The sequence below is a fragment of the Protopterus annectens genome, chromosome 1.part0 (genome assembly GCF_019279795.1).
Source record: "Protopterus annectens isolate FY-2018-M chromosome 1.part0, PAN1.0, whole genome shotgun sequence".
NCBI classification, from domain to species: Eukaryota; Metazoa; Chordata; order Ceratodontiformes; family Protopteridae; genus Protopterus; species Protopterus annectens.
In genome coordinates, this window is record NC_056725.1 from 817586987 (window position 1) to 817731165 (window position 144179).

Sequence of the window (144179 nt, forward strand, 5' to 3'; positions counted from 1 at the left end):
TTTGCAACCCATCTAGTGACATAGGGGTTTATATTTAAGCTGGTGAGCTTATCTATAATGCCCGAGTGGGGTATTGTATCGAAGGCTTTTGTGAGGTCCAGGTAGGCTGTGTGGACCACCTTCCCTTCGTCAATGGCCTTGGTGACTGTTTCAAAGAAGTTGACCAGGTTTAAGAGGCAGGATCTGCCCTTAACAAAGCCGAACTGGGTAGGATCCAATGTCTGTAGGTCCCCAATATCTTTATTTATGAGGTCCATGATGATCCTTTCCATAGCTTTGCAGACCAAGCTAGTCAGGCTTATGGGGCGATAGTTTCCAGGGTCCGTTGAGGCACCACCTTTGTGGAGAGGGACCACTGTTGCTGTATGCCACTCTTTGGGTACATATCCTGTAGTAAGGCTGAGATTGAACAGTAGTTTTATGTTTGGGTTTAGCTCTTCTTGGAGTTCATGTAGGATGCAGCCCGGGACACCATCTGGTCCCATTGATGCTGTGTTTTTTGCTTTGGAGAGGGCGGCTCTTACCTGAGCATCTGAGATGTCAGGGGGCAGCACTCTGCTGGGATGGATATTTGCCCTTTTGGTGGGGGGGGAGAAGTTTGCGCTGAACCTGTCAGCTAGGATGTTGGCAATGTCTGTGGGTTTGGTGTATTTTTTGTCATTTTGGACTAATTCTGAGTATATCTGGGAAATACCACCCAGGTTCCTAACATAAATAAAGAAAGCCTTGTAATTATCCTTAGTGTCCTGTGCAATTTTTCTCTCAAAGCTGGCCTTAGACGATTTTATGAGTGCCCTTAGTTTTTTGCTTATACTGATCAGAGATGCCTTCCCTTTTTGGGATTTTGCTCTATCATGTAGTAGCTTCCTCCTTCTGTTGTATAGTTTATTTATGGCTGGGGTCCACCAGATAGAACGTCTGCCTTTGGAGGATTGGGTCTTGATTTTATTTGGGATTGCATCATCCATGCATTCCTGAAGGTGTTCATGTTTTGAGGAGTGTGAAATTTGCTTTAAAGAAGTTTTTCACTGTGATTTTCTGGGCAGGGGGTGGGGTCGGGATGTGAATATCCAGTGAGATCAGTTTATGGTCTGATCTTACCAGTGAGGGATACACTTCTGGTCTGGAGCATAGAGTCCCCATGTTGATGATGATCAGGTCCAGTATGTTTTCCCCTCTTGTGGGAGTGGTAACAAGTTGTTCCACAGCATTTGAGTTTATGAATTCTAGGAACCTTTGGGCTAGGGTGTTGGAGCTAGAGTAATGCTCCCAGTCTATGTTTGGGTAGTTGAAGTCGCCCAATATAATGGTGTTTGGAGAGACCTTCATATTTTCCAGTGTTCTCAGGAAGGCCGAGTGGGGTTCCTGGGTTTGGGAGGGTGGTCTGTAGCAGGCTATAAACTGGAAGGCAGTTTTACCCACTGTTAGTTGTACATGGATAGTCTCTGATGCTTCGTGTGTGGAGGTGTGGGTATCTTTGATGAATATTGATACTCCCCCTCCTTATGTGGTTCAGTCCAAGTTTTGGGGCCGAAAAGCATGGTATAGGTATAACCTGGTAGTGCTGGGGTGCTCTAGGGAGCCCTGAACCAGGTTTCTGTCACTGCACAGATATCGTTGTTCTCCATGCTAAGGAGAGTTTTGAGTGCATGCATCTTGAGGTTTAGACTTCTGGCATTGAGTAGCATTACTCTTAGTTTCTTATCCCTTGTGATACCTATGGAGGTGGGTTTGTCTTTTGAGCCTTGCCTAAAAAAGGCACTATGGGGGTAGCAAGAGCCTTTGCCAATATCCGAAAGCCCAGGGGTGACAGGTGCAAGCCGTCTCTAGTGAAGCATCATGGCTTGTCGAGCATATCATCCCATGCTGACAGGCATTGGATCCCCTTTGAATGACACCAGTACTTAAGCCAATTGTTGAAATTGATCATCTTGTCTTCATATTGTGGCATCATTCTTGGTGAGGGTAAGATGCTACTCAAGGTCAGGGTCATACCAGCCTGGGCTACATGCTCAGAGAGCTCCTCTATGTCTCTTTCATGTAGTCCAGGGAGGTACATCTCAGGTCATTCACACCAGCATGGACAATGACTGTGTCATATTTGTACTTGCCTTGGAGTGACCTGAGTGCTTGTGTTATGTGGTGGATCCTAGTGCCCGACAGGCTGCTCACCGTGACCTTTTCCTTGTTCAGCCTGGTGAGTGGGACATCAGTGTGCCTGATGATAGAGTCACCTATTACAAGTGTATCCGGTGTGTTGTTTAGCCTTAAGGGCTGTGACTGTTCGGCACACTGGCTTTGTGAGATATGTGTTGCACGTGTTTTGTTTTGGGGTAGTGGTTGCTTGGGTGTCTGCTTTGGAGGTCTCTGCTGCTTAGGCAGATCTTTATTTAGAGCCTCTGAGTATGTTTTTGTGTGATTATGTGTTTGGTTTGCTGTCATGGTAGGTCTGTGTGAGACTGGAATTGTAGTGAGTGTGGTTTCCTTCTCCTCCTGACTGGTTATGCCAGTACTGAGTTGAGAGAGCTTAGCCTCCAGTTTGGCTATATGGTTGCATCTCTCACATGTGTTGGGATTTGTTGGGAGGAGGAGAGGGTTGTCTGTGTACATGAGACAGTTGTAACATTGCCTCAAGATTCCCAGATTCACCAGCTGGACTGGAGAGGAGATTGACAACTGACCTTTGGACATGCTAGAATAATATTGGGAATTCCTTTATAATTGAAAACAAGGGCCAATGGGGAGTGAGGGTGTAGTGCTTTTAATTTTTAGTGCTGACATATAATTGCTTTAGTGAGCAAGTGCCAGGTAACTTAAGTGCAATGTGTTACAGGTAACTTAAATGCAAATATGACAAACAGTAACTTTCTTTCAAGTGAAACAAGGAAATAAGTTACAGTAAGCAATGCAGATATCACTAGGGATCCACAGAAGCACTGAGAAGCCGTGTTTTAGGTGGAATTAGCGTTCCAGGGAAATAACAAGCAAACAAACAACAAGCATACAAACAAAGCTAGATTCAGCAGGCCTGGATCTAGTCTATGCTACAGCAAACAAGGTGTAACAATTTCAGTAAGAAACAGTTCAAATATGCAGGCACTATAAACCTTTAACCAGAAATTCCCAGCTCAGAAGGGCAGAGTCCAGCCTCTCCTCCCACAAGAGTGCAGACCATGAACCTTCTTAATGTAAAATAACTGGCCTGAAGCCCAAGTGCATAAACCAGAACTAATACACTTTAAGAATAGCAGACACTGAGCTCTCAATCAGCAGTTCCCAACTTAGAAGGATGAAAGCTACTTGTCCTGCCACCACAGTGCATGCCACAAACCTTCCTAATGTAAAACAACTGGTCTGAAGCCCAAGTGCTTAATCCAAAAGACTTAGAATGATAGCTACACTTTAATCAAGTTACTACCAAGCAGTAATAAATACAATTGACTACTTTAAAGAATGCCTGGATTAGTGCTCAAGTTATACAAACAAAGCTAGATTCATCAGGCCTGGATCTAGTCTATGCTACAGCAAACAAGGTGTACCAATTTCAGTAAGAAGCAGTTCATATATGCATGCACTATAAACCTTTAACCAGAAATTCCCAGCTCAGAAGGGCAGAGTCCAGCCTCTCCTCCCACAAGAGTGCAGACCACGAACCCTCTTAATGTAATATAACTGGCCTGAAAGCCCAAGTGCTTAAACCAGAATTAATACACTTTTAGAATAACAGACACTGAACCCTCAATCAGCATTTCCCAAATTAGAAGGATGTAAGCTACTTGTTCTGCCACTACAGTGCAGACCACAAACCCTCTTAATGTAAAACAACTGGTCTGAAGCCCAAGTGTTTAAACTAAAATACTTGGAATGAGTTACACCAAGCAGTAATAAATACAATTGAGTACTTTTAAGATGACGCAAAAGCAAAATAAAGCAGGAAGAAACACAAGTACAGTAAAAGCAGATGAATTTTTTTTTCAAAAAAGTAGCAAAAGCAGTAGTAAATACAATTCTCATGCAGTGCAAGCTGGCACACTTGAATATGTAGCAATATTAGTCCACACACAGTTTGAAAAAATGTAATTAAATTAAAAAGGACTAAAAGCAAGTGCAGAAAGGGTTTATTAGGTAGAATGCAGTAAAGAGATGGGCCTGGGGGAGTGTCTTAGATCAAATCTACAGTGGGGCGGGCACTGCAAAAGCCACCAAATTTAAACTATGACCATGAACTGGGAGGGGGGGTGGGGAAAAACAGTTTCAACACAGATGTGAGGAATGTGCAAATTATAAAGCCAAAAAATATATACTGTTCTCTATATATTTGCAGAGCAGTAAGACAACAGATATCTAAGCAAACAATTTAGCTCTATAATACAGAATAATACAGAAAAATATACTCAGCTCTATATATTAGCAGATATTTCTGTAAGGCTGTCTCTCAAACTAAGGTTCCAGTTTGAATGCAGATTGTTAATTAACAGGACACACAACACTAGCTCAATTATATAGCTGAAGACAAGGCAGGAAATGAGGGGGTGGGGAAAAACAGTTTCAACACAGATGTGAGGAATTTGCAATTTATAAAGCCAAAAAATATATACTGTTCTCTATATATTTGCAGATCAGTAAGACAACAGATATCTAAGCAAACAATTTAGCTCTATAATACAGAATAATACAGAAAAATATACTCAGCTCTATATATTTGCAGATAGTTCTGTAAGGCTGTCTCTCAAACTAAGGTTCCAGTTTGAATGCAGATTGTTAATTAACAGGACACACAGCACTAGCTCAATTATATAGCTGAAGACAAGGCAGGAAATGAGGGGGTGGGGAAAAACAGTTTCAACACAGATGTGAGGAATGTGCAAATTATAAAGCCAAAAATATATACTGTTCTCTATATATTTGCAGAGCAGTAAGACAACAGATATCTAAGCAAACAATTTAGCTCTATAATACAGAATAATACAGAAAAATATACTCAGCTTTATATATTTGCAGATAGTTCTGTAAGGCTGTCTCTCAAACTAAGGTTCCAGTTTGAATGTAGATTGTTAATTAACAGGACACACAACACTAGCTCAATTATATAGCTGAAGACAAGGCATGAAATGAGGGGGAGTGGGGAAAAACAGTTTCAACACAGATGTGAGGAATGTGCAAATTATAAAGCCAAAAAATATATACTGTTCTCTATATATTTGCAGAGCAGTAAGACAACAGATATCTAAGCAAACTATTTAGCTCTATAATACAGAATAATACAGAAAAATATACTCAGCTCTATATATTAGCAGATAGTTCTGTAAGGCTGTCTCTCAAACTAAGGTTCCAGTTTGAATGTAGATTGTTAATTAACAAGACACACAACACTAGCTCAATTATATAGCTGAAGACAAGGCAGGAAATGAGGGGGGTGGGGAAAACAGTTTCAACACAGATGTGAGGAATGTGCAAATTATAAAGCCAAAAATATATACTGTTCTCTATATATTTGCAGAGCAGTAAGACAACAGATATCTAAGCAAACAATTTAGCTCTATAATACAGAATAATACAGAAAAATATACTCAGCTCTATATATTAGCAGATAGTTCTGTAAGGCTGTCTCTCAAACTAAGGTTCCAGTTTGAATGCAGATTGTTAATTAACAGGACACACAACACTAGCTCAATTATATAGCTGAAGACAAGGCAGGAAATGAGGGAGGGTGGAGAAAAGCAGTTTCAACACAGATGTGAGGAATGTGCAAATTATATAACCAAAAAATATATACTGTTCTCTATATATTTGCAGAGCAGTAAGACAACAGATATCTAAGCAAACAATTTAGCTCTATAATACAGAATAATACAGAAAAATATACTCAGCTTTATATATTTGCAGATAGTTCTGTAAGGCTGTCTCTCAAACTAAGGTTCCAGTTTGAATGTAGATTGTTAATTAACAGGACACACAACACTAGCTCAATTATATAGCTAAAAACAAGGCAGGAAATGAGGGGGAGTGGGGAAAAACAGTTTCAACACAGATGTGAGGAATGTGCAAATTATAAAGCCAAAAAATATATACTGTTCTCTATATATTTGCAGAGCAGTAAGACAACAGATATCTAAGCAAACAATTTAGCTCTATAATACAGAATAATACAGAAAAATATACTCAGCTCTATATATTAGCAGATATTTCTGTAAGGCTGTCTCTCAAACTAAGGTTCCAGTTTGAATGCAGATTGTTAATTAACAGGACACACAACACTAGCTCAATTATATAGCTGAAGACAAGGCAGGAAATGAGGGGGGTGGGGAAAAACAGTTTCAACACAGATGTGAGGAATTTGCAATTTATAAAGCCAAAAAATATATACTGTTCTCTATATATTTGCAGATCAGTAAGACAACAGATATCTAAGCAAACAATTTAGCTCTATAATACAGAATAATACAGAAAAATATACTCAGCTCTATATATTTGCAGATAGTTCTGTAAGGCTGTCTCTCAAACTAAGGTTCCAGTTTGAATGCAGATTGTTAATTAACAGGACACACAGCACTAGCTCAATTATATAGCTGAAGACAAGGCAGGAAATGAGGGGGGGTGGGGAAAAACAGTTTCAACACAGATGTGAGGAATGTGCAAATTATAAAGCCAAAAATATATACTGTTCTCTATATATTTGCAGAGCAGTAAGACAACAGATATCTAAGCAAACTATTTAGCTCTATAATACAGAATAATACAGAAAAATATACTCAGCTCTATATATTAGCAGATAGTTCTGTAAGGCTGTCTCTCAAACTAAGGTTCCAGTTTGAATGTAGATTGTTAATTAACAAGACACACAACACTAGCTCAATTATATAGCTGAAGACAAGGCAGGAAATGAGGGGGTGGGAAAAACAGTTTCAACACAGATGTGAGGAATGTGCAAATTATAAAGCCAAAAAATATATACTGTTCTCTATATATTTGCAGAGCAGTAAGACAACAGATATCTAAGCAAACAATTTAGCTCTATAATACAGAATAATACAGAAAAATATACTCAGCTTTATATATTTGCAGATAGTTCTGTAAGGCTGTCTCTCAAACTAAGGTTCCAGTTTGAATGTAGATTGTTAATTAACAGGACACACAACACTAGCTCAATTATATAGCTGAAGACAAGGCAGGAAATGAGGGGGAGTGGGGAAAAACAGTTTCAACACAGATGTGAGGAATGTGCAAATTATAAAGCCAAAAAATATATACTGTTCTCTATATATTTGCAGAGCAGTAAGACAACAGATATCTAAGCAAACTATTTAGCTCTATAATACAGAATAATACAGAAAAATATACTCAGCTCTATATATTAGCAGATAGTTCTGTAAGGCTGTCTCTCAAACTAAGGTTCCAGTTTGAATGTAGATTGTTAATTAACAAGACACACAACACTAGCTCAATTATATAGCTGAAGACAAGGCAGGAAATGAGGGGGGGTGGGGAAAAACAGTTTCAACACAGATGTGAGGAATGTGCAAATTATAAAGCCAAAAAATATATACTGTTCTCTATATATTTGCAGAGCAGTAAGACAACAGATATCTAAGCAAACAATTTAGCTCTATAATACAGAATAATACAGAAAAATATACTCAGCTCTATATATTAGCAGATAGTTCTGTAAGGCTGTCTCTCAAACTAAGGTTCCAGTTTGAATGCAGATTGTTAATTAACAGGACACACAACACTAGCTCAATTATATAGCTGAAGACAAGGCAGGAAATGAGGGAGGGTGGAGAAAAGCAGTTTCAACACAGATGTGAGGAATGTGCAAATTATATAACCAAAAAATATATACTGTTCTCTATATATTTGCAGAGCAGTAAGACAACAGATATCTAAGCAAACAATTTAGCTCTATAATACAGAATAATACAGAAAAATATACTCAGCTTTATATATTTGCAGATAGTTCTGTAAGGCTGTCTCTCAAACTAAGGTTCCAGTTTGAATGTAGATTGTTAATTAACAGGACACACAACACTAGCTCAATTATATAGCTGAAGACAAGGCAGGAAATGAGGGGGAGTGGGGAAAAACAGTTTCAACACAGATGTGAGGAATGTGCAAATTATAAAGCCAAAAATATATACTGTTCTCTATATATTTGCAGAGCAGTAAGACAACAGATATCTAAGCAAACTATTTAGCTCTATAATACAGAATAATACAGAAAAATATACTCAGCTCTATATATTAGCAGATAGTTCTGTAAGGCTGTCTCTCAAACTAAGGTTCCAGTTTGAATGCAGATTGTTAATTAACAGGACACACAACACTAGCTCAATTATATAGCTGAAGACAAGGCAGGAAATGAGGGGTGGGGAAAAACAGTTTCAACACAGATGTGAGGAATGTGCAAATTATAAAGCCAAAAAATATATACTGTTCTCTATATATTTGCAGAGCAGTAAGACAACAGATATCTAAGCAAACAATTTAGCTCTATAATACAGAATAATACAGAAAAATATACTCAGCTCTATATATTTGCAGATAGTTCTGTAAGGCTGTCTCTCAAACTAAGGTTCCAGTTTGAATGTAGATTGTTAATTAACAGGACACACAACACTAGCTCAATTATATAGCTGAAGACAAGGCAGGAAATGAGGGGGTGGGGAAAAACAGTTTCAACACAGATGTGAGGAATGTGCAAATTATAAAGCCAAAAATATATACTGTTCTCTATATATTTGCAGAGCAGTAAGACAACAGATATCTAAGCAAACAATTTAGCTCTATAATACAGAATAATACAGAAAAATATACTCAGCTCTATATATTTGCAGATAGTTCTGTAAGGCTGTCTCTCAAACTAAGGTTCCAGTTTGAATGTAGATTGTTAATTAACAGGACACACAACACTAGCTCAATTATATAGCTGAAGACAAGGCAGGAAATGAGGGGGTGGGGAAAAACAGTTTCAACACAGATGTGAGGAATGTGCAAATTATAAAGCCAAAAAATATATACTGTTCTCTATATATTTGCAGAGCAGTAAGACAACAGATATCTAAGCAAACTATTTAGCTCTATAATACAGAATAATACAGAAAAATATACTCAGCTCTATATATTAGCAGATAGTTCTGTAAGGCTGTCTCTCAAACTAAGGTTCCAGTTTGAATGTAGATTGTTAATTAACAAGACACACAACACTAGCTCAATTATATAGCTGAAGACAAGGCAGGAAATGAGGGGGGTGGGGAAAAACAGTTTCAACACAGATGTGAGGAATGTGCAAATTATAAAGCCAAAAAATATATACTGTTCTCTATATATTTGCAGAGCAGTAAGACAACAGATATCTAAGCAAACAATTTAGCTCTATAATACAGAATAATACAGAAAAATATACTCAGCTCTATATATTAGCAGATAGTTCTGTAAGGCTGTCTCTCAAACTAAGGTTCCAGTTTGAATGCAGATTGTTAATTAACAGGACACACAACACTAGCTCAATTATATAGCTGAAGACAAGGCAGGAAATGAGGGGGTGGGAAAAACAGTTTCAACACAGATGTGAGGAATTTGCAATTTATAAAGCCAAAAAATATATACTGTTCTCTATATATTTGCAGATCAGTAAGACAACAGATATCTAAGCAAACAATTTAGCTCTATAATACAGAATAATACAGAAAAATATACTCAGCTCTATATATTTGCAGATAGTTCTGTAAGGCTGTCTCTCAAACTAAGGTTCCAGTTTGAATGCAGATTGTTAATTAACAGGACACACAGCACTAGCTCAATTATATAGCTGAAGACAAGGCAGGAAATGAGGGTGGGGAAAACAGTTTCAACACAGATGTGAGGAATGTGCAAATTATAAAGCCAAAAATATATACTGTTCTCTATATATTTGCAGAGCAGTAAGACAACAGATATCTAAGCAAACAATTTAGCTCTATAATACAGAATAATACAGAAAAATATACTCAGCTCTATATATTAGCAGATAGTTCTGTAAGGCTGTCTCTCAAACTAAGGTTCCAGTTTGAATGCAGATTGTTAATTAACAGGACACACAACACTAGCTCAATTATATAGCTGAAGACAAGGCAGGAAATGAGGGGGGGTGGGGAAAAACAGTTTCAACACAGAATAATCCTACATTGTACATCATTAATAATTTGTTGAATAACCAAGAATCTAAAGTTATGACCACCATGTTTTTCTATATGTCTACTCAACGCATTAGTTTACACCCCTTTAGCTTTATCAAAAATGTGTTTGTATATTCCTGAACATTTAGATGCATGTGAATTACGTTGGCAGATGAGGTTGAATGCCACTGTTTTTCTAGGTTTAAATGAATGCACTAGTCTATTAAGTATATTAAAAATGAAAAAACATGGTTGTTTTTTTATAGCTGTTTATAGTTATTTTAATTGATGTATGTGTTATTTATTCACATATATATTTACATTATGTGTTTTAAACAGTATTTATAATTTTAAAATGAGGGGATGTGTTTTTAAATACAATTGGAATAAAACTGAGTAATTGATTAATTAGGAAGTGTACATAAGGGAAGTGTTAACAAAGGGTGTTGTTCTGATGAAGTCTGGTTCATGTAACAGATGAAAGCGCTCATCTGCATTCATTGAATAAACCTGTGTTTGCGTAGTACCTTGGTCATTCTTCTGCTGGTTTGCATCTATTTTAGATAAAACTCAGGCAGCAACTGAATGTGCCAAAAAAACAAAAGAAAAAATATAAGGTGAAGGATGAGATGAGAAGGCAATAAATGTGGAAAAGACATAAATATAGTTGTGAGTATAGAAAACTCTTGGAACAACCTCATGTTGATCAGGATCAAATGCAGGAATGGTTATACAGAGGTGAATTTAAACCAAAAGATGAAAAGTTAATATTGGCGGCCCAAGGCAGTGGACTACGTATACGCTGGTTTACAAAGTCAGTTGAACATGTGGAAGAAACAGACAAATTGAGGTTTTGTAAAACAGAATTGGAAACAGTTGCACATCTTGTTACTGGTTGTGCTACACTAATGGCAGAAGGACTGTACACTGAAGGCATAATAATGTGGCAAGACAACTGCATTGGGGATCGTGCAAACATTATAACACTGAAGTAGCTGAAAAATACTGGAAACATGAGCCACAAAGCATCATAGACAATGATGAAGTCTACATAATATAGGATCACTCATTAACAGCAGTTCAAAAATAAATGCGAGGAAACCAGATATAGTAGTCCATGAAAAGAAGACAAAAGTATCACTGATCATTGAAATTGCTGCACCCAGTGAATACAGTGTCTTACATACAAAGAAACACAAAGTCATAAAATACCATGATTTGCAGGCAGAAATGATGGCAATGTGGAAGAAGGATATCCAGACAGTTCCAATAGCAGTAGGAGCAATGGATCTTATAAAAAAGAATTTACAAACATACTTAGATATATTACCGATACATGTAACTCCATACTAATTGCAGAATGAGTCATTACTGGACACATTACGGGTGCTGCAAAGAGCACTTCTGGCTAGCATTGTAGTATTGAAACAATAATAATTTCATGAACTTTAATTGTACTTTGACATAGGAATGGAGTCCATTCCTGTCATGGTATTAGAAACCTAAAAGACTTGGAGAAATTAAAAAAAAAAGACAAAAGGTATAGCAAATCTATTAGCTGACAAACGTAGCTCCAATTTCCCCACTGTCTCTTAATCTCTCTCTCTCTTCCCCAGTCACCCCTCTGGAAATATCATTGAACATAACCTTTCCCCCAACTATCACTAGGTCCTCGACGTGCTCACCAAGGCCAAGAATACTGCATCAATGGACCCTGAAAATATCCCAGGATGCCTCCAAAGTATAATGAAGCATGAAGCATGAATTATCAGGACCATTAGAATCACTAGTTAACCATAGCCTCCAGACAGGCTTCATGCCACATGAATGGAGAACTTAAACAGTCACTGCCATCAACAGACTCCAGAAACTGCAGACCCATAAGCCTGACTAGTCTCATATGCAAAGCAATGGAAAGAATTATCATGGAAATGATTAGCAATGACATAGGAAATATTTAGACACTTGGACCAGCCTAGTTTGGTTTCATCAAGGGCAGATCATGCCTTCTCAGCTTGGTTGACTTCAAGAAGGTAACAAAGGCAATGGATGAGGGCAAAATTGTGCATACTGCCTACCTTAATCTGGCCAAGGCATTTGATACAATACCCCACTCAAGCATTTTAGGCAAATTCATAGAATTAGTTGTAAAGCCCTATGTCACCAAATGGATAGTTGTATAGCTCTCAGATAGGGCCCAAGAAGTTAAGATAGGGGAGTCTACCTCCACAAAGAGGCTGGTAACTAGCAGAATCCCTCAGAGCTCTGTGTCGGGTTGACTCCTTCTTGGCATCTACTTCTCTGAAGTCAAGGCCAGCACCAAGCACCTCTGGCTTACCTGATTTGCTGATTATTACAAGTTAGGTGCAGCCATAGAATACCCCCCCCCATGGGCCAAAGATACAAATATCCTCCAAGAAGGCTGACTCAGACAAGTAACAAGTGTCAGAGCCATGCTCTGAAAGACAATACCAAGAAATGCATAATCATATCATTTGGAAAGCTGGCCATCCCTGGAAACTACCTCATTGATAACACACCCCTAAGAGTAGATGCAGTAGTCAGAATTTAGGGATGCATGTAGACAGTGACATGGCCTTTGAGCATCATGTGTTAAAGAAAATTATTCTATGTTGTGCAACATATAAGAAAGGGAATTATGGCATCTAGGTTCAAGGAAGTCATTGTTCCACTGTATTTGGCCCTCATCAGATGAATCACTGAATACAATGCCCCCTTCAGTATGTACTTGACTGAGCACATGCAACAAGTAGAATTTCCACAGATATCACCACAAAAAGGATACAGGACATAAACAACATGCCCTGCACCAATCGACTCAAAGCTCTATCCTTATATATGTGGTGGGAAATGGTCACTGTGAGAAAAATAGGGATGATTTATGCCTCTCATTCAAGGCATCCTTTTATACCACTCTGATGGATCTTGTGCATATCTGCAAAACAAATAGCATCAGAACTACTCAATCTAAGGATTTAAACATTGCTTGCAACATAAATAGAACAGGTTGGAGCAACCAGTATGTGCCGGAAAGACCATCCCTTCTCTGGTACAGGCTTCCCACCCATTTGAAGTGTTCTATATATGCATTGTGACACATCAGTGCCAGATCCTGGCTCAGTTTCTAGTGAGAGGGAACCACAGAGTCAGGTGACCAGTGGATGGAGAATTGGTAATTGATTTCAACAATTGGTTATGTTTCTGGTGTCATTCTAAGGGGATCCAGTATCTGTCTGCCTGGGATGACATGATTGACAGACCTCGATACTTTGACAGAGATAGCCTACATCTGTCACCCCTGGGCTTCCAGAAACTGGCCAAGGCTCTTGCCACCCTTATAGATCCTTTTTTAGGCAGTGTTCCAAAGACCAAATTACCACTGTAGCAGCTACAGACAAATGCAACCTGAGAGTCATGCTGCTCAACCCTAGAAGTCTAAATCTTAAAAAAAAACTTGCTTGAAGCACTCCTTAAAATGGAGAACATCAACGTTTGTGCTGTAACAGAGACCTGGTTCAAGGCAGCAGAAGACACCCCTGCACTACCAGGCTATAACTCATTCCAAACCTTTCAGCCCCAGAACTTGGACTGAAGCTCTAAAGGCGGTGGTGTTTCCATATTCATAAAGGATGCATACCCCTCCAGACTGGTAGCCTAACATAAAGCATCTGAGATACTTCAGGTGTAGCTAACATTGGGTAAGACAGTGATTCAGGTTGTAGCCTGCTATAGGTCCCCAACCATGTTTCTAAGACTCACACTCCATGTTCTTAAGCACCCTGGAGAATATTAGGGTCCAACCTAACACTCATACTAGGCGATTTCAACTACACCTCCATTAACAGGGAAAACTACTGGTGTACCAATGCACTTATCCAATGCTTTCTGGAATTCATTAATTCAAATGCCCTGGACCAGCTCGTTCTTACCCCAACTAGAGGTAGCACATCCTAGACCTGGTCTTTACTAACATAGGTGACCGTTGCTCTACATCAATAGTCAACTCCTCACTGGTTAGATCCGACCACAAACTAATCACCTTGGAAATCCACCCCCCCACAAAGGTAACCACCATGAAAAGCTTCTCCAAAGCTAACTTTGGGCTCCTAAAAACAGAGGTGGTTAACTTCACGGCACCCATGCAAATGGAGAAAAGTTGCATGACCACTGAATCATACACCAATGCACTGTACGAACACATACACAAATACATGGATCTCACCATACCCAATAGAACCAAGACGCTCTCCTCAAAAAAAAAAGAAGCTAATTTGGGTTCCCCTACCATAAACAAACTCTACAACAGAAGGAGGAAGCTAATGCAGAATAAGGTGAAGTCCCAAGACTGGAAAAACTCCCTTATCAGCCTCAACAAAAGGTTGAGATCCCTCATCAAATCCTCTAAAGCTAGCTATGAAAACAGAATTCCAGCAGATAGTAAAGACAACAAAAAGGCCTTCTATAGTTATGTAAAGAATCTCCACAGCAATACCCAGATTTGCTCTGAGCTACTGCACAATGGTACCTCCTTTACCAAGCCAACAGATATTGCCAATTCACTGGGCAACAGATTCAGTGCTACCTTTACCCCTCTCTCCCCCCAAAGGACCAATCAAAATACCAGGAGATTGCCAGGCACCCAGTATTACTGCTGCACATGTTAAAACAGCACTTTCCAAAGCCAACAATACTATGGGACCTGACAACATCCCTGGCTTTGCTCTACATGAACTACAGAGTGAGCTGGCACCTCACCTGTGTGCCCTGTTCAATCACAGCCTCACCTTAGGCTTTGTCCCTACTGAATGGTGTACTGCTACAGTCATCCCTCTCCACAAAGGAGGAGCGACTACAGACCCTGGGAACTATCGCCCCATTAGCCTAATGAGCCTGATATGCAAAGCTATGGATTGCATCATCATGGACCTAATAAACAAGGATATAGGGAATCTCCAAACTCTGGATCCTACACAGTTTGGTTTTGTGAACGGTAGATCATGCCTGCTCAACTTGGTCAACTTCTTTGAGTCAGTCACCAGAGCTGTGGATGAAAGCAAGGTGGTTCATACAGCTACATTGATCTAGCCAAGGCCTTTGATACCATTCTCCACTCAGGAATCATAGAAAAACCACTAAGCTAGGTATCAACCCCTATATCACTAGGTGGGTTGGAAACCACAGATAGAACCCAGAGTGTGAAAGTAGCTGACTCTAAGTCAGACTGCCTACTAGTCATGAGTGGAGTTCCACATGGTTCGGTCCTGGGTCCTCTCCTGTTTGATATCTACTTCTCTGAAGTCCAGGCCAACACGAAGGGACTCTGACTGACAAAGCTCACAGACGATTGCAAGTTGGGAGCTATTATTAACTCCCCAAGTGAAGTTGACATCATACAGAAAGGCCTCAGTGAGACCAACAACTGGTGTCAAAACCATGCCCTTAAGCTCAATGCCAAAAATGGGTCATCACCCCCCTTGGAAAAAACTGGTTCCCTTAAATTACCAGACTGATGGTAGTCCACTGATTACAGAAGGCATTATAAGAGATCTGGGAACACAGTTTGACAGCAACCTCCCTTTTGACCACCATGTTTCCACTGTGGTCAGAAAGTCCTTCTATGTGGCACATCTCATTACTAATGATTTTGCTTCCAGGAAGAAAGAGGTCATTGTCTCCCTCTACTCTTCCCTCATTAGGTCAATCATTGAGTACAATGCCCCATTTGGCATGTACCTCACTAGACACCTGCAACAACTGGAGAGGCCGCAAAAGTACTTACAAAGAGGATCATAGGCCTTAAACACTTGTCCTATATGGACAGACTCAAAAACTCCAACTATTCTCTGTCTCATATCTCCTACTTAGAGGTGATCTCTGTTTGACTTAGAAAGGCATGTCTGACCCAGCTCTGTTAGAAATGCTATATCTAAAGAAATCCCAATCCCTCCACCCCACCAGCTCCAGAGACCTCAACCTCATTATCACAATCAGCAGAACATGCTGGAGGGACAGGTTCATAACCCAGACACTGCCCATGCTATGGAATAGACTTCCCATACATGTCAAGCAGAGCATCTCACTGGCTCTCTTCAAGAGAAATCTTGATGAGTGGATGGGAAATAGAAAATGCACCCCGGGGATCACTCCAGTGGCTTTACTCGATAGAGGCACTAGGAACTAAGGTTGAGTGGCACAATGCCAGGATAATCCTATGGGCTAGGCTTGTAAAGGCTCCAGGGCCATTAGCCTAGTACACACCTATGAACCTATAAACACCTGGTCTGGCACCTATGTCCCTAATGGACAGAGGCAGCCTGTAATTGCTTGACCACCCAATTTCTACCCTATATATATACCCATTAGAATAATCGTCAGGTCCCAAATCTTGTCAGATACATTTGGAATGCATAACTAGACTTTGAAAACCTTGTGGTTGTTAACCTAGTATACCAGTATGAACGTATGAATCTATAAAGGGCTGCCTTTGCCAATTTAATTCATGGGCTGCAGGTGATAATTACTGCAGCAAAGTGTTTCTTAGCACTTGCAGTAATCTCAGAGTGATTCAAAGATATGCATATTAGCTAATAATGAGGTTTTTCCTCATTGCAGCTAGTGTGTCTTTGAATCACTGTTTTTCACAATTAAGCTAAAGGCCCTTTTCTGCCATAGTACTTGTGACATCCCTCCTCTGGACCAGTGATCAAGGAGCCTCAATCCTCACCACTGACACTGGTGGGGAACATTCATTGTGAGAAAAATAGACACACGCAGTATTTTCAGATACAGTCCTCTGCACCAAGTACAATTTCCCTTAAAGAGCACACAGAGAATGGACACTCCAGTCCTGGGCTGGGCTTCCTCTCCAGGCCCCAAATAAGACTACCCACTGACCACTATAGAGCCAAGTCCTCAACCGGTTGTTCCAAGCCAAGTCCCCCACCATCCTCTCTGTGAAATCAGTGCTTTCAGCATCCCTGTTCAAAGTAGCTGTCATACACAGTCTCTGTGAGATTTGATTTGATTTTCACATGCACACACACACACACACACACACACACACACACACACACACACACACACACACACACACCTGGGAAAGGTTGGCACAGCTTACTCGCTCTGCCACCTCCACCCAGACTATAAGGTAGATGTACTGCACCAGAACACCTGAAGCCAGCTACTTTAAGGCTCTTACCAGAGTACCCAATTATACTTAGTAAAATTAATACTTCTACAAATGGTAGCTTTTAACCAAGCAGCAAGATGTTCAGGAACATGGAGCCACAGTGCCACTAAATAAATGCAAGTACTTGCAAAGGTTAAATATTTTCTAAAAAAAACAGCCACATTGAAAGGTTTAGATATATTTAACAATAAATAATAAAAGAAAACACAAAAATATTGAATATCTATTTACAATTAACACCAGTTTCAATCACAGGAAATATAAAAAAAACACAGATGGGAAGACTCTGACAGATGCAGACAATAACTACATTTAGCTAATCTCACTATATTTTTCTAACTGATTGAAGAATTACTGTCCCCTAGTTACTTCCTAAAGCAAGGTAAGATGAAAGTGGATGAGTGTCTTGTCAGGTCCAAAAATAGAGTGCACACCTCACATCTCTCACTAGGATTCAAATACAATTTCAGTGCTGGCTACAGAATGACATTACATCTGGTCACCTGATTCTGTGTTTCCCACACTACCTGCTCACTACAAACTGAGCCAAGATCTGGCACTGATGTGTCACAATGCACACATAGAACTTTAGCTAAAGTTTATTACAGCATCTGGAAACTGTAAAACAATTCCAACACTTCCATCCTTCATGCAGAAACTAACAAGCCATTATCTGGCACCCCAGGGTAGCAATTAGTTAACCACTAAGTACAATAGAGCAGGATCCAGCCCACGCTTTTCACAGACATTATGTCTCTGGCTGCATTCAGACCTGTGAGATAAAATCTTTATGGGCTAAACCAAATCATTTAATTTCAGGCTATTTTTCTTGAAGTTAGCTGGGCTGAACTGAACCTCTTCCCTTTCAATATCCTCTGTTAGAATATATACATTTCATCAGTTGCAACAATGCAGTCTGGCATACATGTATATTTCTTTTCTCTCCAGCAGGACCCACTGTTAACACATTTTTAACACAAGCAGCTGTACAAATCAGTTTAATATTCAAATGACATAAAATTCTTTACAAAACTCCAGCTAGCTATGCTGGCATATGTTACACATATACTGCCCTACTCCCCCTAGCACAGCAGGCACTATCTCCCATCATTACAGTACTTACCACACATGGTTGGGTTCTTTCTGTATCCAGTCCATACACTTTCCCAATTATAAATACCTAGTTAATGCAAGGCCAGAGGAAATAATAGGTGGAACTTTCTTTTTCACAAAAAAAAATGTAAACATTCATACTAAGTCCCATAATTTTGCAAAAATGATCCTGACCCAAACTGGTTAGTGTTCAGAATTGTACTTTAGAACACAGGTATTCTAATTGTTTTAATTGCCTGCCTACCCCCTCTGTCTAATCATAACAAATTTAAACAGTTACTAGATATTCTAGAAAGCATCAGATCCTACTATGACCTAATAGACAATTTTGACATTACACTCCTTAACTCCATTAATTTAGAGATAGAGACATCTTAATAAACCACTGGCTTAGTCAAACTGCCAAATACTTTACCATACCTTCCCTTATCACAGGCAGGCTCTCCTTCTTAGAGTTTTTTTATTACATATAATGTTCAAATTCTAACTCCATCCTTCAATGATTACTGCTCAATCACCTTTACAATAAAAGTATCAAATAATCTCCCTACCCTCAGTAATAACATTCTGATCTAAAACATGAAAGGTTTGTAAAATACATTTTCTCAAGTAAAATGAGATCACCTCTTAAGTGAGGAGAAGCCCTCATTTGTAGTCAACACTTTCATGAATATGCCACTCAACTGTCAAAATAAATACTTTCCAAAAGTTTCAAATGTCTCCAGTGCTTAGTCAGTTGCCCAGTGCACAAAGGACTGCATAGAAGTCACACGTGGACATGCTTTGGCAAATCCTAAACAATAATGATATATGTGTGACCCTTGCTTTAAGTAAGAATGATGCACAGAAACCTTCAATCCATACTGACTGAAGATATACCCTTCAAGCATGATGGATAAAGGAGAATGTCCTTCAACCTAATAAGGCTGTAAGCATAAAGAAACCAATCTGCATTAGTTTGTGATTCCACATGGATACTAGATTGATTGGTATTTGCTACTGCCTACATAGGTTCATAGGTTCATAGGTAGGTGCTAGGTTATTGGCCCAAGGCCCTAAGTAAGCCTAGCCAACAAGGCTCCCTGGTTTATGCCACCCAAGAAAGTTATTTGCCTGTTCTACTGTCAAGCAGAGCCACAGAAGTCATTCCCGGGATGTATTTCCTATTTTCCATCCACTCAGCAAAATTTTTCATGAAGAGTGCTAATGAGGAATTTTGCTTAATATAGATGGGTAGCTTGTTCCAGAGTATAGGAAGCCTCTGGGGCAGGAATATATCCCTCCAGCATGTCCTGTTTATTGTGGTGACAAGGTTTAGATCCCTAGACCATGTAGCTCAGAGGGATTGGGATTTCTTTAGGTGTAGCATGTCCAACAACTCTGGGTTTGACATAGCTTTATATGTTAGGCAGAGATCACCTTGGAGTAGGCGATATGCTAAGGAGTAAAGCTGGAGGTTTTTGAGATGATCAGTGTAGGGCATCTGTTTGAGGCCAGTAATCCTCTTTGTGAGGTACTTCTGTGGCCTTTCTAGCTGCTGCAGATGTCTTGTGAGGGACATTCCAAAAGGGGTGTTGTACTCTATAATGGGTCTAATGAGTATCGAGTAGAGGGGAACAATGCCCTCTTTTTTCCTGGATGAGAACCCTTTTGTGATTAGGTATGCCACGTAGAAGGACTTCATGACTACTGTGGTGATGTGATTATCAAAGGAGAGACTACTGTCCACCTGAGTCCCAAGGTCTCATATCACACATTCAGTGTTAAGTAGACTGCTGCCTATGTGGTAGTTCATGGGTGCAGAGTTTTTACCAAAGGGGATGGCAATGCACTTTTTGGCATTGAGCTTGAGGCCATGGCTCTGACACCAGGCATCTGTCTTAGTGAGGCCCTTCAGTAGGATGTCCACATCATTTGAGGACTTGACTATGGCTCCTAGTTTGCAGTAATCTGTGAACTTCGTTAGTCAGAGGCCTTCTGTGTTAGCCTGTACTTCAGAGAAGTAGATACCAAACAGGAGAGGTCCCAGGACTGAACCCTGTGGTACTCCACTTGTCACTGGTTTGAAGTCAGATTTGGAGTCTGCAAGTTTTACAGTGTGGGTTCTATCAATGAGCCAGTTGGCAAACCATCTTATGACATAGGGATTTATACCTAGTTTAGTGAGTTTAGCTATAATTCCAGAATGGAGGATGGTGTCAAAAGCCTTGGCAAGGTCAAGATAGGCTGTGTGAACCACCTTACCATCATCTACGGCTTTGGTGACTGCCTCAAAGAAGTCGATCAGGTTCAGGAGGCAAGATCTGCCTTTAACAAACCTGAACTGGGTGGGGCCCAGAGTTTGGAGGTTACCAATGTCTTTGTTTATGAGTTCCATGATGATACGTTACATGGCCTTGCAGACCAGGCTGATAAGGCTAATAGGGCGATAGTTCCCGGGGTCAGTGGTGGCTCCCCCTTTGTGGAGTGGGATAACTTGCTGTGCACCATTCAGTGGGCACAAAGCCTGATGTGAAGCTATGACTGAACATGGTGCTTAGGTGGGGAGCCAGTTTGTTCTGAAGTTCATGTAAAACGCAGCCTGGGATGTTGTCCGGTCCCATTGATGCTGTGTTTTTGTCTTTAGAGAGTGCAGCTTTTACCTGCGTAGTTGTGATTACAGGAACTCTGCATTCTTCCTGTATAGATATGGGCCCTTTAGGGGGTGAGCGGGAGGTAAAGTTAGCACTGAACCTATCTGCCAGGATATTGGCAATATCAGTTGGTTCTGTAATTTTTGTGCCATTGTGCTCTAACTCAAAGCAGATCTGAATGTTGCCATTGAGATTCTTGACATAGCTATAGAATGCTTTGTGGTTGTCCTTAGAATCAGTGGCGATTTTGTTTTCATAGCTAGCTTTGGAGGATCTTATAAGAGATTTGTGGCGATTTTGTTTTCATAGCTAGCTTTGGAGGATCTTATAAGAGATTTTAGCTTCTTACTGAGACTGACCAGGGAGCTCCTCCACTCATGGGATCTTACTCTCTTTCGAAACAGTTTCTTCCTTCTGTTGTACAGATTGTTAATGGCAGGGGACCACCAGACTGGCTTCCTTTTTTGGAGGATAGCATCTTGATTCTCTTTGGGATAGCATGATCCATGCACTCGTGTAAGAGCTTATAAAGTGCATTTATGTAGGATTCGGCAGTCATAACTGTATTGTCCATCTGCATGGGTGTCATAATGTTCACCACTTCTGTCTTAAGAAGCATGAAGTTGGCTTTGTAGAAATTTTTTACCATGGTTTCCTTAATGGGGGGGTGGGGGTGGGATGTGGATATCTAGAGGGATTAGTTTATGGTCAGATCGGACCAACAAGGAGTTGATTTCAGGTGTGGAACACCAGTCCCTCATGTTGGTAATGACTAGGCCTAGGATATTGTTGCCCCTGGTTGGGGTGTAGATAAGTTGATCCAGGGCACTGGAATTTATGAATTCCAGAAAGCGTTGAGTAGGTACATGAGTAGATTTCCCAGTTAATGGCGGAGTAGTTGAAATCGCCCATTATTAGGGTGTTTGGTTGAACCCTAATATTTTCTAGTATATCAAGAAAAGAGGAGTGGGAATCCTGGGGCATGGTGGGGGATCTGTAGCAAGCTACAATTTGGATCACTGTTTTGCCCAGAGTTAGTTGCACTTGGATAACCTCGGCTGCATTATGCTGAGCAACTAGCCTGGGGGTGTGGGTATCCTCCGCCTTTGATGTTCCGGTCCAGGTTACATGACCGAAAAGTGTGGTATGAGTTATAGCCTGGTAGTGCAAGGGTGCTCTCTGGAGCCTTGAACCAGGTCTCAGTCACTGCACAGATATCGATGTTCACCATTTTAAGGAGTGCCTCAAGGGAGTGCATTTTGAGATTTAGACTTCTAGCATTGAGTAGCATTACCCTCAGTTTTTGTTTGCCTGTTGCTGTTAAGGTGGTGTATTTGTCATTTGAACCTTGCCTAAAAAAGGCACTATAGGGGCAGCAAGAGCCTTTCACCAGTATCCGAAATCCCAGGGGCAACAGGTGCAGGCCATCTCTGGCAAAATATTACAGTCTGTCGATCATGTTGCCCCAGGCAGACAGATACTGGATCCCCTTAGAATGACACCAGAAGCTTAGCCAATTGTTGAAGTCAATCATTTTGTCTTTGTACTGCAGTATAATTCTGGTTGATGGCAGAATGATTTTCAGGGCTAGGGTCATACCTGCCTGGGCTACAAGATCAGAAAGCTCTTCCATGTCTCTTTTCATGTAGTCCAGGGAGGTACTTCTCAGGTTGTTCACACCAACATGGACAATGACAGAGTCATATTTGTGCTTGTTGTGGAGTGACCTGAGTGCGTGGGTTATGTGGCAGATCCTGGCACCCAACAGGGAGCTGACATTAACCTTCTCCTTGTTTAGCCTGGTGAGTGGGACATCATTGTGCATGACTATAGAGTCACCTATGACTAGTGTGTTGGGTACATTGTTTTGCATTATGGGCTGTGGTTAAGTGGCACACTGAGTCTGTGGACTATGTGTCATTTGGGTTATGTTGGGGGTGGAGGTTGCTTGCGTTTCTGCTTTGGAGGTCTCTATTGCTTGACCAGATTATTATTGAGAGCCACCGTGAATGTTTTTGTGTTGCTATATTTGAATTTTGGTGGTGTAGATTTAGTGGGACCATGTGATGAGTGTGGTGTGGTGCAAGTGTTTATCTTCTCCTCTTGACTGTTAAGTTCAGTCTTGGTTGGAGAGAGATTTACCTCCAGTTGGGCTAGATAAGTGCATCTCTCACAGGTTGTAGTGTTGGGTGGTAGGAGGAGAGGGTTGTCTGTGTACGAGGCAATTTCTACATTGCCTCAAGATGCCCAGATTCATCAGATAGACATTTAGAGAACACTGGGAGCTGACTCTTTGACATACCTGAATAAAAAACAATTTTCCTCGAGATAAATGAGAAAAGTGAGTACAAGAGCTGTTTTTCTCTAAGCAAGTGAGGAAAGTAAGTACAAAAACTGTTTTCCTCTAGGTAATGAGGAAGGTTGAGTGCTGTAGTAATTTGTAGCTTATTTAGTGACTACAACAAGTTCTGAACAAGTGCTGAGCATGATTAAGCAAATTCAAGTGCTAAAACTAATAATCTGTATCTGGACTAGACTAGTTACAGGAAAGAAACAAGTGCAAATGCGGGCTTTTAAATCAGAAAGTTGAGAGAGATGGAAAAATTGCTCAAACAGCCAGTAACTACAATTTCTGGGCCAGAAACCACTCCTTATGTGGTAGATAGGTTACCTAGTGCTTACCACTCCCACTCCCACTGATATGTTAGCAGGCTTCCCTCCAACACAGAAAGGCTTGGGGGGCTCAGGAGCTTGCAAACAGTCCTGTATACAGCAAACCTGTATTTGGACTAGACTAGTTACAGGAAAGAGGGAAACAAGTGCAAATGCGAGCTTTTAAATCAGGAAGTTGAGAGAGATATGGAAAAACTGCCCAAACGGCCAATAACTACACTTTCTGAGCCAGAAACCACTCCTTATGTGGTAGATAAGTTACCTAGTGCTTACCACTCCCACTGATAAGATAGCAAGCTTCCGTCCAAGACGGAAAGGCTTGAAGGCTCAGAAGCTTACAAACAGTCCTGGATGCAGCAAATCTGTATCTGGACTAGACTAGTTACAGGAAAGGTGGGAATCAAGTGCAAATGTGGGCTTTTAAACCAGAAGTTGCAAGAGATGGAAAAACTGCCCAAACGGCCAATAAACTACAATTTCTGGGCCAGAAACAACTCCTATTCTGGTAGATAGGCTATCTAGTGCTTACCACTCCCACTGATAAGCTAGAAGGCTTCCCTTCAACACAGAAAGGCTTGGAGGGTGGGGGGCTCAGAAGCTTATATACAGTCCTGCAGTATTAAAGCAAATATAATTTAAATAAATTCAATTTCTTCAAAATATATTCTGAACTGAATTCAATTATTGTTTTATTCAACTCTGAACAGTTAAAAAGTGCCAAAAATAAACTTATCAGCTGAGAAGCACACTCAGTCAGAACACAGGGAGATTCTAGCAAAGTTTTTATATATAATATACAATATATAATATATATATATATATATATATATATAGATATATATATATATATGGTTTAGTATTAGAATGTCGAAGCGAACTCCGTCGACTGTACTGTTGTCAAACATGGAAATTCGAAAACAGTAATATAGAAGACCAAAAACCAACCTAAGAACGGGTTTTAACATGGGTCGAGATAGGGGAGAGGTTTGTAGTTCAGAATAACACTGAACACCTATCCTGACCCATGTTAAAACCATTCCTAGGTTGGTTTTTGGTCTTCGATATTACCGTTTTTGAACTTCCGTGTTCGACAACGGTACAGACGACGGAGTTCGCTTCGACATTCTAATAGTAAACCTATATATAAATATGTATATATGTTTTTATATATAATATATAATATATAAATAGCACAAGTAAATTCACCATAAATAACACAAGTAACAAAAAACTGAGGGTAATGCTACTCAATGCCAGAAGTCTAAACGTCAAAATGCACGCACTCGAGGCACTCATCAGTATGGAGAAAATCGATATATGTACAGTAACAGAAACCTGGTTTAAGGCTCCAGAGAGCACCCCAGCACTACCAGGCTACAACTCATGCCATACATTTCAGCCACAGAACCCAGAACAAAATAAAAAAGGTGGGGGTATATCCATATTCATCAAGGATACCCACACCTCCAGGTTAGTGGCACAGCACAATGCTTCAGAGATCATCCACGTACAACTAACAATGGACAAAACTGCAATTCAAATTGTAGCTTGATACAGATCACCCATCATGTCCCAGGACCCCCATTCCGAATTTCTAGAAACACTGGGATATTTCCATTTATATTTAAAGGTCCTACCAAACACCCTAATATTGGGTGATTTCAATTACCCAAACATTAACTGGGAGAACTACTCCAGTACTAACTCCCTTGCCCAACATTTCCTAGAATTTATAAACTCAAACACCCTGAATCAACTGGTCAACGCTCCCACCATAGGTGACGACATATTGGACCTGGTCATCACCAACATGGGCGACCGGTGCTCCACATCGAAGGTCAACTCCTCGCTGGTTAGATCTGACCATAAACAAATCACTTTGGATATCCACATTCTGCCCCCACCCCCGGACAAGGAAACCACCATGAAAAACTTTTCAAAAACAATCTCCATGTTACTTAAGACCGAGGTGGAAAGTTTCAAAGCTCCCATTCTAAAGGATAACATTGTCCAAGCTGCAAAATCCTTTACTAATGCATTCTACAGACACCTACAAGAATGCATGGATCGTGCTATCCCAAAGAAAACCAAGACTCACTCCTCCAAGAAAAGGAAACCAGTCTGGTGGACTCCTGCCATAAACAAGCTATACAATTGAAGGAGGAAACTAGCACAAAAAAGAGTGAAATCCCAAGAAGGGAAGACATCCCTGATCAGTATCAGCAAGAAACTACGATCCCTCATAAAATCATCCAAGGCGAGTGTCAAAAGAAAAATTGCCAAGGACTCCAAAGATAACCACAAGGCATTCTTTAGTTATGTCAAGAATCTAAGTGGCAATGCTCAGATCTGCACGGAGTTAGTGCAGAATGGTACAAAATACACTGAACCAACCAAAATTGTCAACATCCTGGCAGACAGGTTCAGCGCAAACTTTACCCCCCTCTCACCCCCAAAAGTGCCCATAACCATACCAGAAGAATGTAGAGCCCCTGAAATTACAGACACTCAGGTTAAAACAGCCCTCTAAAGCCAAAAACACAGCATCAATGGGACTGGACGTTGTCCCAGGTTGTGTACTACACAACCTCAAAGATGAACTAATCCCTCACCTAAACACACTGTTCAAACTCAGCCTCTCCACAGGTTACATACCCATAGAGTGGTGCACAGCAACGGTTATTCCACTCCACAAAGTTGGAGCCACAACAGACCCCAGGAACTATCACCCTATAAGCCTGTAAACTGAACAGGCAAAACAGACTACTGAAAAACAAAATAGAGAAGAAACCACACAGTAGCACAGAACGAAATGATAAAGCGCTTTTCGTTTATTCCAATAAACAAACTTCTTCAGATGTTCATCCTATAAGCCTGACTAGCTTGGTCTGCAAGGCTATGAGGCGCATCATCATGGAACTCATTAACAGAGACAGTGGGGACCTCCAACACTGGACCCGACCCAGTTCAGCTTTGTTAAGGGCAGATCATGCCTCCTAAACGTGGTGGACTTCTTTGAGACAGTTACCAAGGCTATAGACGAGGAAAAGGTGGTCCACACAGCCTACCTAGACCTCGTAAAGGCCTTTGACACCATTCCCCATTCTGGTACTATAGACAAGCTCACCAGCGTGAGCATAAAACCCTATGTCACAAGATGGGTTGTCAACTGGCTCATGGACAGAACCCACATGGTAAGGGTTGCAGGAGCTAGGTCTGACTGTAAACTGGTTACAAGTGGCTTCCCCAGGGCTCAGTCCTAGGACCCCTCCTGTTTGGCATATACTTGTCAGAGGTACAGGCAAGCACAGGAGGACTATGGCTGACCAAGTTTGCAGACGACTGCAAACTAGGGGCTCTAACTGACTCTCCAGCTGACACAGACATCCTCTAAAAGAGTCTCACTGAGACAGATAGCTGGTGTCAAAATCATGGCCTCAAGCTAAATGCCAAAAAGTGCATAGTCATCCCCTTTGGAAAAAACAAAGTACCCACAAACTACCACATAGGTGGTAGTCCCCTAAATACGGAAGACCTAGTAAGGGATCTGGGGACCCAAGTAGATGGTAATCACTCTTTTGATAATCACATTGTCAAAGTTGTTAGAAAATCCTTCTATGTAGCCCACCTTATCACAAAAGGGTTCGCATCCAGATCAAAAGAGGTCATTGTGACCCTCTACTCATCATTCATCAGACCCATCATAGAGTACAATGCCCCATTTGGGATATATCTTACAAGACACCTGCAACAGCTGGAAAGACCACAGAAGTACCTCACCAAGAAGATCACTGGCGTCAAACAGATGCCCTATGCAGCTCGACTGAAGAAACTCCAGCTGTACTCGGTTGCATACCGCCTACTCAGAGGTGATCTCTGCCTGACATACAAGGCATGTCCAACCCAGAACTGATGGACATGCTCCACCTAAAGAAAAACTTATCCCCTAGAGCCACACGCTCTAGGGATCTAAACCTCACCAAAACAATAAATAGGACATGCTGGAGGGATAGATTCCTGTCCCAGAGAATTCCCATGCTTTAGAACAAGATTCCAATCTACATTAGGCAGAGATCCTCGCTAACACTCTTCAAGAGAAACCTTGACGAGTGGATGGGAAACAGAAAGTTTACCCCAGGGATCACTTCAGTGGCTGTGCTGGACAGAGGCACAGGGAACTAATCTAAGGGGGTGGTGAAAGCCAACACATTCTGGTTAGGCTTATAAATGCCTTTGGGCAGATAGCCTAGTACCTTCCTATGAACCTAATGAACCTATGAACCTATATGTATATGTATATATATATATATATATATATATATATATATATGGTTCTACCTGACTTCACCGAAACACCACAACACCAAACCACATAACCGACAGTACAAAACACGAAAATCCACATGCCCGACAAAAACCTTATACACTTCACACACCACAAACAGCAAACAAAACACATTCCCCATCCAAAAACCACATACACAACACAAGCACACCAAAATCCCTGCAAACCCACACTAAACCTCACATACACAACTACCTACAACCCTGACCCAAACCCTAACCCTAAGGTCCGTCACTACCTACACTTACCTGACTAACTCACTTAAACACAATCACTATAACTCACTTATCCCACACTTTACCTGACCTGCCGGCTCCTAACCTAACTCACTTAACCCACCCCTATCCACACTTACCTTACTTCGCCTAACGTCCGTCGTCTACCGCATACTTACACAGCCTTTTCCCATTTCGGCATCCTCTGCTTTCATCCGTCGGGTCGGTCTTCTGCACTGTCGATCTTCTGGGTCCCGTCGGTCTTCTGCACTTTCTCTTTCGCGGCTCGATTTTTTGCTGTCGATGTTCCGGCGTGTCGGTGAAGTCAGGTAGAACCATATATATATATATATATATATAAAATAATACTTCACATAAAATGTTACACCCAGTAAAACAAAGGACACAAATAGATAGTGGCATTTACTACTATAAATGATATAGAATTGTGCATCACGTTACAAAACTGACAAGAGAATAACAAGCAAAGGGTAGCAAAATAAAGAACAGTTCAGTCTCTGGGCATACAAATGGATGATAGTCTTTATGTTAAAACAAGAAAAGTCTCAATGACATTGTAACAAAGATAATTCTACCTCAGAAGTAAGAAAGTCAGTAGTTTCTATAATCTTTACCTGTTTGTACCTGCTCAGAAGCTGATTTTATATAAACTTAAGAAACCTTGTCTCTAACACTGCAAGCACAGGGAAAAGTTGAACATTAATAATTTGTAGTAAACATGGCACTGAATGTATCACTAAGGATACTTTTCTTGTACATTTGAATTTCTAAAATGATGACAGAATAGTAATATCCATACAATATGCCGTACAAGTGAAACATTGTGTAGGTCTGCATACACATATTAATGGACATACAGACTCAGATTGAAGGTACAATTGCCTGTACACAGTGTAGTAATTCTGGGACGAACTTTGATGGTATTGATATGCTGGGATCTAATCTTCTAACATTACTTTTGCTTCATGGTCAGAAATATGCATTTTGATTTTTGTGGCAGGCTGTAAAACAGTGTTTTTCATGACAGAAATTGTCAGTAGAATATGTGCATTAAAGGCAGCCTCTGACTAAGATAATGTGTCTACCATATTTAACAAACCTCCACATAATGGTGCTGCCAGTGTGCACACAGAAAGTAACATGAATAACTTTCTCAGTAAAGATAATTTTATTTTATGTTCTTACATTGTGATGTACACTCTAGTAAACTCCCAAGCTATTAAATACTGTGTTAAATACAGAAACTCTTATTTTCAATTTATCAGGTATCACCACAGACAAGAAGAACTCGTCCAGGCATTTGTAAAGTTATACCTCAAGTACTGGAGCAAAGTAACAGGTCTTAGGAGCAGACACACAGTCAAACACTCGTGTGAGCTATTCTGAAATTTCTGGCAACATCCCTGGCCTACAGTAAATGTTTTAAGTTCACTGTTCAAATAACTAGTCAAGCAAAGATCTAATTACTGAAATATACTAGATTTCCAGCTCTGATCAGAAATTAATCACTGCTAGATCAGAGAGTAACCAGTGGAAGAATTCCAGGAGAAACCTGTAGTGTACAACTTTTGAATTCCTTAGCTTTTTCCCTAACATTTTTGGTAGTAAGGGTAAAAGGCTGTTAAAATGATACTTTAACTGTGTTAAAAATAAAGATAAACAATTAGAAGGAAAACACACTGAAGTGGGTTTTCTTATGTGTATAATTTTATATTCTTTATTTCAAGTGATAACCACTTTCACCTTGTAAGAGAGCTTGTTCAGCTCTATGTTCAACCATAAAGTTTTACTGCATTTATATATTCTTAAAAACAATAAAAATAAGTCAACACAAAAAGAAACTCAATAGTGAGGGATATCTGGTTAAGCATAGTGGGACTGGTCAGGAGTTCCACTGATATTTAGCATAAAAGAATGGAATGGCTGAAAAACAAGATCCTATTGGGGAAATAGGGAAATTAATTGTCCAATAGTGTTGTGAAGATGGAGTGTCAGGTGATTGGCTAGTGGGCCTAGGCTAGTGACCATTGATAGGTAGAAAAAAACTTCTCACGGACTGATTAGGAGATGTGCACAGATATCTAAATGAGGCAAGTGTTACAGTACGAGGGAAGTTTGCCTTTTCAAATCTAGCCCTTGAAGTTTATGTGCAAAAGAATGTTATAATATGTTTTTATCTATGAGTCTGTATCCCTGAAGCAAAGAATGAATGAATTTCCTAGTCAAAGTAGAACAATAACCTTAAGCATTGTAGAAAGATGAGTACCTGGGTTGTCTAAGGGAGGGTAATGTGAGCCAGATGGGGCTGTGAGGGATGTCTCTGGGGTGTATCAGTCATGATTTCAGCTTTAATAGCTTCTTTGGATCATGTCATAGAAAAATTAAAAAGACAGATGTGGAAGGAACAATAAACAGTAAAACAATCGTAAAAACAGAAGTTAAAGCATACAAATGCATATAACAAGAGGGGGTAACACTGGGACCTAAGCAAAGGAAAGGGGTAAGTAAAGAAGCCTAAGTTTAAAAAGACACAACTTATTTATTTGACAGACTGGGTCACATGTTTAAACACAACTCTTCAGTATAAAGTTAGTGTTAAATAATTTCATTTTCTGCATGTAGTCTCTAAAGTGTTCAGCATTTCTGTACTTGTTTTAAACATGGAAAAGAGTAGTTTAATGTGAGAGATTTATGCAAAACTGTATTTTTCAAATTCACTTTGCTTCAGGCAGTAGCAGCCTTCACTTCCCTGTAAAGCCTAGCTGCTTTTTTCCACTGAAATGCGTGTGTGTGTGTGTGTGTGTGTGTGTGTGTGTGTGTGTGTGTGTGTGTGTATGTGTGTGTTATGGCTTTCTGAAGTTTATGTCCTGTTTAGCTTACTTCTGATACAACCTCCATTTCCTCTCTTGACATTCTTGCAGTCTTGTCAGGTTCTTCTATCTCATTTGTTATCAGGATTTCATGAAAACAGCACTAATAATCATTCTGTTCTCTTGTCACATCTCTCCTCACCTTTCATGAAAATACATATAAAGTTGAATTAGCCTAAAGGGAAAACATTACTAAGTATGACAGTAAAGACATCAGGTGCAGTTATGCTAACATATGAAATCTTTAGCAGTGATACTGGATATGATTTTTGCTGGTAAACAAAATAATCTTGTAATATGAGATGCTAAGAAGAATGCTTGCCATGCAAGAACAGTTGGATGTCTTTTTAATTTCTATGCTAAGAATATGATTTATCTCTACTCATCAAAGATTAAAACAAATGCAGCTGAAACTGAACAGCACAGCAGGAGATCCAATTCCTGTGAATTCTTTTGTGTAGCATTTTTTGACATTGTATATTTGTAACGTATCCACACAGATACTGTTTTTGATATTTTTCTAGTAATATCAAACATCATACATGATACAGAGGCTTAACATTATAATTACTTACTTTAAATGTACCACAATATAATTAAGGACATTTCCTAGTATATCAGTTCTTCATTTGGAACAATGGACAAACTCTTTCTTTCTGTTTTTCATGTTTCATAGCATTTCATTGTTAAAGACTTAGGGGACTGATTTGTGTTAGGCAGCATTTTTGCTGTTTTCTGCATTCATAGTATTAGGGTAATCCAACCATTGGGTCACTTCTTACTCAGAAATGTAGATGTAGTTCGGCCTTACTCAGAAACATTTGAAGTGGATCCATATCTCCAAAGTGATGCACGTGCCATTATATAGTTTTCCTCTTATTAGATGAGACAATGAGTGAGAAGGTCACTGAAAAACAAATCAGTAAAAACAAAATGAAAACTCCAGCAAAGCTAGAACTTCCACTGAGTGACCTCCCAAACCTCTTGTATCAGAGGCACATGGGATATATGCAAATGATCCTTATGAACATCAGGTGTTTCAGCCAATTGGCGATTCTGAATGCCCATGACTTGTTTTGTCGTTTTAATGGACAATTTCAGGCCAATAAAGCCAAACCGTACTAGCTGTGGATATGCATATTTCGGTCTTGTTATGACCTCATCAGCACAGCACAAGCAGAGTGTTTGACTAAGCATTAAAAACACAGGGCTGTTATACCCAACTGATGTCCATTATCATTAGTCTTGGTTGATACATTGTAGCAATGGCTAGATTTGGGTTATTCAGATATCATGTCAAATAAATGGTTTGTGTTAGTCAGATATCATGTCAAATAAATGGTGTTCACATGCCTTCCTGTAAAATGAACAAAAGTCAGTGGCTTTAGAGTTAGAATTAAATTCTAGCTTTAGGTTAGGGTTAAGATATGGGCTAGGTAAGGGTTAGTATTAGGTTTATGGTTATGTTTAGGGTCAGGGTAAGGGACTTTGAGGGCTGCATGCAGTAAGGGGTGGTGTGCTTTTCTCTTACAATAAATGCTATGAATAGCAATGTTTTGGGGGTGTCCTTTATGTCTTTCCAATTACTTTATATTTCAGTAAATAATTTTAGAATTTGCTAGTTTTTAAGTCAGTAGATTTGATTATGGAGCTTTTGAAGGGCCTGGCTTTGATGATGTGGCCTAACGGACCAAGAAATGACCATTCCTGATCAAGCAGCTTCTTCTGTTAACTTTAGTTGCATAAATTAGAATCAAATTAGTTTTAAGATTTATAACCCTTGCATATCCTTACACACTATTCAGGTATGCAATAAAATAATAACATGAATAACTAACAATAAATATTATAGAAGGATTATCACAATAGCTGCACCATTTTGTGAGTAAAATCAATTTAACAGTGTACTGATTGGCAGATTATCTGTTAACATATAGCTAAAAAACATGATACAATTCTCTGAACCAGATAACAACTCTTTAAATATGTTCATTTCTAATTGATCAAACTGAGTTTAGGACAATGCAAACAAATAAAAACAGTACATAATAAATATGCATCTTTCCAATGAACATATATTTCATCAGAACAAAAGTAAAAGGGAATAATGCATCTGTCGAGGTTAAGTAAATACTGGTTACATTCAGAAAGCATTTCTGAAATAATGCCAAGAAGAATTGTAAGTCACATCAGCCTAATGCATAATACAATTATTAAATCTTTTTTAGTGCCAATTTTATGTGGTTCAGGTTTATGGAGACATGAAATCTATCTGCAGTAGGCACAAGGTAGGCACCAAGACTGGACAGGATGTCAATCCATCCTAGTACAGACGCATACATGCTCAATCACATCCACTGCAAAAACACTTAAGGTAAATTTGAATATGACTAGTTTATTGACCTATATGCCTTTTAGAAATAGAAGGAAGCCTTAACACTCATCTCAAATTTACATGGACACAGGACAGACATGAAGCATCAATACAGAAAGCACTCCAGCTAATAATCAAACCAGAGAACCAAGAGAGTTCTGAGGTAGTGCATTAATGGTATTACTATGCAACCCAAAATGTAATAAATTTGTTTTTTTTAACTTAATTAAAAAAACTATGCAGATTTATTTCAATAAACATTTAATAATGTATGTGGACTAATGAAAGAAAGGAAGAGCTGGAAGGAGTCTGGCTTATCCCATTTACATGCAATAACCTTGCACATGTATACAGATAGAATGCAGATCAACCAATGCACTCATGTGAACTTAGCATATATGGGTATGGAGTTGATGACACAAGTACCTATGAGCTTGCTGTAGCAGCTGGTCAGACATAACAGACCACTAATTTTCTTCCATCAGATTTGTATATACCTCACATCTACATGTGTATTATGGCATATGTATTTAAGACTTGTTATGTGCAGTCTTTGCTACCTGTATCATAATATTAGCCAATTGCACAAACACTAATTATTTTGTCTTACTATAGTGCAGTAGGAATTATTACTGCTAGGTAAACAACTTTTTTTCACACAATACCACTTATTTTATTTCAGTAGCTGTTGCCAACTGAACACAAGGGATATGATATAATTAAAAAAAACTGGATTTTGAAAAGTTTCAAGAGTGCCACCTCAAATGTCATAAAATATTATTGTTTAATGGAAGCACTCAAATATTCTTGATTAACTAGCTAATTAATATATACTTAATAAATACAATTATTTTCAATAGCTATTTTATGTTATTCCTATTTCCAACCTACAGTGAGTCATGAATAGAAATCATCACCCCCCTCCAATTTAGAAGGATTGTTTCTGAGTTATGCAGTTTATAGTTCATATGTTTCCCATATTACAAATCCGCTACTGAAAGACTTGGGATGGATTAGGTGGGTAACTGTATTATCTGCAGATGGTAGTGGCTATATGGGAATCGAAAGAAAGGAGAACTAACTTGCCCTTCTGCCATGTCCTCTGGTTATTTTGAACAAATACCTCAAGTCTTCATACCAGGTTCCAGTCATGAAGTAACAAAGTTAATAACATGACTGCTAATGTAGACTCCAATGCCTTTAACTATTTAGTCAACATTTATTTGTTGCCATTCAGCCATAACATTGGTGGGATTTGTTTTTTCTTTCTGCCAAATGACAGTGAAGAAAAGACCACCTCTGTTGTACTATTCAAGTATAATATTGTGTCATTTGAAGGCAGGCAACGTTAGTGTGGTTAAGGGCAATGCTTACAAGTTTACACTTATTGGCATATTTGGTAAGCCAGACAATCTAGTCAGTTTTAATGTCTAAGAAAAATATATCAAAAAATGAATGGACCCAAGACAGAACCTTGTGAGACCCTGCTGGTGACACAGAATGGTGAGGGTAGGGGTAGAGGTCATCTTATTACTACCTGTTGTGTATGACCATAATGCCAGTTGTTGACCCAGATTATTACAGCTTAATTTACCTCAAGATCCAAGAGTTTTTGTATGATTCCATCATGGGGCATGCTATTTGCCAGATCAATGTAATCTGCATGAACATATAAACCTTCTTACAGTGTTGCAATATGTATGAGACAAAGCATAGAAGATCTTTTTTGACAAAATTATATGGGGTAATATCATGGAGAAGATTTCCTGCTTCTGCCTGAATAAGTTCCATGATGGTTTTCTTCATCACTTTGCACAATAAGCTTGTGAGGCTTCTCAGTTTGTAATTCTTTCGGCCTGTGGATGGGTTAGCCTCATGGAATATCGCCATAATACCTGCTTCCAGATGTCAGAAATGTAGCTGGCTTTTAATGGTCTAGTAAGACTGCATGTAAGGAGATGTAACAGGCTTTTTCTAGTTGTACAAATTCAGCTTCTTGGTATTTCATCTAGTGCAGTGGAGCTGGTGTTTCTGACCTGTAACAATAGAGGTTGCAATTTCAGATGTAATTTTGTTTGGGATCACGTTGCAGGGAGGAAGAATGAATGACTTTTATCCTTTGTAGACTGAGATTTGCTCCAAGGACACCATTTTATTCCAGCAAACTGCATTGTTTTTGCTTCCTCTTCCTTGTTTTTGGATCTGGTTGTAAAATACATTATTACTGTCACCTGTCTTGATAGTAAGTTTTACTTCAAGTTTCTTTTCATTGTTTTATTGAGCTTGTTTTGGATGGATTTGACCTTAGCCTAGTTGTGTTAAGATGAGTAAAGTTTGAAGGCTCTGTACACTGTTTTTTTTTTTTTTGGTTAATAACTTGCTGATTTTGTAACTCCACCATATGGCTTTATTGTAGAATTTCCCACAATATCTATGTGTGACAAGGATGAATTTATCAATGCAGTTAATGAAAGTTTTGTAGATGCCCATGAACAATTCACCAATGGGTCATTAAATACACCATCTAATATATGGTCCCATTTTATTGATGCAAGATAATAAATGAGGGCAGAGCCATAAATAGGGTGGAGTGAAGGAGCCGGTGACTCTGGGTGCAAGTTGTTAGGGGACACATTTAGCAGGTGCCAATGGTGCATGAGTGCACTGTTTTATAATATCCCTGCAGCTTCATACATGAATGCTGATATTGCATTTGTGGTCAGAGTGAAGCATTCAGTGCATGTGAATGCACGGTAGTAATTGTAGCAAACAGCTTGTCACAGTTACAGGAGTGCAGAAAACACTCACCTGGAGAAATGCACAGGACACCAGATGACCTATCTATAGTTCTGACTGAGGACACCATAATTTCTATATAAAAGTCCTTAAATATAATATATTTTATTAGGTTTAGCTAAGTGTATATGAGAAATGTCATAGCACTGTGTTTAGAATGACAAAGAGGATGTGTAATATTTAGCTTAGCATAGCTAACAGGGATGTTTGCCAGGCTGATATCCACTACTTTTTAGCCTGTCGCTGATAATTTTACCATTTGTTTGAGATTGTTAATGTTTATGAAGTCTACCATTTTGGCACCTGATTATTGGCTGAGGCATAGCTTTAATGGAAAATGGATGGATAATTTAGTTCACCAAGTAGAAAAGTATTTTCTGTTATAAAAAGGGTCATAAGTTTAAGAAGGAGATGGCCCTTGTCTTGAGGTGACCTGGAGGGTGCAATAGCATTTAGCAAAATGTTAGATTATATTGCATATTGTAACTTAGTTCTGGAGAGCTCCATGTCCATGATTTGCTTCTAGAGTTCTACTTTTGAAGAACTGACTTATGAAGATGAATACACTACCTCCTTGGACCAGACTGCATGGAAAAATTGTAAACAGGGATACGTGGAATGCAGGGTGGATCTTTGAAGAATGTCTCAGTCACAAAACATTCCACATTTCCCTCAAAGACAGAGTTAGCCTCCAAGCTTGACAGTCCCATCTTCACCTTACTGTTATTTATGGATTTTAATTTGGAATATCCATTAATTTTATCCTGCCTAAAAATGGCACTATAGGATGAAGAAAATAATCTCATTAGTACTCTAGCCCCTTTTGAGGAGAGGTGTAGTCCATCCCCAGCAAAGAAGGTCTGAGCCCAAAACATTTTCTCATAAGCAAAATGGCACTGACTCTCTCTCTCTGGATTGACCCCATAATGTCAGCTAATTGATGAATCAGCAATCATTTCTGTATATTTAGGTGGTATCCTCAGTAAAGGATGATGCTCACTCAAAGGATTAAAAACCCTGGGTAAGGACATCCACAAGGTCAGCCATATATCTCTGCATCAAGGGGAAGAGAGGCATGTCCGATATGTGTAATTGCAAAATTAAAATCATTACAGGAGCCAAGAATACTCTTAATGGCCTTAGTGAGATCCCTAATCTTAGCTTCTTGGAGGTAGGACATCATGACAGTCTCCTTATCAAATTTTGTGAGTGCAGAGTCAATGTGTCTAATCATAGAGTCATCAGTTATGAGGCCATTTCCATTATGTCCAGTTTTGGTCTTTAAGAATAGATTTAGCAGTCATGTTATTAACTTGCTTTCTTCCGAATGGTACATCATCATCATCATCATCATCATCATCAGCCCCCTTTTTCCCATTTTTCTACATGGGGTCGGGGTATCATGTTAGCTGCTATCATCTTTCTCGATTCAGTGCCACACTCCTGTCTTCTTCAACACTCATGCCTGAATGTCACAGATCTCCTCTCACACAATCCATCCACTTCTTTGCTGGACATCCTTGTTTCCTCTCACCTTCTTCCTGTCTGTTCCAAATCTTCTTCACCAGACTGTCTTCTGCTTTTCTGCACATTTGTCTGAACCACCATAATCTGTTCTCTTTGATCTTTTCTGCAATCAGAGCTACTTTGGCTTCTGTTCTTCTGTCCTCATTTCTTCATCTGTCCCACATTGTGCATCCTACCACCCTTCTCAGGCACTTAATTTCCAAAACCTCTAGCTTCTTCATCTGCTCTTCAGGGGTGACTCATGCTATTGGGCTGCAGGATTGTAGCCCTCCCCCCTCCAGCTGTACAAAAGAAAGAACTGAATAACAAAACAAAAAACAAAAAAAAAAAAGAAAAAATAAATAAAAACAAACGCAAGTCCCAGAACTCGCGCATGCACACTAGTGGCATTTCCAGAGTCTGGACTGTAACAGAACCCAGACCAGAGCATCTGAAGCATGCACTCAGAATCCAGACCACTGGTAAGACCATCCGTATTAGGAAGACAGCCTGCAATAGCAAAGATCCCAGATGTCTATGCAGTTACAACTGCAAAGACTGGAAGAGGATCGGACTGCAACATCTGCAGACTGGAGCCTGCTGTCGCAGGAAGGACAGGACTTTGGCTCTCTTGCAGGGCTTTTGTGTTTGAAACTGGAGCTTTGGCTGGGTGGAATTAATGAAGTTGCAGTTTTTGGACTGAAACTCTGCAGGTACTACTTGTTTATACTAGCGGAAGGTGTGTGTGTGTGTGTGTGTGTGTGTGTGTGTGTGTGTGTGTGTGTGTGTGTGTAAAATGCCCCAGTAGCTAGAAAGTCAGGAAATATGCCTGGTGGCTACACTCAAACTCTGTACCTTGGGAGTAGGTAGCAAGAGCTTGAATTTCCTACCTACCATCACTTGTGAAATTTTTGCCTCATTTTTGCTCTGTTCCTCATAAAATCTGTGTTTTTTCTGGATTTTGAATTCACTAAATAATGACAGGCATTTGAATTTCAGACTTCATATTCTTCAGAAAGTACATAGTAAAACAAAGCCTTTTATTCTAGCAATTTTCTGTTTATAAGATCAATATTTTAAATTTGTCCCTATTTTTTGAGCTGTATTCCTACATTATTGGCTTTGTCCAGGTTTTTTGTGCTAACAGGTTGAAAGCTATAGTGAGAACTGAATTCACTGAATATGTTTGGGGGCTGTATTCCCCCATTATTGGCTTTGTGTATATGTTTTTGGTATGGTGAGAACTGAATAAACTAAATGATAGCCATTTAAGTTTCAATCTACCTGTCTTTCAAGAAACAGCTGCTTTGGCATAGTGGTATGTTGCTCTGATTGTAGTGCATTGGGTCCTGGGTTCAAGACTTGGCAATGAAGTGCATGGTGGTAACACAGCATTTTATTCTAACAACTTTCCAAGATTATGCAAGCAATGTTTAAAATGTGTCCCTAGTTTTTGGGCTTTTATCCCCCCCCCAATAAATTTTGTTTTTTTTCCAGGTTTCTAGTGCTTCAAAGCTGAGAGATACAGTTGAGTGTCAAGTGCATTTTATAAGGAGCTAAGAGCTTGAAGAGAAGTTTAGTGCTGCTTATGCTGTGGCTGCTTGTGTTGTTAATAGCACAACAGGTATTGTACTAGAAAATTGTGGGTTTTACTCCCCCAGTATATAGATTCATTACTGATACTGTATTGTCTTGTACTGTTAAAGAGGGTAGATTCTGAAGTCCTAAGACTGTCCTCTTTGGTGGAGATACCTAGTAACAATGAACCTGTTCTCAGTTTGCCATCCATTCCCTATTACAATATTACTAGCTTAGCTTATTGAAGTTTGGAGCTTATCTCCCCGGGCCTCTACTGAAAATGGACATATATCCAGCTAGACTAGCCCGGTCAACAAATGTAAAATAAATAAAATAAAATAAATAATATAGCATAGGCAATTTATTCCTCAAGAGTAACAGGCACTTTATTTGTAGATGAAACAATGAAATATAAAGTTGTGTGCTAACAACAACTTCTTCATTAGTTACAGATCTCTTTAATGTGGAATTATTTAGTTGACTTTTACTTCTGCAGAGATTGTGCATATTTACTGATACTGGTGGATTGTAGAAGTTTGAGTAGACTTTTATGATGGAAATGTTCTGAACTGGGCAGTTTTGTCATTATTGGTGCATGCATTTTGTTTCATTGTTTTCTGGAAAATGTTCAAAACAATGCATTTAAAATGCCCTCTAACAACTGTACTGTATTATACAAGGAATATAATTTAATACAATCAGGAAGGTGTGTTAAAGAATACATGTATGTTTCCTGAGCAAGTGGCCTATGATATGAAAACAGCCCAAAGTTAATCTTTATCTGCCACTGGCCAGATGTATTTTCTTTGAATGTCAGTTTTGATGCTGTTTCAATGAATGTGAGTTTCAAGGGCAGAGAAGTTGTAATGCTAAGTCTATTTTCATTGTGAAACTGTGCTACTTTGTTTAGCACATCTCTATTAGTGTTTGTGCTGTAAAATGTAAAATAAAACTTTTACATGAAATTCAAATAATCATACAAGTACAGCAGTATGCATATTACAGTATTTATGGTAAATGGGGTGAAATAGTCAAGTAATGGGACATTGGAATAGCTGCAGGGGGAAGCCCCATTCAACCATGATTTTGTGAGGGGGGGAAGGGTGGCAAACTCAGCCCCGGCTGAACTATACCTCTCAACTATCCAGATTTTTGCAGAATGAATAAATTTTTGCTTCTTATTTTTGGTTTGTTCCTCATAATGTTTGTGGTTTTCTGACAAATAAGTTAGGAATGAAGTCACTATATAATGACAGACGTTGAGTTTCAGACTTCATATCCTTCAGAAAAATGCATACTAAATCAAGACCTGTTATTCTGTCAACTTTTTAGAACTGTTTGTATGTTCCCCCAATATATTTGGCCTTGTCCAGATTTCCTGCATTAAGAGGTTGAGAGGTACGAGCAAATAAATTGTTTTATAGAATTAGGTATAGCCATACCTCTCAACTGTCCCTGGTTTTGGCTCAAAATGTTACTGTCCTCCTAATAATCCCACTGCAAAATGACAAATTTGGAAGAAAACATGGAAGGTTTACAATTAATAAATAATTGCAATGATCAGAGTAATAAATTACTTTTAATTTCAGAAATGCATGTAGATTCTCTTATTTTGGCAGCTGCTCAAGTTAACAGTACTAATATTAAATAAGTGTCCCTTCTTTGACAGGTTCCCAGCTGTATTGTGTGGCTATTTTATATTTTTACATCACATTTTTTGTCTGTTTTTCATAAAAGTGTGGTTTTCTGGCAAATTAGTGGCAAATCGTTAAAGACTGAAGTTAGAAAATAATGACAGACATTTGAGTTTCAGATTTCATACCCTTCAGAAAATTCACACTAATGCAAGACCTACTATTCTATTATCTTTCTAAGTTTATAAGAGCAATATTTTAAAATTGTCCTTATTTTTTGCCCTTTGTCCCACTTCTGTTTATGGCTTTGTCCAGATTTCTTGCTCTGAGGTTGAGAGGCATGACAAATGTGTCAGGGCCATCACCGTCATCCAGAGACATTCCAAATTGTGACATACTTGTTGCACCCCACTGCCCACGTAGTGACTCTGGATGTGTCCAAGCAAGGCAAGGAGCAATTATGCAGTGTAAGTGTGCAGAGTATCCTCCCATCCAAGGTAGACACAAGTACTACAGTGGCTTTTCATCTGTCCTTGATTTTGCAGAATGTTCTGGTTTTCTGTCATATTTTTATACTGTTGATTTATGCTTCTTCTTATTCAGAAAATGCATGTTGTTGCAGAGCCTGTTGCTCTGTGTTTAAGTAGCAATGCTTTAATGACCATCAGGTAAGCTTCTCTGAGATTGTAAGATGCAAGCAAGCTTTAATAAGCATACTGTTAAAGAATTACCAACATTGAAAGCCTTTTTGTTCTTGCCATGAGGAGAATATTTACATAACTAGATTGCGTATAAGCCTTAGGTATTGAAATGTATATGACAGCATTTGTAATAAAGGACAGGATTACAGTATTTTCAGAAGCTCATTACATTTGTTGCAGACTTGCAGTCATCTTTGCAGGATTTACTGTTAAACTAAACAGAATGCCAATCTATCATGTGTGGTCCATAACTTGTGCAGTAATCCTTTAAGCAATTGATCTTGAGTTTGTTTCTTGTTTGCTGCTCATTTTTTACTTTGATCATGTTTTCCCCTTGAAACAAGTAGATAATTGTTGTCAGGCAGTAGGTCTTTTTAGGCTAAGAAACATTTTTACAAGTGGGGGTATCACAATGATTGCTACTTTCAGCACGTTACTTGGTACTTTTATAAAGCTGAATATAAATTATAAAGAAAACTGCAGTGCAAGGAGAAGTTATTTGATTTGAGTGCTGCTTGTTTTTTTATACATGATTTTGACTGGCATTCCAGCAATGTATTTAAAAAGTAATTTCTTTTTTCATGCCTCACAATCTTTTTGTTTCCATCTAGATATTAAGTAAGCTGTCATGTAGTCAATGCATTGAAATATGTTTTTTCTTCTACACTTCATTTTGGCTTGATTGGACACTCATAATGATGGTTTGGTACTTAGGACAGCGTATTTAATTAAAGTCCCAGTTTTTGCGTTTTTTAGCATAGCCCCACCCTTTTCTAGTTGGCCAACCCCATTCCCATTGGTCACACCCATTCCGCTGTCTCCTGCAGCCCCCCTTTAATTTGAAGCCACCAGCCACCACTACAGTCTTGTACCATACAGTCTTGTACACCTTATTTTTCAACTTCTTTGGCATTCTTCTGTTATAGGCTACACCTGAGACTCTATGCCAGTTGGCTGCATCCACTCTGATACTAGCTTTGACCTCTTCAGTCAGACTTCCCTTCTCCTCAACCACCCCCTCCCAGATATTTGAAGCTATTTACTTGTTCCACTGTCTTCTCTTCTATCTTAATTATCAGCTTCTTCTGATTTCTCCAATTTGCTGTCATTACCACTATCTTATCTGTGTTTAGTTTCATCCCATGTGCCTTCAGTTTTGCATTCCATTCCTCTATCCTTTGCTGAGTTCTTGCTCAGAGTCTGCCTGTAATGCCACATCATCTGCATACAGTAACTTTGTTGCTCTGTTCCCTCCAACCTGTTTGCTAATGTAGTCCATCACCAGTATGAACAGCAGTTGTCTCAGAGCTGAACCCTGATGTACGCTCACTCCTATTGAGAACCCTTCTCTGAGGCTGAACACTGTTCATACTTGCATCATTGGGTCCTTGTACATAGTCTGCACTAATTCTACCAATATTTCTGGGACTTCAAACCACCCCAGTACTGCCCAGATCACCTTTCTTTGGACCCTGTCATATGCTTTCTCCAAGTCTAGGAATGCCCAGTTGGACTCTTTCCTGATCTCTAGCTTCTTCTCAACTATCTGTCTCACTGCAAACATTGGGTCAGTTGTGCTGCATTCTGATCTGAATCTGAACTGCTCATCTCCCATCTTACATGCTACTACTCTGTGTATCTGTTTATCAGTCACTCTCTAGAACTTTCATGCAGTGTGATAGGAGTCTGATGCCTCTGTACTGCCCAGAGTTGTGGATGCCCCCTTTATGCTTATACACTGGCAAGAGTATGCTTATCCTCCAAAAATCTGGGATACGCCCTTCTCTCCACACTGCTATGAATACCCTCAGGAGCCATATCTCCTCTATCTCATCCAACATGTTTATCATATCTGCTGTGACCTCATCTGAACTTGCTGCTTTCCCTGACTTCATTTTCCTTAGTGCTACTCTTACTTCTTCTAGGGTGGGCTCCTTTTCTTCTCTCATTGTAGGCTGTTTCTGGAGCAGTACAGCTTCTGTGGGGTTTTCTTCATTCAGAAGCTTCTGGAAATGCTCCTTCTATCTGCCTTTGATGTCCTGTGGACTGGTGAGCATGTTGTTGCTGGCATCCCTTATGAAGAGTGCCAAACAATCTTCTTTATCTTTCTGTCTTTGCCTTGCAATCTGATATAGTTTCTTTGTACCACCTACTGTGTCACTTTCCAGAAGTTGGTATTGTGCCTCTGATGCCCTAATATTTGCTATTCAACTCCTTTCTTAGCTTCTTTGTTAGACGACCAGTATTCCTTCCTAGCCTGGTCAGTCTTTTCTATCTCCCATTTATTCCTGCACTTCTTTTTTCTTTTGAGAACTTCCTGGACGTCTGCATTCCACCACCAGCTTTCCTTATGTACCTTATTCCCATACCTGTCTCAGCCATATATCCCTTCTGTAGTCCTAACACATTCTGTTTTGAGGTGCTGCCATTCTTCTTCAACTACACCTATTTCCTCCTCTTCTTGGTGTGCTAGAGCCCCAAGTAATTCCTTGAACTGTTGTACTTTCTCTCCAGTCAACTTCCAGGTCTCCAGCCTGGTCTCTGTTGACCTTAGAACCTTCTCTGACCACTGCTTGCAGTTGATTGAGGCAACCAGTAGTTTATGATGTGGTCTGACAGTTTCACTGGGGATGACTTTGCAGTCATGGATTCTACCCTAGTGCCTTTTCCTTACTAGGAGGAAGTCTACCTAAGTTGCATGCTGGCCACTCTTGTTTGTGATTTTGTGACTGATTCTCTTTCTGAACAATGTGTTGGCTACTTTCAAGCCATTTGCCAGACAGAACTCTAGAATGGGCTCTCCTCCTTTATTCCTGTTGCCCCAGCCATGTGGACCTAGGTAGTCCTCAAATCCTGTGCTGTCTGTCCTGATATGTACATTGAAGTCACCCATTATCAACACCAATTCATGTTGTCCTGCTTTATCTAGTAGGTCCTGCAACTGCTGTCTGAATGCACTCTTTTCTTCACTATGACAACCCTGCTGTAGGGCATAGGCTAAGATTATGAATAGTGCCCTATCATTAGGCTGTAGGCTGACTGTTTTACTGGGGATTACTTTGCAATCACTGATTCTACCCCAGTGCCTTTTCCTTACTAGGACGAAGTCTGCCTGAGTTGCATGTTGGCTGCTTTTGTATGTGATCTTGTGACGGTCTCTCTTTCTGAACCATGTGTTGGCTACTATCAAGCCACTTGTCAGACAGAAGTCTAGCATGGCATCTCCTTCTTTATTCTTGTTGCCCCATCCATGGGGCCCCAGGCAGTCCTCATATTGTTTTCTATCTGTCCTGATATGTGCATTCAAGTCACCCATTATCAACACCAATTTATGTTGTCCTGCTTTATCAAGTAGGTCCTGCAACTGATGTCTGAATGCACTCATTTGCTCACTATCACAACTCTTCTGTAGGGCATAGGTTGAGATTATGAATACTGCCCTATCATTACACTGGATTCTGATTGCCATGAGTCTGTCATTACTTCTGATGATATCCATCAGTGCCTTCTGAAGGCTCTCCTCACCACAATTCCCACACCATGTCTAGCTTTTCCCCCTCCTGAGTAGTAGACTCTGGATCCCAAGCCAAGTGGCTTTGCTGCACTGTCCTTCCATCTTGTCTCTTGGATACAGAGAATGTCCAGCCTCTTCCATATCATCATGTCATCAACCTTCAAGCTGCATCCTGTCAGTAAACCTGCATTAAGTGTAGCAATTCTCAGTTCACGTTTGGCAGGCTGATTGGTTTTTACATCCAGCTTTCACTCAATAGAGCTATCCCAGGTAACCCAGGTGGGGCAACTAGACACCGGCCGGCCAGTAGCTTATTGACTCAGGGCTGCTGGGCTTTATGGCAGGAACACACTGCCCAACTGGGGCACATACACCCTTTCCACTGCTAGCAGGGGTCCCTGGCATAGGTCAGAGTAGGCCGGATCCTCAACCCACTTATCACCAGTAACTACCCATGACATTTGTCAATCTGACCGAATCACCTACAGCCATATTTTACACCAAGTGGCTAGCCCTGCCATGACATGCAGTCTGTGATCCATGTTCTCCTATCTTGAGGACACTGTGCATCACAGTTGGTCCATACAACTCTTCTCCCTATGGGGCACCATGTAGAGTCTGTGCTGCTACCCACAGCTCCATTCATTTGTGAGTTTTGAGATGGAAAAACTCAGCAAGCTTTTCAAAGGTTGGAGGAACCCCAAAGAGACATGGGGAGAACATGAAACTCTAAACAGGCACTGGTCAGAGGTCATGATCGAACCTAGTACTTTGTGCAAGAGAGGCAAAGACCTTAACCATTATGCCAACTGGTCTCTTCTTGTAAATGGTAACTGTTGACTCTGTGCGATGTGGACACTTGAGGTACATGTTCTACATAACTACAGGACTTGGCTGAAGAACGCAGTCATTCCTTGATGTTAATTCTGTTGCAGGTGGAAGGATACTCACTGACCTCTAGTTTAAGTAAGTATCTGCCTGTCTGTCTCACACTTGTAATCACTGGTTCCAATCAGAAGAAAACTGCCAGTGAGTAACAGACAATTTAGGCATGGTCTAATGAATCTGTATGCAACAACTTTGTAGATTGAAAGCACCTTCTGATCTGGGAGAGGAGGGTGTAGAATAAAACACAACTCTATGCTTTATGGCCCTAAATAGAACTTTTTAGACAACAGGAAAACCAATTTTGAAGTAAACAACACTGTAATAAAACAAGAGGATATGACAAAAATATAAGGCAAATATACAAAACCATAAAAAATATAACAAAAATAGCTACGCAAGTAATTTACCGTGCAGCTTTTTTACCTAGCTAAATCTTTTCTACTCTTTTTGTAAGATAATACACCAAACCTGACATTTTACAGAGATTTTAGAAATATTTTAGAAAATAGGATAAATGCTGTGTAATGTATACCTAATGGGTGGGAAAATAACAAATGAAGGGCAACTGAAGTTTAGTCAGTCTAAGTTTCAGTATGATAAGATGACAGTCCTGTAAGTTTCAGATATTTTATTTATGATTTTTTTGAATCCCCAGGGATTCAGAAAGATCCCCACCACACACAGTAACAGCTTCAGTAAAAATGGAATGTTTCCATGATGTGGTATTCTGATATTCAAAGACACATTAACTGCAGTGAGGAAAGACCTCAATATTGGCTAATTTGCATGTCTCTGAATTGCCATTAAGTACTTCCACTGCACATTAGCACTTTCCTGTAGTAGTTAACACTGGCAGCCCATCCATCGAACTGGCACAGGCACCCCCATTCACTCTACCACACACATGCACACACTCAAACAAATACAAATACCACATACTTCTTACCAGTCCCTGAGTAGACAGAATGTTCCTGATGTCTCTTGTTATCTTGTCACTTCCTTCATAAATCATGGATGATTACAGTCAGTCAGTCAATAACACAGACATTAGGGTTTCATTCTTCTTATTGTTTAGAAACTGCATCATGACTTTAGATCTGTTGCTCTAGTAACAATTTTAAGTGACTCTGAGTCATGTTCAAAAAATGCTCCCTGGTGTCATCTAGTGCTCCTTCCACCTTTGTCCTGAAGCCTCCCCAACTCAGACACCCCCATCTCTCTCAGCTGTTTCTGATTTTATACGATGCTCCTGCTGTTACTTCTAGCACCCTCTCAATTGTCTAAATTTTTACAGATGGTTCAGATTTTAGCTTCATATTTTGGTATTTTTGTCATGCAATTTGGTGTTTTCTGGCAAACCATTAAGAACTGCCATTTGGAAGGGGCATGGCCAAGATGTCAGACTGCTAACAGCACTGAAGATTAGCTCTGCTTATAACATTTTTATTCTGACAGGAAATTTCATCTAATTTTTGGAAATACTAATCCAAAAGTATATCAGAGGACTTGTGAATATAGGTCCTTTATTATTTTTCAAAAATTAGTACAAAAACATAAGGTTTATTATTTATTTCCTGTCAAGAAGTTTTTCCTCAAGAAATCCAAGTATGAGTAACTCGAAGAACTCTCAGCTGGACAGTGTGTTAAAGAAGGTGCTGTAAACATTAATAACTACTATTCAAGAACTATCTATAAAAATGGACAAACTAGAGAATAAACTAGATACTATTAAACAAGACTGTAGTAAGCAGCTGGACATTCTTAGTGAAATGGCTAAAAAGCATTCTGAACAAATTGCTTCTATCGAGGAATCTGTAACAAATATGGATGGCAGACTGATGGAATAGGAAAGTCAAAATGAGTTTCTTTTGAAACAGAATACAAAACTAACAGAAACGCTGGAAGAACTAGAAAGTAGGTCATGGAGAAACAACATTAGAATCTAAGGAGTACCAGAAAAGAAAGAGGGAACTGATATGATACACTTTCTTAATAACTGGCTTCCAACAGCACTACATCTTCCTGAAGCCCTTTCCTTCGGTATAGAGAGGGCTCACTGGTCAGCAGCAAAACCTGCTTCAACAACAGTTTCTCTTAACCCCAGATCCATCATTGTTAGATTTTTGTCCTCCCAAGATAAGGATTTGGTTCTGATGTCTGTATGGAATAATTCTTCCATCAAGATAAAGGACACACTTGTTCATTTTGACAATGACTATACTTCTTCTGTAATATCTAAAATCTCAAAAAATTCTCTTTTCCTCCAGGATAAAAATATTTTTGCCAGAAGGTGAGAAGATCTTTAGCTCTTTGTCAGAGGCTTTGGACTTTATTCACAAGAAAAAAATACTAACTGATATAAAGGACATGGAATGGTCTGCACAGAGTCTGAAAAGACATGCAAGTAAGAACACTTGGACTGTCAAAGAAAGTGCAAATAAAAAATTAAAAGACAAATAGGATTGTTATCAAATCATACTAAATACTTTATTGCGGAACTCTTTACTTAATGTTTTATTAGAATATATACACAAAGCAATGTTAAAGTGTCTTTATTTTACATAATATTTTATTGGAATACATATACAAAACAAAGGTCTTTATTTTGCATAGGCATATATGTATGTATGTATGCATGTATGTATGTGTGTATGTGTATATATATATATATATATATATATATATATATATATATATATATATATATATATATATATATATATATATATATATATATATATATATATATATATATGTGTGTGTGTGTGTGTGTGTGTGTGTGTGTGTGTGTGTATATATATATATATATATATGTATGTGTGTGTGTGTGTGTGTGTGTGTGTGTGTGTGTGTGTGTGTGTGTGTGTGTAGATATATATATATATATATATATATATATATATATATATATATACATATATATATATATCTTTTTCTTCTTCTTTCATACCATATGTTTACTATAACCGGGGCACAGATAACATCATTATATATTCATTTGGGATACAAAAGTCATGCTATCTTACTATTAATTCATGATTTCAAAAGTAAAGCATTCATGTGTGTTAGTGGTGAGGTAACACTTTAGAGTTTACTGTTTAGTCTATTATGATTACACTGTATGGAATCCCCACAACAAAAGTCCCCTTAGGAGATGGTTTAATTAAGATAGTTTTGCTTCCTCTTGACATTTTTGAAAGATGTTCATATCATGATTAATATATATGTCTTTACTTAAAATCTGCATTTCTTAGTGTAATAAAGCAACATTCAGTGCTTTACATTAACTAAATGCTCTAATTTTAATTCTTAACCTAATTTAGTTTAAGGGATGTAAATTATTGATTTATGGGGAAAATCTTACTTTCCCAACATTTTTAGAGAAGGGCTGTTCATGTTTTTTTTCACTGTGGATGCTGCTCGTGCACTTTTTATGCTTCTTTAGAATGGAGAAAACGTAGTAGTTTGAAATTCCTGCCAAAAATGCCTTTTCTAAGCTTCTGTAACTGTTTCTTCATGTGCACAAGCATCTACGGGGCACTAGAAGCAAGCTAGAGAAGCTGGAAGCAAGAATACAGTGAGTGATGACATCACACGACCTTTGAACTCATGCATGACTTAGAAACCAAGAAGTAAAGCAGAAAATGAAACTAGAAGAAAAAGTAACTGTTTTTTTTGGTTGTTTTTTTTCATCTTTTATGCATCTAAAGGTATGGACTTACTTTAAATATGTATTTTTAACAAGCTAGGACTTTAATGGAGTGATAATTTTACTAGTCTAATGAGGAAAATTGCGTTTTAATGCTACTGTATGTCTGTTGCTTTGAAACACTGAAGTGTGACCATTCTTTGCTTTGATAGCATACCCTAAATGATAATATATTAATATGTGACTACTTAAACAACCAATCTCTTTAATATTCTGAATGCAAAGATATATATAGGATTGAGTCTCCTTTTCCTTCTGCTACTTTCATGCTTAAGCAACTTTAATCTATATTATGTATTCTCATTGATGCAGATTTGAAGTAATATAAACAGACTCAGTTGCAATGATAGTTATGATACTATGATTCAAATCTTTGTATGACCACATACACTGTAGGAATGGATTGTTAAAATGCTCTAGGTCACTCTATTCTGTTCAATTAGTATTAACAGCCCAACATATGGTTCCCCCCCCCTTTTTTTCTGTATTGCTATAGTTATAAACACAAAAGACTGTAATGCAGGTATAAAATATATAGGTATTAGAAGTTTGTGCCGATAAAGCAACTAGATTAATTGGTGAAACTGACTCCTTATTTTTCAATACCTAGTAGTGGTTTATACAATATTACATACAAATCCACTGTGATTGCCTGATGGACGTTTTATGTTCATATTTGTTTGAGTTACCTTAGAAATGCTTTACTGTTTGTATATACTACATTTAAAGCAGAAGCTATTTATGTATGTTTTTGGTGTGTGAGATGGTGTTAAAGGGTGGTTTAGTTAATTTAACTAAACCTGGAACTTTAGGTTCCATGTATGTATGTTTTCTTAGTTATTGGTTTCAGAATTTGTTTCTAAAGATTTCTGACTCATCCATGACACATAACTTCATGAATTACTTCAAGTCATTATACATGGAAGGTATTATTGATGCTCTAAATATAACTTTAACAAATGATGATATATAAATGCTTATCATTAAATATTAATGGCTTAAATAACAATGTCAAAAGAGCTGGTTTAATTAAATTCATTACAATGCACAGAGTTCAGATAATCTTCTTACAGGAAACCCACTTGCTGGAGAAGGACTTGCAAAAATTATCATTTAATGGTTTTAAAGTTCTCGCAGATTCATGCTTTAGAGCCAAAAGGAGAGGTACTCTTATACTATGGAATCATACTTATACACGACCTAAAATTTTAAACACCTTTTCAGATAAAGATGGAATGTTAAGCTTAGTAGTGCTAGAAGTTAATAAAAAATGCTTCACACTGGTAAACTCATATTGAATTCCTGGTCTAGGAACTAAATATGTGAAGAAATACTTGGATCTCATTACTTTACATGCAAAGGGAGAAATTATTCTGGTGGGAGATTTCAATTGCTTGTTATCAAATGAAGACACATCTAAAAATTGTAAGGTTAAACTAATGACACAAGCTAAAAAGGTAAACAGTTTTATAGCCTCAATGAATTTTAGTGACATACATAATTTAAGAGTTCAAAATTCACTTCAATACACTCATTATTCTTTCCAATTTGGCACACAAACTAATATTGATAAGATTTTTGTGTCTAACACTGTTTAATAAGTGATGTTGCAATACAGTCATGTCCACTCTCTGACCACAATGCCTTTTTGTTCAGCTTGACTGTGAAAAAAGATATGCTAATTTTTCAAAGAATCCCAGCCTATGTTACTAAGTTAAAAGGTTTTAAGGAGTGGTTATTAAAATAAATAAATGCATTTATGGAAAACAAAAATAATGGTAAAGTAACAGATATCATACTTTGGGTTGCATTAAAAGTTTACATCTTTAGTGGAGTTAAAGCTTGGTATTTTCAAAGGAGAAAGGAATGGGACAAGGAACTTTCTGATTTACAAGCCAAAATAGATAATCATTATTGGTCAATCAATGACATGCGATCACCACTAGATTCGGACGATGTAATAGTTATATTTCTACAAGAAAATATCAAGACTAAACTATCAAAACAACAAAATACTACCCTAAATAAACAAATAACCTTAGCAGAAGTAAAAGAACAAGTTAAAAATCTGAAGGATAATAAAGCCCCAGGGTTAGATGGGATAATCACAGAAATATATAAAATTATTGCAGAGCACACAATAAAGTTATTATTAAACACATTCTCCATGGTTTAGCAAGACTTAATTTTCCTTCCCCCGTGAAAGTACTCAATAATTTCCCCCATTCTGAAACAAGGTAAGGACCCCCAACTATGTGCATCCTACAGACCCATATCATTATTAAATATTGATTATGAAATATTCATGTCTATCCTGGTCAAAAGACTAAAGAATATATTACCCAATCTAATACACTTTGATCAAACTGGCTTTATCTTACATAGAAAAGTACACGACAATATTATTAAGCTACTATCTCTAATAGACATTGCAAACAAAACCAATCAACAATTAACTATTATTAGTCTGGACATTGATAAGGCGTTCAATTCCCTTAGTTGGTCATACTTTCAAAAAATCTTTAAAGAATTTAACTTTACTTCAGATTTCACTAAACTGATATTAAATATTTATAGTGATTCTAAAGCATTTGTTAAGATTGGTTCATGTCTATCATCCCCAGTAAAAATCCATAAGGTAACTAGACATTGTTGCCCTCTATCCCCATTATTTTTTGCTTTATCAGTGGAAAATTTTGCTTCATTTATTAGAAATAACCCAAATACGAAGGGATTTCAAGTTAATGAGGGATACTGTCCAAATGTTCAGTTTTTTGCTGATGATATTCTACTAACATCCAGCAACATAGAAGGCTCTTTACAACATATCATGAATGCCATAACTCTATTTGGAAAAATCTCAGGGCTCAGTTTTAATCAAAATAAAACCAAAACACTTTTACTCAACAAGAAAATAAATAGCAATTTTCAAAAATACAGTACATTCAACTGGGAAAATGATAAGATGGGTTATCTAGGAATAAGTATTAAGAATAAATGGAATGAGACTATTAAATTTAACTTCACTAAACTGGTAGCTATAATCAGTGACTTGACTAAAAAGTGGAACAAAATGTTTTTCACCATGGAAGACAGACTTACATTAATAAAAATGATTAATTTACCCAAGATTTTAGTTTACATACAATCATTGATTTTACCACCTCCTAAGAAAGTCTTTAAACTAATAGATTCTCTATTACTAACTTTTTTATGGTTGCCAAAGAAACCAAGAATAGCCTATAAATGGCATGTTAGAGCCTGGGACTGTAATGGGGTTGGCTTTCCCAACATAGAATTATATTCCAAATCTGTTATTATTAACATAATACTATACTGGATTTCATCAATATACACCTCTAGCTGGAAACAACTACATGAAACACATATAACTTCCTCTGAGAACTCAGAAACACAGTTTAAGGAAACCTTTGGAATTAACAAAATATTTTGGATACTCCACGAATATTGCTTATATAGTAAGAAATTTAGCCACTTCTCACATGGTCTAAACCAAATATTTTATATTTTCAAAAGTATAATCAACAACAATTATAGTCTAAAGAACACCTTTTCATTACATTTCCCATAGCTTATACACCAGATTGCCTAGATACCTTCAATATCAATAAGATGTGGAATCTTAAAGAGAATAATCTAAAGTTTTGGCACCAGTTTATACACAATAAGAACATCCAACCAATGAACTTTCTCTTAGCTAGATATAATGTCTGTCAAGATAACTGGCTCTGTATTCATTCTTTAAGACAGTTTCTTGAAAATAAAGTGAGAGTGTCAATAAATCTGGAAACTGATATTATACCAAGATTGATACAACTATTCATATGGTGCAGTTCGATGAACATTGAACATAAATTAAGCATATCACCTGTATATAAAATCCTATGAGAAGACTTGATTACTTTTGGCCAAGCTTTTTGGAATTACTCCATAAATATTAATGGTGAACTTTTATCTAACGATAATAAGAAACAGTTATTAAATTCAATAAAAAACACTTCATCATCTTTATATTGGAGACTATATACCTGGAGATTTATTCATAGAAGCTTTTACACTCCACACAGAATTGACCTTATAACCAAGAGTAATGAAAGCAAATGCTGGAGGTGTAGTGATATTCTTGAAGCCAACTGGGTTCATATGTTCATCGAATGTAGAACTCTCACACAATACTGAAGTGATTTTAGACATTTCACAAAAGCCCTGTGGTCTGATAACTGTCATATTACTAGCTCTTTGATATTATTCAATGTCCCTACCCCAAGTGTAATTCCTAGACATCAGTTACCTGTTCTTTGGTTAATTCTATCTATTGCTCAAAAAATAATTACATTGAACTTGAAAAATAAGCAAGATCTTTATGTTTACTGAGTTTATTTCAATAGCAAAATCTGTATGTAAAAAAGAAATGCAAACTATTTATCAGAGATCATCAAATGTAACACACAAAAGTATAGCTTGCCAAAACTTGAAGAGATTGTTAGATAAATATTGATTACCTTTCTTGGATAAAACAAATGTTTATCATGGATGTTTGTATATAGTGTAAATAGTTATTATGTTTTATATTGTTTATTTTTAATACTTTATGTCCATGTTTATTAACAACATTTAATAAAAATGTTTTTGGAAAAAAAAGAACTGCCATTTGTAAATAATGACAGATATTTCAGTTTCAGAGTTTGTATCACTCAGGCAAGACAATGCATGCTAATGCAAATGATTCTACCAACTTTCAAAGTTTATTATAAACACGACTAAAATCCATACCAGATTGTGGATCTTTGTCCTCAGATAATATTTGGCTTTGTCCACATTTCATTCTGAATAGAGAGATGATAAAATCAGCAAGCAAAGGAGAGTAATATTGCTGGAATTTAATTCATTAAGTCTTGGTGTGTATGTTCACAAGATGGACCCTGTTTTTATAAAATCTCACCAAGACAACACTGGCATATAGACTGTATTTTATGTAGCATATGTCATGGACAGAAGTAGGTTAAAATAAAAAAGACAGCTGGATGCACAAAACCCAGGATAAAAAAGTGCCAAATCATGGAGGACTGGAAAAAAATAGTGTAGAATCTTCAAGACACAGACACATTCCTACAATGGAGCTAGGCCAGGCTTAGGGGGAGAATGACCCCCTGTAGAAAGAAGTAGTATTCCATAAAACCCACACAAACTGAGAGGCCAAAATAGAACCATAAAGATGATAGAGTGGACTATTGAGAATAAGAAAGAAATTATGTATTGTTATTATTATGCAAGAAGCCCAGAATTTCTAGACAGAAGGTATACAAAAAGATTATAAGAGAAATTAGTGGAAAGAAAAATACTTGCACAAGAAAAACTGTCAAAAGCTTCAAATGCAAATCTCTGCTCATTAATGCAACAGATTTTTGAAAAACATTATATAGACCAAGAAACTTTGGGCCATTTGGAAAAAAGAAGCAAATGGCAACTGAAGAAGTGCAAAAATATAAAGAACAAAGCCTAGAGATTTTTGAAAAGAAAAAGATACATGGTTGTGGGAAAAAAAGAAAGATCTGATATGGTGCAATATTTATTCAAGGGGGAAAGCCAAACTAATCAATACAAAAAAGCAGCTCCAAAGATATTTGAAGAGAAATACAGACAAAGGCACCCAGATATGGAAAATTTCACAATACAAAAATAAGATCACAAAGGGAGAATGTAGAAAAGAAGATTAGTAAAGTAGAATTCAAACAAATAGAAGCTGAATTTATGGAATACCTGCAAAGCGAAGGATTTAGTGTAGAAAGTCTAACACAGGTTACATCACAGCATGATGGAATAACGAGTCCCAATGTAAGAAGAAACAAGTGGAGCAGGAGACATCTGAAGAAGAAATATGGACATGGGAAAGAAAAAGAGATTTAATATGGTGCAATATTTATGCAAAGGGGTAAGCAAAACTAATCAATACAAAAAACGGCAGCACCAAAGATAGTTGAAACAAATTACAGGCAAAGTCATCCAGATATGGAACATTTTACAATATAATAAAATAAGAAAACAATGGGAAAAAATAGAAAAGAGAATTAGTAATGAAGAAATTAAATAAATAGAAGTTATGAATTACTGGCAGTGAAGGATTTAGTGTAGAAAATCCAAATCCGGTAACATCACAGCATGATGGAACAATGAGTCCTCAAATTAAGGAGAAGCAGGTGGAATGAGAAGCATCTGATCATTTGCCACATAAAGATACTCTAGAGCCTTCAGTGGAAAGCCAATGTAGAAGTTCGGTTGGAGTTGCACAGCAAGGGAAGGAGCAGGAAACAGTGACAACTCTGACACAGTCGATGTTGTGGGGTGATAGGCCAGTGAATTCTCATATGAACGAGCAATAGGTGACGCAGGATGCAGCTGAAGTGATTATGCTACAGGAAATTGTTCTGGAACTTTCTGTAGAATGCCCATAGGAAATAGAGAATCATGAATGTGTCCTCAGTTTAGAAGAAAATTATCTTAGGGATCATTGATTTAATAGAGATGGATAAACGTATTAAAATCGATGAAAGAAATAGATTACTGAAAGTCAATAAGATGCAGAATGTTGGAAGTCTGATAAAAGAAATCCACACTGTCCACAATACTATTAATAGAAATTCATGTGATATAACAGAAGTAAATAGGATATATTACTGTGCAGCTAAATTAGTAACAGGTAAAGTCTTACCACAAAATGCAGGACAATAAGGGAAAGAAAGGGAAGAAATCAAATGTCATCATGGAAGTATCGAATACTGAAAACGATAAAGCAATTAAGAGAAGAAGTGTCACTGTTAGAAGAGTATAGAAGAGAGACCAGATCGACAAAAAAAGAAGTTATGTACCTACCATAACATTCCATGTAAGTTGTCCATCTTGCCTTCATTCTGTACTGATGGGTTCTTGGCTATTTACTAAAGCTCAAAGTCTTCAACTAGCTCATAGCATACTCCCTATCCCGTGATGCTGTAGGGTATTCCCCAGATCTCGTTTGCTGATATAGAAATCCTAATATGTAATAAATATAAATCTATAAAGAATATATATATATATATATATATATATATATATATATATATATATAGAGAGAGAGAGAGAGAGAGACATTTTCCTGTAAGCTGGTAAGCTAAGAAGAGGGTCAAAGAACATTAGGTGTCAAATTGTAACCTCTCATTCCTCCAGGAGCCAAAAGGACGGGGGTAGGAGGGTGGGACATAAGAATGAAGGCGTGATGGACAACTCACATGGAACCTTATGGTAGGTACATATCTTCTTTATGTATATCTGTACTGATAGGACAGCGTCCCTAGCATCAATCTTCTTGGGTGGTTCAAGGGAGTATATTCTTCAGGACAGTGGACCCAAAGGAGTCCCTGTCCCTGGAGGCCAAACCTACTTTGTAATGAGTGATAAAGGTATGAGACCTCGCCCATGGGGCTGCTGCACAAATGGTATCTATTGGTAATTTAACATGAAATGCAGGGGAGGTAGAAACAGCTCTAGTAGAGTGAGTTTTTACCTTTCTAGTAGCTGTTTATTTACTGAGTTTTAAGTGAATGAAATGCAGTCTGACAGCCACCTTGATAGAGTAGTTTTTGTTGCAGGCAAGCCTTTTTTGCAGTCTGGAAATGATGCAAATAGTTGAACCGTTTTGCTGAATTATTTTGTTCTGTGTAGATAGAAGCATAACTGTCTATGAACATCAAGTTGGTGAAGCATATATTCTGCCTTATTGCCATACTTGGGAAAGAAAACCGGAAATTCTATAGACTGGTTCAAATTAGAATCTGAACATACTTGCGGTAAAAAGGTTGCGTTTGTTCGGAGTGACACCCTGTCATTGTGGAACAACATATATGGGGGAGGGGGGGTTAATAGATAATGCTTGTAACTCCAAAACTCTTCTAGTTGAGGTGATAGCCGCCAGGAAAATGGTCGTCCACATTAAGAATTTTAAGTCACTTGATGATGCAGGTTCAAAGAGGGAAAGAATTATCCTGGATAGTACAAAATTCAGATTCCATGGTGGTAGTGGGGGCTTAATGGGTGGTCTCAAAAGATTAGTGCCTCTCAGTAAAGCCTTTGATTGTCTGTGGGACATAATATTTGGTCCTTCATTCCTAAAAAATGAAAATTTAAGATTGCTACTAATTGTACTCGAGTAGTAGCTCAGCGGCTCCCTCATTAAAAAGCTTCATCAAGAACTCTAGGATAGAAGATATAGGTACTGAATAAGGGCAATATGATTCTCTAGTCCCCAGAATGAAAATATCTTCCCTTTGCTGAGATATAATCTTCTGGTAGATGTCTTGTGAGAAGGAATCAGGATATGTTGCACTGCAGATGAAAGTTTTTTTAGCCTGGCTATACTTGGAATTGGAATAGCCAAGCTGTCAACTTGGGGGTCTGAAGAGATGGATGGAGAGCCCCCAAAGAATGGATCAGGAGATCTGGTAATGAGTCCAGAATCCAAGGCTCTTCCTGAAGAGGAGGCTGTAGGAAGGGGAATCAAATCTGGCGAGGCTAGTAAGGGACTATCAGAATTAAGGTCCTTAACAAAACATTGGCTTTCTGAAGAACTTTGGGTATTAAAGGAAAAGGGGGAAAGCATAGAGGAGACCCAGGGGCCAATTTTGTACAAGTGCAACCCTTTGGGAGTCCCCTGGAGGGGAGACTAGGGCAAAATAGCTGCTGCATTTTGTGTTCATGGACATGGCAAAAAGATCACAGCAAGGCTGGCCCCATTTTTGGAAAATAATTTCTGCCACTTCTTGTTTCAGGGACCACTCATGAGACATTAGAAATGCTCTGCTGAGTTTGTCTGCTATTATGCTGGATTTCACCAAGATGTGCATTGCTATCAGAAAGCATTAGGAGGAAGTTGCCCACTGCCATACCCTCAGGGACTCTCAACAAATGGGGTAAGATTTGGTTCCTCCTTGTTTGTTTATATACCAAACAACTGACATGTTGTCTGTCTGGATTGCAATTGTTCCTAATGGAAGAGAGTGTTGGAATGCCTGCAATGCCAGAAGCACCACTCTTATTTCTAGAACATTGATATGCAAATAGGCCTCGTGATCCTGCCACATGCCTTGGGCTATCTTTCCCTGATAATGCTCCCCCACACCCTATCTGGGAGGCATCTGTGGTCACTGTGGCTAGAGGGGATGGGAGAATGAAGGGACGACCTAAGGTCGTTTGATCTGAGTGTAGCCACCAATGTAGGTCTCTCCTGCAAGATTCTGTTAGCATTATCTGATGAGACATAGGAAGTTCCTGCATGGACCATTGGGTGAATAGGAGTCACTCTAAGATTCTCATGTGCATCCAAGTTAGGGGGATTACACTGATCACTGCTGCCATCATACCTAATACTTTCAAAATTGTTCTTGCTAGAGTCTTCTTTTTTGAGAGGTCTCAAACCTGTGCTTGAAGGGTCTGTATCCTGTCTGGTGTAAGTTTTATCATCATCGTAATAGTGTCTAACTCTGCACCTATAAAAACAATATGTTGAGATGGCAATAAGGCAGATTTTTCATAGTTTACTGTAATTCCTAAATGAACACAGAGATTCAAAGTGGTGTCTTTTGCTCATGAAAGTAGATGCTTGGTGGTGGCAGTTAGGAACCAGTCATCTAAATATGGAAATTCTTGGAATCCAGAACATCTCAAGTGAGCCATAACCACTGCCATACATTTGGTGAACACTCTGGGGGCTGCAGTGAGACCAAAGGGCAGAGCTCAGAATTGGTAATGACTGGCTCCCAGCCAAAAATGTAGGTGACTCCTGGATGGCCTGTCCATTCTTATGCAGTAGTTCGCATCCTGGAGGTCTATAGAGCACATCCAATTGTCTTTTCCCAGAAAAGGGAGTTTCGACTACAGTGTAACCATCTGGAACTTTGTCTTTTTTACAGATTTGCTCAGTCTGCTGAGATCCAGTATGGGTCTCCAGTCCCTTGTTTTCTTTGAACTAAAAAGAACATTGAGTAAGTCTTGAATCCTATCTGGTCTGCAGGGACCGATTGGATGACTCTTTTTTTCTAGCAACTTCTGAACTTCTATGGTTGCTTGTTTTCTGTGACTGGGTGGAACATCCGGAATCCTTTTCATTAGTGGGGGTGGCATGGAAAAGGGTATAGAGTAACCTCTGGATATGATATGTTGTAGGCAATTGTCTTTTGTTATTTTTAGCCAGGCATCTGGGAACAAAGATAAGTGACCCTCCGACTGCCTCTAGAGAGGGACAGACAGGCCTCCTTTCGGGAGTGCTGAAAGGGCTTACCAAAGAAATTCTCAGTTGCTCTGGTTTTGCAAACCTCCTCTGCCACGTGGCTGGCATCTTTCATTATTACCTCCTCCTCTGCCCCTGGAGGAAGGTTCACCACATATGTCTTGAAAGCCTCTCTGGGGAAGAATCTAAGTATAGCATGAATAGATTACAAAACAAATAATATTTGACACAATCCCACATTCATGGATGACGACGTGCTTACAGATGTATAAGATACACCCCACATTGATCAATTACATTACAGTGACCATGAAAGAGTACCAAACAACTTTGCAGCTAAGCCATGATAAAGGACAAATTATTATCCCAGGGATAAAAATTCAAAGGGGAATATTCCAAGGTGACTCATTGTCACTGCTGTTCTTTTGCCTTGCCCTTAACCCATTAAATTGTCTACTTAACAGATTTGGTTATGGTTACAATTTGGCTGCCAGACAACAACTAAGTGTAAATACTTCTCATCTTCTTTTTGTGGATGATTTTAAAACTGTGTAGTTTGTCAGATGAGTAGCTGAAAGCACAACTGAAGTGGTCAAGACTTTCTCAGATGATAGAAGAATGTCATTTGGTCTTGATAAATGTGCAAAAGCAACATTTAAAGTGGGAAAGCTGCAGCACCAAGAAAATATCAGTTTGGGACAAGAATGTGATATTAAGGAACTTGAGCAGGAGGGAGTGTAAAAATATTTAGGAAATGATGAATGATCAACAGTAAAACATGAACAAATGTAAAGAATATTTTAGAAGACTAGAATTTATACCGAAAACAGCCCTGACATCTAGGAACAAAGTCTAAGCTGTATACCAATTTGCTCTTCCTGTTCTTATTTACAGTTTTCAGGTAACTGACTGGCCCTTAAATGTATTGGATCAGCTAGACAGGAAAACAAGAAAAATGCTTCATTCTTATCAAATGATATATAAAAATCAGTTTATACCGAGGTTATATATTCCTTGTTCTGAAGGGAGTATGGGCCTCCTCAAAACTGATTACATGTATAGAACTGCAATCGTAGGACTGCATGCATATCTGCTGACTTCACTAGATCCAAACATAGTGGAAGTTTGGAAACATGAAGAGAACAAATCTAAGATGACCTCATTGCTTAGTTTAGTGGAAGCATATTGGTGTCAAGTGGGAGTGGAAACCAAACCAGAAGTAGACAAAAAAATCAGGCAGTACCTGAATGTGCCAAAAAACAAAAGAAAAAATATAAGGTGAAGGATCAGATGAGAAAGCAAGAAATGTGGCAAAGGCATAAATATAGTTGTAAGTAAAGATAACTCCTGGAACAACCTCATGTTGATCAGGATCTGACACAGGAATGGTTAAGGAGAGGTGACTTTAAACCAAAAGATGTAAGGTTGATTTAGCGGCCCAGGAAAGTTGACTATGTACACGTTGGTTTACAAAGTCCATTTAACATGTGGGCGAAACAGACAAATGCAGGTTTTGTAAAACAGAACTGGAAGCACTCATACATGTTACTGCTGATTGTGAAACACTGATGTCAGTGAGCCTGTATACTGAAAGATATAATAATGTGGTAAGACTGTTGCATTCGGGATTGTGCAAACATTATAACATTGAAGTAGCTGGAGGCACTGGAAACATGAGCCACAAAGCATTATAGAGAATGATGAAGTTTATATCACCTGAGATCACCCATTACCAACAGTTCAAAAATAGATGGGAGAAAAACAGATATAGTAGTCCATGAAAAGAAGACAAAAGTAGCATTGATCATTGAAATTGCTACACTCAATGACTACGGTGTCTTACATACAGACAGACACAAAGTTATAAAATGTGAAGCTCCAAACAAAAAGTTCCCCCAATAAACCAATGAAATCCAAATGAATTGCTCTTGAACAAAAATATGTTTATTTAAAAACATACTGAATATAATGGCAATACACCATTATAAAAGCAAACACCAAGCCTTTATCAATGCTTAAAGTTGAGACAATTGAAAAAATCTAGCCACCATATTGGTACCATATTTATAGTTCCTATTTAAAGGGGCATGCACCATAATTCCCAAAACAACCTTCCATATTAAAATAATGGAAAAAAGACCAACACTGAAACAATCAAAATATATAACAGTTTTATACATATACATGAATTAATAAGGAAAAGAATAATACCCTTCCCAATATACCTCAATTATTATTTTGAATAAGTCATATTCAATGTAGCCTAATGTTATATGAGGAAAACCTTATGGTGCATATGGATAATATCCACTAAAATATAACCTGTATGTGTGTCCATGAAACCAATATTCGCTTTGATCATAATGTGCAAACTATTCTAATGTATTTAATCCGGGTCTAAATAAGCCACCCAGTTTTATGATCCACATGTTTTCCATTTGATTAAGTTTCTGATGCCATCCAGCTTTGAAACCCCTATGTAATACTATCCTGTCTATGATTACAAATTTGAAAACCGCAGATGGATGTTCCAGGGTATGTTTAAACAGGGCATTAGCAATGCGTTTATTTCTAATTGCACTCAAATGTTCCCCTATTCTGAATTTCACCGGCCTAGATGTCTGTCCAATGTAAAATGCAGAACAAGTGCAAGTTGCCAAGTAAACAACAACTGCAATTAGCAAAAATCCTAATCCCAAAAATTCTGGAAGTGTTTTTGCTGGTAAATTCTCTGGTCTTAATTAAATGTTGGCAGGCTGTACAGTGACCACAAGGAAAGCAGCCCGTTAGTATGTCCCCAGATAGAGTCCTTTGTTTTGGAAGACTTTGAATATATCTTTTATAGTGAGTGAAATATGAATTCATATTCCGTCCTCTTCGATAAGAGAATCGACATTGATCAGACAACATACTACCAAGAATATCATGTGACAAAAGAATCCCCCAGTGTTGGTTAATAATGTCCCTAAAAAGGTTAGTGTTAGTACCATAAGTTGTAACTAACCGTAAGGGTTGGTTGATTTTCTGCCTCATAGAATCACTGTCATCTGATTTGTAACACAATAGTTCCTTGCGTGTTAACCTGTTGGTTTGTTCCACAACATTAGAAAGATGTTGAGAATTATAGCCAAATTGGGAAAACCTATTGGATAGGTCAAGGCTGGAATTGAAATATTCCTGATCAGAAGAGCAGATCCGTCTAATTCTCATAAATTGAGATTTTGGGATATTGCGGATGGGAACTATGAGCATGTAATATTGTATTATATTCCAGGAACTTTCTATAAACTGAGGTAGCCAAAGTGTTGTCCAAAAGTCTTGACACCCTAACATCCAGAAATACAATATTAGAATGTTCAATGTTAGCAGTAAACCTAATACCAAAGGAATTATTATTTAAGTAATCCACAAACTGGGTTAACCCTTCCCTGTTACCACGCCACACCATCCAGCAATCATCTAGGTATCTGCGCCAGATGTCCAGATGATGTAGAAATAAATTATGCTGAGCATCATATATGTATTTGGCCTCATAATACCCCATAAACAGATCTGCATATATGGGTGAATGAATAATTTGCCAATAGGCCTTTTCTTGATAGTAAAAAATATTCATACGCAGCACCATTTCTGTTAGCTTGATCAAAAAATTGTTGAAACCTATGGGATAAAGGTTAGACTTGTATAACCAATAGGAAACTGCAAGAATTCCCAGATCGTGTGGAATGCTTGTATAAAGCGAAGCCACATCTAACGTGCAAAGCAGCCAATGGGATTCCAGTTGAGAGTCATTGATAATATTAAGAAATTCGGTAGTGTCTTTAATACGGGATCTAATAAAAATCAGCAAGGGCTTCAGATAGAATGTAAGAAATGCTGACAATGGTTCCGTTAAGGAACCCATACCTGAAACAATGGGTCTACCTGGAGGATGAAGTGGATCTTTATGTATTTTGGGTAGCATGTACAGATATTGAGGAGTGGGTTCATCCACTTTAAGTTGTGTGCCTACCTGCTGTGTAATGATACCCTGTTGGACCGACATATGCAGAAATGAATCAATTTCTCTCTTGAAAGTGGGAGTGGGATCAATATTTAATTCCATGTAAAAACTGGAATCTGATAATTGGCACAAGGCTTCCTGATTGTATGTGGAATAATCCAGAATTACAATGGCTCCCCCTTTATCTGCCATGGTTATTACTATATTGTGATTATCCCTAAGTTCCAACAAAGCTTGCCTTTCCGCTGCAGTAAGATTATTGTTAGTTGGCTCATACAAATTGGAATAATGCAACTCTTTCATTATGCATTCCATAAAGATGGAAACATGTTTGTTCATGGGGGGAACAAAATCTGATTTCCCAAATCTGAAGTCAGATGATCTTTGAGTATTGTCACAGTCTGCAAAAAATATCTTCAAGTTAAGTAATCTGCAGAATTCATCAACATCTTGTAATAATTGATTTAGTGGGTACAAAGGTTAATCCTTTATTAAGAAGTTGTATGTGTACAGGATGAAATGTTATGAATGTTATTATTTATTTCACCATTTGTTGCAATAGGGGTTGGATTGTTTAAACCTGGCTCTGTAACTCTAAAGGGAATTCTCCATCAGTAGCAGAGGAAGTGTCCTCCTCAGAGGTAGCATCAGACATGACCTTATGATGTCTCAAAATGGATCTTGGTCGTTTTTTGTTATTATAAGTATTTTTAGAATCTTGAAATCTGACAGATTTCTGATTAACAAAAGGTTTCCCTTTTTCATAGTCCATAAGATCCCGATTGAACTTATGAATTTTCCGTTTCATAAGCTGTTGTTCTAATATGGAAAGTTCTTTGGCCAGGTCTGAAACATGCTGTGAGTAAGACACTTCCTGTTTATATTGTTCCACCTCCCCACACAAGGTTTGAATCTCTATAAGTTGGCTTTGTATGGTCCTGTCATAATAATGCAATAAACAATCAACAAAATGCATGGATGATAAATGTTGAGCTTCCGCCCATTCTCTGGACAATTCACTGTCTATATTGGCCACAAGAGGTTGTACCCGGACCCTAAGTCCCCTCGGGGTAATGTCTTTGGTTTTGTAGGCCTTGAAAAGTTTCAAGTGCCAAACGTTGGTACGTAAGGTCTTCATATGCCTATTGAGTTTGGAGAACATGATATTACATTTGGATTGACCATCTTGTATGTTACTAGTGGGATTAGGTCCTGATGAAATATTTAGGCCAAAAACCTCTAAAATGTCTTGGTCAGCCGAAAGCCCCCTCAATATATCACTTATATCCATGACCAAACAATGTAATAGAAATATCTAAAAAGATTGGTATAACCACATAAACTTCTCGAATAACCACGAATATGCAAATCCACACTTATAATGATAAAATGTCTGGAAAGTTCCTGGAATATAATACAATATTACATGCTCATAGTTCCCATCCATGCCACATCATCTGCAATATCCCAAAATCTCAATTTATGAGAATTAGACGGATCTTCTCTTCTGATCAGGAATATTTCAATTCCAGCCTTGAAATATCCAATAGGTTTTCCCAACGTGGCTATAATTCTCAACATCTTTCTAATGTTGTGGAACAAACCAACAGGTTAACACGCAAGGAACTATTGTGTTACAAATCAGATGACAGTGATTCTATGAGGCAGAAAATCAACCAACCCTTACGGTTAGTTACAACTTATGGTACTAACACTAACCTTTTTAGGGACATTATTAACCAACACTGGGGGATTCTTTTGTCACATGATATTCTTGGTAGTATGTTGTCTGATCAGAATATGAATTCATATTTCACTCACTATAAAAGATATATTCCAAGTCTTCCACAACAAAGGACTCTATCTGGGGACATACTAACGGGCTGCTTTCCTTGTGGTCACTGTACGGCCTGCCAACATTTAATTAAGACCAGAGAATTTACCAGCAAAAACACTTCCAGAATTTTTGGGATTAGGATTTTTGCTAATTGCAGTTCGGATTGGGTTGTTTACTTGGCAACTTGCACTTGTTCTGCATTTTACATTGGACAGACATCTAGGCCGGTGAAATTCAGAATAGGGGAACATTTGAGTGCAATTAGAAATAAACGCATTGCTAATGCCCTGTTTAAACATACCCTGGAACATCCATCTGCGGTTTTCAAATTTGTAATCATAGACAGGATAGTATTACATAGGGGTTTCAAAGCTGGATGGCATCAGAAACTTAATCAAATGGAAAACATGTGGATCATAAAACTGAGTGGCTTATTTAGACCTGGATTAAATACATTAGAATAGTTTGCACATTATGATCAAAGCAAATATTGGTTTCATGGACACACATACAGGTTATATTTTAGTGGATATTATCCATATGCACCATAAGGTTTTCCTCATATAACATTAGGCTACATTGAATATGACTTATTCAAAATAATAATTGAGGTATATTGGGAAGGGTATTATTCTTTTCCTTATTAATTCATGTATATGTATAAAACTGTTATATACTTTGATTGTTTCAGTGTTGGTCTTTTTTCCATTATTTTAATATGGAAGGTTGTTTTGGGAATTATGGTGCATGCCCCTTTAAATAGGAACTATAAATATGGTACCAATATGGTGGCTAGATTTTTTCAATTGTCTCAACTTTAAGCATTGATAAAGGCTTGGTGAATAATGGTGTATTGCCATTATATTCAGTATGTTTTTTAAATAAACATATTTTTGTTCAAGAGCAATTCTTACGTGCTGGCTCGTTCATTTGGATTACAAAGTTTTAAAATACCAGGATTTGCAGGCAGAAAAGAGAGCAATGTTGGAAAAGGATACCCAGACAGTTCCAATAGTAGTAGGAGCAATGAGCCTTATGAAAAAAGTATTTACAGTCTGATTTAGATATACTACCGATACATGTAACTTCATATGAATTGTAGAAGGAGTAAATTCTGGGCACATTGCAGGTGCTGAGAAGAGCACTTTTGGCTAACATCAAAGACTGAAACAATACTAATTTCATGAACTTTAATCATACTTTGACTTAGGAATGGGATCCTTTCCCATCATGGAATTAGAAACCCAAAAGACTTGGAGAAATTAAACTGAGGGATATGCTTATAGGTACACTGGCCCCCTCAGTCATTGAATAATACCAGGGGGTGGAGTGTCACACTTATTATTATTGTCAATATCCATACTACTTTAACTGAGGAGTTAACATAGTGAATCGATGCAGCTGTTTCCTGTGTCGAAGGTGCAGGTTTTGAATCCCCTTTCTACTTTTTTTTTTAATTTTGTCCTAGAGTTTAGTAGAGGCATAGACAACTAATATTCTCTCTGTAACCCATGGGGTATAGGGTTGAATTTTCTTTGTTGCCTTTAGGATACACTAGTTAGTCTAAATATGACAGTCCCACCAACACACACACACACACACACACACACACACACACACACACACACACACACACACACACACACACACACACACACACATACACACGTGCACACACACACACACACACACATTTTTGCATACACATATGCAATGCACACATACATTCACACATTCATACATACACACAGTCCCCCACCCAATCATAGTAACAAACACACTTACTCATTCACCCACACAAAGACACACACACACACACACACACACACACACACACACACACACACACACACACACACACACACACACACACACACACACACACACACACACACACACACACACACACACACACACACACACACACACACACACACACACACACACACACACACACACACACACACACACTCTTACCTTATCAGCCACCTAAACCTCCTACTGAGACCTCCCAGACAGACAATTACTCACAAATACACCCAGACATGCATAACTACATTGCACAACAGCACTACCTGTCTGCTAAACTGCCTGGCAGTTACCTTTACTGTGATGGGTAAACACAAGCTTTTCGCCATGTACGTTAACATGAACAGCCGTGAGTGGCCTTGATATTTTAGAATCACTCGGCTGCATAAATGCCTTACCACAGGCAGTTCTAGGAGAAAGTATATGTCTAATTAGCATATGCCTCTCCCCAGGAATGCCTTATCAGTCTGACCATGGAGGGAGCCCACCATTGTGCTTCGTGCCTTCATGCTAAATCACAGTGGTAGGGCTGTCTCTGAATATGAAACAGATATGGAAATGGATTTATGACTTGCATCCTAGTACCCACTTTAACTGTGAGAGAAAAGGGAAATGTCCTTGTGTGTCAGTGTTACTATAAATGTTTACACTGAGTCATTAACATTTCCTTTTTACTCACAATTAATACGGGCCAGAATTGCTCTGGTAGTGTCAATGTTACGGTACTATGTTGCTAGCCAGCTTAGTGCTAGCAGCTGTAGTTTTATCACTCAGCTGCCTGGTATTTACTGTAAAATCTCAAACTTAGCTTTAAATTAACAGGGTGCCAAGGAGTTCTTGGTGTCCCCATTACATTCCAGTCTTAATGATGTTTGCAACAGCATGGGTGTATGTATTTGTATGGTAATATCATTAAACAGAAAGATGTGTGGAGTCTTACCAAAAAAAGAAGCAAAACAAAATAAAAATAAAAACAAAAAAAATGAAAGAGATGTGATGTCCTTTTTCTGAATCTATAAAGAAACGGAAATTCAAGTACTTACCTGCTACCGAGGTATCTTGGGTGCTTCTTGCAAAAGAGAAGCTTAGCCTGGAATCTGGATCAGCTTAGCTTAGATCTCTATCAAAGAGCAAGTTCTCTGGTGCAGATCCGTTTAGCAAATGGGCAAATATATTTAAGGCAGTAGACCTAACCTGTGATCAAGCACATGCATACCAGGCTTAGTCTGCAAGGAGCTTTTGCAGAAGTTCAAGACAAGTGTTTCATTATTAGATCACTTTGCAGCTATAAAGCTCTTCATTCAAACCAGGTCCCAAGCATGTTATTATAGGAAAGTACTGTATGCGGTACAGCTCAGTTAAAGATAAGCAGTATATGAATATGGTGAAATCAGTAGATAGGCATGTAAAGTGATGATTATGAAGCTAGAGTATAAGAAATTTTGTCAGGACCAAAAGATATGTAGGAATTTACGTGTTGCAGTATGAAGACAGTGTGCACGCCACTTTTATAACTACCACAATAGAGTAATTGGAAAATCATGGGCTTGTAAGCCCGTGTGGGGCTGGGCAGTAATTTCAAGTCAATAGAATCATGAAACCTTAGTTTGATACAGGCATGTAAAATGAAAGCATATTTACTAACTTAATGTGATAAAATATGAAAACTTTCTCAGAGCTGCAGGGGGAAAATAACTAAGGAAAAATATGTTTGTACTGCAGCCCTGAATGTGAAATTGCAACATGCTTCTTCAGGAACGTGAAATAAGAGAAATAACTATGTACTTCTACTGTCAAGTTTGTCTTTTGCTGTATACTTTCTTCTGTTTTTGGTAACTATTAATCTGACTGGAGAAGTTAGATATTTATAAAGAAACAGATTTCTGATCTGCAAATGCTGAACAAGAAAAAAAAAAAGTCTAATGTCAAACAGGAAAGATAAAAGCCAGCAAAACAGCTTTGAAAAAATAAATGTCAAATTACTAGAGCAACAGTACTGCAAATTTATTTTATTATTATAGCTATAATTAGAAAAAACTTTCTATTAAAGTTATTCAGGTAATCTGATTTTTTTCAGTGTAGCCTTTGTTGGTTGGAGGCATGCATCGATGATTTCAAAGATACAAAAGTTATATGTGATTTTTATAGGAATATATAAAAATATGATTTCATTTTCTCCAGAGAACTTGATTTTATTTTTTGAGATGACCTTTAATGAATGTCAGGATGACACCTGTGTGTGTGTGTGTGTGTGTGTGTGTGTGTGTGTGTGTGTGTGTGTGTGTGTGTGTGACACACATCTGCGCATGTGTATATATGCATATGTATGTGAAATCATCAGGTAATAGGACACAATTTTGTTGAGGTGCTGTTGTATTAATGGCTGTAACCCCTGTGCTTGCCTGACAGTTTGGCATAATGAGTCAGAGATTGCTGTAAAATAAACAGGAGCTACAGAAAAGCCTTGCTTTCTATCAGATCTAATGGATACTTTGACTCGATGGGCATCCTGTACATGCTAGCACTTCAATTCCATTTTGAAATACCATTTCTACTGTGAGAATGGCTTAAGAATTGTCAATATTTTTGTTAAAGATGTGCTTGTGTAAGATCCTTCTGTGACTTGAAAGCCAGTAATTGAGGTTAGCCTGATAATGATTGTGCAAAACAGATTGGAGTTTTCAAATATCATATTGCTTTTTTTGGATAGAGTAGATAGTTTTAAATGTAAAAATCTTGAATGTCAACTATTTTCAAGACAAATTTTTAAACCCTAGGACAACATCTGCCAAAATAATTGAATTCATATGTATAACACACACGCACACACACACACACACACACACACACACACACACACACACACACACACACAAGCAAACACAAACATAAACTCAGACACACACAGACAAACATAAACTTGTTCACCTTTCTGTGCAAACATATGTAACTTTGTCTAAAGCAGCCACTATAAGCTTTCCATACCTTTGTACTCCCTTTAATTACACTATGTCACTGACAGGTACAATTGCAATACAAATAAGGGCATTTTGGCACCAGAGTCTCTTTGATGTAGAACATTCACTAAACCTAGCTCAGTACATAAATGCATTACATCCCACACAAAACAATATTTATTATAGTTCCCATCTGAATCCCATTTACGTACACAACACACATACACACTCACTAGCACTCAAGGCCTCTGAATTCACACTCTTTTTCCTTGAAATAATTTATTTCCTTAAGCATAATTTTTGTTCAGGCCATCATTAGATCAAAAGGTCAGAAAAAATCTCTAAAATGCACTACAGAGCAGCTGGAGTGCAAAAGACCCCCAGACCCCTGCCTTAATTCATGTATTTCTCTAAGAGTTAGTACAATACATTTTTCTCACACTCTCTTTGATGTCATATGTTCAGCTACACCCTCTGACCCCCACTTTGGACATCTGAAAAAGTGGCAATCCTAACACACACACACACACACACACACACACACACACACACACACACACACACACACACACACACACGTATTGTTTGCAACTGTATTTTAGTTATATTTAATGAGAACAAACAGAGAAGGCTTTCTTAATAAGAAGATAAAAAAGAAAAGTATATTGTCCACCAGCAAAAAATCAGTTTTAATGAAAACTATAAACATTATTTTATTTTTGATTGCATACATTTGTAAGATGTATGGGATATGTTCATTGCTCTTTTTTCAAGTAAAGGTAACAATCACATATGTAATAGAAAGTGCAGTTGTGTAAGCAAACTTACCATAACAGTAGATGTTTGAATGATCACTGTTGCAGCAACTTTAGCTATATGAGTTATATCCTGCCAAGAGCTGAAGGGTACCTTCCACAAGTCCAAACTGTCAGGCAGCTCAAGCTGAAATGACTAAAGGAAAAGTTTTGGTGTGAAGCCCTTCAAAGCTTTCCTGCCAACAGGAAAAGGGTGGCTAAGCCCTGAAAGGATATTTCTGGGAACAACAAAAAAAAAATGTCCACACCCTGGCATAAAAAAACCACACCAAAAAACAAGGGGGACGGAAGGTGGGAGCTGCTACTGCTGCAGTAATCATTTGAACATCTACTGTTATGGTAAGTTTATTTACCCGGTTGTACTATGTTCTTAATATTGATCACTGCTGCAGTAGCCTTAGCTATATGGGTTGATTACCCTAGCTTACTGCATATGGGAGGTGGAAGGGCAAGGGTTCAGAATCCCCTGAAAAATAATCCTAGTAAAGCTGGATGTGAACCTATAGAAGGAATCAGGCTTATAGTATTTTGTAAACATATGTACAAAGGACCAGGTAGCTGCTTCTAAAATACTTTTGGAATACAACTCTTTCCGAAAAGTCATGGATGAGGCCAAAGCCATGGTAGATTGTGCCTCGACCCTGCCTGGAATAATTTTGTTATGGTGAGAATAACAAAAGGTAATAGCTTCAGAAAGCCATTTCAAAATAGCTTGTTTTCACTCAAGTTGTCCCTTCTTAGCTGCACAAGAAATGAACAACTGATCTGAAAGTCTGAAAGATTTTGTTTTGCCAAGACAGTGCCTGGGATGTATGTGGACATCCAAAGTATGGAGTAGGTTTTCTCCCCCATTTTTGTGTTCAGGAAAGAAAATGGGGAGATGGATAGTTTCGCTTAAAGTAAACCTAAGTACCACTTTAGGCATAAAAGAAGGCTTAGTTCTCAAATAAAACCTCTCTCTGTGGAAAATAAGATAGGGTTGACAAACCATAAGAGCTTGCAACTCAGATACTTTTCTTGTAGAGGTCAGAGCAATCATTAAAACAGTTTTTCATGTTAAGAACCTCCAATCAGTCAGACAAACTGGTTCAAATGGAGCAAGTGTTAGCTCTAACACAAAATTAAGATCCCAACAAGGGGCCACTGTTTTTCTACAAGGCATCTTATGCAAACACCTTTCAAGAACATTTAACATGAGAATGCATAAAAGAGGAGGATCCTTGGACAAACATGCTAAAATAGCTAATAAATGAACCTTAATGGAGCAGCAAGAAAGGCCATAGGATAATAATTCACACAAATATTGTAAAACCAGAGAACAACTAGCACTGAATAGGTGCTGGTTAAGTTCCTGGTTTCAGCTAGAAAATCTTTTCCATGTTGCTAATATATGATTTTCTAGTAGCAGGTTTCCTTGCCTCCATTAATACATGCTGCATGTCCTCAGTAAATAGGTGCCTAAAGGGAATTAAGATCCTAATGTCCAGGCATTCAGTTGAAGTTGATTGGGATCAAGGTATATCAAACACCCCTGGTTTTGTGTGAGTAGACCTCTTCTGTGAGGAAGCTTATGGTAACTGGCCCTGTTCATTTCCAAAAGAAGTGAGGACCATGGTTGCCTGGACCAGAAAAGAATCACCATAATGACTTGGAGTATTACTTCTGAATATTCAGAAGTACCCTGGATATCAATGGAAAGGGTTAAAAACCATAAAGAAACATTTCTGTCCAAGGAAAAGAAAAGGCATCTGTCTTCCACAACTTCTTGCATGATGTCCTGGAGCATAATCTTGCCAGCTGATTGTTCAGAGAGGAGGCAAATGATATGCTTGAGGAACTCCCCATAGATGGATCAAATCTTGGAAGATCTCCCCTGATCTAGTTTCCATGTGTGAGGGTCTGTCCTTGTTCTGCTCAGCTTGTCTGCCACCCAGTTTTGATATGTTGGAATGTAGGATGCCTGCCGAGTGAAACTGTGCAGTATTTTGGAGTAAGACCTGGCTCTGCCTTGCTTGTCGATGTACCACATGACTGTTGTATTGTCTGTAACAACCTGAAGAGGTCCCAGGGACCAAAGATGATTCAGAGTTGAGTACCTTGATCAGGGCAAGCATCTCTTTTATATTTATCTGTTTGTATTTGTCTTTGTTGTCCCACACCCTGCACTTTTATCCCTCTTGAAACTGCTCCCCAAGCAAAGTCCAATGTATCTGTGGTCACTATCTACTTTGGAACAGGAAGGGAGAAAGGGAGACCCAGATTTAAGGACATCTGCCATCTCCTCTAAGTAATTTCTCTTCTGATAACCCCCAGTACTTGGATTTGAAAAGACAAAGGATGTTGGTGATGGGACCAAAGAGACTTTGGATACCACTGTGTCTTTCTCATATAAAGTTTCACAAGTGGTATCATGAGAATCATAAATGACTTGACACCCAAAATCCTGAGGTATTCCCTTGTAATGACCAAAGTCCGAGTGGAAAACCTTAGAAATAGATCTAGATATAAAGTTATTTTTCCTGTGGAATAAAAGCCCTTTCAAATGAGGTGTGTAGCTGGCACCCCAGGAATACAGTCTTGTGAAAAGGACAAGTACTTTTGAATGTTCTCTTCGAATTCTAGACTGTGTAACAGATCTGTCACCCAAGTAAGTGATTCCTGACACTTTGAAAAAGACTCTGTAAGATAAACAAGTTGTCTAGATATTGAAAAATGTGGATACTCTGTAGCCTGCAATGAGCTAAAACTGCAGCTATACGCTTTGTGAACTTTCTTGGTGAAGTGAATAATCCAAAGGGTAAGGCAGAGAACTAATGATGTGATCCAGATACACAAATGCTTGAGAAATTCCTGAAGTCTAGATGAATATGGATGAGATGATATGCATCTTTTAAATCTAGTGTCACACCCGTTATCTTGATGACATATTTATTTTATGGGATGGACCTGACTCATTGGTTAATGAATTTACAATGTATATTAATTCTACAACAGAATGTTTTAAATGTACTTACACATATGGTTCAGGAGAGATCTCCTTTCTTGACATCTTTTTGGTAAAAGATTACCATAGTAAACGATTTATATCTAGAATTTTTAGAAAGGAGACATATTCGAATTCGTTATTACATTATTCAAGTTCTCACCCTATAAAGCAAAAGAAAGCTATAGTGAAGGGACAATTTGTCCATGCTGCATGAATGGTGTCAAATATGGATGATGTTCTTACTGAATGTGACACCCTTAAGAACATGTTTTTGAAAAGAGGGTATCCCATCAGATTTGTCACTGAGATTTTATTAGAGGTTGTTAATAAAAGGGGGGAGTCCTTTTATTCATCCTTATTAGCAGAACATGGAGTTATTCGGAATTCCAGAAATGACACCACTACACAGGGTGACATATTAATCACTAAGGATTATAAAACTTCCTTGATAACTATGTTTTCCTCTGACAGCATTGAAATAAGACACATATTGAATACAAATTGGTTTATTTTAAGACAAGACAAGGCTATTAGAAATATTATTGATATTTTTCCAACTATAGTATATAGAAAGGGTAGGGACTTGAAAAATATTTTTGAAACCAAACCAAGTGCACTAAAACACACAGTTGGTTCTATGAACAAATGTGGAATGTGTCACTTTTGCAAGTTCATTAAGGAAGGTGACACATTCCCTATTAATAATATTAACATCAAAATTCATCATAGATACAATTGTAATTCTGAAAGGGTTATTTACTGTGCTTTGTGCAACCAGTGTTGTTTTTATATCAGAAAAAACAATAGAAAGTTAAAAAAAAACATATATATGAGCACCTCTATGAGACCAAAACAAAAAAGTTAACAAATGCCCTCAGCAAACATATAATAGAAAATGAGGGACATATGTTTATTTTCTTTATCATTGACAATGTAAAAGCAGAAATCAGAGGTGGTGCCTGGTCTATTCTTTTAGAGAAAAGGGAGCTATACTGGCAGTTACATTTAGATGCAGGTAACTGGCCAGGGTTGAATGAAAATGTTTCTCTTAGCTCCCTATTAAGACTAAAAGCCCTTAACAGATAACTCTGTATTTGTAGATACATTTTAAACTTGATTATTATATGCTTTTTGTAAACATTGCATTTGTAAACATTGCGCTTTAAATACTGCACTTTACATTTATCTTCATATATATGCTATGCATTTATACTTGGTTTTCTTGTATTGTATATTGTGTCTTTAAGGGTGTGTTTCTTTCTCATTATTGAATATGACATTTTTTCTAATGCCTTTAAAAAGCAGACTTTACATTGAGGTTTTATCTGATGAAGTTCTGGTGTTCTGGGACAAAAGCACTCATCATTTGTGTTGTGGATTTCAATAAAACAGTGTTACTGCATTTGGACTGCTCCCATCTTCATTCAACAAGTTTTTCTCATCAGTGGGGACTTTCTTGCTTCCTGTTTACCTTGTGTGTATTTATACTAAAAAGAACACCGCTTTGTTACGTTACACACAGATTACAGGAATGATGACAATTTTCTGCGTGAAAACCTTAAATCTACAGAAAAAGGCATAATTTTTCAAAACTGAATGCAGAAAAAAGAGGCAAGGGCCAGGTAAAAATCAAAACTGAATGTGGAAAGACTGAAGAACATTACTATAAGAAAAAAGATGAGAAAGACAGACACTGACAACACCCCTCAAGCTGTAGATGTACAAAGTCAGCTGGATGTGAATTGCATGGTTGCAAATGTAATAAGCAGTGAAAACAATGGGATTAATAAGACTAATAGTGATGAAGATCATTTCTTTGTAACAATTGATAGAGCAGATATTACTGAATTAGAAGTTTATGATTCTTCAGCTCTGGTCAGAAAAGATATTCTTGTAATTATACATTCAGTTATTACAGGAACTGATACTTACATCTGCAGAGAAGATAATGAACATTGAATTGTGTTATGCTTGCTGAGAGCAAAATAGAAGATGTGAGACAAGCCTGGAATGTCTTGATGTAAGGAAGTACAAATATGTTTTTATTCATGTCAATACAGATGATCTCTTAGATAGTATATCTTGTACTGGTGTTAGGATGTGTTTTTCACAAGTCCCATATAGAAAGGATGGTCAGGTCACTGTGAATGAAAAGATTTTTGGGGTAAATGCTACATGGAAAAAATGTCCCATTTTAAAAAATGGAAATGTATAGAGCGTCCAAACCTAGTTTTACACATATATGTGATCAGACAGGATGGTGTGCATTTGTCAAGATCAGGGAAGAGAATTTTTGCAGCAGATATTTTGCAATATTTGGCAAACACAAGGCAGGATTTTTGCCAGGTCGAAAATTTAACAATTCACAGATAGCAACATTTGTTGCATCTCTGTAACAGACATTCTAATATAACATCGGGTGGAGGTGTTATGAAAGAGATTAAAGAGTGTTATGAGACCTGTGATTATTACATGTTCAGTGATAACACCAATACTGTAGATTGTGTAACTGGGACAATAAAGACAACCCTGGAACATATAACAATTGTTGGAGAGTATGGACCACCAAAATCAAGTGCTCACGACCTGGAAGAATTCATTCATTTCTTGCATGAAAAACAGAAAGGATGAATAATAGTATATGGGGACTTAAATTTACCAGAAACAGACCAGAATGATACTGATTCAGCAACATTAGGAAGGAAATTATTTACAATGTATGTTCAGGAACATCACTTGCTTCAGATTGTGAAAAAAGCCTACCAAGGATTGGAACATGCTAGACATTGTTTGTTTCCTAAGGAAATTACTGTCACTTCATGTCAGGTTTTACCACTGTCAGTGTACAGTCATCATAAAATTATAATCTGTTGCTAGATAATTCTTCCAAACTGAAATATAAACCAATATATGGAAGAAGAAATAACAGATTATATAGAAGCAAAACAGTTCTATGTAAAACTAATTGGATTGATGCATTTAGTAGCAAAGCTGCAGAAGGAATGTTAAAAGTTTGCAAAAAGAAATTGTTTGAATGCAAAAAATCAAACAAAAATGTTTAACATCAAGATCTAGGCATATAACTTCAGGAGGATATATTTCCATAAGAACAAGATACTTGATTAAGGTGAAACACAAAAAATATGAGAAATGGAAAGAGGTCAAACTACGACTTTGAAAACTGAAACAAACAAGCTGGACAGCCAAATTAAACACAGTGAGACAAGATCAAGAAAAATTTGAAGAAAATTTAAATAAAGCTATCAGCATAACAGAAAACATTTTACTAGATATAGAAGATATGGTAGGAATAAAAATATGCAAACTGATAAACTGTTTTTAAATTCTAAAAGTTATTCTCAGATAAAACAGATTATAGATATATTTACAAAATCTTATGCAAAGCAGTCTGGCTCCACAAATGGGGTGATAAATTGTCCTACTGACATCCAGGAAATCTCAGACACTGAAATCAAATTAGACTAAATTGAAAAAGAACTATGCAAATTGGATCAAAACAAAGCAGAGGGAGGAGACAGAATCAGTAATAATGACCTGAGCATACTTCAGCAAGAACTTACAGTACCATTGTATCTATTATTCACTAGATCATATAAATATGGGGAGATTCCTCAAGATTGGAGACATGCACTTATTAAACCTATCTTTAAGGGAAAGGGGTGTAGGACAAACCCAGAATCATATAGACCCTTAAGTCTACTTTCATGTTGTGGAAAAATAATGGAGAAGGTAATACTGGATAAGTTATTGTCAGAACTGGATAGGTTGAGACTTCAAATCATATATCAGCATGCATATGTTGAAAATAGATCTATTATCATCTGTAGCATGATGCCCTATAACAATATAATAAGATCTATGAATGAAAAAATGTGCTGTGATATAATTTATATAGATTTAACTTCAGCATTTAATGGGGTCATACACAAACCACTGATCAATAAATTAGAATAGCTAGGTATTGATGTACTCTTGATAAGATGGATAGCTGCATGGCTTACAAATAGGACATGGCAAGTATCATATAGCAATTGGTCATGTGAAATTATAGATTACAATCTGGGTGTCCCACAGTGCTCTACTCTAGACCTGCACCTTTCAGATATATCTTTTTCATCTGAGATGTTCTACAGTCTTTACACAGATGATTTGAAAATGGGTACACTGATTATATGTGTTGCAGATAGGACAGGCCTGCAAAAGAATTGGATAAATTGACTATTTGGACACAGGAGAATAATGTACTGATAAATACATTAAAAACTAAGCATACGAGATTTGGGAGACATACATTGAAAGGTGAATATTTAATACCGCACACAGTAATTGAAACTGCAGATATATTTAAGGACCTAGATATATGGGTAGAGCTACCTTTGAGTTTTTCTAATTGTATCAGCCAATTGGTTACTGATAGTTATAGAACCATAGGTTGTATAAAAAGATTGATAAAGTCTAGGCAATCAGAAATGATGAAGTCATTTGTTGTTAGTTACATTAGACCCACACTTGAGTATGGAATAACAATATGGAAACCTTATAAGGAAACAAGCATGAGTAAACTGGAAAAAAGTACAGTGGAAATATACCTAGGGCATCCATGGATGTGAAAATTCAATTTATTATGAAAGACTAAAAAATCTAAAATTGTACAGTGTCTCATACAGATATTTAAGAGGAAACCTCTTAATTGCCTCTTAATTACCTCTGGGGATGTTTATGGTTATCAAAAAGTAGTAGAGAATCATCAGGCAACCTATGTAGAAGATTCTGTAGGAATGAGATGTGTAATAATTGTTTCTCTGAGAGAGCAGCTGATGCGTGGAATAGACTACCGCATTACATTAAAGGAAGCACTAGATTAGATATTTTTAAGAAATGCCTGCACAGTTATTAAGGGAACAACTGCTTTGGCATAGTGGCATGTTAGAAGGGCATTATTGCCTGTGCTTGAAATATTTGCATGGATGTATGGATGTATGTAGATATGTATGTATCCTTGTCAGAAGGAGTAAAATTGGAATTAACTAAATGTTTAACAGTAGTAGGATTAACAAAAGCTATAGCTGCTACATCAGGTTTGGAATGAGTGTATAAAAATCTTAAAGGAGTGAGGTATTTTACACATTCTATCTGCTTGTTTAGGGGCAGTAAGCTGACTATCAGGAAAATGCAGGCAGTGACATACACACTGTCCAAATCTGAAGGAACTGGAGAACTAGATGAAGATCCTGGAAATTCCTTTTGTAACAGCTCATAGTACTTTCTTCGGAACTAAGAAAACTCAGTCTTTTCCCAATGAAAATACTGGCACATTCCAGAAATAGTGTCATAGTAAGAGAAACCCTTTCAAGAAGAATAAGAAACTGAGCTATCCTCTGAGGCTAAAAAAGAAATCTGAGGAGAAAAAAACTTTATCTGTCCCTTCATCTTCCTGTCAAGATTCTGAATCTTGAATCTCTTCAGGAAAAGAAGCATCCTTCTTTCTTTAACCAGAAACAACCTTAGAAGAAGAATCAATAGCCTGAAATAAAACCTGGGCCAGACCCAGTAAACATCTCCTGTGTGAGGAAATGTGAGGAAGAGTAAATATGTGATTAGTTTTCCTTTTCTTTTTGACAGGAAATGGGGCCAACAGTGTTATTAACAGCAGCAGCAGCTGTTTCCCCAGGGGATGGGCACAACATTCGGAACAAATAGGGAAGTCTTCCCTGTTCTCTCTCCCAGGTTCTCCTTTGCCCATTTGTGGGGACCCCAACAGCCACAGAGGATGTGTCTAACCCCTGGTCCATAGTGGCTGTAAGTGCTACACCAGAGGTATCTGGGGTAAAAGATGAGTGGTCTGTGGAACCAGCTTTTGTTACAGCAGAGTCACCCACCTGTGGCTGAGGCAAATTGCTAGTCTGCAGAGGTGGCAAAGGCTGTGCGCTTAACTTTTTTTTTTTGGGGGGGGGTGAAAGAAGGAACAACCGTGGTAGGTTGGTCCATTGTCAAACTGAAAATGGTTCCAGTTCCTGTTTCACATTCAAACCAAGCAGCATAAGCTGGAAAACATTTAAAGTCATTAAAAAGCATTTTAAAACACTTTTTGTCTTACCCAAAAAGTAAAATAAACACAATTTCCTCCACAGAAAAAATGTTTCTAGACTACTTTAAACAACTTTAAACTGACAGGAAAAAAGCATGCTCCCAGTTAAGTTATGTGATAGTTCATTAAAACACAAATTCCTATCTTAAAATAACTTTTCTAAGCAGGAAAATACAACAAAACAATACCTTTTTAATGTGGAAGGTTTTTACCCAAATGGAACTTATCTGACCAGCAAAGGAACAGCACAAGCTAACTATCGATCCTCAAAAGCCCACAGAGGAGCCTACTGTTCGGCAGCAGGAATGTTCTGAAGGTCTTGGCGCCCAAACATGCCTTTTTAATCAGCCCAGCTCAAGCTAATGGTTTGGGCACATGGAAGGTGCACTAAAGCTGTGGATGTTGGCTGGCTGTTATATCCTTGGCAGGAAATAATCCATATAGCTAAAGCTACTGCAGCAGGGATCAATATGGCAAAGATCACCAATTATTGTTCTAAACAGATTAACAGAATATGTTTCTAACTATAAGTGGACTGATTTAGCAACTGTCAGTTCTTGAGCTGAGTCAGAACACGTTTGCCAAAATACATTTTAATCACATTAATGAAATGTTTTGTTGGGTGAAGCTTCTTTATTTCAGTTTATTTATTTTGATGACTAATTGTGAAGTTGATTCTGAATGTTTTGCCTTCGACCCATTGTATAGCTTAGTGTAACTGTTGTGTTTTTTTTCTACAATAAGCTCCTTAAATAGGACTACATTGATACGGATCACATTTTGTGGACAGATTAAACGCACTTTTCCATTTGGCACTCTTCTTCTTCTCAGTCTTCATTTCTTTCTTTCTTTTTCTGTCCTGCGTACACTTTGCTATTTTCCTCTCCATCTATTTTATATTACTATAGCTTTGCACTGGAATAAAAAAAAATGATGGAAACCAGCTCACAGGTTTGGAGTACAGCAAATCAACAGTGTGTCTAACACATGGCACACAGGTATTACATGTGCCAAGAAAGACGTGAGATGTGTGATAGATGTTAGGTCGGAAGTTGCCTGTGGTGCCAGCCATTACCTTAAGACAGGGTGGTGGAAGAAACTGATACTTTCAGATCAGGGCAGGGCTAACATATATTTACCTTCATAACATCTCATTTTGAAGTATGCAATGACACTTAAGATTTAAAAACTCAGAAGACTAACAGGTGTGACAAGGAAACACTAGGAGAGAATATGCCTGTGGCAGACTGATTTTGTGAAATTTAATTCCTGTCATTTAAATCTTAAGGCATTTGTGAGTCTTAAGAAACCACAAGTTCTGGCAGTTCACAGTTTCTAAGATTACACTTGTAAAACATGTTGCTTTCCGTACTAAGCAGTGTTATGCAAATCATATATGAGTCTAGAGAAACCATTTTAGTTGCTGTTCAGAACTTGTGCCAGTCTCACAGTGGTTCTGTTTCTCTGTATGTGATCTGCTAGAACATACTCTGCAAGCATTATTAAGACCCTCCCCGACCAAAATTCCATTTTGTTATCTGTGTGTAATGGAGTACAGCCAGTGCAAAAGCAGATACTTACAACTTAAACAATCTATTTTGTTAGGAATACTTTGAGTACTACAAAACATTTTGTTACTGTATCAGTGGCTTAGAGAATTGCGCACTTAACCTCTGAGGCAATAAATCCCCAAGGGCTGAAGCTCTTAAATAGAAGCCCAAGGTAACAGTTTAGTACTGACATTGCAGTACAGAATGAATAGTGTGCATTGTTCTAGAAGGTCACAAAGATAATTACTGGAGGTTACATTTACTTAGCATCGCACTTCATACAGATAGTAGGTTTTCTATAGCATTTCAACAAAGGTTCACATTTTTTCTGAAAAATCATATAAAGTAAGATACATATGTTGTAAATGAGTTGCATATACAAGCAAAATCTCAAGAAATATTTCTTCTATCAATGATTTTAGCCTTAGCTTCAGCACCTCTGTAATTTAAGATTAACAAAAGATTCTGTATGGAATATTAAGATGTGCAAATTAATAAGCACTTAATTGGTTTCTGCTGTTTTTTTTCCTGTATAGTCTTGAAATATAAATGCCAAAATCCAAAAATTTCACAGAAATGAGCAAATGAGATGATACAACAGCAGGCTGCATTTTTCTGATTCAGCCATTCTATGTGTCACATAATGTGACTTAAAGATTTCAGTATGGAATGACATAGCTCTATAAATTATGTATTTGTTTGTTTGTTTGTTTGTCTATCTGGCTATCTATTTATTATGTAGGTGAGATGGTCAACAGACACTTTTCAGACAAATCCCAGATACACAAAGAAGCAAGTACTAGCAATAATTTATAAATTAAAATTGCAATGTGTGGTCCATTTTAAGAACATATTGAATTGACAGTCAAAATTAAGAACACACTAAAGCATGATATAAATAATGTTCAGACAAAAACAAAACCATGTCTAAAATTGTAGATAATAGGTCTAACAACCACGGATCAGCTCTGTTGAGAGTACTTTAGTCAAATGTATGCAAATTGTCTTGTCTCTGAAGCACTTTCATTCATTTTCAGCAAACAGGTACTCTTTCAGTTTATCCTGTAACCCTTCCTGAGTTTTTTAATTTCAAATGTCATTTGGTGGTTGGTTCCAACAGGCCATTCCAATTTTTCAAAATGCCCTCCTACAAATAATAAGATCAAATTATCTTGCTAGGGTGAGTACATTGTCATTGTTTGTTCTGAAAAAATAAGAAAGAGTTATTAAGGAGAGTTTAGCAGTCAAGGGGAGGCATCATTATTTGTTAACTCATTTATAAATAAGGGTGAAAAACAGTGGTATAGCTTTACCAGTCATCGTAACAAATGTGACTTATGAAGTAACAGACAGTGACAGGTTTTAGTGTCAGCTATAAATAAGCCTACATAGTTTGAAGAAGAGTGGTCTTAAATGGAACGTAGGGCAATTACTGAATATGAGTGTTTCAGTTTTGGTAAAAGAGCTTTAAATGCGAGAGCTTTAACTTGTTTTAGGGGAGAGCTGATTTGAGATCTGACAACTACATTTAAGTTGTCAAAAAAAATGTTTCCATTTATTCCTATAGGGGTCTTAAATAAAAGTGTAGGGTGGAAAACATGGACAAGGCATTTGCAGTGTGTGGTCTTATTAATACTATAATATAAGGAGTTTGTTTTCTAGCTTGTTCAGTCCCAAATTACACAACTATTGATATACTGGCATTGATTGCTAGGTTGTTTTCAAAAATCCATTTCTAAAGTATACAATTAGACTGCAATTTATCTTGAAGATTAGTGGAGGAGCTATCTGAATTTACCATCAGGAGAATATCTGCGTATATTGTTAAACTGAGGGAGGGAAGGCCCTGTTTGAGGTTATTTACCACATTCAGTCCTAAGCAGTAGAAGGCCAAGAAAACCATTTGCTTCCTTAGAGCTCTTCTTCAAAATCCTGTATTGAAGACACAATGATTTGAAATACCTCATTAATTGTGTTATGAAAAATGTTGAGTGTGAAGGTTCCTCATCAGAGAATGAGGTATACAGTGGTGTTAGCATCAAATGCATACTGCAGCGCTATAAAAGAAAATGGCATTTTATTTGTCAAAAAGTACTAGTGTTATGCTCAAGCACATGATTATGGTCAAACACGTGGATATGTCTCTGTAAGTGTGCAGATAGACCCAAGATATCAATGACAGACCTGCTCAACTGTTTGAGAGCTTCCACTAATGTATGACAGCTGAGGGTAGCACACTTCCTATTTGTAATACTTTCACAATATAGCAATTCAACAATATAAACCAACGAAGCTACATGTTACATTTCAAGTGTCAGTGATAAAAATGAGTGCCTTAATGTTGTATGCAGTATGGAATCATTTGTTGGCCCATAGGTCACACAGCATTAATGATATTAATGCAGATATGAAAATATTGTTAATATTCATAACATTTATGTCTCAAGAGTGTCTTCATATTACCAACTACATTTCAATATAATTTTTTTGATAACATCCTCAGCTTGCATATGCAGTCACCAACATGACAGTAAACATTCATTTTTATACTATAAATGCAAATATGGAAATGACATTTTTCATAAGATTTTGCTATATGCTTAAATAACTGCAGCCCTGTACAGCCCACACTGACCATTTCATTCTGCATGCTTAGCATATCATGCCAGCTGGAAGATGTCACATTGCTGCCTTAGCCGAATGTATGTCTGTGCCATGACTTCATAAATAAGGGTTTGAAAGCAGTGATGAAAATTCTTGTGTCAGGAATATAGGGAAGTCTACTGACAAGATCCAAGTTCATGTTAGACAGAGCCCCTCACTGACTCTCTTCAAGAGAAATCTTGATGAGTGGATGGGAGATCGTAAGTTTACCCCAGGGGTCACCTCTGTGTCACTACTAGACAGGGGCACAGTAAACTAATTCCATTATATAAGGGGACCTTCACTGTGATACTACTAGACAGAGGCACAGTATTCTAAATCTGTTCTGTGCATTTGTGTACCATTTCATGGGGTGGTGAAAGCCACATCACTATGGCTAGGCTTACAAATGCCCCAGGGCAGATAGCCTAGTACTAAACTATGAAACTATAAGATGAATAACCTCTTACAGGTTACACAGGAATGCTCTTCTTAGAAGCAATTTGTTAAGAAGAGTGAAAATAGGATTGATTCTAAAATCAAGCTTTAATGAACACCACATGTGAACGTTCCAGTATCATACAGCGAGGAGTCAGTGCAAACCTGGCAGGAGCTGTTTGTAGGACAATAGTGAAACCAATGCATTAGTCCTAGAAAAAAGATTAATTTTGACAGCATGTGAGAATGACTTGACTGATTCAAAGGCATGAGTCAGACTGATAAAGATGGCATCATTGAGAAGTCTTCTATTCATATTGTTGTATATGGTGTCAGGGGCTGTATAAATGTCAGGCAAAATATTGAGCTCACTGTGGATTCTGCAGTCTGCGCTGCCAGGAGGCCATCATTATTACTATGTCTACAGCACAGCTATTACTCTTGGAAATGTTAATTTTCACTCCTTCAAAAACACATTGGTGCAGACAACACTCTAAATTTTGTGAGAAATATGCACTCCAGTTCTGATGAAATCTCAGGCTTGATCCTGTAGTGGACGAAAGCATTAAGCTTTACATTGTTGTTTTCAATAAATACGTTATTGAATTACAATACTACATAGTACAGTGTATATTTCTCACAGAATTTGGAGCAATGTCTGCACCAGTGTGTTCATGTTTTTTTTATTTTAATTAGTTTTATAGTGGTTGACTGCTGATCATTTTTGTGTTTATTCCTTCCCAAGCTGAGCCTGAAAATGATCAAGTGGATCAGTGCTCTAACCCAATTAACAAATAATAAATAAAATTCTGGCAAACAATTATTTTTTCAGAACTCTTATGATGAGACAGAGGTTAACTGTAGGCCCAAGTCCTGTGTGAAGGATGGACATGTGTTCATAGGTAGTAGAGTAATGTAGGCATGCTTAAAAGGACTTGGCACAATTCCAGTAGAAAGTGATACACTGAAAAGGAAACAGGTTTGATATGAGTGGGCTGGCATTCTGAGAAAACTGTATGAAGTTTGCTAAATTTAGAGCACCCTGATTTTTTGTGTACTTTCTATAAATAGTTACAGATAATTTTTAAAGAAAATTCTTTAAAGTGAAAGGTGGGACATTCTTCAGTCAGAGGATCTGGATAATATTGTTTTCAAATTGCTGAGAAGATGCTGTAAGAGTAACATTTGATAGGTGATTGGGTGTAGTCCGTCTTGATGCACTAAAACTTCTGCAATCATTATGTGTAGAAGTACTATGTTGTGAAGCATTAGTTATACAGACTTGGGTAAAACACAAGTCTGTTCCAAAGTCACACACTGCTGATTCTGAGCTTTTGGACAGCTGGTTACACTCACAAATATCCAGAATATCTTATAAATATGATTTATTTACAGCAGCTAATATGTTTTTCAAGAATTCTTATTGTGGCCATGTTTAATTTTCTGTAAGGTTAAACCTACTATGATTATATTATCCACATATGCATTAGATACGCACACGTGCGCGCACACACACACACACACACACACACACACACACACACACACACACACACACACACACACACACACACACACGCATAAACAATGCACAAATATACCCACCTATATGTGGAGTTGGCTAATTACAAACACACATGCACTCTTAGACAACAATATGTATTATATGCTGATCAGCATGTGTAGATTTGGTATATTCTCCAGTAAAGTTATATTAAAGTCCATTTTTATTTTTTTGAGGGCCCTCTTTGCAATGACTTTCCAGCCCCCCCACACACAATCACTCTAATGTCCCATTCCGAACAGCCAGTGGCAAGAGCCATTTGGTCCATTTACTCCTCCAGAAAGCAAAAAGTTGGATGCATTGAGTGATATTGTCATCCATCATGGAGATTGTTCTTTTTTTTGTTTGTTTGTTTGTACACCTAACTTCTTCCCCTTTCCCATGGTGACTTCTACCATGGCTTGCTTCAAGTGGCATTATCCTTGTTTTCACACAAGCAACAGCCCCTCCCCATAAGTGTCAAATTAGGTAATACAAGCACAGTCATCTTGGTCATCTCCTAGGATCAACCCATGACCCATCACCCCTCCCCCGATAAGTGAGCTGAGAATTGCATCTCCTCTCTCATCTCCTCCAGCACCCAGGATGCCAACTGAACACAGGCTATTAGTGAAAAATGAGTTTCATTGTGTTGACTGATGTTTCTTTTTGGGGATAAACTCTTGGCTAGGCTTGAAAGGGCCCCAAGGCCATTAGCCTAGTAATGTCCTATGATCCTATGAATTTCATTTTCAGATGGCACAGAAGGCCATATGAAATAAATGGCATCCATATATAATTTATCTAAAAAAGAAAACCAAAGGTTTAATAATCATATCCTATAACAACATCATAGAGAGGAAAGCTGTGGAGAGTGCAGATTAAGTAGGAGACAAGAGGCATTAAGAGGCTTGGAAGAAGAAAGTTTAAGGCAAAGAACATCTAGTGGAATCATACAGTTATTTATTTACAGTAATTCTTTTAGAAATAAAATCCTATTCTGCATTACAGGAATAAGTCTGGGCTCTTTACTTCCTGTTGGATCAAAAATTTAAATCAAAATAACTTGCCCCAAAGCAGAGTTGCAGAGATTATCAGAAAGTTCTAACTCCAAATAAGGTAACCTATCTGTTGAAAAGAAGTAGCAGTCTAAGAAGCCCAAAGCTCTACTGATGTGTAAATTCATGTGTGTTTGCATGTGTGTGTGTGTGTGTGTGTGTGTGTGTGTGTGTGTGTGTGTGTGTGTGTGTGTGTGTGTGTGTGTGTGTGTGTGTGTGTGTCAGTGACTGAATCTGTTTCACTTTTAAAGCTCTGCTGCATTTTTTTACAGAAATAAATATTTGTACTATACACTTGTCACATTTCACACATTTTTCATTTTGCATCTTTGCTCCATTTTATTGAAAAAAATAACTACAGATTTTATTCAAATATTCACTTACACTTTTATTGTATTTTTAGTGAGAAAGCAATTGCACATTTTATACATTTTTCCTCAATCACGGTAAATTCAAGGAACACAATGGTATCTGCAACCATTTGTTGATACTCCAAAAGTGTATATCATAGGTCAGACTGGAGCACTTTAATTTTATGAGATGTCGCTGGTCATTGATCAGATACTGGAAATGTTAATTAAGTGAGGGAGTAAGAAAAATGTCAAGAATTAGATGACAGATTGTGAGAGATGGAGATTGCAGTATTTATTGTTTCAGAGTAAGAATGCTATATCATTTTCTTCTACTCTTCTTGAGGAAAGTGTCTTGGTACCTTTAGTTTGTAAAATAAGGCAACATACGTTTAAACCAGCTGCAAGGGAATGCAAGAGTGTGCTGCCACAAATAATGTTTAATAAACAGGTCATGAAGTTAACTTAATTAGACATGAGAAAATATGGTACATCTTGTTGTATATAGCTATAAGACAACTGAAGAAATATACATGCCTTCTGATGTTAATCATATTCATTAGTGCTGAAGTAGCCTAAGCTATATGGGTGTATCCTATAAATACCTGACTAAGTTACAAATGTTCAGGACACCTTCTATGCAGCCAAACTCTCAGGCAGCTCGAGCTGGTGTGACCAAAAGATAAGTTTTGGGCACAAAGCCCTCATGAGCTTTACTGCCACCTAAGACTACACTCCTCTGAGGATTTTATTGATCAATGGTTGGCTTGTGCTGCTCTTTTGCTGGGCAGATAAGTTCCGTTTGGGGAAAAAACTTCCATTGTTCTTATCTGTGTTGCTGTTTTACCACTTTCCTCTGCAGGAAAGTTATTTTAAAGCTAGGAGTGTTATGTTTTAATGGATTGTCATGACACTGTAACTTGCTTTTAAATGGAGTGCTCATTTTTCCTGTTAGGTTAAAAGTGGTATAAAGTAACTGAAAACATTTTTTTCTGTGGAGAAATTGTGTTTATTTCTGGGATAGTGTTATAAAGTGCTTTTTACTGTGCTTTTTCTGTCAAAAAAGTAACTTTGGTAGACTAGTGGTGTTTACTGGCACATGCTGCTTATCTTCCATGGCTTGACCATGGAACAGATTACCTGTCTCATGGTCGGTCCTTCTTCAAGCCACAAAAAGAAAAAAAATAAGTAAACAGTCTTTGCCACCACAGCAGGCTAGTAATTTTCTACAGCTGCATGTGGGTGAATCTACTGTGGCATTTGTTATACCTCAGTCTATTCAGCTTTTACCCTGGATCCAGCTGGTGTGGTACCTGCAGCCACTATGGACCAGGGGTTATCCACATCCTCTGTGACTATTGGGAATTCCATCAGTGGGCAAAGGAGAGTTACTCTTGTCAGTCCTGGGAGAGGGAAAAGAGAAGGTTTCCTATTGTGTCAGAATGCTGTGCCCATCCCTGGGGAAGGTGTTGCTGCTGCCATTGGAAACACTGTTAGCCCCAGTTTTTCTGTCAAAAAGAAACAGAAAACTAAATATATGTCTCTTCCACTTCAAATCTCCGTAGACATGGGTAGCTTACTGGGTCTGGTTCAGGGTTTAATTTGGGATATTGGTCCTTCTTGTAAAGAGGTTTCTGGTAAAACAAATTGGGATACCTCTTCTCCTGAAGGCATTCAAGATTCTGAATTTGAACAGAAAGATACAGGGATGGATACAGTGTATTTTCCTCAGATTTCTGATTCAGACTTAGATGAAAGCTCAGTTTCTCATCCCCCCATGGTGAGGTCTCTCTTGCTCTGAGACTATTGCTAGACTGTCCCATTCTTTTCAGGTGGAGAACACTGAGGTTTCTCATTCCCTCAGAAAATACTATGAGTTGTTACAGAAGGATTTTCTAGAACCTATTCCCATTCCTTCTGTTCTGTCTGCTTTAGAGGATGTGTCTTACTGCCTGCAATTCACTGTTAGTCAGCCAGCTGTCCCTAAAAGGAAGATAAACTGTATAGAGTTCCTCAGTCCTTTAAGTTTTTATACACTATTCCCAAACCTGACCCAGCAGCTATAGCTCTAGTTGATCCCACTATTGCTAAACACTTAATCAATTACAATCCTAGTCTTCCTGTTAAGGATGGGAAAATTATTAATATATAATGGAAAAAAGTGTATACTTCTGCAACTTTGATTTTCAGAGTTTTGAATTGTCAGGCTCATATGTTAAACTTGTTCTAAGTAATTGTGAAAGCATGAGGAATGTTTTATCTGCAGTTTCATATCCAAAGAAAAAAATCTGTTTTAAATAGCATAGATCCTTCTATTGCACTGAACAGTACTAAACTGTTTACAGAGTGTGTGCGTGCATGACTGTTGATACTTCTTCCAAGGTTATGGCCATTGGTACCGTTTTGAGGAGCTCTGCATGGTTACATTCTCAGAAGCTCCCAGATGATGTTAAATATTAGATTTTAAATTCACTCTTGGATAGAGCTTTAGTGTTTGCCCCCTCTGCTGCAGAGGTGATCAGAAAGTCTGATGAAAGGGGCAAGCTGATCCAGGGGAATCTCTTAACATTTTCAGCCATCCTTTTCCAAGTTTTCCAAGGGATTTTCCATCTCCTCATCCAGTTTTGGCAAAAAGCAGAATGAACAGTCTCAACAAACTACAGCTAAATATACCTTTAAGAAGAAATGTCAAGAAGATTCCAAAAAGAAGCCTGTCATAACCAAGGACAGTCCTACAAGTCTCAATGACTCTTCAGGAGACCTTATGACCCCTTCCCACTCTGGGCTCTTTTTTCTTCCAGAATGTCTAAATCTCCCTTTTTCTCTTTGGCAACAGACAAATGAATTCTGAAAATCATTCATCAATGTTACAGATGGCAGTGGGAGGAAATTCCTTCTTTGCAAGGGGTCATTCCTCATCCTCCAGACTCTTTTGCTTCCACCGGTTCTTTATTACATGCTGTTCCAAGAAATGATAGAAGCAGTTCCTACATCCTAGGTGGGGAAGGACTTTTATTAAAGGATGCTTCTAGTACCAAAGAAAAAAAGAAAATGCTTGGAGACCAATTCTGGATCTTACTTTCTTAATCCTGTTTGTGGTAGTGCCCAAATTCAAAACTTTGTCACTTCACAACCTGTTACCTCTTTCAAGTTTCCCTGTAACACTAGACTTAAAAGATACTTATCATCACATCCTTATTCATCTAGACATCACATGTTTCTTGAGGTTTTGTGTGTTTGGGCCACATTAGTAGTTCTCTACTTTACCCTTTAGACTATGCACTACATCAAGGGTGTTCAGCAAGTGTCTGGTTCCAGTTATAGCTCATTGCAGGCTAGCAGGTATCCATTTTTTTCCATATTTAAACAACTTGATTATCTTTGCAGAGTCTTTTTCAAAGTGTCAGGAATCTCTCTCGGGTGAGAGATCACTTACACAAGCTGGGAATCCAAAAGAACATTAAAAATTCTTCCTTGATTCCTTCTCATTGGATTGTGCTCCTGGGATGTCATCTAGACACACCCGTTTAAATAGCTTTTCTTCCACAGGAAAAATAGATCTAAATTTAGATCTATTTCTAAGGTTTTACATTAAGTCTTCAGTCACTGCTAGAGAATACCTCAGGATTTTGGGTCTCGTGTCATCTATGAGTCTCATGATACCCTTGGCAAAACTCCACATGAGAAAGATACAGTGATATCTGAAATCTCTTTAGTCCCAGTACCATCACACTTTATCTTTTCAAATCCTACTGTTGGAATTTGTCAGAAGAAAAATAATTTTGTGCAGACAATAGATATCTTTAAATCCAGGTCTCCCCTTCTCCCTCCCTCCCTGCTCCAAAGCAGTTAGTCTCCACAGGTGCCTCAGACTTTGCTTGGACAGCAGTTAGAGGAGGGATAAAAGTGCAGTGGGACACCAAGGACAGATGCAAGCACATAACTATCAAGATGATGCTTACCCTGATCAATGCACTCAACTTTCTGAACTGTCTTTGGTTCCTGAGAGCTATTTACATGGTTGCAGACAATACCATAGTTTTGTGATACATCAACAAGCAAGGAGAAATCAGGTTGTACCCCCTTTGCAGACTAACCTTATTAGCTTGGGATATAGCTTCACAACACATTCTCACTCTACAGGCATCCTACATTCTACAGATCTAGGGCAGACCTTCAGCAATGAAAACTTGATCAGGGGTCTTCCAAGATTTGATCTGTCTGTGGAGACTTCTTCAAGTCAACCTCCTTGCTTCCTCTCTGAACAATCAACTGGCAAACTTCTGTTTTAGGACTCCATCCAAGAAGGCCTGGAAGACAAATGCCTTTCTTTTCCTTGGACAGAAATGTTTCTGTATGCTTTTCCATCCTTTCTACTAATATCCAAGATACTTCTGAAGATTCAGAAGGAATCCCTCAAGATCGTTTTGGTGACTCTCTTCTGGCCCAGGCAACAGTGGTTCTCCCTTCTTCTGGAAATGGCCAAGGACAATTACCGCAAGCTTCCTCACAGACTGGATCTACTCACAGAAGAACAGGAACATTTGATAATCTCCGACATCAATCAATTTCAACTGATTGCCTGAATGATAAGGTCTTAATTGCTTTAAGATACCTGTTTATTAAGGCCATGCAGCATGTACAGCCTGCTACTAGAAAATCATATATTAGCAAATTAAAATGGTTTTCTAGTTGGTACAAACAACATAACCAGCACCCAATCAGGGCTAGCTGTTCTCTGGTTTTACAATATGTGTGTGAAATACTATCCTATGGCATTCATTATTCCTCTATCAAGGTTCATTTATCAGCCGTTTCAGCATGTCTGCCCATGGATCTTCCTCTTTCAATATAATCTCATGTCAAAATGTTTTGCAAAGGATTTTGTATAGGAAGCCTCCAAGAAAACCAGTGGCCCTCCTAGGAATCTTACTTTTGTGTTACAGAGCCTAGCACATGCTCCATTTGAACCAGCTTAACTGGCTGACTTGAGGTTGTTAATATAGAAAACAGTTTTACTGATTCCTCTGATCTCTGCAAGATGGGTATCTGAGTTGCAAGCTGTTATGGTGAGTCAACCCTATCTCATTCTCCATAGGGACATGGTTTCTTTGATATCTAATTCTTCTTTTATGCCTAAAGTGGTATCTGCATTTACTTTAAGCCAAACTATATATCTCCTTGTTTTGTTTCCTGATCCTAAAAATGAGGGCTTGGCTTCATTTGCAGCTTTTTGGAAAGGGTTGGATTCTAGAAGTATTCCAGAAGCTGATATTGTTCCTCTGTACATACTTTTACAAAGCACAATAACCATATACCCTTCTTCATGTTATTAATGTTCAGAGAATAAAATCAGCAACTTGAAAACAGACAAATGTGGGTTTATAAAGCAATAATTATATTTATGAAACAAAACAAAAATTTAGAAATATTGGATTTTTGTGGACTTTGCTAAACTTTTAGGGGACTCTAAAGCATGTGTCCTACATTATGTCATTAATCTTTGGAGAACTACTTTGGAGAAGAGAGGAGAGGGAAGAAAGTTAACTGTAAGTAAAACAATTTTATTCTTAGTGGTAATGTTTAAATGTTGCATGAATTTCTTAGCAAGCTATAAAGTAAAGTTTTCTTAGTTGTTTTTTAATGTAATAGGGGTACTAATATAAACAGGTGTTTTTGTTTTTCTTTTTGTTTTTTGAGGGGCTTTTTTTTTTCTCTCTTTTTCTCTCTTTTTCCTTGTTCAGTTGTAAAGCACTGCAATGTGGAGTAAACAGGGAGAGAGGAAAGGTCTGGTTAAGAGAGCATGACAAAATAAAAGGATTTATTCATTAACATATTTACTACAAAGCATATAAATGGAAAAGGATAATGAATATTATGCATTTTTTTTCTGGTAAACAGGATGTCCTTAGCAGTTTGTGTCTGGTTTGCATGTCACCTGAAGACAATCTGATAAAGAGAGGTGGCTTAGAGAAAATATTTACTGAAAGCATTCAAGTGTCTTCTTAGCTGGGAGAGCTATAGAGATAATATAAAACCAGATAACACTTACTAAAGGCACAGGCTGTATCATGCATCTTAGCATGGATGAACTTTCTTTTTGTTGTCCCTAGCCTGTGGGTATGGTTATCAGTTTAGAATGTTTGTTCTTGTTATGTACATAGTTTTGTGTGTTATTATTAAGTTAATAGGTTTTAGGGGGTATTAAGGTGTGTGTATTTTTGTTTGAGGGTTTTCGATAAAACAAAAAAATCTGCAAGATGTGACATAGGCTCAAATGGAGATGACAAGAAACAATTGTATAAAAGATTAACTTGCCAAATGATGCATGTATGTAGCACAAAAGCTGGAACAAGACAGTTAACAAAAAAGTTGTTATATATAAATGGTGGGAATAATAATCCATCAAGAATATGATTATTTCTATAATCTCTTTAAACATTAATGGTCTTACAGATAAATACAAAAAAGAAAGTGTAGTGAACTAAAATGTAAAGTGCAAATAGCTATGCTCCAAAATACACACTTGGAAAGAACTGAACATGTGAATTTGATAAAGAAAGGTTTTCGGGGTGATTATTCAGCAGAATACCTGGGGCAAAGGAAGAGAGGAGTACTTACATTAATTGCAAGAGGAACTCCAATAATAGAAGAAAATATAAAAGTTAATAATGGCAGATTTGTAGTAGAAAGGCGCTACTGGCAAGGGAGAAGGATTACACTGGTATGTATTTACATTCCACCGAAAACTTCTATAATGGAGCTTAAGAACATTCTGGGAGGAATAATCAGCTTTCAGCAAGGAATATTACTTATAGGTAGGGAATTGAATTTGATTTTCAACAGTGAAGATGTGTCTGGGGGGCTCAGAAGGGAAAATATAACAAAGGTGTGTAGATTTATAAAGCAATTTACGAAAATAGTTGGCATGGAATATGTGAATTCACTAAGAGTTTGGAGTGAATTTACATATTATTCCCAAAGACACAAAAACTGGGCTAGGCTAGAGAGAATTTATATTTCACATAAACATGTCCATTTAATTGAAGGTCTTCATACACACCCAATAACTATTTTAGATAATGTGCCAATTATAACTGAAATAAAAACACAGGGTAATGAAATAAAAATGAGACACTGGTGCTTTCCCACCTATCTGTTGAAAAGAGAGGAATTTAAGGAAAGGGCAGAGGAAATTATTCAGGAGCTATTAGAGAGGATAGAAATTTCTTCTGAAAGTATACCTAGGGAGTGGAATAAAATTAAAGTGGAATTTAAAAATAGGGTGGAAATGAAAGGGAGCTATAGTTAAGAAGTGACAAGAATTACTTAGAGGCAATGACAAATGCTAAAACTATTGCAAAACATGGGAATCTCACAGAACAAGAAGAGAAACAACTGCAGAATGCTAAACAAAAAATAAGGGATTACCTCGATAATATGTATGAGTTTAAAAATACTGCTGTTAATTGTTTTTGATAATAACTCTAGAGCGCAAAAACGTTTAGCACAAAGAGTCAGGCAACAGAAAGTAGAAAGGGCTGTCACCAAGCTTAGGGAGCCTATAACAAGGAAGATAACAAGGGATCCTTTAAAAGAATTAAAAATGTTTCAAAAATTCTGTGAAAGTCTGTATAAAGTAGATAAATATGGAAGTCAAGAAAAGGTATAAATGTAAAAGTTTATGAAAGAATTAAATATGCCAATGTTGGAGGTAAAGGACACTCAATTACTAACAGTTAGGCTAGGAGGAGATGAGATAAAAGTGGTGAAATATAACTAATCTATGGGAAAGTCCTCAGGAATAGATGGTATTCCTGTGAAAGTTTGGAAGCTAGGAGAGGAAAAACTGATAAAGATCTTGAAGGTTTTCTGTAAAAGTATTTTAAGAGAAGGGATATACCAACATCCTGGAAGAAAGTGATAGTAGCTGCAATACGTAAAGAGAGAAAAGACCCATCAGATCCAGATTTGTACAGGCCCATTTCAATACTAAATCATGATTATAAAGTGTTTACGTCTATAATGGCTAAAATAATGGCAAAAGTGATGCCAAAATTGATGGATATGGATCAATGAGATTTTGTGGAGGGGAGACAGACATTTGACAACATTAACAGAATAGCAATGATCCAGAGGAAGCATAATGTAACAAAATAGCACTGTTGTTGGTATGTCTTGATGTACAGAAAGCACTGGCAGAGTAAGCTGGGACTTTATGAGCAGAGCAATGGAAGCATTTGCATTCCCTGATAAAATTATAAGGTTGATTTGGAGGGTATATGAGGGATCAGAGGCAAAAATTAATTGGGTGGGGTCCTCTCTCCCCTTTGTTGTTTGCATTATATTTAGAACCATTGGCAAAGAAAATAATGGACTCAGAAATTCAAGGATATAATTGGTATGGTAGACAAGAAAAGCTGGGTCTATTTGCAGATGACATTATTTTATTCCTGACAAAACCAGAAAAGTACATCACAGTGCTGTGGATCATATTGAGACAGTTTCAAACCTTTTCAGAATACAAAATTAATAATGCTAAAACAAAAGCAATAGCATTAAACGATATACTTACATACAAATTGGTTCAGCAACATCCATACTTATGGGTACATGAGAAAATGAAGTATTTAGGAGTATGGATTAAAAATGATACTAGTCTGGCAGCTAAAGATATGTGGGAAGATGCTAAACAAAAGATAATACAAAAAACTGAGGAAATTGAAGCTCTGTTATATGGATATTGATAGTAAGATGTTAAAGTGTTTTTAGTCCCTTTAGTTTTATACATAGGCCAGGCATATTTTTATCAACCAGAGGAGAAGTTGTGGATAGCAATTAATAAAGAGCTGAAGAATTTTATATGAGAGGGGAAGATAGCAAGAGTCAAGTGGGATAAGTTTATTCTTCCAGTAGAGCAGGGTGGATTGGGATTACCCAAGTTCAAGGGATATTTCAGAGCAACATAGTTAAGGCTCCTATATATAACACAAGCAGAAAATTATAATTCAAAATGGAAAGAGATGATGATGAAACATGGGGAGGCTCAAGTAACAGGAAAAGGCTGTGATTTTGGATGCAGACCTTTAAGGAAAACAATAATAATCATACAGGATATTATATTCATGAAGTAATAGAAGGAATTCTAAGAACTAAGCCAATACAGGAATGGATAAAGGAGATTCTCCTGATAGGGATGAATGCAATTAGGAATACAGACAATAGGAAAGAGGAGGTGGGAATATATTGGAAAAAACTGGCAAAGCAACCGAGGTATTGGGAGCAAATAACTAGAGAGGGAAAGGTAATAGAATGGGAAGACACCAATAACATATTTGGACTGCAGGCTGCAGATTGCCTTCCATATGAAGGACTGATATAAGAGTATAGGCAAAGAGAAAGAAATGGGGAGGGGGTCCTAAATGAAAGACCAGTACTGATAGAGCTTTTGGTAGAATCTAGAATAGAAGTTGCCATTAAGAAAGGACTAATTAGCAGTGCATATAAAACATTGCATGTTAACTAGAAGAATCAATCAGAGGAGGTCAGGATAGATTGGGAAGAGAGATTGCATAAGCAATTATTGTGATTTAAAAGTTTGTTTATTTTTCACATATTGTACTTATTTGACTGCCTGCACTTTTAAAAAGTTGATGTTAAGTTGTCTATCTCACCTTCATTCTTGTTGGTTGGGGTTCGGAGCCGATCCTCGGCTCTGACTCGGCCATCTTCAAAAGCTCGAGAGCTGCTTACTGGCTTGAGGCTCCCCCTATATCCCATGATGCCTGGCGCTAGATACCCAGATCTCATTTGCCGCTTCTGCTACGAGGTTGCGTTTACTGGCTCAGGTCGTATTTTTTCAATTTGTTCATAATATTTAGGACTTTTTGTACTTTACTAGATATGTACTTATTGTCATAGCATAGCTGTATGTTCTATGGTAGTTGTTAGTGTTTAATCCCCCTTAAAAACTTGTTTTCTCCTTAGAGAGTTTTTTCCTCCCTCCCCAACCCCGTTTGCCATTTTAAAGTAAGCCATTTTAGTTAGAGGCTTATCAATGTTTTCTTTTTTAAGGTAGACAGTTTCATTAGAAATTGTGGTACTTTGTAGATCTTATATTATATAGTGTGTTTGTGTGTGCTGTTAGGGTGTGGTAACTTGTGTGGATTGTGTGTGTTTTTTCCAGTTACCTACTTTACATTCTACTTGTTCTTTGTATTTGATTTTCCTTTACAGGAATGTCTAAAGACACAAAAGTGTTGGGATTGAAGAAGTGTGATTCATGCTGTCAGAAAATGTCTCTGACAGATGGTCACACTTCTTGTGTCTACTGCTTGGGCTCCCTACACCTTCAGGACTCTTGTTTGGTGTGTCACGCCTTTAATCCAAGAGTCCTGCAGGAGCGTAGGAATAAGCTTAACCTTTGGGGTTTGCTTAAACCTGAAGGATCACCGACCAAGACTCAGTCAGTGAAACCTTCTAGGCCATCAAAGCCATCAGCGCCCAGCTCGGAGCCGTCGCTGGGTATGGCTTCTGCTTCAACTTCGGTTCTGGCTGGAAGTGAAGTACCAAACTCTACATCAACTTTGGCTCCAACTGGAGCCGAAGTACCTATCTCCAAGTCAGCCCTGACTCTTCCATCGGAACCGTCAGGGAGTCGAAAATGCTCCAGGTCACCATTCTTGGAGTCAATACACTTGGCTCCAGGGCCACCTTTATTGCAATCTGAGCGTAGTCATCGATCCCACTTTTCTCGGTCATCTAGGCTATCTGACCATGATTTGGAGAGAGTGGTGAGCAGGCTTTTAAAGTCGCAGGCCCTGGCAAAAATGCTATCCAGCCCCTCTCAACAGGGTTCGACTCTACCTGTTTCTGCAATAGTTCCTCCTTCGACTCATCCCTTGAGTTTGGAGCCGGAGTATGCTGTGGCTGGAACCGTGGGTCCGTCGGCACCGATACCTCCCCTTTCGGTTCTGTCGTCGGCTCTGATCTCTTCCATGGTGCCGTCCTTGGAGGGATCTGGGTGCCGGGACTCCCTCATCGGCTCTGAGGGGGTGAGTGGCTTTGGACCCTTGTCCGACCTCGTTCTCCCTCTCTGAGGTTCAGTGCAGGTGAGTTTGGCTCCTACATTTGCTTCAGAGCCATCTCTCTTGGTGCCGGGAAGGATTCCAGTATTTTTGGAGCTGGAGCCTTCTCCGTTATCGGGAAGGGGTGCCTTCGAGGTCATGAGGAGTGTGCTGGCATCTGAGTCAGCCTCATGGTCAGCCTCAATGGCTCCTCCCCCTATAGTGCCTGCTCCTGCCTTTGCCCCTCCTCCAGACCCCAAGCATGGGAAACAAGCGCTCCAGGGCACCCCATTGGGTGCATCTTCCTCTTCCGAGGCCTCCTCTGTTCATTCAGAGGAGCCCCCTCAAAAGAGGAAATGCAAGAGGAAGCATGTTGACTCCCCTGAATCTGTCACTACAGATACCGACTTGGAGGAGTCGGAAGGGTCCCCGAGATCCCCCTCTGAGGATGTCTCCTTCTCAGACATCCTTGAAATCCTTAGGCAGAGGGGGAACTGGACTACCCTTAACCCTTCCAAGGATGAGTCGGTATTCCTGGATGCGTTTGGCTCCCGACCCTCCACCTCCTGGGTGTCTCCGCCTTTCGATCCACTGATGTCGGTGGTGGCTCGAAAGGCATGGTCAGCTCCAGACACAATGGAACCAACTCCCCGCAGGCCCACAAAATTCATCACTGCCCCTCAGGACAAGCAATTTCTGACCAAGGGTGTTCCTGTTGATGCCATGGTGGTAGCAGCGGCCACTAAAAAGGAGTTGGCTGAAACTTCTTCATCTGTCCATCCCCCTAATAAGGAATCTAGGACGATGGACAGATATGGGAAGCGGATGTTTTCCTCAGCGACCTTTTCCATGAGGTCTCTGAACTATTTGTGCCATTTTACCCACCTTCAAAGGGATCTCCTTAAAGAGCTAGGAGATACCCTTCAAAATCCATCAGCTGCGGGGGGCTCAGGCTAAGATTGCTTCCCAGCTTGAGACTCTAAATTCTGTAGTAAACTCCTCCATGCGGCTCATCTCTTATGCAGCTGATGGAGTGAGTAGGACCGCAGGCACAGGTGTGGCTTTGAGGAGACATGCTTGGATGCGGTTATGCAACTTTGCGGAACCCTTCAGGGCGTCTTTCACCAACACCCCCTTTGATGGTTCTGCTCTGTTTGGACCACAGGTGAAGGATACCCTTACCAGGTGTGAGCAGGAAGGCAAGACTCTCTCTGCCGTTGGAGTCCATTTTTCCACTCCTTCAAGACCGTATCCCAAGGGTCAGAAGAGTGGGAAGATGTGGTTCTGGAAATCCCAGGGAGCCGTGCCTGACACACGTGGAGAGTTCCCCTCCAGGGGCAGAGGTGGGAACAACAATAGATGCTGCCCTAGGGGCAGAGGGGGTCCGCAAAATCAGGGCCAAAGAGAATCCTTCTCTGACAAGCCATTCCAGCATCCCTGAAGTGCTGCCCGACTGTCCACCTTAGGAGGCAGTCGGGGGAAGATTATCGCTGTACCCAAAAACTTGGCAAAGTATAACACAAGACAAATGGGTACGGTCTATCATATCCAAAGACTACAAAATCTCCTTTTTTCACACCACACATTTCCAACAAATCCTTTCCAGATGTTCCACCCAATCTAAGGGATCAAGCAGTTCAAGAAATTTCAAGACTGCTAAGAAAAAGAGTCATCCAGTCAGTCCCAGCAGACCAACAAGGATCCGGAATTTACTCAAGGTTCTTTTTGGTACCAAAAAAGACAGGGGACTGGAGACCCATTCTGGATCTCAGCAGACTAAACAGGTCTGTTCAAAGAACGAAGTTCCGGATGGTCACGCTACAGTCCATTTTACCCTTTCTGGGTCAGGACAATTGGATGTGCTCCATAGACCTTTAGGACGGGTACTACCATATCAAAATGCACAGACGCTCCAGAAGATTCCTCCGCTTCTGGCTGGGAGCCAGTCATTATCAGTTCAGAGCTCTGCCCTTTGGTCTCACCACAGCCCCCAGGGTGTTCACCAAATGTTTGGCAGTAGTCACCGCTCACTTGAGACGGCAAGGATTCCAGGTGTTTCCATATTTAGACGACTGGCTCCTTAATGCAACCACCAGGCCAGAGACTACACCATCCAAACGTGCTCCACTCTAGGCATCACAATAAATTTCGAAAAGTCTGCATTGTCGTCTTGTCAATCTATCACCTTTATAGGTGCAAACTTAAACATAAAGGACATGTCAGCGACTCTCCCAGTAGACAGAGTGTTAGCCATTCGACGGCATGTGCAGGTCTTATTAGGATGCAAAAAGATCCAGGCCAGATTCGTCCTAAAAACATTGGGTCTCATGGCAGCGGCTATAATACTAGTCCCCCTTGCACGTTTTCACATGAGGATTCTTCAGTGGATGCTGTTCACACAATGGTCCTTCCAGCAACTCCCAATGTCTCATGATAATGATCACACAGTCATGCAAAAACCAACTTGTTTGGTGGATGGTTTCCCCATCATTACACCAGGGCAGACCATTCATTCTTCCTCCTCCAGTAGCTATGGTGACCACGGATGCCTCCCTGGGGGGGGGCATTTTCAGGGCAGAACAGTCCAAGGCACCTGGCAGCCTCACGAGTACCATCTGCATATCAATGTCTTGGAGATGAGAGCCGTGCTTTTAGCATTGCAAGCTCTTCAGAACTCTCTTCCCACCGGGACCATTGCAATTCAAACAGACAATATGTCAGTGGTATGGTACATCAACAAGCAGGGTGGAACCAAGTCATACCCCTTATGTCGAGAAGCACTCAGACTTTGGCAGTGGGCGATCTCTTCCCAATGGTTTCTGATAGCAGCGCACATCCCTGGGAAGTCCAACGTTATAGCAGACAGGCTGAGCAGAGCAATTCTCATGCCTCACGAGCGGTCTCTCAATCAGACTGTGGTGGACAAAATCTTCCACAAATGAGGTCACCCTTGCTGCGACCTTTTTGCCACCCCCTTCAACAGCAAGTGTGACAATTTCTTCTCTCTCCTTCCTCTTCCCGGACACTTCCCCAGAGACGGTCTAGTTCACGATTGGCCTCAGGGACTTCTTTATGCATTCCCTCCATTTCCCCTGATTCCCAAACTAATTCAGAAAGCTACCACATTGGGATGCAAGATGATCCTCATTGCCCCTTACTGGCCTCGACAAATTTGGTTCCCTTTCCTGCATCATCACCTTCTGGAGCAGCCCTGGACCCTGGACCCAATTCCAGACCTCCTGATCCATCAATCGGGTGGGCTGCACCAATCTCTTCAATCTCTCCAGCTCACTGCTTGGTTTCTCCACTTCCGACCTTAGCCAGGCTTCCCAACATCTCCCACTCAGTGCGTGAAATCATCTTATCCTTGCATAAGTCGACCACTAGAAAAACTTATGCTAGTAAGTGGAAACGTTTTTCCTTATGGGCAGAGACCAGGAATATAGATCCCTTTTCAGCCCCTGTGCACCATATTTTAGAATTTCTAGCAGAACTTTTGTGAACTGGATCCTCTTCTGCCACGATTAGAGTTCAGCTAGCTGCAATTTCAAACTTTCATACAGGCCTATCTGATTCACGCATCATGTCCCATAAGCTTTGTAAAGCCTTTCTTAAAGGGACCACTCTACTCAGGCCCCCAGTAAGAGATCCCCCACCTCTGTGGGATCTGAATTTGATTTTAGCTTCCCTGATACTGCCCCCCTTTGAACCGGCAGCTTCTTGTTCCTTGAAGTTTCTTTCTTGGAATACCCTTCTTCTGGTTGCAGTTACGTCGGCTAGAAGAGTTTCTGAACTTCGGGCTCTTTGTGTTCATCCTCCCTACCTAGTTTTTCACAATGATAGAGTTTCTCTTTGGACTAACCCTTCCTTTCTTCCAAAGGTTACTTCTGATTATAATTTGAATCAGTCCATTGAACTACCTGTGTTCTTTCCAAATTATTCCAACAAGGCAGAATACAAGTTACATCAATTGGACGTTCATAGACAATTACACTTTTACCTGCATAGAACCAAGCAAATCAGAAAATCAGACCAGTTGTTCCTGTTCTACGCCGAGGGAAAACAAGGCATACCGGTGTCAAAAGTCACCTTATCTAGGTGGTTGACTTCTACTATTACTTTTATATATCAGTTAAGAAATAAAGAGCTTCCTGCTAAACCCAAAGGTCACTCCACCAGAGCTCTAGCTACTTCTGTGGCTTTTCAGGCCAGATTGCCAATGGAAACTATTTGTGCGGCAGCTACATGGGCTAATCCACATACCTTCATTTCACATTATAATCTGGATGTGGCTTCCAGAAGCAGAGCTGATTTTGGTTCCACTGTTCTGAAGAGTCTGTTCCGATGAGCCACCCAGGATTGAGGTGCTAGGGACGTTGTCCCAACCAGCAAGAATGAAGGCGAGATAGAGAACTTAACATTAAGAAGTTATGTACCTACCATAACGTTCCATGTTAGTTGTCTTCTTCTCGCCTTCTTTCTTGCATCCCACCCTCCATCCCCCTATCCTAGTAGACCGAGAAGAGTTCCTTAGGGTTGTTTTTCACTGGCTGAGTCTTCTCTGGCTATTACTTCTGACTGTCAGTCTCTCCAGTAGTTTCCTGTATCCTGCTACAGTTACTGTATTATTATAATTGTTATTATTATGTCTGTAGTTAGGTTACCAAATGAGATCTGGGTATCTAGCGCCAGGCATCATGGGATATAGGGGGGCCTCGAGCCAGTAATCAGCTCTCGAGCTTTTGAAGATGGCCGAGTCAGAGCCGAGGATCGGCTCCGAACCCCAACCAGCAAGAAAGAAGGCGAGAAGAAGACAACTAACATGGAATGTTATGGTAGGTACATAACTTCTTATTTTTGTTTAAATAAATTGTTTAACTGTTGTAGGCTACACACTGAAGTGCGATAGCCTTTTCTGATCACTTGTAGTAGTTTAAAGCTGTTTTAAGTGTACTTTTTACTGTTTTTGCCTTATCTTTTCAAAAAAATAAATAAATAAATTTCTTGTTTCCCGCCTTTCTAAGCTAGTATAGTCCAGTTTTCAGGCTAGTGCTGAATTCAGGGCTGTGTTAAAAGTTTCTGAGTTGCCCATACCTTACTTGGATAGACGGAAGTTTTTCTGTTCACCTGTGAGAGAGGGGAACTTTGAGCAGCCATCTGTCCCTGGAGGAGTAGTTCCAGCCCAGAAGTTAGTAGTTTAAAAAATGCGTTGCATGGTTTTGTGCGCCGGGCAGCACCGGTTAACTAGGGTTAAATTATTCCTGGCTCCACTAAGTCTCCTTCAGTTTTTCACTTGAAACTAGTCGAACTCTCAACCTAAGCACTCAAAAAGCATCCTACAGTCCAGCACTTGCTCAGACCTAATAGCAAGCACTAATATACCCCGACACTTGACTGCCCAGCAGGGCAAGACTCTTCATCCACCCCTCACCAACCAAACGACTAAGTAGCTCACCCTACTATTCAGGCATAACCAAAGGGCAACTTCAGGTGTACTCTCCAGTCCAGCTGGTGAATCTGGGTATCCTGAGGCAATGTTACAACTGCCTCATGTACACAGACAGCCCTCTCCTCCTACCACAAAACACTAACATATGTGAAAGATGCAATTATACAGCACTGGAGGCTAAGGTATCTCCACCCAAGAATGGAACAGACAGTCATGAGGAGAAGGTTAACACTTGCACCACACCTCCAGCCTCACATAGACCTAGTAAACCAGCACTGACAAAAGATACACATAAATACACAAAATCATACTTGGAGGCTCTAAATAAAAACCTGCAAAAGCATCAGAGAGCTCCAAAGCAGACACCCACAAAACCTGCACCTCCTGTCACAAACCAGACAACACATAAAACACAAAATCATGTGCTGCACAATCACAGCCCTTAAGGCAAAATAACATACCTAACACACTAGTAATAGGTGACTCAATAGTCAGGCACACTGACGCCCCACTCACTAGGCTGGACAAGGAGAAGGTTACTGTTAGCTGCCTGTTGGGAGCCAGAATCCACCACATAACACAAGCACTCAGGCCACTCCAGAACAAGTACAAATATGACTTTGTCATTGTTCATGTTGGTGTGAACTGCCTGAGCCATACCTCCCTGGACTACATGAAAAGAGACATGGAAGAGCTCTCTGATCATGTAGCCCAGGCGGATATGACCCTGACCCTGAGTAGTATCCTGCCCTCACCAAGAATGATACCTCAGTAAAAAGAAAAAAATTATCAGTTTCAACAATTGGCTAAGCTTCTGGTGTCATTCAAAGGAGATCCAGTGTCTGTCACTCTGGGATGACATGCTCGACAAGCCACATTGCTTCACAAGAGACAGCTTGCACCTGTCACCCCTTGGCTTTCAAAAACTGGCCAAGGCTCTTGCTGCCCCCATAGTGCCTTTTTTAGGCAAGGCTCAAAATTCAAACCCACCTCTGTAAACAGCACAAGTAAAAAACTGAGGGTTATGCTACTCAACGCCAGGAGTTTAAATTTCAAAATGCATGCGCTCAAAGCACTCCTAAGTATGGAGAACGTCGACATCTGTGCAGTAACTGAAACCTGGTTCAAGACTCCAGAGAGCACTCCAGCACTACTGGGCTACAACTCATGCCACACATTTCGGCCACAGAACACGGACCGAAACACAAAAGTATCCATATTCATCAAGGATACCCACACCTCCATGTTAGTGGCGCAGCATGATACCTCTGAGATCATCCATGTGCAACTAACATCAAGCAAATCTGCAATGCAAATTGTGGCCTGCTACAGATCACCCTCCATGACCCAGGACCACCACTCCACCTTTCTGGAGACACTGGAAAGCATGAAGGTCCTACCGAACACCCTGATCTTGGGAGATTTAAATTACCCTACCATTAACTGGGAAAACGACTTGAGTACAAACTCCCAGGCTCAGCGCTTCCTGGAATTTATCAACTCAAATGCCCTGGATCAGCTGGTAAACTCCCCTACCAGAAGCCACAACATATTGGACCTGGCTATCACCAACATGGACGAGAGGTGCTCCGTACCGGAGGTCAACCCGTCACTGGTTAGATCAGACCATAAACAAATCACCCTGGATGTCCACACCCCACCACCACCCCAACCAAGGAAACCACAGTGAATAACTTTTCTAAAGCAAACTTCACCTTACTTAAGTCAGAGGTGGTAAGTTTCACAGCCCCCACTCTAAAGGATAACACTGCCCAAGATGCAGAATCCTTTACAATTGCACTCTATGAGCACCTACAAGGATGCATGGATCGTGCCATCCCTAGCAAAACCAAGACTCACTCCCCTAAGAGAAGGAAACCAGTCTGGTGGACCCCTGCTATAAACAGGTTATACCACAAAAGGAGGAAACTAGTTCAGAAAAAAAAGCAAATCCCAAGAAGGAAAGACATACCTGATCAGTATCAGTAAGAAACTAAGGTCTCTCATAAAATCATCCAAGGCTAACTTCGAAAGAAAAATAGCCAAGGACTCGAAAGATAACCACAAAGCCTTCTTTAGCTATGTCAAAACTCTAAGTGGCAACTCACAGATATGCTCTGAGATAGTGCAAAATAGCACAAAATATACTGAACCTGCTGATATTGCCAACATACTGGCAGATAGATTCAGTGCAAGCTTCACCTCCCTCTCACCTTCAAAAGGGCCCACAACAATACCGGAAAAGTGTAGTGTCCCAGAAATCACAGAAGCACAGGTGAAAACAGCCCTTTCAAAAGCCAAAAACACAGCATCAATGGGGCCAGATGGTGTCCCAGGCTCTGTCTTGCACGAACTACAGAACAAACTAACCCCCCACCTAAACACGCTGTTCAACCTCAGCCTCTCCATAGGCTATGTGCCCATAGAATGACGCACAGCAAAGGTTATTCCACTCCACAAAGGAGGAACCACAACTGACGCTGGTAACTATTGCCCCATAAGCCTGACTAGCCTGGTCTGCAAGGCTATGGAGCGCATCATCATGGAACTCATTAACAAAGACATTGGGAACCTCCAAACACTTGACCTGACCCAGTTCAGCTTTGTTAAGCGCAGATCATGCCTACTAAACCTGGTTGACTTCTTCGAGACAGTTACCAAGGCCATAGGCAAGGGAAAGGTGGTTCACGCAGCCTACTTTGATCTCGCCAAGGCATTCAACACCATTCCTCACTCGGGTATTATAGAAAAACTCACCAGCCTGAACATAAACCCCTACGTCACAAGATGGGTTGCCATCTGGCTTACAGACAGAACTCACACGGTAAAAATAGCGGGCTCCAGGTCTAACTCTAAGCCATTCACAAGTGGTGTCCCGCAAGACTCAGTTCTGGGAACCCTACGGTTCAGCATATATTTCTCAGAAGTACAGGCAAACACAGGAGGATTATGGCTAACTAAGTTTGCCGATGACTGCAAACTGGGAGCCATAATTGATTCTCCAGCTGACACGGACATCCTCCAAAAAGGCCTTACTGAGACAGACACCTGGTGTCAAAGTCATGGCGCAAGCTAAATGCCAGAAAATTCATAGTCATCCTGTTTGGGAAAAACAAACCACCCACAAATTACCACATAGGTGGCAGCCCCCTTAATACAGAAGAGGTAATAAGAGATCTGGGGACCCAGGTAGATAGTAATCTCTCCTTTGACAATCATATTGCCAAAGTAGGTAGGAAATCCTTCTATGTGGCCCATCTAATTGCTAAGGGGTTCACATCTAGAAATAAAGAGGTGATAGTGCCCCTCTACTCATCACTCATCAGACCCATCATCGAGTACAATGCCCCATTTGGGATGTACTTCACAAGACACTTCCAATAGCTTGAAAGACCACAAAAGCACCTCACCAAGAGTATTACTGTCCTCAAACATATGTCCTATGCAGCCCGACTGAAAAAACTCCAGCTGTACTCAGTGGCATATCGCTTACTCAGAGGTGATCTCTGCCTGACTTACAAAGCCATGTCCAACTCAGAATTGATGGACATGCTCCACCTAAACAAATCCAAATCACTGCAAGCCACGTGCTCTAGTGAGCTAAACCTCACCACAGCAATAAATAGAACATGCTGGAGGGATATATTCCTGTCACAGAGACTCCCCATGCTTTGGAACAAAATTCCTAACTACATTAGGCAGAGCCCCTCACTAACACTCTTCAAGAGAAGCCTTGATGAGTGGATGGGTAACAGAAAGTACACCCCTGGGATCACTTTATTGGTTTTGCTTGACAGAGGCTCAGTTAATTAATCAATGGGGTGGCGAAAGCCGACACACTCTGGCTAGGCTTATAAATGCCCTTGGGCAGATAGCCTAGTACCTACCTATGAACCTATGAACCTAAGAAACAATGGGGGATATATGTATGTCTCCCAAATATGCAACAAAATCTAGAAGATTTAGGATGTTTACCTGGAAGTGTTTACATAAGTATTTCTATATCCCAAGCAGGCTCCAAAGACTTTTTCCTCAGGTAGACAGCAAATGTCAAAGTTTGATGGGGAAGAAGAGGTAGCTGATAACATATTTTCTGGGAGTGTAATGAAGTGGCAGACTTTAAAGATTCCCTGCAGTCTGCATTGTCAGAGATGCTGAGTGAGCAAACTGAAGTAACTAGGGAAATTATTTTTTGAGCTCTGATACAGAATTGGAATTGCCTATGCATGGTAAGGCTTTGCTGAGTCTAATTATGATAAGTGCCAAAAAAGCAATTACTAGAAAATGGAAATCAAAGTCTAAACCAATTTTTCTAGAAGTAATGAAGATAGTAACAGAGATAAGACAACCGGAAATGGGATCTTTGGAAAAGGTAGGATATTCATCAAGGATACCCACACCTCCAGGTTAGTGGCGCAGCATGATACCTCTGAGATCATCCATGTGCAACTAACATCGGACAAATCTGCAATGCAAATTGTGGCCTGCTACAGATCACCCTCCATGACCCAGGACCACCACTCCACCTTTCTGGAGACACTGGAAAACATGAAGGTCCTACTGAACACCCTGATCTTGGGAGATTTAAATTACCCTACCATTAACTGGGAAAACTACTTGAGTACAAACTCCCAGGCTCAGCGCTTCCTGGAATTTATCAACTCAAATGCCCTGGATCAGCTGGTAAACTCCCCTACCAGAAGCCACAACATATTGGACCTGGTCATCACCAACATGGGCGACAGGTGCTCCGTACTGGAGGTCAACCCGTCACTGGTTAGATCAGACCATAAACTAATCACCCTGGATGTCCACACCCCACCACCACCCCAACCAAGGAAACCACAGTGAAAAACTTTTCTAAAGCAAACTTCACCTTACTTAAGTCAGAGGTGGTAAGTTTCACAGCCCCCGCGCTAAAGGATAACACTGCCCAAGATGCAGAATCCTTTACAATTGCACTCTATGAGCACCTACAAGGATGCATGGATTGTGCCATCCCTAGCAAAACCAAGACTCACTCCCCTAAGAGAAGGAAACCAGTCTGGTGGACCCCTGCCATAAACAGGTTATACCACGAAAGGAGGAAACTAGTTCAGAAAAAAAAGCAGATCCCAAGAAGGAAAGACATCCCTGATCAGTATCAGTAAGAAACTAAGGTCTCTCATAAAATCATCCAAGGCTAACTTCGAAAGAAAAATAGCCAAGGACTTGAAAGATAACCACAAAGCCTTCTTTAGCTATGTCAAAACTCTAAGTGGCAACTCACAGATATGCTCTGAGATAGTGCAAAATAGCACAAAATATACTGAACCTGCTGATATTGCCAACATACTGGCAGATAGATTCAGTGCAAGCTTCACCTCCCTCTCACCTTCAAAAGGGCCCACAACAATACCGGAAAAGTGTAGTGTCCCAGAAATCACAGAAGCACAGGTGAAAACAGCCCTTTCAAAAGCCAAAAACACAGCATCAATGGGGCCAGATGGTGTCCCAGGCTCTGTCTTGCACGAACTACAGAACAAACTAACCCCCCACCTAAACACGCTGTTCAACCTCAGCCTCTCCACTGGCTATGTGCCCATAGAATGGCGCACAGCAATGGTTATTCCACTCCACAAAGGAGGAGCCACAACAGACGCTGGTAACTATTGCCCCATAAGCCTGACTAGCCTGGTCTGCAAGGCTATGGAGCGCATCATCATGGAACTCATTAACAAAGACATTGGGAACCTCCAAACACTTGACCCGACCCAGTTCAGCTTTGTTAAGGGCAGATCATGCCTACTAAACCTGGTTGACTTCTTCGAGACAGTTACCAAGGCCATAGACAAGGGAAAGGTGGTTCACACAGCCTACTTTGATCTCGCCAAGGCGTTCAACACCATTCCTCACTCGGGTATTATAGAAAAACTCACCAGCCTGAACATAAACCCCTACGTCACAAGATGGGTTGCCAACTGGCTTACAGACAGAACTCACACGGTAAAAATAGCGGGCTCCAGGTCTAACTCTAAACCAGTCACAAGTGGTGTCCCACAAGACTCAGTTCTGGGACCCCTATGGTTCAGCATATATTTCTCAGAAGTACAGACAAACACAGGAGGACTATGGCTAACTAAGTTCGCTGATGACTGCAAACTGGGAGCCATAATTGATTCTCCAGCTGACACAGACATCCTCCAAAAAGGCCTTACTGAGGCAGACACCTGGTGTCAAAGTCATGGCCTCAAGCTAAATGCCAAAAAATGCATAGTCATCCCATTTGGGAAAAACAAAACACCCACAAATTACCACATAGGTGGCAGCCCCCTTAATACAGAAGAGGTAATAAGAGATCTGGGGACCCAGGTAGATAGTAATCTCTCCTTTGACAATCATATTGCCAAAGTAGGTAGGAAATCCTTCTATGTGGCCCATCTAATTACTAAGGGGTTCACATCTAGAAATAAAGAGGTTATAGTGCCCCTCTACTCATCACTCATCAGACCCATCATAGAGTACAATGCCCCATTTGGGATGTACTTCACAAGACACTTCCAACAGCTTGAAAGACCACAAAAGCACCTCACCAAGAGGATTACTGTCCTCAAACATATGTCCTATGCAGCCCGACTGAAAAAACTCCAGCTGTACTCAGTGGCATATCGCTTACTCAGAGGTGATCTCTGCCTGACTTACAAAGCCATGTCCAACTCAGAATTGATGGACATGCTCCACCTAAACAAATCCAAGTCACTGTGAGCCACGCGCTCTAGTGAGCTAAACCTCACCACAGCAATAAATAGAACATGCTGAAGGGATATATTCCTGTCACAGAGACTCCCCATGCTTTGGAACAAAATTTCTAACTACATTAGGCAGAGCCCATCACTAACACTCTTCAAGAGAAGCCTTGATGAGTGGATGGGTAACAGAAAGTACACCCCTGGGATCACTTTATTGGTTTTGCTTGACAGAGGCTCAGTTAATTAATCAATGGGGTGGCGAAAGCCGACACACTCTGACTAGGCTTATAAATGCCCTTGGGCAGATAGCCTAGTACCTACCTATGAACCTAAGAAAGAATGGGGGATATATGTATGCCTCCCAAATATGCAACAAAATCTAGAAGATTTAGGATGTTTACCTGGAAGTGTTTACATAGGTATTTCTATATCCCAAGCAGACTCCAAAGACTTTTTCCTCAGGTAGACAGCAAATGTCAAAGTTTGATGGGGAAGAAGAGGTAGCTGATAACATATTTTCTGGGAGTGTAATGAAGTGGCAGACTTTAAAGATTCCCTGCAGTCTGCACTGTCAGAGATGCTGAGTGAGCAAGTTGAAGTAACTAGGGAAATTATTTTTTGAGCTCTGATACAGAATTGGAATTGCCTATGCATAGTAAGGCTTTGCTGAGTCTAATTATGATAAGTGCCAAAAAAGCAATTACTAGAAAATGGAAATCAAAGTCTAAACCAATTTTTCTAGAAGTAATGAAGATAGTAACAGAGATAAGACAACCGGAAATGGGATCTTTGGAAAAGGTAGGAGAAAATCACATAGGAGGAAATGGGAAATATGGGATCAATACAGGCAGAGGAGGAATGAGGTTTAAAAGAAGGCAGGATTTGGATGAGCTATTTAATGGTTGACTGACAATGACAGGATAGATTAAAAGTGATGCATAATATTTGCAGCTACAGTTGTGTTGGCACAGTTTGTAAGGTATAATGTTTGCAACTGAGATTGTGTCACTATGGTTTATTTTCATTTATATAAATGTAAGATTGTCTATGTCATACATAAAAATTTAATAAAGATGCATTTTGTTTAAAAAAAGAGATTGCTTCCCTATCAAGGACTGATATCAGAGTATAAGTAAAGGAAAAGAAACGGGGATCCTAAGTGAAACACCAGCACTGGTAGAGGTTTTAATAGAATGTAGAACAGAAGTTGATGTTAAAAAAGGAATAATTAGTAGAGCATATAAAATATTACATAATAACTATTAGAATCAATCAGAGGAGATTAGAAAGGATTGAGAAGAAAGATTGGTTAAGCAATTCACAAATAAACAATGGGGGGTATATGTATGTCTCGAAAATATGCAACAAAGTCTTGAAGATTTAGGATATTTGCTTGGTTTTATATCCCAAGTAGACTCCAAAAAATTTTCCTCAGGTAGACAGCAAGTGTTGGAGGTGTTATGGGGAAGAAATAGGTAATTGAGAACATATTTTCTAGGAATGTAATGAGTTGGCAGACTTTAAGAATTCCCAGCAGACTACTCTGTCAGAGATGCTGGGTGAGTAAATTAGTATAACTAAGGAAATTATTTTTTTTAATCTATGATACAGAATTTGAATATCCTTGACATAGTATCACCTTGCTGAGTCTAATTTTTACGGCTGTCAAAAAAACATTTAAAATGGAAATCAGTGTCTAAACCAACTATACTAGAAGTAGTGAATATAGTAATGGAGATAAAACAACTTGAACTGGGATCTTTAGAGCAGGGTAGGAGCAAATTACATAGAAAAAGTGGGAATTGTGGGAACAATACATACAGGGGAGGAATGAGGTTTAGAAGGCAGGATTTGAATGAGCTATGTAATGTCTGACTGATAATGACTGGATAGATTATAAGTGATGTATAATGTCTGCAACTAAAATTATATCAATATGGATTGTGATATATAATGTTTGCAACTAAAATGATATCAGTATGTTTTATTTTCATTTATATAAATGTATGATTGGGTCTACTACTGTAGATCGAAATTACACTATTTTGAAATACGATAGTAGTGTCCCACTAACGTGAAAGTACACTTCAACAAAAGTGCACTTTTGCGAAAGCCACTAGAATGAATGAAGGGTTAGAGCTTGGGTAATGGATAGTGGATAGCTAGTAGGGCTATCCACTATCCTTAACCCAAGCCCTAACCCTAAGGTCCATGACTACCGCACCACAGTGCAGGAAATTGTATTTCCTCCACTGAGCAGTAGTTACAGACCTATTTCCTGTACTGTGGTGTGGTAGTCATGGATCTTAGGGTTAGGACTTAAGTTAAGGATAGTGGATAGCCCTACTAGCTATCCTCTATCCTTAACCCAAGCCCTAAACCTAAGGTCCATCACTACCACACCACAGTGCAGGAAATGTCCCATTCGACTTAGTGACTTTTGCGAAAGTGCACTTTCATTGAAGTGCACTTTTGCGTTAGTGGGACACTACTATCGTATTCCGAAGTAGTGTAATTTTGATCTACGGTAGTAGACCCGTATGATTATGTATGTTATACATGATAATTTAATAAACATGTTTCTTGTTTAAAAGAATAATTTGTGCTTTCAAAAAAAATGTTGGAAAATCAGAAAAAAAATATGATGAACATAGTCAAATTGTGTAAGCAAACTTACTATAACTGTAGATGTTTGAATGATCACTGTTGCAGTAGCATCTGCTTCCTTCCATCCCCCTAGGTTTTTGGTTTACTTTTTATGCCAGGGTGTGGACATTTATTTATTTATTTATTTGTTTTTGTTTGTTTGTTTGTTTGTTTCTTCCCAACTTTGTCCTTTTAGGGCTCAGCCTCCCTCTGCTAGCAGTAAAGGTCTGAAGAGCTTCGCACCCAAACTTGTCTTTTAGTCAGCTCAGCTTGAGCTGCCTGACAATTTGGGAGTGTAAAAGGTGCCCTGAAGCTGTGGAAGCTGGATTGCTGTTATATCCTTGACAAGATATAATCTATGTTAATGTTGCTGCAATAGTGATGTTGTGGTAAGTTTGCTTACACGACTGTACTTTCTTGAAATTCATCAGAATATATTTATATTGCTACAATATAGAAAATGGAGAATAAAGCTGTTACAAGACTGTAAACACTCAAACAGATCAAGAAATTATTATAATTAACTTTTTTGTACAAAGTTGTTACATTTCCATTGTTGTCATTCCACAATAGTTACACAAAACGAACACTGAGTAAGACAAGATAGTGTCTTTGCATGGTGCCAACTGTTTTTGCAACAGTTGTTAAGTACGGGAAAGAAAAAAAATGCCATGACCAACATACAAAGTTAAGGAAAATCATCACAGTTCTGTCACACTGATTAACTAAACATTAATCTTCTGTGTAAAAATGGTATGTAGATGAATATTAATAATCAGGTTAAATGATAACATTGTACACATTCGAAGTACCTTTCAAAAATTATGAAACTATATCATAAATTATAATTTCTGTCATATTTTACAACACTTACTGAAATAGTTAAAATATGATAATAAAGTCTATACAATTTGTTGTTTCTGATGTTTTACTGACCATTTCTCAAGTGGCATCAAATCTCTCCTTTTAATGACCTTTTGACATATTCAGTCATTCCCAGTGGTCTTGTCATTCCGTTTCATAAAATTCCACTAGGCATTTGTTTACAGCAGACAAGCTTTGGGACCACTGGGGGATGAAAAAAACTTCTGCAGTAAAAAAAAGGAGTCAGTAATGTGGTGGGGAATATATATATATATATATATATATATATATATATATATATATATATATATATATATATATATATTTTTTTTTTTTTTTTACCTTGAAGGCTCTAAGCAATGTTCTGAGCTTGGTACACTGCCTACTGGTTTGGCTTAGGGCTTTCATACTGACCACTCTTTAAGGAACTGAACATTTCTGTGTGCAGTTGTAGAAACCTTAGGACCCAAGGCTGGCCTACACTTTCCTCTAAAGGACAATATTTTGGCAGAGTCACACCCTTCCTCAAGGACTCTCAGCTATTTGCCCCCCCCCCCCCGGTTGACCATATGTAGCCTCTCTTCCTATGGCTTCTGATGTAGATGTAGACCATAAAACATTTTTTCTGCATGCCTGTAAAAAAATCCATTCTGTCTTTGATTACAGAGATGAGGCTTTTATTTGACTTTTCAACATTTTTTTCATTCTATGAGCCAGCAGTATGCTTCTGCTTTTTTTTTTTTTCTCCACTGTAGTATGATCATTGAGCTGTTTTGTGTGTGTGTGTGTGTGTGTGTGTGTGTGTGTGTGTGTGTGTGTGTGTGTGTGTGTGTGTGTGTGTGTTTGAGGTACAGAGAGGCTTGCTCCTTGTAAGAAATAATTTTGTTTGTAATTCTTTTACCTTTTTATAGGTTTTTAAATTACCTCTCAAAATTCAAAAGTCAGTGCAGCGTGACTCACTGTAAACTGAATCAACAGATGGAGGGCATCTCCAAAATTGACTTATTTTTTGTGATGCTATAAGTTTCTATCATAGTCTTTGGCCTCTGCCCTGCTGATAACCACATATCTATGATGCACTCTGGGGAGTATGCAAAAGATACTAACTTACTGGACAGACTAACTGCTACCAGATTAACTGAGACACATGGTCAGAATTTTGCATTTACCTCTTACAGATGTTTAACTCATGCATCCTGCTGACTGATTGCCTAGAATATATATAACTGTACAAAAACATCCTGAAAAAAAAATGATAATAGAAACTAGCTGTTCCGCTGCAATGACAATACACTAATTTTGAGTTCACATTCTATGGAACCCTGCTGTATTCAATAGTCTGACACATACCCCCGGATTCACTATCCTTCCATGCATGACTAAGTTAGTCATGCATGGAATCAGCCATTTAGAAGCCTGATGGCAGTGCGCCATGCATATTAATGAAGGCACGCTGCCTGAGCTCCTAATCCTACACGGAGTGTGGACGAGTGCAGGGGGCATGTCTGAGAGCAGAGCTCTCACAATGTACATGCCCCTGCAATGAAGGACTGCAGAATGATAGTAAACAATGAGCGAAACCGCTCTTAGATGTATGTATATCCCCAGCGACATCCCACCACATGTATAAAAGTAATACTGAAGAACAAAAATAAAAAGTTTTTTTCTCTTTTTTAATAAAATGGACAAAGTTTAACCATAGGTGCGTGGGCTTGCCCATCGCTTAGCTACGGTTAATACAGGTTAAATAGCAGAAAGAGGTTAAAAAGCAAGATATATGCAAATTAAACAATACAGCAATAGTATAGTGGGCAGAGCATTAACCTTACAAGCAGTCATTCCCTGTTCGAGTCCCCTGCAGTACATTCCATTTTCCCTTCCAAATCACTTTCTATGATAAATATTTTTATTGCATAACCCAGTAAATAACATATATATTTCTGAACTGCAATACTGCATTTAATGTAGATGTGAGGAGTCAGTGTCATAATGTTGCAAAGTCCACAGATAATCACGTGACCCATACAATATCACAGATACAAATGGAAGGTAAACTGTGTAATGAATGATAACTCCATACATGTCTTCAAATTTCCCACCAACCTAAGAACCATTACACTATTACTTTCTAAAATGTAGCACTAGTAAGCAGTAGTAAGCGGTAGTAAGCACTGTTAAGCACTAGTAAGCGGTAGTAAACACTCTTAAGCACTAGTAAGTGGTAGTAAGCACTTTTAAGCACTAGTAAGCAGTAATAAGTGGTAGTAAGCACTCTTAAGCACTAGTAAGCAGGTTTAAGGCCATTTGTGTGGGGGTAAGCAATGTGCACACAGTGAAGCAAGACTGAAGCTAACTCTCTGTAAGCATATGTACCCGGAGGTTAGCATTGCTTACCCTCGCGCAAAGCCATGCAAACCTGCTTACAAGTGCTCAAAAGTGCCTTGATCAGTCAGTATGCATCAGCCGCCATTCTGGACAGGAAAAAATAACCAGGCTTTGTAGGTTGTGAACCCAGGACCCTGCACTCTTCAGTCACAGTACTTAACCACTAAGCCAACACAACAGTACATAACAGTGAGGATTTAAACAAACCTCTCCATAGGAAAACAAGCTGAACATGTGAAAGGACATTCTATACAGCCTTATGTTGTATACCCAGCTACATCACATAAATATGTGAATGGAGTACTGCAGTAAGCACAGATGTGAGGTGTTATTGTTATAAAGTGTAGATGTCCCCAGGACCCCAATACAGTGTATGTACGCATGAATCATGGCTAGCAGACACATACATAACCTATAATGAATAATAAATCACTGCCAAAAAGCAAATATAATGCTAATTAACTATTAAGCAATGCTAACCGCTTAGCTTAGTAAGTGTAAGCAATGTGTAGGGCAGCCAATTCAATCTGCCTATTGGTATACCTCTTTAAGCACTGCCAACTTTAGGTAAGCAGGTGTGCCTATAGCTTAGCCTTTTCAAAACTGGCCAATCATGGAAAAGTGCAGGAAATTGGCCATATTTAAACCCCACATGCAGGAATACTTCCCATAACTGGTTGTAGCTTCCTACTACAGGCAGAATGGCTGGAGTGGGTGAAGGCAGTCAATTTAGAGCACAGCACTGGGGCATCCAGGAGTCAAAAATCATGGTATGGCTCCTGGTAAAACACCATGAGCAGAGACTACTGCAGGGACAGTACCAGGGCTCTCTGTATAAAATGGAGGCCTGGGACAGTCTTGCCTGTGACCTCACCAGTGCCACAGGTATCCCTCAGACTGGTGAGCAGGTCAGGCACCACCATGTTGACCTGAAGCGGTGGAGGGGGGGTGTACTGGAACAGTGGATCTAGGAGTCTCGGCAGATGCCTAATGCCCCAGTACTGAGTAAGTACATACTCATTCTACTAAGTAGTTAATAATTACCTAGCTTGTGTATACTATGAATAGATATGGCTAAATATCACTGTATTTCTCTGACAGCTGCAGATGAGCAGGCTGTGAACCAGCAAGCCCATGATGCTAGGTTGCAAAGGCCGCATTGCAAGGCAGGTTAGTAATTATTCTGCATGTACTGTCATAACAAATAAATATAAGAGCCTTAGAAAGTGTCGTACCACTATAAATAAAGGTGTAGTATTCTGTGAATAAAGTTATAACCCCTGGAGTATTTCTGTTTACTCTTCCTTCATATGTTGTTGTACTGTTGCATTCTATAAATAGTACTGTTGTATTAAGCAGTGTTACCGACACAGTGCTATGCAGATAAAATGTGTATGAAGTTCTGTATAAAAATTTGGAAGTGCCAAGAGGTCAGTCATATTGTACAACTAAGGGAGACTTACAGAGAAAACATTAGAAAGCTTCACAACAATTCCCTGATAGCACAGTGTACTGTGCTGTTAACTGTTATGTTTTTGTCACCCACAGCAGGGTCTGAATCCCGGGCGTGCTAACAAGTTGTATGCATAATCATACCCCACAACTGTACAGATTTTGTTAGAATGTTCAGATAGAAAGCTGTATGCATAATTACACCCAACTGTACAGAATTTGCTAGAATGTTCAAATAGAAGTTGTATGCATATTCATACCCCTCAACTGTTCCAATCTGTCCAGCATGTCCAGATAAATGGCCCACATTACCAGCATGGTACCCTTCCCCTGAAAAATCAGTGTGATGATCCAAGAAATGTAGGCTGCCATTAATGACATATAACTGATAGACAGACCTGTACATAGTCAGAGAATGTATATGAAAACAAACCCATCATTCTAGCATCTCACCCAAAGTTCCATAAAAAACGTTGGTTGGGCATCCAAAAATAACCAAGTAAACCACAGAAAAGATGTCCAAAAAAGCGAGTAGTAGTCACTCCATAAGCTCAGCACAAAAAAATGAAAGCAGGATGAACATGTAACAAATTTAATAAAGTTAAGCGCTTTCTTCCCCTGTAAATATGGAGACTTCATCAGAACTAAATAACCTCACCAGTCAAACCCATTTTATACACATATAGTTGATTAATTAATTGAATTAAATTAATTAATTAAGTTAAAACACCTTGACATTGTAAATTTCTACTATAAAATTCTACACAAAATACAGTACTGGAATACATTCTAAATAAATCATCCAAGTACATACAATGACATTAAAATACATTTAAGAAGTACATTAAAACATTTACAACACATTTAAAATGTATTTAAACATGCTAGGGCTTTTTTCTTTAGAACTGGCATCAAAGATAAATAATCATTAAGTCCTGGTTCTGTCAAAGCATTTAATTTGAGAATCCAATAAAATTCTCTCAAATCCACATCTAACTCCCACCAACCACCTCTTGGTTTGTGTCTAATCACTTCTAGTATTCCAAAACTAAATTTAATATCCCCTTGACAGACCAAAGAATGTTTATAAAAGAGCATTATTAATGTTACACTTGCCTATGGCGTATAAATGTTCATATATTCTAGTACAAAGTTTTCTCTCAGTTTTGCCTATATAAAAATGTGAACATGTTTGGCAAATGGAAATATAGACCACCCCTTTAGTCTCACAATTACCCTTCTGTAAATGTATAGCTCTAGTGTTACCCCCTATACACACCACATCTTGATTCAAAACAAAAGGACATTGCCTACAACAATCACACCTGGTCGTCCCTTTAATAAATACATTCCTAGGTGCGGTGATGTGTTCAGTCAGGAATTTAAAATTTTTCCCCATTTTATATACAAACTTGGGTAAATGAACCAAAGTATCAAATACTTCAGTGTTACCTCTAAATATAACCCAGTTTTTCTTAACAATTTCCTTAAGTAGATGTTCACCTGAACCATAAGGAATAACCATACTTGTAGTATATCCATCTTTAGAATAAAGTGGAGTAGTTTGTTTGTGAATAATCTCTCCACTAGCTAAAAGGAGCTTGTATCTAACACCCCATCCTTCCACCACTTGTTTTGCCACCTCATTCAATAAACTACTAGGGTAACCTCTAACCCTAAACATTTCAGTAATAATTGAAACTTTTTCTGAAAATGTTTCTCTGTTGGAGCACATTCTCCCTGCTCTTACCAACTGTCATTTATAAATATTCTTTTCACCCAAAGTTATGAGAGCAATACTCAAAATATGTTGCATTAACACCTGCATCTTGTCACACCTGTATGTAAGACACAGGGTATGTATATAATAATCTACAAACATACCATTGTACAATATATGGCCATTGGGTAGTGTAATAATACATGTAAGGGGCAGATCACTGCAGTGACTAAGAATGTTGTAAAAACTACAAGGATATATTAGTTGTTAATTTAACTCTCTCTCTCACTCCTACCATATGTGCAAAAATAACCCAATGACACACCTCAATCAGTATGTGTACACTCCAAACATTTGTTGGGACATATATCCTATTGGTTTATAAATATTCACATTTGTTTCTATGCATGTGCCATGTTAAAATACCCCCATATTGGTGGCCTGTTGCCATCAATTAAACCTGCATGCTGTTATAATGGCCACTGTTGTTCCATATATGTATGTGTTCTGCTTGCTCTGCTACTGTTTTAAATCTGGTGTCTTGGGTTAATGGGTATACCTGTGCATGCTGTTATAACTAATCCTGAATGCTGTTGACTATTACTAACCCATATCTTTCTTAAACCTGCTACAACATAGCTCATATGGGAAGGCCGATCCCAGAGGACCCACCTGTCCCACCTCAGCTGGCCATGGCACTGGGCACCAGCATGTCTGGAGCCCAGCCTAGGACCTCCTCCTCCATTGGCCCTGAGCCACCTTCTGGTGGAACCACTGCAGGGAATGGGGCTCACCCCCCAGGAGCGTGAACAGAGAGGAACCTGTCACCCATCGTCATGTCCGGGCCGTAGTGCATAGGGAGCTCGATAAGGAGTTTCGAGACTGGCTATGCCAGCTTGAGGGCTGAGTGGCACAATTAGAGGGTGAGCCTGCCCTCCTTACATAGCCCCCAGCATAGCCACCTTCGGGCCATGAAGGTGCAGTGGCGACTGCCCATGGGTGGGGACCTCAGTCCCACTGTTTCCATTTGGAGGCTCATGGGCTTGTGACTTCCAAACACCCCTCCCCATCCAAGGTGTTTGTCCCCATATGTGTCATATGCCACCCCTGTATGCTGCCTTGTCTGTCTTGTCTGTCATCCTACCCAACCTATCCTCCCTGAGCATACCTACTCTCCTTCCCCGACATCCCACTCTCACCTTAAAAAAAAAAAAAAAAAAAAGGGCAATCTGTTCCCCAAAAGAAAATCATGCCCCATACATAGCTGTCTATTTTGCACAAATGTCCACTGGACACATGTAATCTGGTTTAATTGGCTTCACAGTATATTATTGTTGTCCTCACCTGTCTCCCAGGGGTTAGAGTGTTCAAATTTACCTCCAAATTCATTGCATATACAGAACTGTTGCTGTAGAAGAAATGGGCAGCTATGGACCTTCCCTACACCCTTCCTGTACATCCCTAGCTATCTTGCTTACTGTATTTTCCACTTTGCGCCCCTTTTTCACCACTTTCCTATCACCCCTTTTTCTTTTCTTTTAAAGAAATTAGCGAGGGGGTAAGCAGGAGTAGGCACTTTTAGGCAGCAGTAAGCAGGTTTCAGCCTGTTTGCATGGGAGTAAGCACTGCCTACACAGGTTAAGCAATTTAGAAGCTGAGTGTAAGAAACTGTAACTGGAAGTTAGCAGTTCTTACCATTGTGCAATCCCACGCAAACCTGCTTACAACTGCTTAAAAGTGTCTTTATCACTCTGTATCCAATAGCCCTTGTTCTGCCCAGCAACAAAATAAACAGCCACTGCAAGGCTCGAACCCAGGACCTTGCATACCATAGCCAAAGTGATTTAACACTAAGCCATGTCAGATATACATAACCCTGATGTTTTCACAAACATATCACCAGTACAGGAAATGTATTTAAACATGTAGATGTATGTGTGTGTGTAAATATATCCACAATTAAATAGATATATAACTCTCTCTCTATTATATTTATCTATCTATATATAAATAACTATATATATGTATGTATATATATATATATATATATATATATATATATATATATATATATATATATATATACACACACACAGATATATATATATATATATATATATATATATATATATATAGAGAGAGAGAGAGAGAGAGAGAGAGATAACAGAGCACATAATAAACATAATAAAGACATATATGACCACAGGCACTGTTAATGGGGATGAGGGTGCTCAAGCAACATACGTCTTACACTTAACAATATTCCCCCCCCATACAAACAGGTCTGCCCTGCCATACAATACCAACTTTTGTGAATCCAGTAACCACGACCTGACACATGGCCACAAGATGTTTACAGTAAGCCATGCCACCTGTATGATGTGAGGCCGGTATCGATAACATATCATACATTACAGTCTGGCTACCATATTGTAAGTACAATGTGGAAAAAATACAACATTTTTAAGATAATGGAGATACATATCTATGTATATATATATATATATATATATATATATATATATATATATATATATATATATATATATATATATATATATATATATATATATATATATATATATATATATATATATATATATATATATATATATATACATACATACATATACAGACATATATGTAACTACACATACACACACAGATGTATGTCTAGGAAGATACATTATAAGAGGGTGCACACCACACTGAACAGCCAGTCTCCCTTCAGTTGAAACCTCAGCAGATGGACAGTGTATGACTCACCCATACAAAAGACAATTGTTGCCTGAAACATATACCAACAGAAAAGTCAAAGGATGTAACACTACACACATGTTTGCATATGTTTTAAACCTTTATTTGTGTACAATTACAGTTTTATATGCCATGTCACATTGCAGTTTATACTTTGAAATACATACAAACAGATAAATGCAACTGTCAAACAGATCATTTAAGACAGTAATCTGAAAGCATAACATATGTTGCTGTCCAGGCCAAGGCCTTCAAGTAGTGCAACAGAAAAGTCTGACTGGGTCACAGGATAACGATCAATCAGCAGTAAGTAATGCAGATGTGTAGCCCAGCAGCCTCTAACTACACTCTGTACACAATCCCTAGGGTGAAAAGATCTCAGTTTACACAATGGGATGTATCTGTTACATAACAATGCATAGCTGAAATCATCACAATTGCACTGACAAACAGAACAGGCTGTATGGCAGTAATCAGTAGGCCAGCAATGTTCACAAGGTGAAGTGTATGGTAATGTATAGCCATATACCTTAAGCCAGCTTACTACTGATATACCTCACATGTTGTAATACCTTAGGTTAATGATGGTGCTTACCCCCCCCCCCCCCCCCCCGCCGACTGACTTATAGGAGCATAAAACACTGTTACATACACTGACCTCTGCACTGCAAATGGCCATACATGTGTTGTGCAGATGAAGCCTATGCAGACAGACTGCACTCCAAGGTAAACTGGTATGTACACACACACCCTGTAACACCAGTACTATACATAGCATAACACATCTCTACTCGCAGTCTGTCTGTAGTTCCTGATCCTCCTACAAATATGTGGCTGCCCTGAGTGTGCTGGTTCTCCTGTAAGAGGTATTGCTACCTGCTGTCGGTAACACTGATGCCCACACACAGGAAGGATGTCCATCATACAGGAAATGTAAAGGGACCACACCCACATGATGTAGGGATTTATAGTGGGTGATTGCCATGACAGTGGTAATTGGAAGTAGTACACATGTGTAATCATATATATATGGCTATCTGGATAAGTATATGTACATCTATTTTCCCCATATGTCCTGGACATGGAGTGTAGCCCTACCCCAGCCCCTATAGTCCGAAAGTTGCAGTGCAAGAGGATGCCAGGTATGTATAGCAGGTATATTAGTAGACTATTGCTACTGTCATTGGGATTGTCTTCACAGACATGGTGTGTGTGGGAGGGCACATCTGCTAATAACATGTGTGCCATTGGCTACTGACAGACATCCTTAGGACATCATTGTAAAGTACCACTGCTAGCACGTAATGTCCCTGTGGACTGCAGCAGAGATAATGGCCAATATATGTGGAAGGTCTGACACACTCTATACAGTCCAGAGGTATACATATAAGCCCTTAGTGCAAAACATGTGCACCATGCCTGACAATATGGATGTAGACAGCCATGTAGATGGGTATAACACATGATGACTGGTATACATTCATTCACACACCCCTGTCTGGCCTGACACATAATGACTGCTGATAAAGGGGTGCCATGGCCACATACTACCCACTAGATATTGACATACATCTGTACAGCATCCCACTGTTCTGTCTGACATACATGACTGTTAAGGGAGGCCTGGAAGCAATACATCTGGCAAGTATCTGCACATGACATCTCACTGGGTAAGTACACTAAGGTGCTAGGCATGCAACAATGCACTGTGCAGGCTACAGGCAGACTGGCTCAACACTGGCCTACATCTCCTATGGGGGAATGCACATGTACCTGCATATATAGCAGGCTCAACAGGCATTTCACAGCACAGGGTAAGATACACATGTGTGAAAGTGCATAACCACAACCATTGTGAACACAGCCACAGCCACATATGGTAAGCTAGCATAATATTACAGTATATGGACTATATGTTCCACACCATCTGCATATGTGCCTCTCACAGATTGACCCTATATATATTCAGCTGCTACACAGTTTGGTCTGATGGCTGTCTGTGGTATGGGGCATGTGTGTGTATGGCCCTACAAACACGTACGGCAACATAGTACCATACAGTGGAGCAGCATGTAACATCAGATAGGAGGGGAATTAGAACAATGACGTAGACCACAGTCTGTACATAGGTTGCAGTAATATTGACAATACACACACTGTCGACATTCACCATAAGTACACAGACCTCAGTACTGTATAAACATCCACATAATGTCCAAGTTATGTCATGAAATATTACCCCTACTTTACATAACATGTGTAGCAGTCGGATATATCACTGGCTTGTTATCAGATATGATGACACTAATTATGGTGTACAACACATATGCACCACTTAAAGCACAGCATATCTACAAAGCTTGACAGAGGTGTGGCTGGAAGCACATACACAGGGCCAATATTGACATCTTGCTGTGATAACCTCATACATTTACTATAGTAACAGGGTTTGTTGCAACATATGTGCTATGAGGTATATGACATCAGAAACTATCATGGCTTTCACCTTCTACAGACTGCAATCCTCACACTACCTTCTGCAGTTCACAGATAGATGCTCCGTGGATAACACATAAAACCAAAGTCACAACACTGCCCAGTCTGCAGATGACCATGCAGATGGGGATTCCTCATAAACATGGAACTGACATGGCAGGTATTGAGACATGTACGACAGCCATATCCACACAAACAGTGTTAAACCAACATTACAACAAATGCAGTATAGCAGCACTTACAGTCTGTAGTCAGGTCAGGCACATCCCCCTCCTGTTTGTTGCCTTCTTTCCACGGTGTATGTTGTTAGAGGTAAATCCACAATTCATCTGAGATGCTGTTTGCCAAACGACAGCTCTAGTTCCTGCTCACAGTGAATGATAAGGGCCAACACCACCAAGATGTTCCTAGATATTAGAGTGTGTTTCCATGCAATTGGCTATGGGAATGTTACCACAGCTGTTTCACATGCAATCAGCTAGTGGAGGGCTACAATTCATGCAGAGGCCATCAGCTGATCAAGAGCATCACTTAAAATACACATGCTGCTGCCTAAGCAATGCAGGTGTAGGTCTCCACATCCACCAGAGAGGGACTGGGAGAGGCAGACAGAGGCAAAGACATGTCAGGGAGGGGTGGGAGACTAAAACTGAAGCATGTTAGTGTCACAGACCTACCAGCACAGGGTATCAAACCCCTGACAATTATGTAGTGCTATCACAGTTCTGTTCAATTATTGGAAGCGCCACATGGGTTACCTGCTGTGGAGCACTCAGAACATATATGTGATGGTGAGTGACATCTGCAACAGGGATACGGTAGCTATGCGGTAGGTGACGTACACGTGCCTGTCTGCATGAACAGGTGCCAGCATCGACACAGCCACACTCTCACAGAGACACACACACATTGACACACTTGGCAGGGCCAGGTGTACAAGTCATCAGTAGTGGGATTGCCACAACACATCACTGTGCAGGTATCACATGCACCACACAGGTCATACGGAGGATGTATGGACAAAGGGTATGAGGGGGGTCTGACATCAGACAGCATGTTTCAGTATGCCCATGAGGATTGTAGTGAGTGCGGATGTGAACATACACACCATAAAACACACACACAAACACACAGGGTGCCAGTAATGACATGCATTGATGCATGTCTGCATGGATGAGTGGTGGTCGACTGTGCCAGCAGGCTATACAAGGGTAGGTGATGGGTATACCTTGGCATCAGGCAACATGACAATGGTCTGCATTGTGGCTCAGGACTGTAGTTTCTGCATTTTCCCACACAGGTGGGTATTGTATCCCCCATCCAGTCACCTGGGTGACTACTGTGTGTGGCCAATGCTGTGCATCACTTGCCATGTATGTGTTCCTTAGCCCATGACATGGACGGTGTCTGGGATGTGCACACCTCCCACATGCACGTACAGTGACATGTGAAACTCTACTTGGGGTGCCTGGTCCATGTTGTGGACACAGATTATCATCAGATGTGCCAATCTTGCCCACCTGTGGCAGGAACTGGTAATGGCCAGCAGGTTTACCCTGCACCTACATTGATAGCATGCTAACAACATTCTCTGATGTCAGTGGCATCTGTCCATACAGGGTATGTTGTCAGGCATGGTATGTCCATTGTGGGTCACATGTGATGGCACCACAGGTGGTGTGGTGTCCATTGGGGGACATGGGGGAGGTGACTGTCTCCATGTATGTGCATAGTGGACAGGTGGACAGGGTGACATGCCCTCTGTAGCCCACTGCTGTCACTCCATAGTTAGTATCGGCAGTCAATATGCAGTGTACTACCCACATATTGGCTGTTGCCTAGGCATGTGTGTGTGTATGAGACATGGGTTGAGAGTGTGATCTGGGTAATACTGGGGTTGCTAACTGTGATTGCTTGGCCTTGATGTCACATGTCTGGGTATGGTTTTGTACCCGGGCCTCTCAGCTAGTTCACATCTGTTATCCCTGTACTGTGGACATTGTGATATATAGTAGGGCACCATATAAGAAATATGCAAAACCCACTCCACATTAGCCACAAACTCACAACCCCCTTCTACACAGAATACGAGTTACAAACACACACACACACACACACACACACACACACACACACACACACACACACATGCACACCTGGCATGTCTGGGAGTAAAACCCCTACCTAACTAGTTTATTACACTATGGCACTACGCAGTTGTAGTATGCACCACTGACATTACTTGAGTACTCCTTCCCCAAAGGTGTATTTCATAATGAATGACATCAGCAGGATTCCCAAAGTAGGGCATTTGATATTTACTGTGTGTGACTAGCCTAAAATGCATTGCTCCCTACACAGACAGTGACACACACACAAAACATCCACAACCAACATGTGTGGGTATAGAACCCCTAACAGAGGTCTATATCACACTACAGCATAGAGCTGTTATAGGACACACCACAAGGATTACTAAAGAACTCCTTCCCCAAAGGTGTATTTCACAATGAATGACATCAGCAGGATTGCCAAATTAGGCCATTTGAAATATACTGAGTGTGACTACCTATAATGCATTGCTCAAGACACAGACATTGAAACACACACAAAGCATCCAGAATTGCCATGGGTGGGGATGTAACCCTACCACGGTTCTAAATCACACTACAGCAGTATCCAGTTACAGGACACGCTACAGAGATTACTGGGCTACTACCTTCTCAGAGGTGTATTTCTAGGTGGGTGACATCAGCAGCCTTGCCAAAGTTGGGTATATGAATTGTAAGCGGTGTGTGTACCCTAAAAAGCATTGCTCTCTACACAGTCAGACATGCACACAAACACACACAGTTGCCAGTTCAGGGGTTTGAACTCCTATCTAAGCACTTTATCACACTACAGCAGTATGCAGCTACAGGACACGCTACAGAGATTATAAGGTTACAACCTTCCCAGAGGTGTAGTTGTAAGTGGGTGACATCAGCAGCCTTGCCAAAGTTGAGTATATGACTTGTAAGGAGTGTGAGTACCCTAAAAAGTATTGCTCTCATCGCAGTCAGACAAACATGCACACAAACATACACACAGTTGCCAAGTCTGGAGTTAGAACTCCTATCTAAGTACTTTATCACACCACAGCACTATGCAGTTACAGGACACACTACGTAGATTACTGGACTACAACCTTCCCAGAGGTGTAATTCTAAGTGGGTAACATCAGCAGCCTTGCCAAAGTTGAGTATATGACTTGTAAGGAGCGTGAGTACCCTAAAAAGCATTGTGCTCTTCACAGTCAGACAGACACACACACAAACAGTTGTGAAGTCTTGGGTTAGAACCCCTAAGTACTTTATCACACTACAGCAGTACACAGTTACAGGATGCGCTACAGAGATTACTATGCTACAAACTTCCCAGAGATGTAATTGTAAGTGGGTGATATCAGCAGCCTTGCCACAGTTGAGTATATGACTTGTAAGGAGTGTGAGTACCCTAAAAAGCATTGCACTTCACAGTCAGACACAGTTGCCAAGTCAGGGGTTAGAACTCCTTTCTAAGTACTTTATCACACCACAGCAGTACACAGTTACAGAACACACTACAGAGATGACTGGGCTACAACCTTCCCAGAGGTGTAACTCTAAGTGGGTGACATCAGCAGCTATGCCAAAGTTGATTATATGACTTGTAAGGAGTGTGATTACCCTAAAAAGCATTGCTGTCTTCACAGTCAGACAGACACACACAGTTGCCAAGTCTGGGGTTAGAACTCCTATCTAATTACTTTATCACACTACAGCAGTTACAGGACACACTATGGTGATTACTGGTCTACAGCCTTCCCATAGGTGTAATTCTAAGTGGGTGACATCAGCAGCCATGCCAAAGTTGATTATATGACTTGTAAGGAATGTGAGTACCCTAAAAAGCATTGCTCTCTGCACAGTCAGACAGACATGCACACAGACACACACAGTTGCCAAGTCTGGGGTTAGAACTTCTATCTAAGTACTTTATCACACTAGGACACACTACAGAGATTACTGGGCTACAACCTTCCCAGAGGTGTATTTCTAGGTGGGTGACATCAGCAGCCTTGCCAAAGTTGTGTATATGAATTGTAAGGGGTGTGAGTCCCCTAAAAAGCATTGCCCTCTACAAAGTCAGAGACAGACAGCCACACACAGACACACACTTGCCAGGTCAGGGGTTAGAACACCTACTTAACTAGTTTATCACTCACAGTACAGCGTTACATGGTTTTGAGACGCACCACGGAGATTACTGGACGACAACCCTACCAAAGGTGTAATTCACATTGGATCACCTCAGCAGGCTTGTCATAGTAGGGCTATGGGGAGGTCAGTGTGTGAATGAGCCATGACCCATTCATCTCGTGGTTAACACACCACATGCGGGCACACCCAGGGTCATATGTCACAGGTACGTGTATACAACTGCTAGATGACTACTTCCTTGTAAGTCATGTTGCACAGCTGGCATGTGCACCACATAGTCTGTAATGCTGACAGATACTGTTGGCTGGTATCTGCAGTGAGTGAGATCTGCACCTCATGTGTAATGGGGCCCTTTGGCTGTGTGCTGTGTGGGGCAGGCCCGGGTGGCTCCTTTTCACAGTCACCCTCTTCCACACATCTATGTATGTCTACCTTTGGCTTATTATAGTGTGTTGTCCTGACATATATGTCTGTATTCCTGTCTACTGTGTGTGCAAGGCATGAGTGGTGCATACTGATGAGTGTCTGCACTAACAACTGCAACTGCCAGATATGTCTAGTCCACTGATGTTTGCAGTCATGGAGTTCATGTGTTTTAAGTGTGTGTACATGCCTAGTATGACCTTTCAGTATGTTGATGACTGACATTGCCTTCATTTCTGTAAGTGTGTGAGCATGCCCAGTATGGCCATCTGTATTGACTTTGTGGATCGTGCCCAGGTAGTTTGTGCTGCAGTGCTGACCTTTCTGTTGTACACTGACAGGTAGCATGCTGTCTCTGCAGGGTATCCATCGATCAATTGGCATTGAGTGTTACTACATTTCTGCATAGCGGGGGGGGCACACCTGACTGTTTCTACATTTATACAGAGGCATGGGGGGGCACACCTGACTGTTATTACATTACTATGTAGGATGGGGGGGTGCACACCTAGCTATTTATATATTTCTACACAGGATTGGGGGACACACCTGACTGTTACTATATTTCTGTGTAGGATGGGGGGAGGGTACACCTGACTATTTCTATATTTCTACACAGGTTTGGGGGGGCACACCTGACTGTTACTATATTTCTATGTAGGATGGGGGGAGCACACCTGACTATTTCTATATTTCTACATAGGTGTGGGGGGGCACACCTGACTGTTACTATAATTCTATGTATGATGGGGGGAGGGCACACCTGACTATTTCTATATTTCTACACATGTTGGTGGGGTGCACCTGATTGTTACTATATTTCTATGTAGGATGGGGGGGGCACACCTGACTATTTCTACATTTTTACACAGGATTAGGGGGAACACCTGACTGTTACTATCTGTCTACGTAGGATGGGGGGGGGCACATCTGACACTTGAACACATTTGCTAGGACTGCACTGGTATATCGGGTACTACATTTCAGTCTGAAGTCTTACCTATCCTGCTGGCTAGGGGCATACCAGTATACTACAGTTCTTAGCTTGTAATTACCTACATATTAGTTTCTGACTTCCTAGTCTTCACAACTGACATCCTACTGCCTGGCCTGCTGTAGTCTGTCTGTGTAGGCCTGGGGGGGGGGTTACCCATAGGCCTCATTCAGAGGCCATAGTACAGCATTTGTTTGTGTTTGTCTACACCTGTCCTGCTGGCTGTGACTGTTATTGGGTATGTGATCCCCCCCTGACTGGCATGTGTGAGTCACTTAACTTGTGTGTGTCCCAGTATTGAGGGTGGTGCTGCAAGGCTGCCTATGTTGGATGCACATAGTACACTCCCTACACATGGTTAGGCACAGGTAGTGTAATGTTTGGCATCCTTTTACTGTATGTGAGAGTCAGAGAGAGGTCCTATTCCCTGGGTCCTTCCAGTGTCAGTGTATGTGCTATGCGTTGCCTCTTTGCCAAAGCCAAGGCATACTGGGCATGCCTCCTTCTGCCTACTGGGGCAGGCACAGGTTGTTCTCCCTCCGAGTCACTCTGTGCCTATGCAGGCCTTGGCAATGGTGGGGGGCTGTGTGGCCCTCTCCCTTGCTGTTCCTGCTGCAGCTGTTTCCGCAGGATCATATTGTGTAGCATGGCATATACAAGGACAATTTGGGTACATGTAGTTGGTGAGTACTGCAAGACTCCACCAGATGTGTCCAAGTAGCAGAACTGTGACTTGAGCATCACAAACACATGCTCTATTATGATTCTTGTTTGTGCATGTGCCTCATTATGGAGTTCTTGTTCAGGTGTGTGTGCATTTCTGATGGGTGTCATCAGCCACAGCTCCAGTGCGTATCCAGCATTCCCCACTAGGTAACCGTGTGGGATGTCTCCACTGGCAAATCTCTGGTACAGCTGCATCAGATGCCAGATGTGGGAATCGTGATAGCTTCCAGGGCAGCCAGCACACATGTTCATTATTATGCCCTGGGCATCACACACGACCTGGCAGTTGATGGAGGGGAAGCCCTTGTGGTTGATGTAGACCCTACCCTGCTCACCGGGTGGGGTTTTGATGTGTATGTGTGTGCAGTCTATTGCACCCACTACCTCAGGGTATTCTGCTATTTGGTGGAAGAGATGTATATTGCTGGCCAACAGCTCACAGGTGTTGGGGAAATATATGTGCTCACCGACATGTGCTGACATGGCATCCAGGAACTGGTGGAGTACCCTGGATGCTGATGCCTGTGAGATCCCCATGATATCCCCAGTTGGCCTTTGGAAGGTACCTGTAGCTAGTATTCTTAGGCCTACACATACCTTGGTATCCACTGGGATGGGTTCCCCTCTGTTAGTTCTGTGTGTCAGGTGTGGCTGGCACAGCTCAACAATTTGCTGTAGGAGGTCCCTGTCCACCCTATAGCACTCCACTATCTCCAGCTCATGTAGCCCTTGGTAGGTTACCCTGGGTCTGTACACTCTTCTCTGTCTCCTCACTGTGGGTTGCTCGGCAGCCTTCACATCCTCAGCACCCTCAGCCTCTTCCACAAGTTGTATGATAGCTATTGCAGCCCCTAACATTTTGCTGTTGTGAGTGTTAAAAGTTCCCCAGTTCCCCGCTTGTTTACACCGGTGGTGTAGAGTGTGGGAAAAACCAGAAGGAAAGGTGTTTGCATAGTTTATAGTAGTATTCTGGGTTGGGCTGCTCTGCTGCCTGTGTAATTGGCTGATTCTGATACATTTCACCTGGCAGCTAAGCTAGTTCTACTTGATTACCTTCCTACTGCTGTTTTCCCTTCCCATTGCCTCCCTGTTTAAGCCTGTGTGCGCGCCGCACAAACAGAGTGCTCAAATGTGCACACTGCTCCAATTTCCTGGTTCAACTTCTTTTTTCTTCCATAAAACCCTGTGGGTGGCACACACACCCACTTAGGCAATGTAAAGAGTGCTAGGCAGGTTTTGACACACCCAATAGCTTAGCTTTGCAGACCCGACCCACAGGGCTCCAATCTGCTTACAGTATGCCTCACACACCCACCCATGATGTCACCTACCTCCTAGGCCTGCACCCAGCTATGCATACTCTTACATTGTTGGGACCTGCCTCACATGCTGGGGAAAACTGGGATTCACTATCCTTCTCCTCATTTGCATAGGATTGCCTGCTAATGCATAGTTACATGTCTCACACTGTGCCTCACCCCTTAGCAACCACCATTCACTGGCCAGCCTGTCTTCTGCCTACCATTGACTTGCATGGCAGAATACTGATTTTAGTTAGAATGCTTATTTTAGGTTTATTTTCTTATTTCCCCCCGATCCCGTTTACATGCCACTGCCCTATGCTTAAACAGCCGAGATCGGCAAAAAAAAATAAAAGTTTATTTTATTTATTTATTTTTTTTATTGTTTGCAATGCCTTAAGCTTGGCCATTGACATGCTTCGTCAATGATATGCAGCCTTTATTTGGAGCCATCATAGCTCCGTTTTGGATTTTGCAGAAATGTACTCGGTTAATATCCGAGTACATTTCTGCAGATAGCACTACTCTTGCACAGACTATTGCAGGCTTCCTGGATTGCAAAATCACCTCATTTGTATGGATTTCTCCTGCAAATGGGGTGGTTTGCATACCAGGGCTTAGTCCGTGCATGATTAGTGCAGGAGCTCTCGTGCACGCCCCTGCAGGCTGTTTCTGGATCGCACGGCAGACATATTGCCTGCATGAGCTCCTGCAGTAATCATGCATGCTATGCAGGGCATAGTGAATCCGGGGGATAGTCTATACCAAAAAGAGTCCCATACGGCAGCCGCGGGCCGCACCTCCCTCAGGCTTCCTTCCGCCCCCCGACCATTAAGTTGAAATTTTACTTTTTCCATGTGTTCCTTCGCCGTTTTCTTCCATCCTTTGCGCCTGTTTTCATTTTTTTTTTTTTTTTTTTTTTTTTTTTTGCCAGCGTTTTTCAGCTGGTGTGCGCATCGCCTCCTCCGTCCTCTCTTTTTTAGTCGGTAGATTCATTCGCGCACAGCACAGCTGAGAGAAGAGAGATTGGATTGCGAAGAAGAATTTGAGTGGGGGATTTATTACACTGACTACACATCTCCTGCAGTAACAGGTAAGTCGTTAGAATCAGAACTTGAGGAAAGCGAACTGTTGTAATATAACTGGGGGGATGTAATGACAGAATGCTCATCAGAAGAGCCACAGCATGTCATTCCAGGAGGAGCTGATTACAGACATTACAGAGGCTGCTGTTTAAGTCTAGCCTGCATGATTCTAGATTAGAACCTAACCATGTGATTAATCCTGTAACACTGTCAGATCTGACGGTTTGTACTGTCGATCTCCACATATTTGGCCATTTCATCCACCACAGTCCTGAACCATAATGAGCTTCATGGGGTGGCTTGAGTTTGCATATACACCTTCTGCCGATAAGCTGCAGATTTGTGGAAGGTGACTGTGACTAGGCTTTTCTCATGCTGCCCAGTAAGTACCAGGCTTGCCATGATTTCTGATAACTAGATAATGTATGTTTCTAGATAGCAAGTAGTCATTTTACCTTTATGCTAGCTTTTGTAAAAGGATTTTTAAACTTCATAATCATTAAATGACAGTTTGAAGAGCATTCCTGATTTAATCCAGATAGTTTAGGGAACACATTAAGTAATGAGCTAGAATTGAGCATCTTCTGATTTGCAGTGGGATTCTATTTGAATTACAGTGTGCATCACATAGGAAGTTGGAGAGCTGATGTCTCTAGCTTTTGTTAACATGATGAATGTCGAGCAATAGAGTCTACAGAGGAATTAAGAAATTGCTATTTTGCTGTTAATAGAATGGGTTTAAGTTAATGAAATGGAAACTGAAAATGGGATGTTATATTAGTATAACTGAGTACTAGTGGTAGGAGCTGTGTAAAGTTGGCATTGTCATTGACTGCACTGACAGCATCTTGGAAAAAAGATGCATGAAAGGGTGGGTAGTTGAGCTTTCACTATCAGACTGAGCCTATAAATTAATATTTGTATTTGGAAATCAGTAGTGGTGTAGTTAAAGGCTGTTTTTTTAACAAAATTAATACAAAATGTTGTGATAAGATTAAAGTCTTGTGTTTTGGGACTGGAACTGTTTTTTTAATAATTAGAATGAGATATTGAATTTTAGGGCAAATATTATGCATTTATTAATTTATTCATTGTTCAAATTCACCTACAATACAGCCCTTTGTTCGTCCGAGGGTGGTTGCCAGGCCTATTTGGGATCGGGGGACTCCCGAGATCAGCAGCCTGATCCCGAGTCCCGCCTGCCGGTTGAAATCCCGCCACCCGGCCAGCCCGCTTAGCTTTTTTCTTGATTCATACGGGCCAATCAAAAATCGCTAAACACGGAGCTTCTTGTGTTCTGCATTAAACAGAAGTAGCTCTGTGTTTAGTTAGCGCTTTTTGATTGCTTGTATGCCACTGTTGAATGCGTAACTGCAATGTTTTTTTTTTTTGCTCTTCAGTTTACGTGATAGACCTTTTTTTTTTGGTCCTCACTTGCCGTCAACATGATATATTTTACATGTGGCCCCCAGACCATTTCTGTTGACGGTTGGACACCCCTGGTCTATACCTTTTATTGTCATTGGTTCACTCTATGCAGTGCTTAAGGATTTCCATTAACAGCAATGAGCAATCAAACAATTTGTGCCTGATTTCTCATTTGCATACTTCTTAGAATGCACAATCCTGAATGGATAGATGTCACAACATCATGTTTTCATCACACAGAGCAATTGCTTGAAATCCAGATATGGATCAATAACATGCAGTGACTAATGATGACAGTAGCAGTTCTTCCTAGTCTAACAACCAAGTTCACAGCGCTGCTCTTAGGAAACCAGAGCTTACCTGAAACAGGAACTATCTAAACCTGAGCCTTGTCTCCTCTAACTTCTTTCTGTGCTAAAACAATTGCTGGAGATCTATCCCTTAGAGTGAGAGTTCTGCCTTCTAGAAAATCATCAATCATTTTTACATAGCAGCTCGTGTAACCCCATTTTTTATCTGAACAATATGTAGTGTTAGCATTGATTTGTTTTCTAAATGCTGCATTGTCTCACTTTGTAGCTCATTATTTTCTAAATATGCACAATTAAGAATAACATCACCTATTTTATATTGCTTTTCTAACACCTTCCTTCTTATCAGTAACCATTATAACCTTAACAAAGAAACAGTAACTGAATTGTAGCCAGTGGGATTGTAATGTGAAGCTGGCAGAGAAAATGTTTATTGTGAATGAAAATGCAGCATTAACCAAGCATTTCAAATGTTCTCATAATGATTTTAACCATACTAATATCGCATGATGGACCTGAATAGTATAGTCAAGTCAATGCTACCTTCTCATTCAGTTTCTACTACAATTTCAAAATGGCTTCAGTGTTGCTAACCTTACTCAGCAGAAAAGACAGAAGAAATCATCACTGTGATGGTCAAAGACTATGATTCTGAATCCACACCACATGAATAATATGGGAGGAAGCTGACCTTAATGGCATAGAGCAAATGCACACTGCTGCTTCAAGTTATGGTCAGCAGGTGTCACATCCAAATACACTTTACAATGAACAACTGCAGGGCAAAGTTGTAAAAGCTGCCTACCCAGGATTTCAACAGCCTTGCTTTTAGTTCATTGCCTTTAAGTGCTGCTTTGATAACAGTAACTGAAACTTGAACTTGGCCAAGACAATTTTACAGAACACACACTTACACACACACACACACACACACACACACACACACACACACACATGCACACACACACACACACACACACACACACACACACACACACACACACACACACGCACGCACATGCACACGCACACACACAAACACAAAAAACACACACACATATGCACACACTGTTTCCTATGAGATGCTAATGATATCTTTGTAGTGCTGCTGCCCATCTTGCTGTCTTTACACTAACTTACTGCCACCAGCTAGACAAATGTGGCATACCAAGAACACTTTTTTTGCCCATGCTTACAGTAAGCAAGCCATAATGTAATTGTTTGTTAACTATAGCTAAAGTACACCCTCTTCAAAAGGAAGATGACAATAGTTAAAAAGTCACCACATAAACCACCAGCCCCAAGGATTTGAAACTGAATAAAAAATATTGAGTTAAAATAATTAGGCCACATGTTTTTAAAATTAAACATATGTGGATACACAATTACACAGATGAATAAAACATTAAAGGTTTAAACAAGCAGATGGCAAAAACACAGCTAGTTTGTCTTGTTGCTACCACTAACTATTCAATTACTGTAATCTAACTACTTCTAACTTCCCAGATAATTTAGCATTTGTAGAACACACACACACACACACACACACACACACACACACACACACACACACACACACACACACACACACACACACACACACATTCAATGAATATGGACAAGTGGTCTCACTCCAAAAAAGTCCACTATACACTCCAGAGTCAAACTGAAGACTGGTTCTCTAAAGTTGTGGTCTAAACTTAGAGTTTAAACCTTCTGATTCCCTGTTTGATTGTAAGTTTCCTACTGTTTTTACAGTCACACTGTTCCATTGGTTGTGTAGTCCATTTAGAAATAGCCACTGAAAGGAACTCTCAGGTTTAAAGAAAGAATATACAGCTCTACACTGACTGCTTGAATAGTTCCAAATCTGAAATATATTGTACAGAAATGACTGTGTAATTCTTATATAGTTTTACATATTTTACATGCTGCATGATTTACTATCCATAACAATTCCAGTCTTTGTTCAACATTATATTTTTTCTGAAAAATAATTACAATTATCTTATTTTAATACAGCTTTCCTACATTTCACATTTTATTCTGTATTTACTAAAAGACAACTGCAAGTTACACAAAACTTGTAACAATCGCATACAATAATAATCTGAAGTGTTTAAAATGGGATCATACATTTCCATATAATTTTCATTCAGTAAAGGTAGTCGCTAAAACATTAGTGCAAAGTTTTAGGGAAATGTGGCTATTCTGGGATTTGAATGTATGCATAAGGAATACAAATAAAATCTCATATGCAGACACTATCCTTATTTTTGCAGGTTATTCAGAAACGTCTATTAATACTCTTTCTTGAAACAGTACCTTCCTTTTCTAGGCTGTCAGATCATCAAACTCATGAGTGTTAAGTTATATCTTTCCCCCATGGATAATCTTAATTTGTTAAACCCCAGTGGTACCTCCAATTCTTTCTCTATTATTATTCTCTAGGAAAGCAGTATAACTGTTCATATTTACATCAGCATCTTCAAAAGCTACTATATATAAGCAAATGAAAGCTCTTACCTTAAAGTTTACACGATGGGCAATACAACTGCATTGATACTTGTCTTCTGTAAAGTTGTTTATATACTATTTATATTGTCATAGTTTTCATATTTCTGTAAATAATTCAAGCAATCAGAAAAAAACTGCATAATCTCATAGAAAAGCTCACAGCTGGTGAATAAATTGCTGGTGACAGTATGTATGTATGTATGTAGCTGAAGTTATTAAGATATTGTAAGTTGTTTACAAAACATTGCAACAATTAATATTTACTGCAATATTATGTCTTACAATATGTCCTTATTTATTGTTTTTATTGACTAGCAAAGGGTAACTTATTTATTGCTTTTATTGACTAGGAAAGAGTAACCATTTGAAATGTCGGAACCCGGTAGAGTGAGTACCAAAGACTGAATGGCTGAAAAAAGAAACGGACTCACTTATATTAAGTCCAAGATGGCCATTTCTCAGTATATTCCCTTTTCTCCAAGGTATGGTGATCTCATATTTGTGTGTGTGTTGGCACTCAGCATTTCAAGTGCCGATATTTCAGTAGAGCGCCATGGAAAGGTCCTCCTGGGTAGAAACCACTTTTCAGCAGAGGCCAGAGGAGAAAAGCTCTTCAAACTGCAGAAAGAAAGTAACATAAGTACAAACATAGTGTGATGTATCATTTGAGTACACAATAATGAGAAAAAAAAAATGACTCAGTATACAACAATGAAAAAAACAAAACATGGACATGAGACAGGCAAAGCAATCATATGAAAAATCATTCAAAGGTAAATGAGAATGGTTGCTTAGATTAATGAGGTTTATATTATAGTATTACATAATAGTAGGACAGTGGCAAAGTGAAGTTTCTGAACAATGTAAAGCTGGGGAGAGTGTGGTGCACTGTACGTGGCCAAACAGTTGTAACAGTGCAGGATAAGACAGAAGATTATTGGCCAAGTGGTCATTTTAGAGCAGGCCAGAATACAGATATTTATGGGGGATTAACCAGGTGTGGCATTTGAACAAAGCCATGAGACTTTTAGGTGTTGTTTCAATGTAGCTTAAAAGATTTCATGTTGTTAGTTTGTCTGAGTGAGAGGGGAATGGAATTTCAAACTTTAGAGATGTAAGAAGAATACAGTGAGTCATCTTTGTTATTGTTTCATTTAAATGGCTACAGTAAGAATCTGTCAGTAGAATGAAGAGTCCTAAAAAGGGAGCAAAGGTAAGTAATATTTGTTTAGTGTTTGGCATTTTGCAGGTTGGAAAATCAGACTGTGAATAGTTTTTAGTTGTGTGAATGTTAGAGTGAGGCAATTCTAACAAATTAATCTGTTTTAATACCATGCAGTGATGGAACCTATAAGACATATCAGCTGCAAATTTAGATTTTTGCTGTGGCATTTTCCTATCAGGGTTATTTATGTAGCTTGTAGATCAGCATATATATAGAAGCAACATGTAGGAGGGTGAGTAACAATAGAGATGAGGTAATAGTTAGCCTAACCTGGTCAGTTGGGTAAGGTTTTTCTCAGTATAGTGCTTGCTTTATGTGGTGGTCAGGTTTCATGGCATCATCTTCGATGACACCTAGAAAATTGGTATAAGTTACAAGTTCAATGTTGGTTTGGTCAGAAAAAGTAATGATGAAGAGAGGCCTGCTGTTAAGTTTTGTTTAAGTTTGAACAGAATAAGTTTGCCCCTCTTAGAGTTTAATAGTAATTGAGAGTTATTGTCCCATGTTTGTGTGGAGCTGAAGGGTTCCTGATTTTCAGTTTGAAATTTTGTAGGTTTTTAGCAGTGCAGATGAGTGTGGAATCATCAGCATACCAGATAATGGTAGCATGTTTAGTTGTGTTAAGTAGGTCATTTAGAAAACACTGAATATCAAGGGATAAGGACAGAGCTTTCAAGCACCCCTATGTGCACCAAGAGAAATGGAGAGATGTCACTTTCCCTTTTACAGTGTGAAGCATATCACTGCGATAACTGTTGAACCAGGTGAGAGATGAGTGATGAAGTCTTAGGAGGAGAATTTGTAGAACAGTTTTTTGTGAGATATTGTATCAAAAGCTTTTGAAAAAATCAAGGAAAAGTGCTACTACTGAGTCCCCTGTAGTCCTGTTACTTACAAAAAAACAGTTTAAGGTCTACAATCTAAGGAATAAGACCACTGTGAAAATGTGTTTGTGATGGACAGAATGCCATTTACACATCTTTAGTAACACAGTTCTACAAATATGAATGCTAGTCTGAATTATGTGGATATAATTTGGGTGAGAATTTAACCACTGGAAGATAAAAATACAAACTTTTAGAGTTCCATCAGATGGAATGAGTAAAATCTAGACATAGTATTAAGTTGGTCTCAATCAGTAATAACGTATTGAGGGACCTATTTATCAGGTGGTTTGTAAGACTCATTGACATCTAATTTTATAGCCATACCCGAGATATTATAAGAACTGCACCCTCTTTGGTAAAGAAATGCAGTAAATGACTACTTAGATTAATTTAATGTCATAACACACCTAGACTTGCATTCCTGCATCATTCCCATGTGGTTGAAAGAAGGAGGCTTGGATTATCCTGATATTCAGCTGTTCTCTTATACCTCAGCATTGGAAATGTGTTTTACTAACTAGGTGTCTCTTATGACTTGGTACAGAAAAATATTCAAACCCTGAAACTACCATGTAGTAAAACATGAAGGGTCATAATAACATAAACACTCACCAAGGCCACTTAAAAAATAATACAGAGACCTGACTTGATTGATTCGCACTCATCACATATGCTAACTAGATTTAAAAGCTACATTCATACTTTATTTTCCTCCCCATCACTTAAGTCTTCCTTATTTAAAATAACTTGTGTTAAAAACATGTTGAACCATGACATGTCTCTAGCCAGATTCACTTGCAAAGAATGCTGAAATATAGGTCTCAAGTATTTATATGACTGGTTTTAAAATAACTGTCTCTATGGTCATCCTCATGATGAAATGAGAGGGAGCACAAGCTGTGGCCCAGATGGCTTAGGATCAGTTAATGACCTCTGAACTGGAGAAGGCAGCTGGGTGACAAGAGGAGTGATTAGGCTAAGCCTACTTGCCTCTTCCTAGGGGTGAGAATGGGATACATGTCTCAGGTCACAGACTTTGTAATGTATCTCTGCTGGATATTGAGGACCTGCCAGGGTGTGTCAGATTTGCAGTGGAAATGAGCTATTGAGGAGTTACATCTCCCACATTAACAAGTGATGCCTCCTCACTGCATGTATTGCACATCTAATCCTCTGGTGTCTTGCAAGGGATCTACATTAGTAGTTCAAACTTTTAAATATTCGAAGGTCATATGGTTGAGATCTTAGCATTGAACATTTAAAAGTTCGAACACTGAAATAAAACAAAAGCAAAACAAAACTAAACATTTGTAGAAGGGGGCCACGCCCCCTGCACCCCCACACCCCCCACTACTTAAATATACCAACTCCAAGATCGCACTGCATTACTGGAAAGGGAAAGTTTCCCATTCTGCAATGTATGGGGATCTCCATTCAGTCCATTCGAACTTTTAAAAGTTTGATCATATGGTCTCAGCAATATGAGCTTCGAACTTTTAAAAGTCCGATCAACTGAAGGGGACCCCTTGCAAAATGTGTATTTGGTCATAAGGCTTTTCAGGGAAAAAGATGGTAAAACTCTCTTGGCATACTAGATTCAAAGAAAACTACAACTGAGTTTGAATCAGTGACTATGTAACCATCAATTATTTGAGTATATCAAAAATGAAGTACAACCTATGTCAGGGTTGCATTGAGATAAAATACCTGAAAATAATTGGTGCTGATCACAATCCAAAAAGGTGCTTTCAGTTCAAAGACATATCTGTCCATCATTTTGAAAAGGAAATACTACAGCATTTTGGAAATCAGTAGGCAACTGTGATAGGGGAGATCATGTATAGAGATAAAATCTTTATTTGCAATTCTACTCATAAAACATATTCCTCTAATTTTTTGAAAAAAAAATGAATGGAGGTTCTTATGTAGATATTTTATACACTGGAAAGATAATAGCAGATATTCCCCGCATGTGAAGTTTGTTGTTGAAGATGTCCGGACTTGAAGTTCATTGGAATCTTATCTTTCTGAATGCTCTTCACCGCAACGTTTCTGGTTACAAATTTAGCACCATTCTCAGATCTTGTGATCAGATAATATTGTTATATCAAAGCAACCAGAACCTTTTAATGCTCCCATCCTAGCATATATTACTAGTACTCGGCATCTATTACTTAAATGTTACTGGTAGCAGCAAAGAAGTGTATTACATGAGCATGTAAAACTACATGCCTCAACTAAGGAAGACCAGTTAGCTGTGGTTGATCAAACATGTGACGCTACAGTTTATAACTGATTAATGTGACATAACTTTAAAATGTGAATTATAAATTCTGGCCCATGATAGCTGCATTGTTAGACAACGTTTGAGAAATAGTAGATGCAGATGACAATACTTCAAATGCTGAAATACAAAAAAGGAAAATTTAACATTCCATTGTACATAGCTTTACAATGAAAAATGCATAAATTCATTGTTTTGCGTGTGGCGGAGGAGTTATACAGTCAGATGGTCTTTGTAAATACTTTTTGAGCTGATTATCTTGCACAGTATACAGTATCTGAATAAACTGATTAGAAAGAAGCTAATGTTGCAGTCACTTGAATTGCCTAATTGGTGAAGTTTTTCCCTGCTGTTCATTTGCTTGCCTTTCTAGCCTTCCCCATATAGTCAGTGCGTTGCACTTTGTTGTTGTCAGTGCGTTGCACTTATACTGCTTGTTGGTATTGTTGTGATGAGGTGTGCTTTCTCTTGATCTCTTTGGCAAGGATGATGAAAAGGTACTCAGTGATGCCGATGAGCTGTATGGCTACATCAGATATTGAAATAAAAAAGTATACAAAACTTATAGTTCAGTGCATGTAGGGCATGTACACCAACTTGTTCCTGTTATCACAAACCAATGAATGGTTAAACTGTTACTCTCAAAAAACAATATTGTCTTCTACATTCAACTTAACCAACACCCATTGGATTCCCAACAGCATGACCCAACACCTGTAATATCAGACTCAGTAATAAATCTTTAAAAGTTGTCAGTATAAATTAATAACACATGGACCATGTCAGAAAGACTACTCACCCTGGAGCAATCACATATTTTAGCTATAACAGTAGTAAAAAACACAAGTATATCCAGTACGGAATGGCAGCGTATACTCACAAA